At 46.2% G+C, this 137,085-nt stretch overlaps 2 protein-coding genes across 7 annotated transcripts in view; one reads left to right on the top strand and one right to left on the bottom strand.

Moving 5' to 3' along the window:
- Positions 1 to 31,824: 31,824 nt before the first annotated feature.
- LOC114808768 (ras-related protein Rab-7a) lies at positions 31,825 to 120,981 on the bottom strand. Of its 6 annotated transcripts, none has more exons than XM_039910979.1 (7): positions 83,066 to 83,234; positions 80,379 to 80,549; positions 70,624 to 70,684; positions 64,142 to 64,268; positions 55,646 to 55,864; positions 51,419 to 51,547; positions 31,825 to 32,997 (listed from the first exon to the last, which is right to left on the bottom strand). In XM_039910979.1, exons 3-7 carry the CDS (start codon positions 70,674 to 70,676, stop codon positions 32,902 to 32,904), a joined length of 624 nt encoding a protein of 207 aa, XP_039766913.1. In that variant the 5' UTR covers positions 70,677 to 70,684; positions 80,379 to 80,549; positions 83,066 to 83,234; the 3' UTR covers positions 31,825 to 32,901. The 6 variants fall into 6 exon arrangements, 5 of the variants coding, with proteins under 5 accessions (XP_039766913.1, XP_039766915.1, XP_039766914.1 ...); XM_039910981.1 differs by lacking the exon at positions 80,379 to 80,549 and adding an exon at positions 67,298 to 67,349; XM_039910980.1 differs by lacking the exons at positions 80,379 to 80,549; positions 83,066 to 83,234 and adding an exon at positions 119,990 to 120,065.
- Positions 120,982 to 136,064: 15,083 nt separating this feature from the next.
- LOC114808762 (MAU2 chromatid cohesion factor homolog) overlaps positions 136,065 to 137,085 on the top strand; it is a 20,072-nt gene continuing 19,051 nt past the window's right edge. Inside the window, exon 1 of the mRNA XM_029056620.2 lies at positions 136,065 to 136,375. Within this exon, the coding sequence (XP_028912453.1) occupies positions 136,124 to 136,375 (252 nt within the window). The 5' untranslated portion in view covers positions 136,065 to 136,123. The remainder of the gene's footprint in view (positions 136,376 to 137,085) is intronic.

Raw genomic sequence — 137,085 nt, 5'->3', positions numbered from 1 at the left:
TTTAATTATTTTACCTGCACCACTGTCCTCTTCATAAAAAACTTACCCACATTCTCACTATACCCTTCCTCACTGTTATCTTCAATCTCTCACAGTCTCTCCTTCTTCGCTTCTTTCAAACATGCCCAATCTTCTGCATATTAAAAAGACTTCTGTGCCATAACCTCTTTAGGTATTGCTCTATATCCCTGTTTTCACTGCTGTTTCAACTCTAGGAACAATAATAATAATGTTGGTATTTGTTAAGCGCTTCCTACATGCAGAGCACTGTTCTAAGCGCTGGGGTAGATACAGGGGAATCGGGTTGTCCCACGTGAGGCTCACAGTTAATCCCTGTTTTACAGATGAGGGAACTGAGGCAAAGAGAAGTGAAGTGACTTGCCCACAGTCACACAGCTGACAAGTGGCAGAGCCGGGAGTCGAACTCATGACCTCTGATTCTGAAGCCCAGGCTCTTTTCCCCTGAGCCACGTTGCTTCCCCAGGAATGGGTCTTTTTCATCTGTTGTCATTGTTTGTGTTTCACCTGCCTTTCCTTTTTTTAATAGTATCGGTTAAGTGCTTATTATTTGATCAAACACTATACTAAGTGCTGAGGTAGATACAGGTGAACTAGGTTGGAAACAATCCCTGTCCCACATGAGGCTTACAGAGAAAATAGAAGGGAGAATAGGAGACTGTGGCACAAGAAGTTAAAAGACTTGTCCAAGGTCACTCAAGAAGCATTTGGCAGAATTTGGGATTAAAATCCAGGTCTAACTCCCAGGTCCATGCTCTTTCCACTTCACTTGGATGACTGCTTAGTTCAGTGCTCTACTCACAGTAAGTGTTCAATAAATATGATTTAATGATTGATTCTTTGCACAGAGTAAGTGCTCGATAAATACCATTGATTAAAAAAAATCCCTCTAAGCTCACTTTGAGCAAGGAATGTCAAATGTGTGTTATATTGCACTCTCCAAAGTGCCCAGAATAGTGTTCTGCACACATTAAATGAATATGATTGATTGATTATCAGCATTGGCTGTATGGGAAAGCTGGGAAGGAGGATAGAGGAGAATGATGTTGGATATAAAGTGCCAGGAAGAAAACCACACTGAAATGTTTTGCAGTGAGAAGAAATGCAAGATTTACAACTGATATTATGATGGGCAAATTAAAGTTACCTCATCTGTAAAATGGGGATTAACATTATTATTTATTAAAGCATCATTAAGGTCACATCACTTCCAAGGAGCCTTCCCCAACCAAGCCCCTCTTTACTTGGCTCCTTCTTCCTTTTGGTTGTCTATGTCCCCTTGGATCTGTGACTTTAGGACATCTGGTATTTGCCCCTCCCCCACCCCTGTGCAAACCCACGGCACTTATATCTTTAAATTATGTACTATAATTTACTTATTTACATTGATGTCTGTCCCCTACTATAAGCTAATTATGGGAAGGGGAAATGTCTAATAATAGTAATAATAATTACGGAATTTATTAAGCACTGATTGTGTGTCAGTCACTGTACTAAGCACTGGGGTGGAGCCAAATCGGATTGGACACTGTCCCTGTCCCATGTGGGGCTCACAGTCTCAATTGTACTACTGCTACTGCTAATAATGTTGGTATTTGTTAAGCGCTTACTATGTGCAGAGCACTGTTCTAAGCGCTGGGGTAGACACAGGGGAATGAGGTTGTCCCACGTGGGGCTCACAGTCTTCATCCTCATTTTACAGATGAGGTAACTGAGGCACAGATAAGTTAGTGACTTGCCCACAGTCACACAGCTGACAGGTGGCAGAGCTGGGATTCGAACTCATGAGCTCTGACTCCAAAGCCCAGGCTCTTTCCACTGAGCCACGCTGCTTCTACTGCTACTACCACTACTACTACTACCCTGGGACCACCTCCCCTGCGAGCTGAGCCTTGGAACCACCCGGCCCCTTGGATCCATCTCCACGTGGGCTCGGGATCTCCGATCCCGTGGGGCTGAGCCTTTTACCGCCAGTCCCCTTATTCCTGACTGAATTGGCCGCCACATGCACTCTGGAGCTCTTATCCCTTGCAGTGGAGGCTTGGACCGCCCGTCCCCTATTCCCGGCAAGGCCCCCCCGCTTTGGCTGCCGCTCTCCGACTCATCCAATCTGCGACCGCCTCTCCTGGGGAGCTGCGCCTCGGACCGCCCGTCCCCATTGCCGGCCAAACCTTTCTCCTTCAGTCATAGCCGCCACGTCAACTCAAAACCTCCACTTCCTTGGAGCCGCGCTATCGTCCTCGATGACCTGCCCCTGGGCCTATAGTCAGCTCTACAACCTGGACCTTTCATTCATTCATTCAGTAGTATTTATTGAGTGCTTACTATGTGCAGAACACTGTACTAAGCACTTGGAATGAACAAGTCGGTAACAGATAGAGACAGTCCCTGCCGTTTGACGGGTTTACAGTCTAATCGGGGGAGACAGACAGACAAGAAAAATGGCAATAAATAGAATCAAGGGGAAGAGCATCTCGTAAAAACAGTGGCAACTAAATAGAATCAAGGACCTCTGCATCCCCGCTCAAGAACTCCGCCACTAAGGATCTTCCCCCACCCCGGTCCCCGCGGACCCCCCAGCCACCAGCTCCCATTGTGCTCCTGGGGAGATTGTGCTCCCCGGCTCAGGCCTGGGGTCTTTGTGCTCCCCCATTCGGGGCTGGGGACATTGTGCTCCCCTGCTCGGACCTGGGGACATTGTGCTCCCCAACCATCCTACCCCCACTCCGCCCGGAAGAGGCCATTTGGGGAAGCCCTCACTCCCTCTTCCCCCGTGAGGTGATTGATCTCCCTAGCCCCAGGCAACGATGTTCTTGTTCTCAGTGTGTTAAATTACCTTAACCTACGCCTACACCCACGACCCACCCTGGATATCCTCAGGGCTCCCACTGCCACCTCAGAAACTTTTGGACATGAGCCCAAGGACTCTGCTTGCCCCTAGTCTTTTGACTTTGATTTTGATCAGGTCAACTCCTGACCCTGGTCATCACCCGCTCATTAATACTATTTTATTGTATCATGCTACTATATTACCGCTTTCACATGTTATCGTTAATTGTTGTCAGTGCTGCCACCTATCTCTCTGGCCTCACCATGTCCTTCCACCGCCCCCCACCATCTGCCCCTCCCAATCCTCTCCTTCCCCTTCCCCTTCCCCTCTCTCGCCCAGCTCTTTCCCGCTCTCTCCTCTGTCTCTTCCCCCCTCCCCTCCCCCTCCCTAAAACCCCACTTTACCAACAACACCCCTCTTCCCCCTCCCGCTATGCTCGCTCCTCCCCACCAAACCCCATTCTGCCATCCTCCCCCTTTCCTTCTTCCCCACCCATGCCCCATCCCAGTCCTCCTGTCCCACTGCCACCCCTCCTCCCCATCTCCCTGTCCAGGGCCCTGCCACCTCGTTGCCATCCAAACCCTCCCCTCCCCCCGCTCTCCCCACTCTCCCTCCTTTGCACCCACAGCTACTTTCAAGTGTGGCCTTTGGAACCCCCGCTCCATTACAGGTAAACTACCTTTCATCCATGACCTTTTCCTTTCCTGCTGTCTCCTCCTCCTCACCCTTACGGAAACCTGGCTCACTGCTGAAGACACGGTCTCTCTCCAGAGGAGGACTCTCCTTCTCACACTCCCCCAGACTCACCGGAAAGGGAGGAAGCATCGGCTTCCTCCTCTCACCCTGTTGCCGCTTCCGCACTATCCCTCCTCCCCCTTCCCTCTCCTTCCCTTCCTTTGAAGCCCAAATCATTCGCCTCTACTAGCCCCTCCAGATACTTGTAGCTGTAATCTACCGCCCTCCTACACCACCAACTTCTTCAACCACCTAGACCCCTTCCTCACCTTCCTTCTCTCCTTCTCTCTGCCCACTCTGATCCTCGGAGACTTCAACATCCACATGGATGTACCTGCTGACTCCTCTGCTGCCCGCCTGCTATCCCTCCTTGACTCTGCCGACCTCCTGCTCCACCATACCTCGCCTATTCACCGATCCGATCACACCCTCGATCTCATCATGTCCTACTGCTGCACTACCTCCTCCCTCACCAACTGTGAAATCCCTCTCAGACCATAACCTTCTCCCCAGCCTTCTCTCTCACACTCTCTCCCCCTGCAAATCTGAACTCCTCCCCTACAGAGACCTCCGCTCTCTTGATCCCATCCATCTCTCCAAAAGCATCTGTCCCCACCTAGTCCCCCCAATCCTCTCTTCCCACTCTCGATGATCAGGTCACCACTGTCAACTCCACCCTCTCTACTCATCTCAACTCTCTCGCCCCCCCCCCCCCCGCCGCTCTCGCTCCACTAACCCACGGCCCTGGGTCACTGCCTTTGCCCGCCTCCTGCGCTCCTATGCTCGAACTGCCGAGTGCTGCTGGTGAAGGTCCAAGCACCAAGCTGACCTTATCCATTGCAAATTTATCCTTTCCTGCCTTAACTCTGCCCTCTCCTCTACCAGGCAGAACTTATTTTCTTCCTTCATTGACACCCATCCCCATCACCCCTGCCAATTGTTCCGGACCTTTATTCTCTCCTCAGGCCCCCTGTTCCTCCCCCTCCTCCATCCCTCACCCCCAACGATCTGGCTACCTACTTCATCACGAAAATTAACACAATCAGGTCTGAGCTCCCCGAAGTCACCCCCCCTCCTTCTGCCTCCCCCCCGACCCAACCCTCTTCCCTACTTTCCCATCCTTCCCTGCAGTATCCTCGGAGGAGATCTCCCTCCTCGCAAGTGCCACCCCCTCCACCTGTGCCTCGGACCTGTGTGACTGTGGGCAAGTCACTTCACTTCTCTGTGCCTCAGTTACATCATCTGTAAAATGGGGATTAACTGTGAGCCTCACGTGGGACAAGCTGATTACCCTGTATCTACCCCAGCCCTTAGAACAGTGCTCGGCACATAGTAAGCGCTTAACAAATACCAACATCATTATTATTATTATTCCCGCTCACCTTATAAAAATAGCGTGGCTCAGTGGAAAGAGCACGGGCTTTGGAGTCAGGGCTCATGAGTTCGAATCCCAGCTCTGCCACTTGTCGGCTGTGTGACCGTGGGCAAGTCACTTAACTTCTCCGTGCCTCAGTTCCCTCATCTGTAAAATGGGGATTAAGACTGTGAGCCCCACGTGGGACAACCTGATTCCCCTATGTCTATCCCAGCGCTTAGAACAGTGTTCGGCACATAGTAAGCGCTTAACAAATACCAACATTATTATTATTAAAAATCATCTTCCCTTCCCTCCTCCCCTCCTTAACTCTATCTTTAACCACTCACTCTCCAATGGCTTCTTCCCCTCTGCCTTCAAACATGCCCATGTCTCCCCCATCCTAAAAAAACCCTCTCTCAATCCCACTTCCCCTTCCAGTTATCGCCCTATCTCCCTCTTACCCTTCCTTTCCAAGCTCTTAGAACGAATTGTCTGCACTCGCTGCGTAGAATTACTTAAGTCCCATTCTCTCCTGGACCCCCTCCAATCTAGCTTCCGTCCCCTCCACTGTACCAAGACTGCTCTCTCTAAGGTCACCCATGACCTCCTTCTTGCCAAATCCAATGGCTCCTACTCTATTCTAATCCTCCTTGACCTCTCAGCTGCCTTTGAACTGTCAACCATCCCCTTCTCCTCCACACCTTATCTCACCTTGGCTTCATGGACTCCGTCCTCTCCTGGTTCTCCTCTTATCTCTCTGGCCGTTCATTCTCGGTCTCCTCAGGCTCCTCCTCCCCCTCCTATCCTCCAACGGTTCCTCAAGGGTCAGTTCTTGGCCCTCTTCTCTTCTCCATATACACTCACTCCCTAGGTGAACTCATCCTCTCTCACGGCTTCAACTATCATCTCTATGCAGATGACACACCAATCTACATCTCTGTCCCTGTCCTCTCCCCCTCCCTTCAGGCTCGTATCTCCTCCTGCCTCCAAGACGTCTCTACCTGGATATCTGCCCACCACCTAAAACTCAACATGGCCAAAACTGAGCCCCTCATCTTCCCTCCCAAGCCCTGTTCTCTTCCTGACTTCAGTAGTATTCAATAGTATTTATTGAGTGTTTACTGTGTGCAGAGCGCTGTACTAAGCGCTTGGAATGAACAAGTCGGCAACAGATAGAGACAGTCCCTGCCGTTTGATGGGCTTAAAGTCTAATCTGGGGAGACAGACAGACAAGAACAATGGCAATAAATAGAGTCATGGGAAGAACATCTCGTAAAAACAATGGCAACTCAATAGAATCAAGGCGATATACATTTCATTAACAAAATAAATAGGGTAATAAATATATACAGTTGAGCAGACGAGTACAGGGCTGAGGGGATGGGAAGGGAGAGGAGGAGGAGCAGAGGGAAATGGAGGGAAAAGAGGGTTAAGCTGCGGAGAGGTGAAGGGTGGGTGGTAGAGGGAGTAGAGGGAGAAGAGGAGCTCAGTCTGGGAAGGCCTCTTGGAGGAGCTGAGTTTTAAGTAGGGTTTTGAAGAGGGGAAGAGAATCAGTTTGGCGGAGGTGAGGAGGGAGGGCGTTCCAGGACCATGGGAGGACATGGCCCAGGGGTCAACGGGATAGGCGAGACCGAGGGACGGTGAGGAAGTGGGCAGCAGAGGAGCGGAGCGTGCGGGGTGGGCGGTAGAAAGAGAGAAGGGAGGAGAGGTAGGAAGGGGCAAGGTGATGAAGAGCCTTGAAGCCTAGAGTGAGGAGTTTTTGTTTGGAGCGGAGGTTGATAGGCAACCACTGGAGTTGTTTAAGAAGGGGAGTGACATGCCCAGATCGTTTCTGCAGGAAGATGAGCCGGGCAGCGGAGTGAAGAATAGACTGGAGCGGGGCAAGAGAGGAGGAAGGGAGATCAGAGAGAAGGCTGACACAGTAGTCTAGCCGGGATATAACAAGAGCCCATAGCAGTAAGATAGCCGTTTGGGTGGAGAGGAAAGGGCAGATCTTGGCGATATTGTAAAGGTGAAACCAGCAGGTCTTGGTAACGGATAGGATGTGTGGGGTGAACTAGAGAGACAAGTATATAAGTGCTGAGGGGCTGGGAAGGGGGCGAGCAAAGGAAGCAAGTCTGGGAGCCAAATTGTACATTCCAAGCACTTAGAACAGTGCTCTGCACATGATAAGTGCTCAGTAAATACTGTTGAATGAATGGGAGATGCAGAAGGGAGTGGGAGAGGGGGGCTTACTCTGGGAAGGCCTCTTGGAGAAGATGTGCCTTCAATAAGCTTTGAAATGGGGGTAAGTACTTGTACTTATTCTTGTTCAAAAGGGGAAAAGCTAGAAGTGAGTCCAGTAGGCCAGTGTGCTAATGATTGGTTCACCTTTGGTTTATGTACATTGACTCTCAGATTACATTTCTTTCTCTTCTCCTGCTTTACTTCATTTAACCTCATGTGAAAGCTTTGGATTCTGCTGAATCCACTGAGATCAAGTCACATCACCTCTGCCTACTCTTGTCTTCTACAGAAGTCAGAGGATTGAAAGAAGCAGAAACATGAGTCTCACATGAGACAGAGCCTATGACCTTGCTGGTGATCAATCAATCAATGGTATTTCTTGAATGCTTTCATAATAATAATGTTGGTATTTGTTAAGTGCTTTCTTCGTGCAGAGCACTGTTCTAAATGCTGGGGTAGATACAGCGTAATCAGATTGTCCCACATGAGGCTCACAGTTAATCCTCATTAGACAGATGAAGAAACTGAGGCATAGAGAAGTTAAGTGACCTGCCCATAGTCACACAGCTGACAAGTGGCAGTCGGGTTTCAAACCTATGACCTCTGACTCCCAAACCCGGGCTCTTTCCACTGAGCTACGCTGCTTCTCATTCATTCAATTAAATTTATTGAGTGCTTACTGAGAGCAGAGCACCATACTAAGCCTTGAGAGAGTACAATATAACAATAAACAGACATAGCCCTATTGCACACAGAGTGCTGTACTAAACTCCTGGGAGAGTCAACACAACATGTTCCCTACCTAAGAGGTTCTGACAGTCTAGAGAGGGAGACAGATGTTAATATAAACATATTACGGAGAAGAAGCTTAACTTTGTTGAAAGAGCATGGGTCTGGAAATCAGAGGACGTGGGTTCTAATCCCTACTCCGCCATTTGTCTGCTGTAAGAACTTGGGTAAGAACTTCACCTCTCTGAGCTTCAGTTACCTCATCTTCAAAATGGGGACCAAAACTGCAAGCCTGACATGGTACAGGAACTGCATCCAACCCCATTTGCTTGCATCTCCCCAGCACCTAGTACAGAGCTGGGAATATAGTAAGCACTTAACAATACAATTATTATTACTAATATTATTGTCATGAGTCCAGCCAGGGATTGCTCCACCACAATATCAGGAGCTCAACCTACAAACCCTTCTCCAGGGATTTGACTCCCTTTTTTAATCAGTCATTCATTCAAGCATATTTATTGAGTGCTTACTATGTGCAGAGCACTCTACTAAGTACTTGGAAAGTAAAATTCAGCAACAAATAGAGACAATCCCTGCCCACAATGGGCTTACAATCTAGAAGGGGGAGACAGACAAAAAACCAATTAAACAGGCATCAGTCGCATCATTATAAATAAATAGAATTATAGGTATAGACACATTTTTAATAAATAGAATTATTATTATAAATATGTATATTTACATATGTGGGGAGGGGAGAGGGGTAGAACAAAAGGAGTGAGTTGAGGAGATGGGGAGGCAAGGCGAGTAGAGGAAAAGGGGGGCTTAGTCTGGGAAAGCCTCTTGGAGGAGGCAAGTTTTCAGTAGGGCTTTGGAGGGGGCAAGTGTACTAGTTTGGAGGATGTGAGGGGAGAGGGCATTCCAGGCCAGAGGTAGGTCTTGGGCTGGGGTCGACGGTGACATAGATAAGAATGAAGTACAATGAGGAGGTTATCGGCAGCAGAGGAGTGGAGTGTTTGGGCTGAGCTATAGAAGGAGAGAGGAGGTAAGGTAGGAGGAGCAAGGTGATGGAGAGCTTTGAAGCCAATAGCAGTTTTTGCTTCATACGAAGGTTGATAGGCAACCACTGGAGATTTAGAAGGGGACGGTGACATGCCCAAAGTGTTTCTGTAAAGAATTAGTCCAGGTAGCAGAGTGAAGTATGCACTGAAGTGGGAGAAACAGGATATAAGAAAGGATGCTGATTCAGTAATCCTATCGGGATACGATGAGTGATTGTACTAACATGGTAGTGGTTTGGATGGAGAAAAAGGATGGATCTCGGCGATGTTGTGAAGGTGAGATCGGCAAGTTTTGGTGACGGATTGGATGTGTGGAGTGATTGAGGGAGTGGGGTCAAGAATTAGAACAAAGTTCATTCATTCATTCAGTAGTATTTATTGAGCGCTTATTATGTGCAGAGCACCGTTCTAAACGCTTGGAATGTACAATTCAGCAACAGAGACAATCCCTGCCCATTGACGGGCTTACAGTCTGGGGGAGACAGACAGACAGAAACAATAGTAGTAAATAGAATCAAGGTGATGTACATCTCTTTAACAAAATAAATAGGGTAATAAAAATATATACAAATGAGCGAACGAGCACAGTGCTGAGGGGAAGGGAGGGGGGAGGAGCAGAGGGAAAGGGAGGGAAAAGTGGGTTTAGCTGAGGGGAGATGGCAGGGGGGTGGGGGGCAGAGAGGGAGCAGAGGGAATAGGGGAAGGTCATATTCTGGGAAGACCTCTTGGAGTAGGTGAGCTCTCAGTAGGGCTTTGAAGAGGGGAGGAGAATTAGTTTGGCAGAGGTGAGGAGGGAGGGCATTCCAGGACAGCGGGAGGACGTGGGCCAGGGATTGATGGCAGGATAGGCGAGAACTAGGGACAGTGAGGAGGTGGGTGGCAGAGGAGCGGAGCGTGCGGGGTGGGCAGTAGAAAGAGAGAAGGGAGGAGAGGTAGGAGGGGGCAAGGTAATGGAGAGCCTTGAAGCCTAGAGTGAGAAGTTTTTGTTTCGTGCCGGAGGTTAATAGGCAACCACTGAAGGTTTTTAAGGAGAGGAGTGACAGATTGTGGGCTTGTGAAACAGGAAGGATGGTAGTGCCTTCCATAGTGATGGCAAAGTCAGGGAGAACAGGGTTTGGGAGGGAAGATAAGGAGCTCAGTCTTGAGCATGTTGAGTTTTAGGTGGCAGGAGGACATCCAAGTGGAGATGCTGAAAGCAGAAGGAGATGCAATCCTGGAGGGAGGGAGGGAGGGAGAATAAGGGAGGAGATATAGATTTGGGAATCATCGGTGTAGAGATAATAGTTTTATTGCCATTGTTCTTGTCTGTCCATCTCCCCCGATTAGACTGTAAGCCCATCAAACGGCAGGGACTGTATCTGTTGCCGACTTGTTCATCCCAAGCGCTTAGTACAGTGCTCTGCACATAGTAAGCGCTCAATAAATACTATTGAATGAATGAATGAGTGAATAGTAGTTAAAGCCATGGGAGTGAATGCGTTCACCAAGGGAGTGAGTATAGATGGAGAACAGAAGGGGATCAAGAACTGACCCTTGAGGAACCTCTACAGTTAGGCGATGGGAGGGGGAGAAGGAGCCCACAAAGGAGCCTGAGAATGATCATCCAGAGAGATGAAGAGAACCAGGAGAGATTAGAGTCAGCGAAGCCAAGGTTGAATAACATATTGAGGAGAAAGGGATGGTCCACAGTGTCAAAGGCAGCTAAGAGGTCGAGGAAGATTAGGATAGAGTGGGAGCCATTGGATTTCGCAAGGAAAAGGTCATTGGTGGAGTGGAGTGGAGTGGAGGGAATGGAAGCTAGATTGGAGGTGGTCCAGGAGAGAGTTGGAGGAGAGGAATTTGAGGCAGCAAGTATAGACTACTCACTCCAGAAGTTTGGAAACGAATGGTAGGAGGGAGATGGGATGATAACTGGAGGGGGCTTTGGGGTCAATAATAATAATAATAATGTTGGTATTTGTTAAGTGCTTACTAGGTGCAGAGCACTGTTCTAAGCACTGGGGTAGATACAGGGTAATCATGTTGTCCCACGTGAGGCTCACAGTCTTAATTCCCATTTTACAGATGAGGAAACTGAGGCACAGAGAAGTTGTGACTTGCCCACAGTCACACAGCTGACAGGTGATGCAGCAGGGATTTGAACCCATGATCTCTGACTCCCCAGACCGTGCTCTTTCCACTGAGCCACGCAGCTTCTCTAGAGTCAAGGGAGGGGTTTTTTAAGAATGGGGAAGACGTGGGCAGGTTTGAAGGCAGAGGGGAAGAATCCACTGGAGAGTGAGTGAGCATTTGAAGATAGAGGGGAGGAGGGAAGGGGTAAGAATTTATATAAGGTGAGAGGAAATGGGATCAGAAACACATGTGGAGTGGGTGGCACTTGAGAGTCTTTCCCTCTTCAAAACCTTACTTAAAAATCACCTCCTCCAAGAGGCGTTCCCAGACTGAGCTCCTCTTCCCCCTCTACTCCCTCTGCCATCCCCCCTTTACCTCTCCGCAGCTAAAGCCTCATTTTCCCCTTTTCCCTCTGCTCCTCCACCTCTCCCTTCCCATCCCCACAGCACTGTACTCGTCCGCTCAACTGTATATATTTTCGTTACCCTATTTATTTTGTTAATGAATTGTACATCGCCTTGATTCTATTTAGTTGCCATTGTTTTTACGAGATGTTCTTCCCCTTGACACTGTTTAGTGCCATTGTTCTCGTCTGTCCGTCTCCCCCGATTAGACTGTAAGCCCGTCAAACGGCAGGGACTGTCTCTATCTGTTGCCGACTTGTTCATCCCAAGCGCTTAGTACAGTGCTCTGCACATAGTAAGCGCTCAATAAATACTATTGAATGAATGAATGAATGAAAGGAGGGAGGAGATCTCTGAAGATACTGCTGGGAAGGATGGAAAAGTAGAGGAGGGGGTCGGGGGGAATGGAGGAGGGGAGAGATGACTTTGGGGAGCTCAGACCTGGTGGTGTTAATTTTCCTAATGAAGTAGGTGGCCAGATGGTTGTGGGTGAGGGAAGGAGGAGGGGGAGGAACAGAGAGCCTAAGGAGCGTGTTAAATGTCCAGGACAGCTGATGAGGGTGATTGGGTTGGGTGTTAATAAGGTAAGAGAAATAGTTTTGCCGGGCAGAGAAGAGGGCAGAGTTAAGGCTAGAAAAGATAAACTCAAAGTGAACAAGTTTGGCGTGGTGTTTAGACATCTGCCAGCAGAATTCAGTGGCTTGAGCAAAATAGCAAAGGAGTTCACGTAGGGATTGAGTATGGATGGAGAACAGAAGGGGACAAGAACTGACCCTTGAGGAACCCTTACAGTTAGGGGATGTGAGGGGGAGGAGAAGCCCACGAAGGAGACCGAGAATAAACGGCCAGAGAGATGAGAAGAACCAGGAGAGGACAGAGTCTTCTTTCCTTCCCTGCGGTCTCAATTTTTTTCCTGCCTTCAGGATATCCTAATTTGGATGTCACACTGACAGTGACACCTCGGATGTCACATTGAGAAACAGCGTGGCTCAGTGGGAAGATTATGGGCTTGGGAGTCAGAGGCTGTGGGTTTTAATCACGGCTCTGCAACTTGTCAGCTTTTTGACTTTGGACAAGTCACTTAACTTTTCTGTGCCTCAGTTACCTCATCTGTAAAATGGGGTTGAAATTGTGAGTCCCGCATGGGACAACCTGATTACCTTGTATTTACCCCAGTGCTTAGAACAGTGCTTGGCACATAATAACTCTCTCTTTGAAGAAGCCTTCAATAAATATCTCTTTGAAGAAGCCTTCCCTGACTAAAACCTCCTCCTCCTCTTCTTCCATTCTGTTCTTCATCACACTAACTTGCTCCCTTCATTCATCCTCGCTCCCAGCCTCATAGCACATATGTATATATTTGTAATTTTTTATATATTTATTTACATGAATTGTCGGTTTTCCTTCTAGACTGTGAGCTCTTGGCAGGAAATGTGTCTGTTTGCTGTTACGTTGTACTGTCCCAAGCAGTTAGTACAGTGCTTTGCACACCATAAATAGTTTGAATAAATGAAAGGTTGGGCTTCCTCAGATCAGATCAGATGTTGTAATAAGTGCAACTGAGGGAGAGGAATCAGAGCCCTATTTTCTTCGTGTAGGAACAGTGATGCCTCTTGACCTTTTTGAATTCAGTAATGTGTTTTATTGAGTTTTATGTAGCTGAGCACCAAAACCCCATCCAAATTGTTAGCTGGCTGATGAGTCAGAGATCTTGAGCACCATTAAGACCCAAGCAGATTCCACAAAATCCGGGATTATGGACCTGGCCCCCAGAATTGCATCCTCCTATGGTTTTGTTTAGACCATGCACTTTCTAGACACTACTTCTTAAGTAGCTGGGTTCAGTCTCAGTGGCCCCCACCTTCTTGACTGATGTCAGAAAAAAGTTTCCTTATTTTCAGGCTGGCCCAGTGTACTAGTAAAACATAGCTGGTAATGTTCATTCTGACTAGCCTATAAATCTGGCTAATGAAGGTGATTTTGCAATGACAATTTTAACTTTATTATTTCCTGGCTTACCATCTTAAATTTGTCCTTCACAGCCTATCGTTATAATGGAGTGGAAAGAGTGGCAGTTATTTTCCTGTTTTCTTGAACAGGAAGCAAGTATGTACTTGTGCTGGAAAAGTTCACTTCAGGAGCATTTGTCAAAAATAACTGGTGTGAAACTTGAGATTGCTTCTAGTTTATGTAGGTGGTAGTACTCAAGTAGGTTTGAGAAGAGTTTTATTAATAATCAAAGCCAATTGTCCAGGGAATGAGATTTCTGTATTTCTCTTATTAACCGGTCCCATTTTCAAACTACCTGTGGACAGAAAGTTCTTTGTTTAAGCCAATCCTTCCTATCACTCATGCTATCCCTACTGGATTACTGCATCAGCCTCCTTTCTTACCTTCCAACCTCCTGCCTCTCTCCATTTCAGTCTATACTTCACTCTGCTGCCCAGGTTATCTTTATACAGAAACGTTCTGGGTATGTCACCCCCCACCACCCCAACACCTCAAAAAACTCCAGTGGTTGCCTATCAACTTCCGTATCAAACAAAAACTCCTCACCACTGGCTTCATAGCTCTCCATCTCTTTGCCCCTTCTTAATTCACCTCCCTTCTTTTCTTCTACATCCCAGCTTGCACACCTGCACTCTACCACATTGGGAATGTGGGAAAAGTGGGAACAGGATTTGGTTTCCTCTGGTTCTTGACCTGTCTTCTCCTGAGGTATCCCAGGTTCTGCTCTCATCGTCTCCAAGTTAACCCTTCTTGAGCAGGGTCACTCCCCCTCAGGGACCAGAGCCTTGCTCCTCCAGAGGCCTAACTCAGGATCTCAACTGTCCAGGGTGCCACACCCAAATCCAGAATCCTCTACAGTCCCTCCCTGGTACCTGAGTCTGTCCAGATGAGGGAAACAATCTAGTCCTCTGGAGTGGAGTACCCTTCTCACTGTGCCTCGTTCTTGCCTGTCCTGCCATCTACCCATGGCCCATGTCCTACCTTAGGCCTGGAAAGCCCTCCCTCCTTAAATATATAAAACAATCACTCTTCCCCCCTTTAAAGCCCTACTGAAGGCTCACCCCCTTTTCTCAGCTCCCCCACCCCTCTGCATCACCTCGACTTGCTCCCTTTGCTCTACCACCCTTTCCCCATCCCACAGTACTTGTGTATATATCTGTAATTCTATTTCTTTAGATTAATGCCTGTGCACTTGTTTTAATGTCTGTCTCCCCGCTTCTAGAATATAAATCCGGTGTGGGCAGGGATTGTCTCTCTTTATTGCTAAATTGTACTTTTCAAGCTCTTAGTACAGTACTCTGCACATAATAAGCGCTCAATAAATATAATTGAATGAATGAATGGATGGATGAATTGCATTTAAGACCATTTCTTTGCATTTCTCCCATCTAGACTGTAAGCTCATTATGAACAGGGAACATGCCTGCCAGCTCTGTTGAATTGAACAATCCCAAGCGTTTGGAACAGTGTTTTGTAAATAGTGAAGTGTTCAATAAATACTATTGATTGATTGATTCACATATACCTTATTGGATTTGATCAGAATTTTTTACCTGGCTAGGAACTTGATCATTGATCATTGACATTAATGAAATTTGTCAGGTTTCATAATTTTTTTAGATTCTCATTTTAGGGAGTTTTACCCTCCAAGTAAAACTGTTGAAAAATGCAGCCTTTTTTTTTAAAAAAAAAAAAAAAGCATTCCTTCACCTCATAGGGTTGAAAACCTCATCCTGAGAATTCATATATCAACCAGGAGGATCAAGTAGGGTTAACATGGGTAACTGAAATGCACACATACTGCACTTTAATTCAACATCCTCCCTACCATATCTTTAGGACTGTTGATGAGCTCACCTCCTTCAAGAAGCCTTCCCAGACTAAGGCCCCTTTTTCCTTTGCTCCCCTTCTCTTCCCCATCACCGCAATTCACTACCTTTGTGCCCTGTCCCACAGCACTTGTGTATGTATGTTCATATTTGTAATTATAATTCTATTTATTTTTATTAATGATGTGAATGTATCTATAATTCTATTTATAATGATACTACTGTTGGAAAATATCCCAAATAATGAGTCATGTTAGGGCCATTTATTCATTTCATTGCAACAAAAGGTCAGTGGCTGTTTGATAGCCAAACACAAAGAATTGAGGATAAGCCCATCCTTATATTTCCTATTGGTCCTGCTTCCCTGGGTCTTGCAGCACCAAGTCCCTCCCTATAGTCTGACCCCTCCCCTCAAGTCACCCCTCCCCGCAAGTCACCCCTCCCCTCAAGTCCTATTTGTTGGTGCTGTGGATTGGCATATCACGTGCCGCTCCACCCTAGTTTGTTGTTGCCTTTATTACCCTCTTATTATACACCAAGCTCCTTCATTATTGGCTTTGGGTCATCCAGCGGACACTCTGTGGCTGAAAAAGTCTTCAGCAAGAAGTCTTCAGCAAGCATAGGTGTTGGGTTTCAAGGCTCCGGGTTGCAGCCAGTAATTCACTGCTACCAGGGTGCTGATAATTTGGGGTCTCAGGACTACTCAGGTCTCAGGTGGTGGTCGGTGATTGGTTTTTGCTAAGGGTGCTGATAAGGTGCATTCTGGCCTTGCCAGTTGCCATTCTTCTGGTTGGAATTCAACACAACTAATCAGTATATATATTCAGTGACAGTAATGCATATATATGAGCTAATCAGTATACATATTCACTAATATTAATAATGATGATGATATTTGCTAAGCACCTATGTAGATGAACAGGATTATGGCTTGATCACACTACTGAGGCCTGTTTACTTGTTTTGATGTATCTCTCCCCACTTAGAGACTCTGAGCCTGCTATGGACAGGGATTGTCACTATTTGTTGCTGAATTGTACTTCCCAAGTGCTTAGTGCAGTTCTGTGCACATAGTAACTTGCTCAATAAATATGAATGAATGAATGAATGAGTGAATGAATGAATAGCAAAAGAGTTGATCTAAATTTCACTTCCTACTCCAGGTCCCATCTGATGGCAGTAATCGAGTGAAATGAAAAAAGATGATTCAAAAGAAACCAGATTTCAGGAAGTACTATCCCTTAAGGGGGAGCTGGTAGGCACATGACAGATACTTTAGTGCACTGGGCCCGGTGGATTCAACCTAGTAGCTGACTGCCTTGCTGGGTTCACTTAACAGGGCCACAAGCAGGAAGACAGAAGAATGACTCCCAACCAGTCCCTATGCCCAGTGAAGGCCAGAAAAGATTCATCATTCAATAGTATTTATTGAGCACTGTACAGAGCACTGTACTAAGCACTTGGAATGTACAATTCAACAACAGAGACAATCCCTGCCTAATGACAGGCTCACAGTCTAATCGGGAGAGACAGATGGACAAAAACAAGACAGTATAATCAGGATAAATAGAAACAAGGGGATGTACACCTCATTAACAAAATAAATAGGGTAGTAAAAATATATACAAATGAGCACAGTGCTGAGGGGAGGGGAAGGGGGGAGGAGCAGAGGAAAAGGGGGCTTAGCTGAGGGGAGGTGAAGGGGAGAAGGGGAGGGGGCAGAGAGTGGAGGGGGGAGCACAGAGGGAGCAGAGGGAAAAGGGGAAGCTCAGTCTGGGAAGGCCTCTTGGAGGAGGTGAGTTCTCAGTAGGGCCTTGAAGAGGGGAAGAAAGTTAGTTTGGCAGAGGTGAGAGGATGGAATATCCTATATTCCAGGATAGCGGTAGGACGTGGGCTAGAAGTCGACAGTGGGATAGGCACGAGCGGTGAACAGTGAGGAGGTGAGCAGCAGAGGAGGGGAGTGTACCGAGTGGGCAGTAGAAAGAGACAAGGGAGGAGAGGTAGGAGGGGGCAAGGTGATGGAGAGCCTTGAACCCAGAGTGAGAAGTTTTTGTTTCATGCAGAGATTGATAGGGAACCACTGGAGGTTTCTAAGGAGGGAAGTGACATACGCAGAGCGTTTCTGCAGGAAATGATCTGAGCAGCAGAATGAAGAATAGATTGGAGTGGGGAGAGACAGGAGAAAGGGAGATCAGAGAGAAGGCTGACACAATAATCCAGTCGGGATATTATGAGAGCTTGTACCAGCAAGATAGCCATTTGGATGGAGAGGAAAGGGAAGATCCTGGAGATATTGTAAAGGTGAGACTGGCAGGCTTTGGTGACAGATTGGATGTGTGGGATGAATGAGAGAGCTGAGTCAAGGATAACACCAAGGTGGCGGGCTTGAGAGATGGGAAGGATGGTTGATCCGTCCAAGTGACAGGGAAGTCAGGAAGAGGACAGGGCTTGGAAGGGAAAATAAGGAGCTCGGTTTTGGACATGTTGAGTTTTAGGTGGCAGGAAGACATTCAGGTGGAGAAATCCTGGAGGCAGGAGCAGATACGAGCTTGAAGGGAGAGGGAGAGAACAGGGGAGGAAGTGTAGATTTGGGTGTCATCTGCATAGAGATGATAGTTGAAGCAGTCGGAGTGAATGAGTTCACCAAGGGAGTAAGTGTAGATGGAGAACAGAAGAGAACTGACCCTTGAGGAACCCCTACAGTTAGTGGATGGGAAAGGGAGGAAGAGCCCTCGAAGGAGACCGAGGATGAATGGCCAGAAAGATAAGAGGAGAACCAGGAGATGATGGAGTCCATGAAGCCAATGTGAGATAAGGTGTGGAGGAGAAGGGGATGGTTGACATTGTCCAAGGCAACTGAGAGGTCAAGGAGGATTAGGATAGAGTAGGAACCATTGGATTTGGCAAGAAAGTGGTCATGGGTGACTTTAGAGAGAGCAGCCTTGGTAGAGTGGAAGGGACGGAAGCCAGACTGGAGGGGGTCCAGGAGAGAGTTGGAGTTGAGGAATTCAAGGCGGCGAGTGTAGATGACAAGTTTGGAAAGGAAGGGTAAAAAGGAGATGGGACAACAAGTGGAAGGGGAAGTGGGTTCGAAAGAGGTTTTTTTTAGGATGAGGGAGATATGGGCATGTTTGAAGGCAGAGGGAAGAAGCCATTGGAGAGTGAGTGGTTAAAGACAGAAGTTAAGGAGGGGAGGAGGGAAAAGGAGATAGTTTTTATAAGTTGAGGGGGAATAGGGTCCGAAGAACAGGTGGAGGTGGTGGCATTTGCGAGGAGGGAGGAGATCTACTCTTAGGATACTACAGGGAAGGATGGGAAAGTAGGGGAAAGGGTCGGGAGCAGGGGGGGGAAGGAGAAGGGGGAGGGGTGACTTTGGGGACCTCAGACCTGATTGTGTTAATTTTCGTAAATGACGTAGGTGGCTAGATTGTTGGGGGTGAAGGATGGGGGAGAGGAAGGAACAGGGTGCCCGAGGAGAGAATTCAAAGTCTGGAACAGTTGACGGGGGTGATGGGCATGGGTGTCAATGAGGGAAGAAAAGTAGTTTTGCCTGGCATAGGAGAGGGCAGAGTTAAGGCAGGAAAGGATAAAGTTCCAATAGATAAGGTCGGCTTGGTGCTTGGACCTACCGTAGCAATGCTCAGCAGCTCAAACATAAGAGTGAAGGAGGAGAACAGAGGCAGAGATCCAGGACTGTGGCTTAGTGGAGAGACAGCAGCAGAAGGAAAGGGGGGAGAGTGAGTTGAGATGAGTAGAGAGGGTGGAGTTGAGGGCGGTAACCTGATCATCAAGAGTGGGAAGAGAGGATAGGGAGGCAAGGTGGGGAGAGATACTTTGGGATCAAGAGAGCGGAGGTCTCTGTGGGGGAGTAGTACGGGGGAGAGGGCGTGAGAGAGGAGGCAGGTGAGAAGGTTATGGTTCTAGAGAAACAGCATGGCTCAGTGGAAAGAGCATGGGCTTTGGAGTCAGGGCTCATGAGTTCGAATCCCAGCTCTGCCACTTGTCGGCTGTGTGGCTGTGGGCAAGTCACTTAACTTCTCTGTGCCTCAGTTCTCTCATCTGTAAAATGGGGATTAAGACTGTGAGCCCCACGTGGGACAACCTGATTCCTCTATGTCTACCCCAGCGCTTAGAACAGTGCTCAGCACATAGTAAGCGCTTAACAAATACCAACATTATTAGAGAGGGATTTCAGAGTTGGTGTGGGAGGAAATAGTGCAGCGGTAGGGGATGACGAGATCAAGGGTGTGACTGAGTCAGTGAGTGGACGAGGTATGGTGGAGCAGGAGGTTGGCAGAGTCTAGGAGCAATAGCAGGCAGGCGGCAGAGGAGTCACCGAGTACATCCATGTGGATGTTGAAGTCTCCGAGGATGAGAGTGAGCAGAGAGAAGGAGAGAAGGAAGGTGAGAAAGGGGTCAAGTTAGTTGAAGAAGTTGGAGGAGAGACCACGAGGATGGTAGATGACAGCCAGAAGAATTTGAAGGGGGTGGTAGAGGTGAATGATATGTCCTCCTCTTATCTCTCTGGCCGACATTCTTGGTTTTCTTCGCAGGTGCTTCCTCCCACTCCCATCCTTTAACTGTTGGAGTTCCTCAAGGGTCAATTCTTGGCCCTCTTCTGTTCTCCATTTACACTCACTCCCTTGGTGAACTCATTCGCTCTCACGGCTTTGACTACCATCTCTACGCAGATGACACGCAGATCTACATCTCTGCCCCTGTCCTCTCCCCCTCCCTTCAGGCTTGCATCTCCTTCCACCTCCAGGATGTCTCCACCTGGATGTCGGCCCGCCACCCAAAACTCAACATGAGCAAGACTGAGTTCCTCATCTTCCCTCCCAAGCCCGGTCCTCTCCCAGACTTCCCTAACACTGTGGATGGTATGACCATCCTTCCCATTTCTCAGACCTGCAACCTCGGGGTCATCTTTCACTCGGCTCTCTCATTCACCCCATACATCCGATCCGTTACCAAGACCTGCTGGTCTCACCTTTACAACATCGCCAGGATCAGCCCTTTCCTCTCCACTCAAACAGCTACCTTACTGCTACAAGCTTTTGTTATATTCCGGCTAGACTACTGTGTTAGCCTTCTCTCTGATCTCCCTTCCTCTTCATTCATTCATTCAATAGTATTTATTGAGCGCTTACTGTGTGCAGAGCACTGTACTAAACGCTTGGAATGAACAAGTTAGCAACAGATAGAGACAGTCCCTGCCATTTGATGGGTTTACAGTCTAATGTTAGTCTTCTCTCTGATCTCCCTTCCTCTTCATTCATTCATTCAATAGTATTTATTGAGCGCTTACTGTGTGCAGAGCACTGTACTAAACGCTTGGAATGAACAAGTTAGCAACAGATAGAGACAGTCCCTGCCATTTGATGGGTTTACAGTCTAATCGGGGGAGAGAGACAGACAAGAACAATGGCAATAAATAGAGTCAAGGGGAAGAACATCTGGTAAAAACAATGACAACTAAATAGAATCAAGGCGATGTACATTTCATTAACAAAATAAATAGGGTAATGAAAATATATACAGTTGAGCAGACAAGTACAGTGCTGAGGGGATGGGAAGGGAGAGGGGGAGGAGCAGAGGGAGATGGGGGGGAAAGAGGGTTAAGCTGCAGAGAGGTGAAGGGGGGGCGGTAGAGGGAGTAGAGGGAGAAGAGGAGCTCAGTCTGGGAAGGCCTCTTGGAGGAGCTGAGTTTTAAATAGGGTTTTGAAGAGGGGAAGAGAATTAGCCTGGTAGAGGTGAGGAGGGAGGGCATTCCAGGACTGCGGGAGGACATGACCCAGGGGTCGACGGTGGGATAGGCGAGACCGAGGGACGGTGAGGAGGTGGGCGGCAGAGGAGCGGAACGTGCGGGGTGGGCAGTAGAAAGAGAGAAGGGAGGAGAGGTAGGAAGGGGCAAGGTGATGGAGAGCCTTGAAGCTTAGAGTGAGGAGTTTTTGTTTGGAGCGGAGGTTGATAGGCAACCACTGGAGGTGTTTAAAAAGGGGAGTGACATGCCCAGAGCGTTTCTGCAGGAAGATGAGCCGGGCAGCGGAATGAAGAATAGACTGGAGCGGGGTGAAAGAGGAGGAAGGGAGATCAGAGAAAAGGCTGACACAGTAGTCTAGCCGGGATATAACAGGAGTAGTCTAGCCGGGATATAAGATTCTCCAGAGAGATCAACGCTGGAGATGTAGATTTGGGTGTCATCAGCTTAAAGGTCATAGTTGAAGTCATGTGAGTGAATGGGTTTTCCAAGAGAGTGGGTGTAGAAGGAGAAAAGAAAGGACCCAGAACTGAACTTTGAGGGATAACAACAGTTAGGAGATGGGAGGTAGAGGAGCCTGCAAAAGAGAAAGAGAATGAATGGCCAGAGAGATAGGAGGAGAACCAGGAAAGGACAGTGTTAGAGAAGCTGAGGTCAGATAAGTTTTCAAGGAGAAAAAAGATTCCAGGAGCACTGTACTAACACTGTACTGCTATATGGACGCTTGGGAGAGTACAACAGAATGGGCAGACATGAGCAAGTCACTCACTTCTCTGTGACTCAGTGACCTCATCTCTAAAATGGGGATGAAAACTGTGAGCCTGGAGTGGGACAACCTGATTACCCTGTATCTACCCTGGTGCTTAGAACAATGCTTGGCCCATAGTAAGCACTTAACAGATACCCACATTATTATTATTATACAGCTGGTTGGACACAGTCCTCATCCCACATGGGGCTCGCAGTCTTAATCCCCATTTTCAGATCAGGTGACTGAGGCCCAAAGAAGTGAAGTGACTTATCCAAGTTCCCACTACAGCAGACAAGTGGTGGAGCCAGGATTAGAATCCAGGATCTTCTCATTCTCAGGCCCAGGCTCAATCCACTAAACCACACCGCAGTCCCTCAGCCCCTTAATCTCAGCCCCTTAATGAGGAAGAAAAATGTGAGCATCAGCCGGTAAGTTTAAAAAGCTGACCCTCATGTATATTGCAGGACAGGGAGTCTCTGTAGTAATTGGCATTTCTCCAGGTCTATTTGCAGGGCCTATGAGGTCAGCCCTAGGCTGTTTGCATTCTTCAGTACTACTTTCTAGGTAGCAAATGCTGTACTAAACAAGAAAAATTGATTCCACCTGGGGCTCATGTATATTGCAGGACAGGGAGTCTCTGTAGTAATTGGCATTTCTCCAGGTCTATTTGCAGGGCCTATGAGGTCAGCCCTAGGCTGTTTGCATTCTTCAGTACTACTTTCTAGGTAGCAAATGCTGTACTAAACAAGAAAAATTGATTCCACCTGGGGCTCACCATTTTAAGGGGAAGGGAATAAGGATATGGAATCCTTCGGTCCAGAGAACTTAAGGGATTTGCCTAAGGTCACAAAACAGGTAAGATTAGAACCCAAGTCATATGACTCCCAAGCATGAGGCCTTTCCACTAGACCATGCTGTTTCCCTGAAGTGGAAGGGACTTCCAAACTGCCTTCCCAGTTCAGGACCTTGAACATCACCTGGGACAGAGAGCAGCGGTCTCTCTGCCAATCTGCCTCAGTCAATCCAGATCCTCTAATATTACCAGAAAGCTGCCTGAGAACATGGGGATCTCTCTCTGCTGCCTTAGCTAGCATAGGACAAACACTTCCCAGGACTGAGAGTTGTTTGAGGACACAGATCTCTCTATGCTGAACTGCCTCAGCAAGTCCAAGAGGAACTTTTCTGAGAATAGAGAGCTGCTTGCGGACACTGACAATTCTCTGGTGAGCTGCCCTAGCTGGCCCAGGACAAAGATTGCCAGCAAAGCAGGCCCAGGACATCTAACAGTCTGGCACAGAGGACTGTCTTGTGGACTCAGAGACCTCGCTCCAACAAGCTGCCTCAACCAGCTCTGGTTATCTAACATCAGAACCACTGCCAACTATCTGCTCGCCAAGACAGATAGATCTCGCTCCCTAACTGCTGTGGTTGAGAAGCAGCCATTCCTTCATCTTTCCTCTCCAAGCAGCCTGGCCTGAAAACAGTGTTTAATACTGAACAGTAACGTAATTAGCAGTGGTGACTGACAGCCACATGACTGTGACCCAGGTTTTTGCTTTATCAACACAGCCCTCTGATTATTCTTAAACATTCCCCACTTCACTCTCAGGGGGTCAAGGAATGATAACCTGACAAGCTCATATGTAACCCTAAAACTCCTCTGGCTGCACCATATCATCTGAATCCCTTTCCTCTAATCAGCCTATTCCTCTATCTGACACAATCTCCTTATCTGCCTTCTCTCAAACACACCTTTCCCCACAATTCTGTTCTGTTCCCCCGGAGACCTGAAATCTTTTGATCCCATCCAATTTTCTCAAGTCCTTCATTCAATAGTATCTATTGAGCGCTTACTATGTGCAGAGCACTGTACTAAGCGCTTGGAATGAACAAGTCAGCAACAGATAGAGACAGTCCCTGCCATTTGACGGGCTTACAGTCTAGTCGGGGGAGACGGACAAACAAGAACAATGGCAATAAATAGAGTCAAGGGGAAGAACAAATCATAAAAATATTGGCAACTAAATAGAATCAAGGCGATGTACATTTCATTAACAAAATAAATAGGGTAATGGAAATATATACAGTTGAGCGGACGAGTAGTGCTGAGGGGATGGGAAGGGAGGGGGGAGGAGCAGAGGGAAAGGGGGATAAGAGGGTTTAGTTGCGGAGAGGTAAAGGGGAGGTGGTGGGGGAGTAGAGGGAGAAGAGGAGCTCAGTCTGGGAAGGCCTCGTGGAGGAGGTGAGTTTTAAGTAGGGTTTTGAAGAGGGGAAGAGAATCAGTTTGGCGGAGGTGAGGAGGGAGGGTGTTCCAGGACCGCGGGAGGACATGGCCCAGGGGTCGACGGCGGGATAGGCGAGACCGAGGGACGGTGAGGAGGTGGGCAGCAGAGGAGCGGAGCGTGCGGGGTGGGCGGTAGAAAAAGAGAAGGGAGGAGAGGTAGGAAGGGGCAAGGTGATGTAGAACCTTGAAGCCTAGAGTGAGGAGTTTTTGTTTGGAGCCGAGGTTGATAGGCAACCACTGGAGTTGTTTAAGAAGGGAAGTGACATGCCCAGATCGTTTCTGCAGGAAGATGAGCCGGGCAGCGGAGTAAAGAATAGACTGGAGCGGGGCGAGAGAGGAGGAAGGGAGGTCAGAGAGAAGGCCGACACAGTAGTCTAGCTGGGATATAACGAGAGCCCGTAGCAGTAAGGTAGCCATTTGGGTGGAGAGGAAAGAGCGGATCTTGGCGATATTGTAAAAGTGAAACCGGCAGGTCTTTGTAACGGATAGGATGTGTGGGGTGAACGAGAGAGACGAGTCAAGGATGACACCGAGATTGCGGGCCCGAGAGAAGGGAAGGATGGTCGTGCCATCCAAGGTGATAGAGAAGTCTGGGAGAGGACCGGGTTTGGGAGGAAAGATGAGGAGCTCAGTCTTGCTCATGTTGAGTTTTAGGTGGCAGGCAAACATCCAGGTGGAGACGTCCTGGAGGCAGGAGGCAATGCGAGCCTGAAGGGAGGGGGAGAGGACAGGGGTGGAGATGTAGATCTGCGTGTCATCTGCGTAGAGATGGTAGTCAAAGCCGTGAGAGCAAGTTTACCGAGGGAGTGAGTGTAAATGGAGAACAGAAGAGGGCCAAGAACTGACCCTTGAGGAACTCCAACAATTAAAGGATGGGAGGGGGAGGAGGCGCCAGTGAAGGAGACCGAGAATGACCGGCCAGAGAGGTAAGAGGAGAACCAGGAGAGGACAGAGTCCGTGAAGCCAAGGTGAGATAAGGTATGGAGGAGGAGGGGATGGTCGACAGTGTCAAAGGCAGCAGAGAGGTCAAGGAGGATCAGAATGGAGTAGGAGCCATTGGATTTGGCAAGAAGGAGGTCATGGGTTACCTTAGAGAGAGCAGTCTCGGTAGAGCGGAGGGGACGGAAGACAAATTGGAGGGAGTCTAGGAGAGAAAGGGAGTTAAGGAATTCTAAGCATCGATTGTAGACGACTCGTTCTAGGATTTTGGAAAGGAAGGGTAGTAGGGAGATAGGGCAATAACTGGAGGGGGAGGTGGGGTCAAGAGCGGGTTTTTTTAGGATGGGGGAGACTTGGGCATGTTTGAAGGCAGCGGGGAAGGAGCCATTGGAGATTGAGTGGTTAAAAATAGAAGTTAAGGAAGGGAGGAGGGCAGGGGTGATGGTTTTAATAAGGTGAGAGGGAATGGGGTCCGAGGCGCAGGTGGAGGGGGTGGCACTTGCGAGGAGGGAGGAGATCTCCTCTGAGGATACTGCAGGGAAGGATGGGAAAGTCGGGGAGAGGTTTGGTTGGGGGGAGGGGAGAGGCGGAGGGGTGACTTTGGGGAGCTCAGACCTTATTGTGTTGATTTTCATGAGGAAATAGGTGGCCAGATCATTATGTTGAGAGATGGGGGAGGGGGAGGAACAGGGGGCCTAAGGAGAGAGTTAAAGGTCCGGAACAATCGGCGGGGGTGACGGGCATGGGTGTCGATGAGGGAGGAGAAGAGGTTTTGCCTGGCGGAGGAGAGGGCAGAGTTAAGGCAGGAAAGGATAAATTTGAAGTGTGAGGTCGGCTTGGTGCTTGGACTTTCGCCAGCAACGCTCAGCAGCTCGAGCATAGGAGCGTAGGAGGCAGACAGAGGAGGTGATCCAGGGCTGTGGGTTAGTGGAGCGAGAGCGGCGGAGGGAAAGGGGGGCGTGACAGTCCAGATGAGTAGAGAGGGTGGAGTTGAGAGCGGAGACCGATCGTCGAGAGTGGGAAGTGAGGACAGGGCGGCAAGGTAAGGAGAGATGCTTTTGGAAAGACGGATGGGATCGAGAGAGCGGAGGTCTCTGTGGGGCAGTAGCGAAGATTTGCAGGGGGAGGGAGTGTGAGAGATGAGGCAGGTGAGAAGGTTATGGTCAGAGAGAGGGATTTCAGAGTTGGTGAGGGAGGAGATAGTGCAGCGGTAGGAGATGACGAGATCGAGGGTGTGACCGAGTCGGTGAGTGGGTGCGGTATGGTGAAGGAGGAGGTCGGCAGAGTCAAGGAGGGATAGCAGGCAGGAGGCAGAGGAGTCGTCGGGTACATCCATATGGATGTTGAAGTCTCCGAGGATCAGAGTGGTCAGAGAGAAGGAGAGAGGAAGGTGAGAAAGGGGTCAAGGTGGTTGAAGAAGTTGGAGGTGGGACCAGGAAGGCGGTAGATGACAGCGACAAGTCTGGAGGGGGTGGTAGAGGCGAATGATATGGGCTTCGAAGGGGGGGGGGGGTGGAGGGATAGTGTGGAAGCGGCAACGGGGTGAAAGGAGGAAGCCGACGCCTCCTCCCTTACCGGTGAGTCTGGAGGAGTGGGAGAAGGAGAGGCCTCCGCTGGAGAGAGTGGCGGCGGAGACATACCCCATTTAGTTTCCATGCTCAAACTACCTTCCTTTGAAGACCAAAATGGCTCTTTCAAGTCCACCTTCTACTAAACTTAAATCACTCACTCCCCTAACCCCTCAATAATCGCATATCAATTATTCATTCAGTCATTCAGTTGTATTTAAGTGCTGACTGTGTGCAGAGGAATAAACTAAGCACTTGGGAAAGTACAATACAGCAAAAAAGAGTGACAATCCCTGCCCAGTGAGCTCAGTCTCGAGGTGGGGAGACAGACCTCAATACAAATAAACAGACATCAATGTAAATAAAATTACAGATATATACGTAAGTGCTGAGGGGTGGAGAGAGGGGGGAAGAGCAAAGGGAGCATGTCAGGGTGATGCAGAGGGAGTGATGGATGAGGAAAAGTGGGACTTAGTGTGTGGGGGGCCTCCTAGAGGAGATGTGCTTTGAATTAAGTAAGTACTGACTTGAAGGAATAAGGCTTTGAAGGCGGGGAGAGTAATTGCCTGGCAGATTTGAGGAGGGAGGGCGTTCCAGGCCAGAGGTAGGATGACCCGTTTACCCAATTGCCCAAGAGCCCTGGTACACCCGCACAGCCCACTTCCCCAGATTTTGTGCTCAAGCTGCAGAGCACTTTGGGCAGAAATCCAGATAGGCTCAGCTTGACAGTGGAAATTCATCCTTCCTTTCTTTTAACTCTGCCTGGTAACATTATTTCTCCATCATTACTGACCCTTATCCATTTCCCTTACCAGTTTAGGCTTTTAATATGGAGCATGTGACCGTCTACTTTTGTGTGTCTGCAGCACATGTTCACATGACTCTGTGACCCTCTACCTTCATTCTCTCTGGCTTACAAGGCCTTACAAACTTGGCATTATCCCTGACTCATCTCTCTGTTACCACCTGCATCCTCGGTTCCCAAATCGTACTGATTCCATCTTCACAACATCTCCAGAATCCACCCTTTCCTCTGCCATCTGACCCTGTGCCCTGGAGAAGTCAGGAAGCTAAAGGGAATCAATTCCTAGAGCAATAACTGAGGCTGCAGCTTGACCAACCCACTAGGGTAACCCCTTCCTTCAGGGTATCCAGTTACAGCTGCTAGATAGGAAAATGGGGTTGGGGGCAGGAAAGGAACCTGTTGAGCGGATGGATGATAAAAGAGAGATACCCCGGCACCCAACCTGGGAGGCAGGAGGCCCTGTTCCTCCCCCTCCCCCATCTCTCACCCCCAATGATCTGGCCACCTATTTCCTCACAAAAATCAACACAATCAGGTCTGAGCTCCCCAAAGTCACCCCTCTGCCTCTCCCCTTCCCCCCCCCCAACCCTCTCCCCTACTTTCCCATCCTTCCCTGCAGTATTCTCAGAGGAGATTTCCTCCCTCCTTGCAAGTGCCACCCCCTCCACCTGCGCCTCGGACCCCATTCCCTCTCACCTTATTAAAACCATCGCCCCTGCCCTCCTCCCTTCCTTAACTTCTATTTTTAACCACTCAATCTCCAATGGCTCCTTCCCCGCTGCCTTCAAACATGCCCACGTCTCCCCTATCCTAAAAAAACCCGCTCTTGACCCCACTTCTCCCTCCAGTTATCGCCCTATCTCCCTACTACCCTTCCTTTTCAAAATCCTAGAACAAGTCGTCTACAATCGATGCTTAGAATTCCTTAACTCCCAGTCTCTCCTAGAGACTCCTCCCATCCTTTAACTGTTGGAGTTCCTCAAGGGTCAGTTCTTCGCCCTCTTCTGTTCTCCATTTACACTCACTCCCTCGGTGAACTCATTCGCTCTCATGGCTTTGACTACCATCTCTATGCAGATGACACGCAGATCTACATCTCCGCCCGTCCTCTCCCCCTCCCTTCAGGCTCGCATCTCCTCCTGCCTCCAGGACGTCTCCACCTGGATGTCGGCCAACCACCTAAAACTCAACATGAGCAAGACAGAGCTCCTCATCTTCCCTCCCAAACCCGGTCCTCTCCCAGACTTCTCTATCACCGTGGATGGCACGACCATCCTTCCCGTCTCTCAGGCCCACAATCTCGGTGTCATCCTTGACTCGTCTCTCTCGTTCACCCCACACATCCTATCCGTTACCAAGACCAGCCGGTTTCACCTCTACAATATCGCCAAGATCTGCCTTTTCCTCTCCACCCAAAAGGCTACCTTACTGCTACAAGCTCTCGTTATATCCCAGCTAGACTACTGTGTCAGCCTTCTCTCTGACCTCCCTTCCTCCTCTCTCGCCCCGCTCCAGTCTGTTCTTCACTCCGCTGCCCGGCTCATCTTCCTGCAGAAATGATCTGGGCATGTCACTCCCCTTCTTAAACAACTCCAGTGGTTGCCTATCAACCTCGGCTCCGAACAAAAACTCCTCACTCTAGGCTTCAAGGCTCTACATCACCTTGCCCCTTCCTACCTCTCCTCCCTTCTCTCTTTCTCCCACCCACCCCGCATGCTCCGCTCCTCTGCCGCCCACCTCCTAACCGTCCCTCGGTCTCACCTATCCCGCCGTCGACCCCTGGACCACATCATCCTGCAGTCCTGGAATGCCCTCCCTCCTCACCTCCGCCATACTGATTCTCTTCCCCTCTTCAAAACCCTACTTAAAACTCACCTCCTCCAAGAGGCGTTCCCAGACTGAGCTCCTCTTCTCCCTCTACGCCCTCTGCCACCCCCCTTTACCTCTCTGCAACTAAACCCTCTTTTCCCCCTTCCCCTCTGCTCCTCCACCTCTCCCTTCCCATCCCCATAGCACTGTACTCGTCCGCTCAACTGTATATATTTCCATTACCCTATTTATTTTGTTAATGAATTGTACATTGCCTTGATTCTATTTAGTTGCCATTGTTTTTATGAGATGTTCTTCCCCTTGACTGTATTTATTGCCATTGTTCTTGTCTGTCCATCTCCCCCGATTAGACTGTAAGCCCGTCAAACGGCAGGGACTGTCTCTATCTGTTGCGACTTGTTCATTCCAAGCGCTTAGTACAGTGCTCTGCACATAGTAAGCGCTCAATAAATATTATTGAATGAATTGAATGAATGAGATGGGCCCAGGGTGAGGAAGTTGGATCTGGATGAGCAGTGTGGCAAGGAGGAGGAGGAAGAGACCATGGAGTTTGGGGAGAGGAGGAGGACCAAATGAGTACAATATGGTGGGAGAAACAGAATGGCCTGGTGGAAAGAGCACTAGTCTGGGAATCAGAGGATCTGGGTTTTCATCCTTTTGCCTGCAGTCTGACCTTGGGTAAGTCATTTCACTTCTCTGGGCCTAAGTCAGCTCACCTGTCAAATGGGGATGAAGACTATGAGATCCATGTGGTACATGGACTTTGTCCAATTTGATTAGATTGTATCTATCCCTCTGCTTAGAACAGTGCTTGGCACATGACAAGTGCTTAACAAATATCATTTTAAAAAAGGCCCTGGAAGAGCATGGGAAGCTCAATCTTTTTGGAAACAGTGAGGCAGGTAGGCAGATCATTGAGGGGATTGATGCCGTGGAAAAGTCGGGTGGTGGGGGCGGTGAGGGGCGGTGAGGGGCGGTGATGGGGGTGGGTGCGGAAGAGGAGAGGTATGGGGCATGTGGACGTGTCTGGAGAAGGGGAATTAGTTGAACATAGAAGTACATTAAAAATAATAATGATAAAAAAAGTAGAAACAACTCACGGAAGGTAAAGGTGCTGTTTACACCTTGGGTTAATAACTTGTTAAACTTAATGTCCTTGGCATATTGCTTCCTGTGATCCCAACCAGTGAGATAGATAGGCTCCATGCAGAGTCATACTGACAGAAGCCCCAGGTGAGACATCTTTTAAGAATGGAACACAAAGGATAAAGTAGGATAATTAGGAAGAAGCTAGATATAACAGTTAACAAGTATATCTTGGGGGCAAGGTTGGGGGAAATGCCTATTGTTGCTGCTCACTGTCCTCCAAGGGAAAGGCAGAGATAGCCAGGGCCCAAGGGACCTTTGGCTGGGGGAAGCCTGAGCTGGTCCTGTCTGTTAAGGACCTGAACACCAAAGAGCACTTATTATCCCATGACAGAAAACTCTAAATGCCCTCGGGCTAAGGGATTAAATAGTGTCAGAGGCCTCATTACTCCTGGATTGAGGGTTTAACAAGAGCAGGATACATTGCATTTGATGTTTTTCTGTATGTTAATAAATGTTTTCGTATTGTGATACTTAATATCATGGTTTTTTCCTTTGGTAAAATTGTCAGGACCCTCCCTTCCAACCCCATCCCTAACTGTTACTATTGGGAAGTACAATAGGGAACAATGGACTACTTTTTATGATATTTATTAAGTGCTTACTATGTTCCAGGGACTGTACTAAGGCTAGGTAAGACACAAGCCAATCAGATTGGACATGGACAAGGGCTCATAGTCTTAATCTCCATTTTACGATGAGGTAACAGCCAATGAGAAGTTAAGTGACTTGCCCTAGGTCACACACCAGAACTGCTCCAGAGCTGGGATTAGAGCCCAGATCCTTCTGACTCCCAGGCTAGGGCTCTATCGAGCACGCTGCTTCTCTATTATCACATTCACTATTTGTCACATATTATTGTTATTCTACTTAAATTACTTATTCTTGTTATTTAATTTATTCTTTACTTATTCTACTTAAATTATACGTTTTTAAAGAAAGATGAATTAACCAACCTACACTTTATGCAGCAAGGGAAAATAAAACTGGAGCACTCACTTTTCAAGTTTCTGCTGTTAGTGTTCCTCAAAGACTACCTTACAGGAAGAGTATCATTTTATTACTAACACTTTAATAGACGCTAAAATAATCTTCCATCGAAAGAATCCTGAAACCTGGATTTGAATAAAGACCACACTATAATCTGGGTTCCAAACTGAATGCCAATAGTTCTTGCTTCTGGTTAAAAAATGAAAAGTCCTACTTGTTACTTACCAAGTTTATTAACAAACTACATTTAAAGCAATTTGAGATATTTTCCCCAAAAGAACTTAACTTGATTTTGGAAAAGGAGGGGTAGAAAGGGATAAAGAATGGTGATGAAAATCTTATCTGTCCAGAGTTCAAGAACACCTAATCAGCCCTGCTAATTTATTTGAATAAACTAGTTTAAGTGAGTGGAGAAAGAAAAGATGTTAAGGAAATAAAATTTAAATTTATTAAATTTTATTAATATCATGTATATCTTTTTACAGAAGAGCTCAACCCACACATAAGAATACACACTTCTTGAAAATACAGAGAAAAATTTAAGAATTGAACAGTTGCATTACAGGAAAACTGATTTTTTTCACTCAGAAGTCAGATGATAGGCAATACCAGGGGAAAGATGAGGAATAGTTTCTGTAACAAATAAATACCACAATCTAGAAACAAAAAGTGTAGAACATATATTAAAGCCCTAAAAAAAATCTAAAATTTTCCCCATTAAGTCTTCTGTTGAATATTGATGCAATAATAACAATTTAAGCAGCACAGAAAAGGGAGAAGCATAACACTTGCAAATGTCTTCTTTTTGAAACCACAATATCAGCAAACTATTCATTTCATCGTTTGAAAATTTCCATACCCAAAAGCAAAAGGACATCCTTTTAAGTGAAAAATAATTTTGTTCCCTAGCCTCCAAACTATAAAATTCCTTGAGCTACACATCACATTGAACAGATTCTCTTCTCATTTTAAACACTGTTGAAATCCAAGAATGTACTCTTTCAAAGATATACACATTTTTAAATGACAGTAGATATTAAAATGTACTATTAAGAAAGACAGGCATTAAGTATAGCATGGTAGTAGTAAATAGGTGCTGTAAAAATATCCAATTAATTAAAAGTATTAAACATTAAAATACATGCAAAATAAAATGACTGGGAATAAACTTGGTAGTTAATCTCCCTTTTGAAGCCTTCACAAGTGGCAAAGGGAAAAAAAGACAGGTATAAAAAATTTTAAAGTTTCAATTAATACTAACTATATTTCTTTACTGAAGATACAGCAAACATCAGAACTGATTTTACGAATGAATAGTTTGGTTATCGATATAACAGATGGGATAAGGACTTGATGAACCTATGTAATTGATAAGGCATATGTTTGCTCATAGTAAATTTGTTAGTCGGATATAGGGTAATTTATTTATTACTGTTAGTTTGAAAAGAAATTTTGTTTGAATGCCCAAGTGAAATACTGCTATGTGTAGGAATCTGTTCCACCTAAATACATCTCAGCACCTGCAGCTCTCTGCAGAAGGCTTTGCTTGCACATTTTTACCTAGTTCAATGGGTTCAGGAAATTCGTTGTAAAGTTCCACTTCTGCTTCCTGGATGAAAGAAAATAAGAAGGAAATTTTACCTGGGCTGATTTTAAAAGGTGGTCCAAAGACTAACCCTGATCAAACACTTACTTCTAAGGGCTCAGAGGGAACAGACAGTCTAGACAAAAGCAATCTTAATGCCACTGTTACACGGAAGCCAACTCTATGCTGGGAAAACAGGAGTGACTACTCCAATAATACTTGAATTATGGGAGTAGCCCCCCCAACATTTTTGGCCTGTTAGCCCCACACCAGTCGATAAGAAAGTGCTCCTCTAAACTATTTAGAAAATGGCACTAGCAGCTTCATCTGGATGTGCCCAGTCCCACAATGAATAATAATTTTTTGATTATTTTGATATTTGTTAAGCACTTATTATGAGTCAAGCACTATTTTGAGCACTGGGACAGATATAAGTTAATCAGGTTAGATAGAGTCTCTGTTCCACATGGGACTCATGGGAAGGGAAGAAATATGGCCTAACGGATAGAGTGCAGGTCTGGAAGTCAGAAGGACCAGGGTACTAATTCTGAGTGGCCACACGTCTGCTGTGGAACCTTGGCTAAGTCACTTAACTTCTCCTAGCTTTAGTTAGCTCTTATTTAAAATGGGGATTAAAACTGAACCCCATGAAAGATATGGATGTTTTACCTACCCCAACCCTCAGAACAGTGTCTGGCGCATAAAAAGCATGTAATGACTATCACAGGAGAAAAGGGAGAAACTAGGAGAAAATCTTTGCCCCAGTAATTACCAAACTCCTTATGCTAACACTGAATGCTACCCAGCTGGGTTTATGATGTTTTCTCCTAAGTTTTTTGCCCAGTGCTCCACAGGGCCTAACAACTACTTCCATTGCTCCATATCTATATCTGTCAACCTAAATGATCTAGGAGTATATGAGAGTTGTGGTATCTGTGCTTTTAACTCTTAAATCGCTGCCTCTATGTAAAGCTACTGACTCTCATGTTTCCAGGCTGAGTTGCAGTAGAAGAGCAGTGAGGTGAAGCAGGAAGGGGCAAGGTGATCGGTGCTTTCAAGCCAATAATGAGGAGTTTCTATTTGATGAAGAGGTGAATGGGCAGCCACTGCCTCCCACCACCTAACTGTGGAAGTCCTTTAAGGCATAGCACTTGGTACAGTGCTTTGCCCACCTCCCTGCTTTGTTCCCATCGCTTCAGCTACCATCTCTATGTGGGTGACTCCCCAATCTACCTCTCCAGACTTGACCTCTCTCCTTCTGTGCATTCTTATACTTCCAGCAATTATTCCATTTCTTGAATGTCTTGCCAACACTTCACACTTAACATGTCCAAAACAGAATTTCTCACCTAACCTTAAAAACCATGTTTCCCTTGACTCTCCATTACCGTAGACAAAACCAGTATCCTCCCTCTCTTAAAGCTCATAACATCAGCATTATCCTTGATTCATCTCTCATTGAACACGCATATTAAATGTCACCATATCCTGATGGTTCCATCTTCACAACATCGTTAATATCCACCCTTTCCTCTCCATTCAAATTGCTATTACACTTACCCTAATTCCATCTTTATTACTGCATCAGCCTCCTCACTGACCTTCCTGCTTCCTGCCTAACCCCAATCCAGTCCATACTTAACTCTGCTGCCTGGATCATTTTTCTGACAGACTATTTAGTCCCTGTCTTACCATTCCTCAAGAACCTTCAGTGGCCATTCATCTAAGTGTCACATCACACAGAAACTCCTTCCTGTCAGCTTTAAAGCATTCCATTAGTTCTCTCTCTTCCTACTAACCAGCACACTCACTTCATTCCTCTAACACCACCCACCTCACTGTACCTCATTCTTGTCTCTCTCTCCAACTCCAGTCCTCCTTTTGGCTCCAGTCCTTCTTTTGGTCTGGAATCCTTCATCTTCCTTATGTGCCAGACAACCATGCTCTCCACCTTCGACCAGCGTGGCTCAGTGGAAAGAGCACGGGCTTGGGAGTCAGATGTCACGGGTTCAAATCCCAGCTCCGCCGCTTGTGTGACTTTGGGCAAGTCACTTAACTTCTCTGTGCTTCAGTTACCTCATCTGTAAAATGGGTAAATGACTAAGACTGTGAGCCTCACATGGGACAACCTGATCACCCTGTATCTACCCCAGCACTTAGACAGTGCTCTGCACATAGTAAGCGCTTAACAAATACCAACATTATTATTATATGATTACATATATATAATTATATATAATAATAATGTTGGTATCTGTTAATTATATATAATTATAATATAATTTGGTATGATTATTATATAATTATATATAATTACATATAATAATAATGTTGGTATTTGTTAAGTGCTTACTATGTGCAGAGCACTGTTCTAAGCATTGGGGTAGATATAGGGTTATCAGGCTGTCCCTTGTGAGGCTCACAGTTAATCCCCATTTTACAGATGAGGGAACTGAGGCACAGAGAAGTTAAGTGACTTGCCCACAGTCACACAGCTGACAAATGGCAGAGCCAGGATTCGAACCCATGATCTCTGACTCCCAAGCCCGGCCTCTTTCCACTGAGCCACAAATCACATCACCTCCAAGAGGATTTCCCTAACTAAACCCATGTTCCCCACTCCCTCTACCTCTCCATCACTCTTATATTTTGTATTTGTTCCCTCTAAGTACTTGATGTTCTTTCCACCCATATCCCTACAGCACTTGTGTACCTATCCATACTTCATTTTCATGAACCCAGGGATTGTGCACTCTACTATAATGTTGTACTATACTGTTCCAAGTGCTTAGGTACAATGCTCTGCATACAGTACGCATTTAGTAAATACCACTGATTGATAAGTTCATAACCATCCCAAAATCCAATCTCCTCCAAAGACTTCCCAAACTAAATCCTTCATTTCCCCATCCTCTCTCCCATATGTGTCAATTTATGCATTTGCCTGTGAATTTAAGGCTTAAGAACTTAAGAACTTCATACTCATCCCAGCCCCACATTACTTATGTAAATATTTTTATACTATTCTATTTCCCACATCCATAATTTAATGTCTGCCTCCTCCTACAGTCTGTAAGTATCTTGAAGGTTGGCACTAACCAACTCTGTTTTATTGTACTTTCCCAGCACTGTGAATACAGTAAGAACTCATCACAAAAATCACATAACTAAAGTCTATCTCTTCCTCTCCACCCAATCGGTGCTACTACAATTATTTAAACAGTTATCCTATCCCACCTTGAATTACTTCATCTGTCTCCTCACTGACCTGCTTGTCTCCTGTCTCTCCCCACTCCAGTTCCTACTTTACTCTGCTACACAGATCACTTTTCTACAAAATATTCTGTTCCCCCACTCCTCAAGAACCTCCAGGGATTTCACAGTCCACATTTTCAATGGACAAAAATTCCTTACCATAGAGTTTAAAGCACTCAATCAGCTTGCCCCTTCTTACCTTGCCTTGCTGATTTCCTATTACAACTTAGTCTGCATATTTCTTTCCTCTAATGCCAATTTACCACTATACCTTGATGCTGTATAACTTGCTGCTTCTCTCTTTTCCACATTCTCCCTCTGGTTTGATGATATACGCATATATATCATCATATATTTCCACTCCCCATCCCCTCCTTCCAATTTCCTATTAAAAAACGTCTTCTCCAAGAGTTACTATTAAGCATGTATTAAGAGCACGTATTAAGCACTTAACAAACACCATAAAAAGAAAGGTATTTCTGATTAAATTCTCTTTCCTCAACTCCCTCTCCCTTCTGCATCATTTATGTACTTGGATCTGTCCCCTTTAAGCTCTTGATATTCACTCTACCCACAATCCTCCAGCACTTTTGTACATATCTGTAACAGTAATGATAATTCTTTGTTCAGCACTTACTATTTGCCAAGCCCTGTTCTAAGTACTGGGGAAGATAAAGGATCATTAGGTTGGACACAATCCCTGTCCCACAGTGGATTCAGAATCTAAGCAGAAGGGTCAATAGAGTCAATCCCCAGTTTAATGATGCAGAAACTGTGACAGAAAGAGATAAGCAAGTTGTCTAAGATAACCTAGCAGGCAAGTAGCACAATTGGGATTAGATATAGGTACTCTGGCTCTAAAGTCAATGTTCTTTCCACCAGACCAAAACACATCTTAAAAATAATGTGTTTGAGATGTCAGTGACACATCTAGGTGGTGTCTTAGGTGCAAGAGGATATGTGGGTTTGCTCGAGCATTAAGCCCTCTGTGGCCCTACATTAGTCCTTCCCTGAATCTGTCTCAATGTCATCTAACAATAATAATAATAATGGTGGTATTTGTTAAGTGCTTGTTATGTGCAAAGCACTGTTCTAAGAGCTGGGAGGATACAAGGTGAACAAGTTGTCCCACATGGGGCTCCCAGTTTTTAATCCCCATTTTACAGATGAGGTAACTGAGGTACAGAGAAGTTAAGTGATTTGTGCAAAGTCACACAGCTGGCAAGCGGCAGAGCTGGGATTCGAACCCATGACCTTTGATTCCCAAGCCCAGGCTCTTTCCACGGAGTCACACTGCTTCTCTACCATCTACCATCTCCCAGGCCCTGTCTAGGACTATTTTCATAGATTTTCTCACCTGACTCTCTGCAACCCCTCATAACTCCATCCATAACCCACCCTTAGTCATCTTTGCTTTCAGAAAAGCAAGTTCCAGGGTGAAGTGTGGAGAGGCTTGGACCTGGACCTGGTCCTCACTTGGACCTGGTGAGGGGAAGAGGGACATTTCCCTGACTCCAGATTCATGCTTCCCTCTCACCCGCCACCCCAAACAGAAGGTCTCCTGGCCCCAGCTGCCAAGGCTGCACATTGTTCCCCAACTCCAGGGATGTAACAAAGGGTCAGAAAAGGGGGACCCAACCAGAAAGTCAAACCCAGGCCCTGACTTCTCTTAATGCACCCTGCTCACATTCAATCTTCTGCCAAATGCACACACTTCTTCCTATATCCCATCCTCTCTACCCCAGCAGCTAGTATATTCTGTGACCATATAACATCCCTCTTGCTGAGCTTCAAATCTGGGTTATTTATTGGAGTGGTGGTCCAAAAATCTGGTCCAAAAGACTGTAAACTCATTCTGGGCAGTCTTACCTTATTGACATCCATGCCATCACACTTGTCAGCTGCTCCGGACATTTAACTCCCTCCTCAGGCTCCCTGTTTCTCCCCCTCCCCCATCCCTCACCCCCAAAGATCTGGCTACCTATTTCATTAGGAAAATTAATGGCATCAGGTCTGAGCTACCTAAAATCACTTCCCCCACAAAAGCCCCCCTCCTCTCAACCCACTCTTCTGCTTTCCCATCTTTCCCAGCAGTATATTCAGAGGAGATTTCCTCCCTCCTCTCAAGTGCCACCCCTCCACATGTGCTTCAAATCCCATTCCCCTTCCTTCCTCCCTCCTCTAACTTCCATCTTCAACTGCTCACTCTCCAATGGCTTCTTCCTCTCTGCCTTCAAACACATCCACACCTCCCCGATCCTAAAAAAAGCCTCCCTTGACCCTATAGCCCCCTCCAGTTATCGCCCCTTCTCCCTCCTATCACTGCCTTCCAAATTCCTGGAGCAAGTGGTCTACACTTGCTACCTTGAATTCCTCTCCTCCAAGTTTCTCCTGGACCCCCTCCAATCTGGCTTCCATCTACTCTACTACACTGAAACTAACCTCTCAAAGGTAACCAATGACCTCTTTCTTGCCAAATCCTCCTCCTCTTTGCCATCCTAATCCTCCTTGACCTCTCAGCTGCCTTTGACACTGTCGACTATCCCCTTCTCCTCTCCTGTTTCTCCTCTTATCTTTCTGGCCATTCATTCTTAGTCTCCTTCGCGGGTTCTTCCTCCCCCTCCCATCCCTCCAACTGTAGGGGTTCCTCAAGGGTCAGTTCTTGGTCCCCTTCTATTTTCCATCTATGCTCACTCCCTTGGTGAACTCATTCACTTCCACTATCTTGTCCCCTCCTACCTCACTTCCCTTTACTCTTTCTACTGCCCGCTTCGCTCCTCTGCCGCTCACCTCCTCACTGTCCCCCAATCTCACCTATCCCACTGTCGACCTCTGGCCCACGACCTACTGCTGTCCTGTAATGCCCTCCCTCCTCACCTCCGCCAAACTAACTCTCTTCCCCTCTTCAAAACCCTACTGAAAGCTCACCTCCTCTAAGAGGCCTTCCCAGACTGAGTAACCCCTTTTCCCTCTGCTCCCTCTCTGCTCCCCATCCGCTCTTCCTCCTTTCCCCCTTCACCTCCCCTCAGCTAAGCCTCCTTTCCCGCTGCTCCTCCTCTTCCCGCTTCCCTCAGCACTATGCTCATTTGTATATATTTTTATTACCCTATTTATTTTGTTAATGAGGTGTACATCCCCTTGATTCTATTTATTGTGATTATGTTGTCTTGCTTTAGTCCATATGTCTCCTCCGATTAGACTGTGAGCCCATCAATGGTCAGGGATTGTCTCTATCTTTTGCCGAACTGTACATTCCAAGCGCTTAGTACAGTGCTCTGCACATAGTAAGCACTCAATAAATACTATTGAATGAATGAATGAATGAACTATCATCTCTACATTGATAATACTATTGAATGAATGAATGAATGAACTATCATCTCTACATTGATAATATTCTATTATCCCCTCCCCTATTCTCCCTTCCTCCTCCAGGAGTGCATCACCTCTGCCTTCAGAACATCTCCACTTGGATGTCCTCCTGCCACCTAAAACTCAACATGCCCAAGACTGAGCTCCTTATCTTCCCTCCCAAACCCTGTTCTCTCCCTGACTATCCTGTCACTGTGGATAATACTATCATCCTTCCTGTCTCACAAGCCCAAAACCTTGGTGACATCCTTGACTCTGGTCTCTCATTCATCTCACATATACAATCTGTCACCAAAACCTGCCCCCTCACCTTAACAACATTGCCAAGATCCACTCTTTCCTCTCCATCCAAACCGCTACCACAATAGTAAAATCACTCATGCAATCCCAACTGGATTACTTAATCGGCATCCTTTCTGATCTTCCAACCTCCTGTCTCTCCCTACTTCAGTCCAATCTTCACGCTGCTGCCTGTATTATCTTTCTACAGAAGCATTCTGGGCATATCACGCCCCTCCTCAAAAATCACCAGTGTTTGCCTATCAACCTCCATAAAAAGCAGAGACTCCTCACTACTGGCTTTAAAGGTCTCCATCACCTTCCTTCTTCTTACCTTACCACTCTTCTTTCCTTCCACATCCCAGCCTGCGCACTCCGCTCCTCTGGTGCTAACCTTCTCACTGTGCCTTGTTCTCACCTGTCCCATCGCCAACCTTTGGCCCATATCCCACCTCTGCCCTGGAATGCCCTCCCTCCTCAAATCCACCAAACAATCACATTTCCCCCCTTCAAAGCCCTCCAGGAGGCTTCCCCAGACTATTGAGTGTTTTTCCCCCTTTTGCTCTGCTCCTCCTTCCCTCCCATCTCACCCACTCACTCCTTTAGCTCTACCTCCTCCCCGTCCCACAGCACTCATGTAAATAGTACATATCTATAGTTTTAATTATATTAATGCCTGTTTACTTCTTTTGATGTGTATATGTCTATGATTCTACTTATTTATATTGATGCTATTGATGCCTGTTTACTTGTTTAGATGTCTGTCTCCCTCCTTCTAGATGGTGAGCCCGTTGTGGGAAGGGTTTGTCTCTGTTGCTGAACTGTACTTTCCAAGCACTTAGTACAGTGTTTTGCATACAGTAAGCACTCAATAAATACTAATGAATGAATGAATGTGAGTGTTTATTGCTATATTGTACTCTCCCCAGCACTTAGTACAGCATTCATTACCTAGTAAGCAGTCAATAAATTAATTAATGTCATGCCCCTCCATTCCACTTATGCATCTCTACATTATTATATTTGGTTGCCTTCCTTTACCTGTAATTTTAGATTTTTTGACTAATATTGGATCTGTATTCCACACCGTTTTCAGAGATCATCTTCCTGAAATCCCATTCAGCCCACATATTTCCTCAAAACCCCACACTGGCTTCTTATATCCCCTTCAAATAAAAGCTCCTCACCGATAGCCTCAGGACTCTACCAAATTCTCATTTGGTCCCTTCAATCAATATTTATTTATTCATTAATTTAATTGTATTTACTGAGCGCTTACTGTGTGCAAAGCACTGTACTAAATGCTTGGGAGAGTATAGTACAATCCATTCCCTGTCCAAAACAAGCTCAGAGTCTAGAGGGAAAGAGAGACATTAATATACATAGCTAAATAACTAACTAAATAAATAAATAACAGATATATACATATTTATTAAGAGCTCACCTTCTCCAAGAGGCCTTCCCAGACTGAGCTTCCCCTTTTCTCTCTGCTCCCTCTGCACCCCCACTTCACCTCCCCTCAGCTAAGCCCTCTTTTCCCCTCTTTCCCTCTGCTCCTCCCCTTCTCCCTTCCCCTTCCCTCAGCACTGTGCTCATTCGCTCAATTGTATATATTTTCACTACCCTAATTATTTTGTTAATGAGATGTTCATCCCCTTGATACTATTTATTGCTATTGTTTTTGTCTGTCTGTCTCCCCCAATTAGACTGTAAGCCTGTCAGTAAGCAGGGACTGTCTCCATCTGATGCCGATTTGTACATTCCCAGCACTTAGTACAGTGCTCTGCACATAGTAAGCGCTCAGTAAATACTATTGAATGAATAAAGAGCTTACTTTGTCCAGAGCACTGTACTAAGCTCTTGGGAAAATGTACTATAAGAGAGTAGACATGTTCCCTGACTACAAGTGGCTTACTGTCTATAGGGGGAGACATAATTAGAGTAGATTTTGGAACTGTGCATAAGTACTGTGGGATTGAGGATGGGATTGAGGATCAAGTCTTTATGGAGTGCAAATTCAAAGGCAAAGGTGATGTAGAAGGAAGGGGGGCGGGGAAATTAGGGATTAGTCAGGAAAATCCTTTTGGAGGAATTGTGATTTTTAACAAGGCTTTGAAATAGGATGAATGGGAAGCACCTTGGCTCAGGGGAAAAAGCTCGGGCTTGGGAATCAGAAGTCATGGGTTCGAATCCCAACTCTGCCACTTGTCAGCTTTGTGACTATGGGCAAGTCACTTCTCTGTGCCTCAGTTACCTCATCTGTAAAATGAGGATGAAGACTGTGAGCCTCACGTGGGACAACGTGATTATCCTGTATCTACCCCAGCACTTAGAACAGTGTTAGGCACATAGTAAGCTCTTAACAAATACCAACATTATTACTGTGTGCAGAGTATTTTATTAAGCACTTATGTACCCCAATGCTTAGAACAGTGCTCTGCACATAGTAAGCACTCACTCGCCTAGAATTCCTTAACTTCAATTCTCTCCTGGACCCCTTCCAATCTGGCTTCCATCGCCTCCACTCTACCGAGACTGCTCTTTCAAAGGCCACCCATGACCTCCTTCTTGCCAAATCCAATGGCTCCTACTCTATCCTAATCCTCCTTGACCTTCTCAGCTGCCTTTGACACTGAAGACCATTCCCTTCTCCTCCACACCTTATCTTACCTTGGCTTCACAGACTCCATCCTCTCCTGGGTCTCCTCTTCTCTCTCTGGCCGCTTATTCTCGATCTCCTTCGCGGGCTCCCCCTCCCCCTCCCATCCACTAACTATAGGGGTTCCTCAAGGGTCAGTTCTTGGCCCTCTTCTGTTCTCCATATACACTCACTCCCGTGGTGAACTCATTCGCTCCCACGGCTTCAACTATCATCTCTATGCAGATGACACACAAATCTACATCTCTACCCCTGTTCTCTACCCCTCCCTTCAGACTCGTATCTCCTGGTGCCTCCAGGACATCTCTACCTGGATATCTGCCCGTCACCTAAAACTCAACATGTCCAAAACTGAGCTCCTTATCTTCCCTCCCAAGCCCTGTCCTCTTCCTGACTTCCCTATCACTGTGGATGGTACGACCATCCTCCCTGTCTTTCAAGCCTGCAACCTTGGTGTCATCCTAGACTCAGCTCTCTCATTCACCCCACATATCCAATCCGTCGCCAAGACCTGCCAGTCTCACCTTTATAATATCGCCAAGATCTGCCCTTTCCTCTCCACCCAAACGGCTATCTTACTGGTACAGGCTCTCATAATATCCCGGCTGGATTATTGTGTCAGCCTTCTCTCTGATCTCCCTTCCTCCTGTCTCTCCCTGCTCCAGTCTATTCTTCATTCCACTGCCTGGTTCATCTTCCTGCAGAAATGCTCTGGGCATGACACTCCCCTTCTTAAAAAACCTCCAGTGGTTGCCTATCAACCTCCGCACGAAATAAAAACTTCTCACTCTAGGCTTCAAGGCTCTCCATCTCCTTGCCCCCTCCTACCTCTCCTCCCTTCTCTCTTTCTAATGCCCTCCCCACATGCTCCCCTCCTCTGCCGCCCACCTCCTCACCATCCCCCGTTTTCGCCTATCCCACCGTTGACCCCTGGCCCACGTCCTCCCGCTGCTCTGGAATGCCCTCCCTCCTCACCTCCGCCAAACTAACTCTCTTCCCCTCTTCAAAGCCCTACTGAGAGCTCACCTCCTCCAAGAGACCTTCCCAGACTGAGCTTCCCCTTTTCTCCCTGCTCCCTCTGCTGCTTCTCTCCCCCCTTCACCTCCCCTCAGCTAAGCCCCCTTTCCCCCCTTTCCCTCTGCTCCTCCCCCCCCCTTCTCCTCCCCTCAGCACTGTGCTCATCTGCTCATTTGTAAATATTTTTATTACCCTATTTATTTTGTTAATGAGATGTACAGCCCCTTGATTCTATTTATTGTAAGCCTGTACTGTAAGCCCTGTAAGCCTTATTTACTTATTTATTTACTTATTTACTTATTTATTTACTTATTTACTGTAAGCCCATCAAACGGCAGCGACTGTCTCTATCTGTTGCCAACTTGTTCATTCCAAGCACTTAGTACAGTGCTCTGCACATAGTAAGCGCTCAATAAATACTATTGAATGAATGAATATTTATTGCTATTGTTTTTGCCTGTTTGTCTCCCCCGATTAGACTGTAAGCCCATCTTTGGGCAGGGATTGTCTCTATCTGTTGCCAAACTGTACATTCCAAGAGCTTAGTACAGTACTCTGCACATAGTATGCGCTCAATAAATACTACTGAATTAATGAACAAATACCAACATTATTAATATTATTATTATTATTATGAGTGGCAGTCTGGCCACATGTCAGCTGTGTGACTTTGGGCAAGTCACTTAACTTCTCGGTGCCTCAGTTACCTCATCTGTAAAATGGGGATTAAGACTGTGAGCCCCACGTGGGACAACCTGATTCCCCTTTGCCTACCCCAGCACTTAGAACAGTGCTCGGCACATAGTAAGTGCTTAACAAATACCAACATTATTATTATTATTATGTTTTATAGTAACCAATCCATCCATTAATGACATTTATTAAGTGCTTTCTGTGTGCAGAGCACTGTACTAAGTGCTTGGAAGAGTTCAACACAACAAAAAATAGACACATTCCCTGCCAACGATGAGTTCACAGTCTAGGCAGGGAGAAAGACATTAATATACATACATTTGTAAATAAATAACAGATACATATATATGTTCTGTGGGGATGGGAGGATGGGTGAATGAAGGGATGTAACAGAGAGTGGGAGGGGAGGAGAGGAAGGCTAAGTCAGCAGAGGCTTCTTGAAGGAGATGTGCCTTGAAGTGGGGGAGAGCAATTAAATGTCTTATATGAGGAGGGAGGGTGTTCCAGGCCACAGAGAGGTTGGTGGTAAGATAGATGAGATCCCAGTACCCTGAAACGGTTAGCATTAGAGGAATGACATATGCAGACTGGGTTGTAGAAGAGTAACATGAGTAACAAGAGTAACATGAGTAACTTGCTCAACATGAGCAAGACTGAGCTCCTCATCTTCCCTCCCAAACCCGGTCCTCTACCAGACTTCTCTATCACCGTGGATGGCACGACCATCCTTCCCGTCTCTCAGGCCCGCCATCTCGATGTCATCCTTGACTCGTCTCTCTCGTTCACCCCACACATCCTTTCCGTTACCAAGACCTGCCGGTTTCACCTCTACAATATCGCCAAGATCCGCCCTTTCCTCTCCACCCAAACGGCTACCTTACTCTTACGGGCTCTCGTTATATCCCGGCTAGACTACTGTGTCAGCCTTCTCTCTGACCTCCCTTCCTCCTCTCTCGCCCCGCTCCAGTCTATTCTTCACTCCCCTGCCCGGCTCATCTTCCTGCAGAAACGATCTGGGCATGTCACTCCCCTTCTTAAACAACTCCAGTGGTTGCCTATCAACCTCCGCTCCAAACAAAAACTCCTCACTCTAGGCTTCAAGGCTCTCCATCACCTTGCCCCTTCCTACCTCTCCTCCCTTCTCTCTTTCTACCACCCACCCCGCACGCTCCGCTCCTCTGCCGCCCACCTCCTCACCGTCCCTCGGTCTCGCCTATCCCACCGTCGACCCCTGGGTCACGTCCTCCCGCGGTCCTGGAACGCCCTACCTCCTCACCTCCGCCAAACTGATTCTCTTTCCCTCTTCAAAACCCTACTTAAAACTCACCTCCTCCAAGAGGCGTTCCCAGACTGAGCTCCTCTTCTCCCTCTACTTCCTCTACCACCCCCCCTTCACCTCTCTGCAGCTTAACCCTCTTTTCCCCCCATTTCCCTCTGCTCCTCCACCTCTCCCTTCCCATCCCCACAGCACTGTACTCATCCGCTCAACTGTATATATTTTCGTTACCCTATTTATTTTGTTAATGAATTGTACATCGCCTTGATTCTATTTAGTTGCCATTGTTTTTACGAGATGTTCTTCCCCTTGACTCTATTTATTGCCATTGTTCTTGTCTGTCCGTCTCCCCCGATTAGACTGTAAGCCCGTCAAACGGCAGGGACTGTCTCTATCTGTTGCCGACTTGTTCATCCCAAGTGCTTAGTACAGTGCTCTGCACATAGTAAGCGCTCAATAAATACTATTGAATGAAAGAGTAGCAAGTTGGGGTACAGGTGCCTTAAAGCCAATGGTGAAGACTTTTTGTTTGATGCAGAAGTGGATGGACATCCACTGGAGTTTCTGGGGAAGTGGAGAACATGGTCTGAATGTTTTGAAGAAAAATGACCCAGGTAGCAGAGTGAAGTATGGACTGGAGTGGGGAGAGACAGAATGCAGGGAGATCAGCAAGGAGGCTGATATAATAATCACTGTGGGAAAGGATAAGTGCTTGCATTAATGAAGTAGCAGTTTGCATGGAGAGGAAAGGGAGGATTTTAGCAATGTTGTGCAGATAGAATTGACAGGATTTAATGAAGCAGAAGGAGCATGGAGAAGTATCCTGGCTTACTGGAAAGAACACAGGCTTGGGAGTCAGAGGTCATGCATTTTAATCCCAGCTCCGCCATTTGTCAGCTGTGAGACTTTGAGCAAGTCACTTCACTTCTCTGTGCCTCAGCTACCTTATCTGTAAAATGGGGATCAAGACTGTGATTCCCACATGGGACAACCTGATTACCTTGTATCTACTCCAGTGCTTAGCACACAGTAAGCACTTAACCAATACCATTATTATTAGCGGATAGAGCACGGGCCTAGGAGTCATGGATTCTAATCCTGGCTCTGTTGCATGTCTGCTGGAGGCCTTTGGCAAGCCACTTCACTTTTCTGGGCTTCAGTCACTTCATGTGTAAAATGGGGATGATGATTATTATAATCATATTTCTTAAGCACTTACTATGTGCCAGGCACTGTATTAAGTAGTAGGGTGGGTTTAAGCAAATTGAGTTGGACACAGTCCCTTTCTCCCATGGGGCTCACAGATTCAATCCTCATTTTACAGTTGAAGTAACTGAGGCAAAAAGAAGTGAAGTGACTTGCCCAAGGTCACATAGCATACAAGCAGCAGAGGGAGGATTAAGGGCATGAGCTGTATTTGAGACAGGGACTGTATCCAGCCTGACTACCTGCATCTACTCCCGTGCTTAGAACAGTGCTTGGCACATAGTAACCGCTTTACAAGTAGTATAATTTTTTTTTAATTATTACTATTGTATGTGGGCTGATGAGAGAGAGAGAAGTTAAGGATAATGTGAAGGTTTCAGGCTTGTAAAACAGGAAGGATGGTGGTGCTGTGAACACTAATGGGAAAGTGAAAAGGAAGACAGTGTTTGGGTGAGAAGATAAGTTCAGTTTTAGCCATATTAAGTTTGAGGATTCAATGGGGATTCAGTACATGTTCTACCACCTACTTACATTGGGAGTCCTATGTGGGACCTGATGATTTTATATCTACCCCAGCTCTCTGTAAAGTGCTTGGCACATAATAATAATAATAATAATAATAATGATGGCATTTGCTAAGCACTTACTATGTTCAAAGTACTGTTCTAAGCACTGGGGAGGATACGAGGTGATCACGTTGTCCCATGGGGGCTCACAGTCTTAATCCCCACTTTACAGATGAGGTAACCGAGGGTTCACAGATAAAATTATTATTACCACAATTATTATATGGGGGGGAAATACTAGGTCAGAGGGAAATATGGTAGTCGTAGTAGTATGGTATAGATGAGATTAAGTCACAGTGAGCAAACTGGAGCTAGAAGAATGAAATGTGCAGACTGGGCTTTAATAGGAAATCAGAGAGGAAAAGTAGGAGGAGGTGGATAATTGAGTGCAGTAAATCCAAAGGCAATGAGTTTCTATTTGATGTGAAGATGGATGGGCAACCACTGAAAGTTTTTGAGAAGGGGGTAGACTGCATGGATGGACGGATGGATAGATCTGTTGCTGAACTGCGCTTTCCAAGTGCTTAGTACAGTGCTCTGAACACAGTAAGTGTTCAGTAAATATGAATGAATGAATGAATGAATGAATGAATAAGTAATTCAGCAGCCTAGTGAAGTATGGGTCAAAGTAGGGAGAAACAGGATGCAGGGAGTTCAGCAAGGAGGCTGATGCAGTAGTTAAGACAGGACAAGAGTACTGTTTGGATCAGCATAGTAGCAGTTTGGATGGAGAAGAACGGGTGGGTTTTACTAATGTGAAGTTACCACCAACAGGATTTGGTAACAGCTGGAACATGTTGACTGAATGAGACAGTTGAATTGAGGATAATATCAAGGTCACAGGCTAGTGAGAAAGAGGATTGTGATATTATCTAAGTGATGGAAAAAACAGAAGGAAGATGGGGTTTGTGGGGAAAGATGAGGAATTCTATTTCGGACATGTTATATTTGAGATGACAGTGGAACATCCAAGTACAGGGGTCTTGGTGGCAAGAGGAAATGCAAGACTGCAGAAAGGGAGAGAGATCAGGGCTGGAAAACAGATTTCAGAATCAACAGCAAAAAGGTGATAGCTGAAGCCATGGGAGTGAATAAGTTCTTCAAGGGAGTATATAAGGGAGACTCAGAACTGAATCTTGAGGGACACCCGCAGTTAAAGGATGGAAGACAGATAAGGAGCCCATGAAGGAGACTGAGAATGAATCGTCAGAGAGTTTAGGGGAGAATCTGTGCTAGCAAAGCCGACTTTGGATAAAGTTTTCAGGAGAAAGACAGGGTCAACAGTGTTGAAGACACCTTAGAGTTGGAAGATGATTAGGATGGAGTAGAAGCCGTTGGATCAAGAAGGAGATCCTGGAGACCTTTTAAAGGTCAATTTCTGTAGATTGAAGGTGATGGAAGCCATACTGGAGGGGGTCAAGGAGAGAACTGGAGGAGAGGAACTTGAGACAATGGGTTTAAACAACTCACTCATGGAGTTTGCAGAGGAACGGTAGGAGGGGTGATAACTAGAGGGGGCTTTGGGGTCAAGGGAGGGTTTTCTCAGGATAGGGGAGGCACTGGTGTGTTTGAAAGCATTGGGGAAGATGTCCCTGGAGAGTGAACAGCTGAAGATGGCTGTTAGGGAGGGAAAAAGGGAGAAGGCAAGTGTTTTGAAAAGGTACTAAGGAATGAGGCCAGATGTGCAGGTGGAAGTGGTGGCTTTTGAGAGAAGGCAGAAACTCTCCTCATGAGATTCTGCTGGGAAAGATGGGAGAATTGAAGAAGGGCAGGAGGGGGGAGGGATTGGGGAGGGGCTTCACTTCCTTTCTCTGAGCCTCAGTTACTTCATCTACAAAACGGCGATTAAGACTGTAAGTCCCAAGTCGGACATAGCCTCTTTCTAACTTGATTACCTTGTATTTGCCCTAGTGCTTATGACAATGCTTGGGCTATAGAAAACACTTAAAAAAATACCATAAAAAAATAACACTATAAAAACCCCTGTGGGTAATTTGGACATGAATTTAAGGCAACACAAATACACAAACAAACAAATACTTTTAAAGCAAAGTATTTTGACACAATGTGTATCTGTGAACATAATCCTGTAATTATAGCTGTATCACCCTGCTGGGTTTTTTTAATAGTATTTGTTGCACATAGCATTTAATCAATACCATTATTACTGCTACTAATAGTAGCTACTAATAGCAGGAGAAGCAGCGTGGCTCACTGGAAAGAGCACGGGCTTTGGAGTCAGAGGTCTGGGTTCAAACCCCGGCTCTGCCACTTGCCAGCTGTGTGACTTTGGGCAAGTCACTTAACTTCTCGGTGCCTCAGTTCCCTCATCTGTAAAATGGGGATTATGACTGTGAGCCCCACGTGGGACAACCTGATTCCCCTGTGTCTACCCCAGCGCTTAGAACAGTGCTCGGCACATAGTAAGCGCTTAACAAATACCAACATTATTATTATTTGCTACTACTACTATCATTACTGAATTAAGTTTAGTGCTTAGAATGGTGCCTGGCACATAGTAAGTGCTTAATAAAAACCATAATTATTATTAGATGGTTGTTCCTTAGATTCTCAAAGTCCACCAGATTCCTACCTCATACTTGTCAAAGCAGTAAAAAAATACAGTAACAATAGAAATACAATTAGGAGTAAAAGTAGGAGTGCTTCTTATTAACTGCTTGCTCTGTTCTAAGCACTGGGAAAGAAATACATGAACAAGGTAGAGAAATGGTTCTGAGCACTGAGGGACTTACTATCTAAGAATAAAAAAGGAGCAGCAGGATTTCACACTACTCACCACTCAGACCAACAGTACTGACATTATAACAGGAGTTATGGCAGAGCAAGGTTTGATGAAAAGTTAGCATCTAATTAGTTTGTATCTATTCCAGCACTTAATACAGTTTCTGTCATTGTGAGTGTGTGTGTCTTTCTAAAAAAAATATAAAAAGAAATTTAAATCCCCAAGAATCAATTTAGGGATGGAGAAAGAGAAGGAATGTGAGAAAGGGATATATAAAGGGTTAAGAAAGTTGGAGGTATGGCTTGGGCGGCAGTGGATGATTTTGGCTAGTATCTTATATGTGACTGCAAATATGACTGCAAATGCAACTACCATTACGTTATTGCCACAATACAGTTCAGATCTTAACAACTAAAGGAAGGTATAATTAAGCTGAAAATGTATAATACCATACCAAAATGACAGGTAGTTGGAGTTGGAATCGCTCTCAAATGAGGAAAGAATTACAAAAATTCCATAAAAATAAGGTTAAAGGTTGCAACTTTTATTGAAGACTTTAAAACTTCCGAAAGGGAAGGACTAAACTGTAAGCTCCATTATGGAAATAGAATGTAACTGCTAATGCTGTTGCACTGTACTTTCCCAAGTGCTTAGCACAGCACTGTGCACATGCTAAGCACTCAATAAATATGAGTAGCTGATTTTAGATTCTGAACTACAGGAAATACTTCTTAATATGAGGGTGAAAGCTTGAAATTCATTAACTTCTAAACTCCTTCTGAACAATGCTCTTTCCACAGTAAGTGCTCAAAAATTCCATTCATTGATTGATAAGGAAATTGTGCCTGACAAAAATTTTATCATGTAATAAAATCTGGGTGATTTAAAGGATAATTGGTCCACTTTCGCACTATCCGTATATTTGATTGCTTCCCCTGTAATCTATTTTATTCCATTTCCCTCCCTAGATCATAAATTCTGACTTCTAATTATTTTACTCTTCCAAGCACTTCGATCAGTGTTCTAAAGTGGATTGTACCCTCCTTACGGACAAGAATCATGCCCATTAATTCTATTTTTACCAAACTGCATAGCACATTTTGCCAGAGTGAGTGTTTAATAAATATTATTGGCTGACTGAAAATGAATTAAAATGAGGAAAAATCTGGGATGATAGATGGTACATATCGAACATTAAGGTGAATGTCAAAGAGACAAAGAAGCGCATCATTTAATATTAATTTCTTTACATAATCAGTCCACCATTGTTAAAAGACTCAATAAATTCTTGCATGTTCTACATGGCAGATATGGCAGATATAATTGAATAACTAATAAGACATTTTCTAGAGGGAGTATATTAGCTCCCAGAGGCCCACCTGTTTAAAAGCTTTTCTTGCAATTGTTTGAAAAGCCTGTTCCACATTGATAGCTTCTTTGGCACTGGTCTCAAAGTAGGGGATGTTATTTTTGCTGAAACACCAGGCTTGTGCTCGTTTTGAGGCAATCTGTAAAAAATAAGAGGAGGAGAAGGCTCTTGCACAAAAATGGTCTCAACAAAATAGAGATCTGTTAAAATCAAATAGAATCTTAATCCATGGGATTTTCCAGAGGGCTTTCCAGGTTGTATTCTCCTTTTCATAACTTTTTGGCCCTTATGGCGCTGCCACTACTGTAGCCAGCCTTCTTTCTCCCTCACACCAATCATCACAGGAGTATATGATCACCAACTGCAAAAATTAAAGACGATACAAAGCCAGAGCCATGCAATCATGACCTATAAAACTAGCTAAACAATGTATTTTTTCCCCGCAAAATGTCCTAAAAGGGACGTTTATAATAACATTTAGAGAACTCTGTCAAGGCTGAGGCACTTTGAACTAAGGAAAATGGCTTGGAGTAAGGAAGAAATTGAGGGAAGGCCCCTTCTACAATTCTGAGTAACTACTTGATTTGTAACGTTGTTATTCTAGACTTTTGAATACTTTAAGTTGTCTTTACTGTGTTAATTATATGCATTTTTTTAACACAGCTCCACTTCCCACCAGAAACCATAGCCCTTGTGAGGTTGGGACAGTGTCCAACTATCAATTTCAACAGACTTAGTTATTGCAATACTTTCCTCAAGGTGAACATTTAATAAAACCAATAATAATACTGTACTGCTTAGATTGAACCCCACAGGCACTGAATTTTTTTTTTAGTTATTTGTTAAGAGTCTACTATGTACCAGACACTGTACTAAGAGCTGGGACAGATACAAGCTAATCAGGTTGGACAAAGTCACGGTCCCACATGGGGCTCTTAGGCTTAATCCCCATTTTACAGATGAGCTAACTGAGGAACAGAGAAGTTGTGACTTGACAAAGGTCACACAGCAGTCAAATGGCAGAGTCCCAGGTCTGCCACTTGTCAACTGTGTGACTGTGGGCAAGTCACTTAACTTCTCTGTTCCTCAGTTACCTCATCTGTGAAATGGGGATTAACTGTGAGCCTAACGTGGGACAACCTGATTACCCTGTATCTATCCCAGCGCTTAGAATAGTGCTATGCACATAGTAAGTGCTTAACAAATACCAACATTATTATTATTATTATTATTATTGTTAATTAGAACTCAGGCTCCCTGAATCCCAAGCCCATGCCCTTTCCGTTTGCTCATTCATTCATTCATTCATTCATTCATTCGTATTTATTGAGCGCTTACTATGTGCAGTACACTGTACTAAGCGCTTGGAATGTGCAAATCGGTAACAGATAGAGTCAGTCCCTGCCCTTTGACAGGTTTACAGTCTAATCGGGGGAGACGGACAGACAAGATCAATAGCAATAATGGACAGAAGACGCGGTTCAGGACATTAGATTTGACAGATATATGAGTAGAGATAGTAGCTGAAGTGTGAATTGAGCCTTTACGGATTCCCCCGAGCTCCACAGAGAAGCAGTGTGGCACAGTGGATAGAGCACGGTCTTGGGAGACAGAGGCCATGGGTTCAAATGCCGGCTCAGCCACTTGTCAGCTGTGTGACTTTAGGCAAGTCACTTAAATTCTCTGGGCCTCAGTTACTCCAGCTGTAAAATGGGGATTAAGACTATGAGCCCCTTATGGGACAACCTGAACACCTTGTATCCTCCCCAGCGCTTAGAACAGTGCTTTGCATATCGTAAGTGCTTAACAAATGCCATCATCATCATGATTACAGGCTGCACTGGCTGAGGTTCTCAGAGAACATGGGAAGTACAAAACTCGGGGAGGAGAGGAATGAAGTTAATTCATTCATATTTATTGAGTAATTACTGTAAGTAGAGGACTGTATTAAGCACTTGGGAGAGTAAAATAAAACAATAAACATATTCCCTGCGACCAATGAGCTTACAGTCCAGTCCTTAGTACAGTGCCTGGCATATAGTAAGCATTTAATAAATTCATCATTATTATTATTACAGCGGAAGACAGAAATTAATCTAAATAAATAATTACAGATATGTACATAAGAGAGAGTGGGAGAAGAGGAAAGGAAGGGTTAGTTAGGGAAGGCCTCTTGGAGGAGATGTGCCTTCAATAAGGTTTTGAAGAGGGGAGAGTAATTGTCTTTACGACTTGAGAAGGGATTGCATTCCAGGCCAGAGGCAGGAATTGGGCAAGGGGAAGGCAGAGAGATAGACAAGATGGAAGAACAAATGACCAGGTCAGGTTGTTTCTACAAGTTAGACTGCAACTAACATGTATCTACCCCAGTGCTTAGATCATTATCTGATAAATATTGAGTGCTTACCAAAGAAAGTTATAATGATTATGATTATTAATAATGATGATCCATTCATTCATTCAATTGTATTTATTGAGCACTTACAACGTACTGTACTAAAGTGCTTGGAATGTGACAATTCAGCAATAGATGATGACAATATTAATGACAAATAAAGTATTTATGTTAAAATATCACAAAATTAAGGACTCAACCATTAAATGAAAACTACTATTTTTATATTAATTTCCCCATACTGTTCTTTTAAATACACATCAAGCTCCTGTCTGATTCTGCACCTTTGATCTCTTTGCCTTACTTCCTTTCCTCATTTATTTTCCATTTCTGTTTCCGAGAAAGGAATTCTTAGGAACTATTCCCAAACACTGATAACATTTCTACTGATATGCCAGGAAATTACACTCCAGGAAAATAAAGTGCCAAACTTTCTGTGACTTTATGTCTTTTCCTAACTTAAACTACAGGGTCATAAATGTGTTCCAAAAGATTTGAGATTTTTCTATTTTTAAATGGAAGTGTTTTGGCTGGCCACTCACTCCCTCGGTGAACTCATCCGCTCTCACGGCTTTGACTACCATCTCTACGCAGATGACACGCAGATCTACATCTCCGCCCCTGTCCTCTCCCCCTCCCTTCAGGCTCGCATCTCCTCCTGCCTCCGGGACGTCTCCACCTGGATGTCTGCCCGCCACCTAAAACTCAACATGAGCAAGACTGAGCTCCTCATCTTCCCTCCCAAGCCCGGTCCGCTCCCAGACTTCTCCATCACCGTGGATGGCACGACCATCCTTCCCGTCCCGCAGGCCCGCAATCTCGGTGTCATCCTTGACTCGTCCCTCTCGTTCACCCCACACATCCTATCCGTTACCAAGACCTGCCGGTTTCACCTCTACAATATCGCCAAGATCCGCCCTTTCCTCTCCACCCAAACGGCTACCTTACTATTACGGGCTCTCGTTATATCCCGGCTAGACTACTGTGTCAGCCTTCTCTCTGACCTCCCTTCCTCCTCTCTCGCCCCGCTCCGGTCTATTCTTCACTCCGCTGCCCGGCTCATCTTCCTGCAGAAACGATCTGGGCATGTCACTCCCCTTCTTAAACAACTCCAGTGGTTGCCTGTCGACCTCCGCTCCAAACAAAAACTCCTCACTCTAGGCTTCAAGGCTCTCCATCACCTTGCCCCTTCCTACCTCTCCTCCCTTCTCTCTTTCTACCGCCCACCCCGCACGCTCCGCTCCTCTGCCGCCCACCTCCTCGCCGTCCCTCGGTCTCGCCTATCCCGCCGTCGACCCCTGGGTCACGTCCTCCCGCGGTCCTGGAACGCCCTCCCTCCTCACCTCCGCCAAACTGATTCTCTTTCCCTCTTCAAAACCTTACTTAAAAATCACCTCCTCCAAGAGGCCTTCCCAGACTGAGCTCCTCTTCCCCCTCTACTCCCTCTGCCATCCCCCCTTTACCTCTCCGCAGCTAAAGCCTCATTTTCCCCTTTTCCCTCTGCTCCTCCACCTCTCCCTTCCCATCCCCACAGCACTGTACCCGTCCGCTCAACTGTATATATTTTCGTTACCCTATTTATTTTGTTAATGAATTGTACATCGCCTTGATTCTATTTAGTTGCCATTGTTTTTACGAGATGTTCTTCCCCTTGACGCTGTTTACTGCCATTGTTCTTGTCTGTCCGTCTCCCCCGATTAGACTGTAAGCCCGTCAAACGGCAGGGACTGTCTCTATCTGTTGCCGACTTGTTCATCCCAAGCGCTTAGTACAGTGCTCTGCACATAGTAAGCGCTCAATAAATACTATTGAATAAATACTATTGAATGGCCAAGAACTTACTTGTCTATTTTCTAAGTCAATCTTGTTTCCCAAAGCAACAAAGGGAAAATTTTCAGGATCCCTGGGACTGGCTCGAATGAGAAATTCATCCCTCCAGCTATCCAAGGTTTTGAATGAGTTAGGTGCCGTCACATCAAATACCAGAACACAGCAATCTGTTCCTCTGTAGAAGGCTACTCCAAGGGACTGAAACCTTTCCTGACCTGCAGTGTCCCAGATCTGTGGAAAAATCAATTAGTTAATCAATCCTATTTATTGAGGACTTACTGAGTGCAGAGCACAGTATTAAGTGCTTGGTACAGTATAACAGAGTTGGTATAATGTTCCCTGTCCACAATAAGCTTATAGTCTAGAAGGGGAAACATTCACTCACTCACTCACTCACTCACTCACTCACTCACTCACTCACTCACTCACTCATTCATATATAGGAGAACTTTCTGTGTGCACAGCACTGTTCTAAGAGCTTGGTAAAGTACACTACAACAATAAACAGACCCTTTCCCATGCGAGGATATAGTCTTGGGGGGAGAGAGACATCAATACAAATAAATTACAGATATGTATATAAGTGCTGAGAGAATAGAAGGGGGGAAGAACAAAGGGAGCAAGTCAGGGAGACACAGAAGGGAGTGGGAGAAGAGGAAAGTGGGGTGTCTAGTCTGGGAAGGCCTTTAGAGGAGTTGTACCTTCAGTAAGGCTTTGAAGGGAGGCAGAATAATTGTCTGTCAGATTTAAGGAGGGAGGGAGTTCCAGGCCAAAGACAGAGCATGGGCAATGGGTTGGCAGCGAAGACAGCAGTACCGAGGCACAGTGAGAAGGTTAGTACTAAATAAAAGTATGTGGGCTAGGTTGCAGAAGGAGAGAAGCATGATTAGGTAGGAGGGGGCAAGATGGTAGACTGTTTTAAAGCCAATGGTGGCAAGTTTTTGTTTGATGCAGAGGTGGTTGGGCAACCACTGGAGTGTTTTGAGGAGCAGAGTGATTTGTCTTGAAAGTTTTTGTAGAAAATGAGCCAGTCAGCAGAGTAAAATATGGTCTGGTGGGAGAGAGACAGTACATTAGAAGGTCAGCAAGGAGGCTGATGAAGTAATCCAGGCAGGACAGGATGAATGACTGTAGTAATATTATAAAAGTTTAGAGGGAGAGGAAAAGGCGATGCTGTTAAGGACTGACAGGATTTAGTGATGGATTAAGAAGCAGCGTGGCTCAGTGGGAAGAGCATGGGCTTTGGAGTCAGAGGTCATGAGTTCGAATCCCAGCTCTGCCACTTGTCAGCTGTGTGACTGTGGGCGAGTCACTTAACTTCTCTGGGCCTCAGTTACCTTATCTGTAAAATGAGGATTAAGACTGTGAGCCCCATGTGGGACAACCTGATTCCCCCATGTGTCCCCCAGTGCTTAGAACAGTGCTTTGCACATAGTAAGCGCTTAACAAATACCAACATTATTATTAAATATATGGTTTAAATGAGGGAGAGGAATTGGGATAACGCCAAGGTTACAGGCACAGACATTAATATAGATGAATAAATTACAGATATGTACATAAGTCCGGTGGGGATGGGAAGGGTGAGTAAAGAGTACAAGTCAAAGTGCAATGTGACACACATGAGAGTGGGAAAAGAGCAAATAAGGGTCCAGTTGGAGAATACCTCTTGAAGGAAATGTGGCTTCAATAAGATCTCCCATTAGGAAGAGGGAGGGTGTATTCATTCATTCATTCATTCAATCGTATTTATTGAGTGCTTACTATGTGCAGAGCACTGTACTAAGCGCTTGGAATGAACAAGTTGGCAACAGATAGAGACAGTCCCTGCCGTTTGACGGGCTTACAGTCTAATCGGGGGAGACGGACAAACTAGAACAATAGCAATAAATAAAGGGGAAGAACATCTCGTAAAAACAATGGCAACTAAACAGAATCAAGGCGATGTACATTTCATTAACAAAATAAATAGGGTAATGAAAATATATACAGTTGAGCGGACCAGTACGGTGCTGAGGGGATAGGAAGGGAGAGGAGGAGGAGCAGAGGGAAATGGGGGGAAAAGAGGGTTAAGCTGCAGAGAGGTGAAGGGAGGGTAGTAGAGGGAGTAGAGGGAGAAGAGGAGCTCAGTCTGGGAAGGCCTCTTGGAGGAGGTGAGTTTTAAGTAGGGTTTTGAAGAGGGGAAGAGAATCAGTTTGCCGGAGGTGATAATAATAATAATGTTGGTATTTGTTGAGCGCTTACTATGTGCCGAGCACTGTTCTAAGCGCTGGGGTAGACACAAGGGAATCAGGATGTCCCACGTGGGGCTCACAGTCTTAATCCCCATTTTACAGATGAGGTAACTGAGGCACCAAGAAGTTAAGTGACTTGCCCAAAGTCACACAGCCGACAAATGGCCAAGCCGGGATTTGAACCCATGATCTCTGACTCCAAAGCCCATGCTCTTTCCACTGAGCCACGCTGCTTCTCAGCGTGAGGAGGGAGGGCGTTCCAGGACCGCGGCAGGACGTGGCCCAGGGGTCGACGGCAGAATAGGCGAGACCGAGGGACAGTGAGGAAGTGGGCAGCAGAGGAGCGGAGCATGCGGGGTGGGAGGTAGAAAGAGAGAAGGGAGGAGAGGTAGGAAGGGGCAAGGTGATGGAGAGCCTTGAAGCCTAGAGTGAGGAGTTTTTGTTTGGAGCGGAGGTCGATAGGCAACCACTGGAGTTGTTTAAGAAGGGGAGTGACGTGCCCAGATCGTTTCTGCAGGAAGATGAGCTGGGCAGCGGAGTAAAGAATAGACTGGAGCGGGGCGAGAGAGGCGGAAGGGAGGTCAGAGAGAAGGCTGACACAGTAGTCTAGCCGGGATATAACGAGAGCCCGTAATAGTAAGGTAGCCGTTTGGGTGGAGAGGAAAGGGCGGATCTTTGCGATATTGTAAAGGTGAAACCGGCAGGTCTTGGTAACGAATAGGATGTGTGGGGTGAACGAGAGAGACGGGTCAAGGATGACACTGAGATTGCGGGCCTGAGAGACGGGAAGGATGGTCGTGCCATCCACGGTGATAGAGAAGTCTGGGAGAGGACCGGGTTTGGGAGGGAAGATGAGGAGCTCACTCTTGCTCATGTTGAGTTTTAGGTGACAGGCCGACATCCAGGTGGAGACATCCCGGAGGCAGGAGGAGATGCGAGCCTGAAGGGAGGGGAGAGGACAAGGGCGGAGACGTAGATCTGCGTGTCATCTGCATAGAGATGGTAGTCAAAGCCGTGAGAGCAAATGAGTTGGGAAGCAGCGTGGCTCACTGGAAAGAGCACGGGCTTTGGAGTCAAGGCTCATGAGTTCGAATCCCAGCTCTGCCACTTGTCAGCTGTGTGACTGTGGGCAAGTCACTTAACTTCTCTGTGCCTCAGTTCCCTCATCTGTAAAATGGGGATTAAGACTGTGAGCCCATGTGGGACAACATGACTCCCCTGTGTCCACCCCAGCGCTTAGAACAGTGCTCTGCACATAGTAAGCGCTTAACAAATACCAACATTATTATTATTATTATTAGTTCACCAAGGGAGTGAGTGTAAATGGAGAACAGAAGAGGGCCAAGCACTGACCCTTGAGGAACTCCAACAGTTAAAGGATGGGAGGGGGAGGAGGCGCCAGTGAAGGAGACCAAGAATGACTGGCCAGAGAGGTAAGAGAACCAGGAGAGGACGGAGTCCGTGAAGCCACGGTGAGATAAAGGTATGGAGGAGGAGGGGATGGTTGACAGTGTCAAAGGCAGCAGAGAGGTCAAGGAGGATTAGAATGGAGTAGGAGCCATTGGATTTGGCAAGAAGGAGGTCATGGGTGACCTTAGAGAGAGCAGTCTCGGTAGAGTGGTGGGGACGGAAGCCAGATTGGAGGGGGTCTAGGAGAGAATGGGAGTGAAGGAATTCTAAGCATCGATTGTAGATGACTCATTCTAGGATTTTGGAAAGGAAGGGTGTATCGGGAGGCTGTTTTGGGCCAGAGGCAGGATGCAGGCGAGAGGTCAGCAGCTAGACTGATGAAATAGAGATGCAATGAGTAGGTTGGCATTTGAAGAGTTGAAATGTGTAAGCTGAGTTGTAGGAGTAAATCAGGGAGTCAGGGTAGGACAGAGCAAGCTGATAGAGTGCTTTAAATCGATGGTTAGGAGTTTCTGTTACTGAGATGATGGAGGGGCAGTTCCTGGAGGTTCTTGACAGGAGTGGGGAAACAGACTGAATGTTTCTAAAAAACTGATCTAGGCAGCAGACAGTAAGTATATGTGGGATTTGTTAACATCTTACTATGTGCCAAGAACTGGACTAAACACTGGTGTAGAGACTAGCTGATTGGGTTGGAAACAGTCCATGTCCCAAATGGGGCTAACAGTCCTATTCCCCATTTTACTGATGAGGGGACTGAGGCACAGTAGTGAAATGACTTGCAAGGTCACAAAGCAGACAAGTGGCAGAGGTGGGATTAGAACCCAGATCCTTCTGACTCCCAGGCTCTATCCACTAGGCTATGCTGCTAATCCAAGTGAAGTGGAATCCAAGGACTGAGGCACAGAAGTGAAATGACTAGCCCAAGGTCACAAAGCAGACATGTGGCAGAGTTGGGATTAAAACCAAGATCCTTCTGACTCCCAGGCCGGTGCTCTACCTACTAGGCTATACTGTTAATCCAGGTGAAGAGAAAAGTATGGACTGGAGTGGGAGGCTTGATGCAGCAATCAGAGTTGGATAAGAGAAGCAGTGTGGCTCAGTGGAAAGAGCATTGGCATGGGAGTCAGTGATAATGGGTTCAAATCCCAACACTGCCACTTGTCAGCTGTGTGACTGTGGGCAAGTCACTTAACTTCGCTGTGCCTCAGTTACCTCATCTGTAAAATGGGGGTTCAGACTGTGAGCCTCATGTGGGACAACCTGATTACCCTGTATTTACCCCAGCGCTTACAGCAGTGCTCTGCACATAGTATGCACTTAACAGATACCAATATTATTATTATTATTATAAGATAACTGCTTAACATAGTAGCAGTTTGGATGGAGAGGAAAGGGTGGATTTTAGTGATGTGTGAAGGTTGAAATAACAGGACTTGGTAACAGATTATATAAGTGGGTTGAATGAGAGAGATGGTTGAGGATAAAGCCAACGTTACAGGCTTGTGAGACAGGAAGGATGGTGAGACTGCCTACAGTAATGGGAAAGTGGAAGAACAAGGTTTGGGTGGACAAATAAGAATCTGAAGTAATAATAATAATGATGATACTTGTTAAACACTTACTATGTGCCAAGCACTGTTCTGAGCACTGGGGTAGATACAAGTAAATCAGGTTGTCCCACGCAGGGCTCACAGTCTTCATCCCCATTTTACAGATGGGGTAACTGAGGCACAGAAAAGTTAAGTGACTTGACCAAAGTCACACACTGACAAGTGGCAGAGTCAGGATTAGAACTCACAGCCTCTGACCCCCAAGCCCATACTCTTTCCACTAAGCCACACTGCTTCTCAGTGTGACATCTGAGGTGTCAGTGTGACATCCAAGTTAGGATATCCTGAAGGCAGGAAATGAACTGAGACTGCAGAGAGCGAAAGATCATGGCTGGAGATGTAGATTTGGAAATCATCTGCATAGAGATGGTATTTGAAGCCATAGAAGTCAATCAGTTTTCCAAGGGATTTAGAATAGAAGGGGAACCAGAACTGAACCCTGAGGGACTCTTACAGTTAGAGGATGAAGGACAGAGGAGGAGTCCATGAAAGAGACTAAGAATGATCAGCTAGAGAGAAAGGAAAACCAGGAGAGAACTGTGTCAGTGAAGCCAAGACTGAATAATGTTTCAAGGAGATAGGGGTGGTTGACAGTGTCAAAGGCAGCTGAGGGATCGAAGAAGATTAAGATGCAGAAGAGGCAGTTGGTTCTGGCAAGAAGCAGATCAACTGTGACCTTTGAGAGGATGGTTTCTGTGGAATGAAGGGGGTAAAGGGGGGAGAAGTCAGACTGGGGAGGTCAAGGAGAGAATTGGAGGAGAGCAACTTGAGAAACTTACCTAAGGGGACTGGATAGGAGATGAAGCAATAACTGGAGGGAGCAATGGAATCAAGGGAGGGCTTTTTTAACGCTTCTTCTACAAAAATGTTCATTCGATGTTTCCCCACTCCTCAAGAACCTTTAGAAGTTGCTCTACCACCTCTACATCAAACAGAAGTTCCTTAACATTGGCTTTTAAGCATTCAATCACTTTACCCCCACCCACCATACCTTGCTGCTTTCATATTATAACCCAGCCCACATATTTCACTCCTCTAATGCCAACCAACTCACTGTACATCAATTTCATCTATCTCCCCGACGACTTCTCACCCACGTCCTGTCTCTGGCCTGGAAAGCCCTCTGCCTTCATATCCAACAGATGATCACTCTCCCCACTTTCAAAGTCCTACTGAAATCACAACTCCAAGAGACCTTCCCCACCTAGGTCCTCATTTCCTTTCTCCCCTCAGCTTTGCATTTAGATTTGCTCTTTTCATCTGCCCTTCCCTCAGCCCCACAGCAACTTATATATGTATCCATAATTTATTCATTTATATTAACATCTGCCTCTTCTTCTAGACTGTAAACCCACTGTGGCAAAGAACCTCTATGACAGCTCTGGTATGCTATACGCTCCCAACTGGTCAGTAACTGCTCTGCACACAATAAGCACTACATAAAATTGATTGGCTGATTGATTGTGGTTACCTCTCTGATTTCATACTACAAACCTGTCGGCATACTTAACTCCTCTAATCCCAACCTACTCTATCTGGACCTCCTCTATCTAAATGCCAACCTCTCGCCCACATCCTGCCTCTGGCCTGGAATGCCCTCCCTCTTCATATCTGAAAGATGGTCACTCTCCCCACTTTCAAGGCCTTACTGAAGGTACATTTCCTCCAAGAGACCTTTCCCACTTACACCCTCATTTCCTCTTCTCCTTCTCCCTTCTGCATTATCCTTCTATCAGAGAAGCAGCTTGGCTTAGTGGAAAGAGCCCAGGCTTGGGAGTCAGAAGTCAAGGGTTCTAATTATGCTCTGCCACTTATCAGCTGTTTGACTTTGGGCAAGTCACTTAATTTATCTGTGCTTCAGTTACCTCATCTGTAAAATTGGGATTAAAACATCTGGGACAATATGATTATCTTTTATCTGCCCCAGTGCTTAGAAAAGTCACTGGCACATAGTAAGCACTTAAATACTATCATTATTATTATTACCCTTGCTCTGGGATTTGCACCCTTTATTCACCCTTCCTTCAGACCCACAATACTTACATACTTCTCTGTACTTCATTTGCTTATATTAATATCTGTACCCGTCTTTAGACTATAAACCTTGTGCGGGCGGGGAACATGTCTACCAATTCTGGTATATTCTGTTCTCCCAAGCTTCATTCATTCAATCGTATTTATTGAGCACTTACTGTGTGTAGAGCACTCTACCAAGCACTTGGAAAGTACAATTCAGCAAGAGTGTTGTGTAATGCTTTGCACACAGTAAAAGCTCAATAAACACAATTAATCGATTGATTGATTAAATCCACCTCTGCGACTTACCTACTAGGTGGCAAGTCAAATAAATTCTTTGGACTTCAGTTCCCTCAACTGTAAAATGGGGATTAAATAAATGCCTGTTGCTGCCCCCTTCTCTCCCTACATAAGAGACTGTCTATGTTCCACAGAATGTAGGCCCCTTGTGGAACATAATCTGGCGATCTTGTATCCATTCCAGGGCTTAGAACAATGCTTAAAATGGTAAGCACTAAATAAATACTAAACAAAAACTATCATCATCATTATTATTATTATGTGTATTTCTCACTCTTTAGCTAGTAAACTACTTAAGGCTAGACTGTATGGTCACTGAGGTCAGGGAATGTGACCCAAGCATACAGAACAATGCTCTGCACACACTAAGTGCTCAACAAATACAACTGAATGGATGAGTTTTATATCTTTATAATACTGTACTATTTTTAACAAGATAACTGATTGATATGGGATGTTAAGATGGGGAAATGATTTTTCTTTCTGTTCTCTCAGTATGAGTCAAAACAAAATAACATCCTCTCAAAATTACCTTTTCTTAATCTTTTAAAGGGTTGTTGCTATTGTGATGCTGAGAGTTTCAGATCTACCTGAACATTTCAGAGAAATTATGAAGCAGGTGTTTGCTTTTTTTCTCTCTTCCCTATTTTCATCTGCTCATATTGGGCCCATCTTAAATAGTCTTGCTTAGATATGGAGCTGCTAGTTCCTAGTCCTCCTTTTCTTTAACAAGTCCTACACCAAAAACTTTAGACTAAGGATTTTAGGCTACTGAACACCAAAATAGGAGGGGGAGTGGTACAGTGTCAAACCTAACATCACCCTGTGACATTTAAAATACAGATATGCAATATAGTGATATTTCACCCGCAACAAAAAACATTTCACAGGAACAATTTAAAGCAACATCACTAAAAAGATATGGTGCTCTTTACCTGCATTGTAACTAGTCTGTCATCCACCATCACCTCTTTTGTCAGAAAGTCTGCTCCTATTGTGGCTTTGTATTGATTACTGAACTTTTGGTTTACATACTGATTCATGAGGGATGTCTTTCCCACCCTGAACCAAACAGAAAAAAGAGGGTTTGAATGACATAAAGCGTCTGCATGTACAAATGTCCAGGATTAATTACAACCAGCTCTTCTATTTTGATGACATGCCTTTCCAAAAAGAAACTCTGCATCAAAAAATATTCACTGCTAGAATCTTCTCTAAAAAGCATTCACTGATATCCAGATCAATACTCAGATTTAGTTTAACTTTTCTTCTCCCCCTGGTTATAATAATAATAATAATGGCATTTGTTAAGCACTTTCTATGTGCCAAGCACTGTTCTAAGCACTGAGGAAAGATACACAGTAATCAGGTTGTCCCATGTGGGGATCACAGTCTTAATCCCCATTTTACAGATGGGGTAACTGAGACACAGAGAAGTTAAGTGACTTGCCCAAAGTCACCCAGCTGACAACTGGCAGAGCCGGGATAAGAACCCCTGTCCTGTGACTCCAAAGCCGGTGTTCATTCCACTGAACCACAATGCTGCTCTTCAGCATAAACTTATATAAACTTCATAAACTTATATATACGGTTTTAGCTTTTATAACCTTGTGGGGGCAGTATGGCTTAGTGGAAAGAGCATGGGCTTGGGAGATCTACATCTCCGCCCCGTCCTCTCCCCCTCCCTTCAGGCTCACATCTCCTCCTGCCTCCGGGACGTCTCCACCTGGATGTCGGCCCGCCACCTAAAACTCAACATGAGCAAGACTGAGCTCCTCATCTTCCCTCCCAAACCCGGTCCTCTCCCAGACTTCTCTATCACCGTGGATGGCACGACCATCCTTCCCGTCTCTCAGGCCCGCAATCTCGGTGTCATCTTTGACTCGTCCCTCTCGTTCACCCCACACATCCTATCCGTTACCAAGACCTGCCGGTTTCACCTCTACAATATCGCCAAGATCCGCCCTTTCCTCTCCACCCAAACGGCTACCTTACTATTACGGGCTCTCGTTATATCCCGGCTAGACTACTGTGTCAGCCTTCTCTCTGACCTCCCTTCCTCCTCTCTCGCCCCGCTCCGGTCTATTCTTCACTCCGCTGCCCGGCTCATCTTCCTGCAGAAACGATCTGGGCATGTCACTCCCCTTCTTAAACAACTCCAGTGGTTGCCTGTCGACCTCCGCTCCAAACAAAAACTCCTCACTCTAGGCTTCAAGGCTCTCCATCACCTTGCCCCTTCCTACCTCTCCTCCCTTCTTTCTACCTCCCACCCCGCACGCTCCACTCCTCCGCCGCCCACCTCCTCACCGTCCCTCGGTCTCACCTATCCCGCCGTCGACCCCTGGGTCACGTCCTCCCACGGTCCTGGAACGCCCTCCCTCCTCACCTCCGCCAAACTGATTCTCTTTCCCTCTTCAAAACCCTACTTAAAAATCACCTCCTCCAAGAGGCCTTCCCAGACTGAGCTCCTCTTCCCCCTCTACCATCCCCCCTTTACCTCTCCGCAGCTAAAGCCTCATTCTCCCCTTTTCCCTCTGCTCCTCCACCTCTCCCTTCCCATCCCCACAGCACTGTACTCGTCCGCTCAACTGTATATATTTTCGTTACCCTATTTATTTTGTTAATGAATTGTACATCGCCTTGATTCTATTTAGTTGCCATTGTTTTTACGAGATGTTCTTCCCCTTGACGCTGTTTATTGCCATTGTTCTTGTCTGTCCGTCTCCCCCAATTAGACTGTAAGCCCGTCAAACGGCAGGGACTGTCTCTATCTGTTGCCGACTTGTTCATCCCAAGCGCTTAGTACAGTGCTCTGCACATAGTAAGCGCTCAATAAATACTATTGAATGAATGAATGAGTAACAGGTCATGAGTTCTAATCCAAGCTCCTTGATTTATCAGCTGTGTGACTTTGGGCAAGTCACTTAACTTCTCTGCTCTTCAGTTACATCATCTGTGAAAAAGCTGATTAAGACTGTGAGCCCCACAAGGGACAACCTGCTTACCTTGTATCCACCCCAGCTATTAGAAAGTGCTTAGCACATAGTAAGCACTTAACAAATAGCAACATCATTATTAATAATAACGTTGGTATTTGTTAAGTGCTTACTATGTGCAGAGCACTGTTCTAAGCGCTGGGGTAGATACAGGGTGATCAGATTGTCCCATGTGGGGCTCACAGTTTTAATCCCCATGTTACAGATGAAGTAACTGAGGCACAGGGAAGTGAAGTGACTTGCCCACAGTCACACAGCTGACAAGTGGAAGAGCTGGGATTAGAACCCATGACCTCTGACTCCCAAGCCCGTGCTCCTTCCGCTGAGCCACACTGCTTCCCCAAGTAGCATGGCTCAATGGAAAAGGCTTGGGAGTCTGAGATCATGGGTTCTGATCCCGGCTCCGCCACTTGTCAACTGTGTGACTTTGGGCAAGTCACTCAACTTCTCCGTGCCTCAGTTACCTCATCTGTAAAATGGGGATTAAGACTGTGAACCCCACTTGGGACAACCTGATCATCTTGTAACCCCCACCAGTGCTTAGAACAGTATTTTGCACATAGTAAATGCTTAACCAATACCAGCATTATTATTATTATAATACAAGTATGCATTCACAACCAACCATAGCATTTAAACACTTCTTGATTGACCTCTTTTTCCTCCTATCTATAAATTACTTTGTGTTTGTCTTCCCTTCTGAGACTGAAAGCTCTTTAAGGTAAGGGTAAAATACTCTCCCAAATGTTTAATACATCACCCGGGAGAAATCCAATTCACACTACTAATTGTTATATGTCTTTTTATTGCTATATTATACTCTCCCATACACGTAGTACAGTGGTTTGCATCCAGTAAGCACTCAATAAATGTCTCTCATTTTCCTTTATTATTATTATTATTATTAATTAACTAAAGAAAATTAGAGACATTTTTCTCCATTTAATAAAGGAGCACCAAAGAGCTGCTCTAGGTAATTACAAGTTCCTCTATTCTGATTAATTTATCAAACTTCTGTTGAGTGAGAGAAAGAAATGCAGGGTTATGGCACAATTCTTTCTCATGTTCCCTCTGACTTCCCAACCCTTTACCTACCTTCCTTCCACTCTTACTCCCTTCTTCTCCATTCTTTTATTCCTCTTTCCTCCTATAAAGAGATGCACACTTACTGGAATTCCCTATTTCCAAGGTTGGCATTTTAAAGTAAACTTGGTCTAAAAAAGTCCTACCCAACTAAGTTAAAATGGAATTTTGAGAGCTACGATTCTTCCTAGGCTAGGCATTGTACACCTGAAGATCCCTGCCCCCTCTGACAAAATAGGAGGAAACTACCTGATTGCCTATGGTGTGATCATTTAGAGGAGAAAATGAGAAATTCATAAAATGCAAAATTGCCTAATTCCATTTATCAATCAAAAAAATTTATCAATGAACCAATCAATATTCATTCATTCCATAATATTTATTGAGCACTTACTATGTGCAGAGCACTGTATTATGCACTTGGAATGTACAGTTCGGGACAGGTAGAGACAATCCCTACCCAATGACAGGCTAGAGTCTAATCGGGGGAGACAGACATCAGAGCAAAACAGAACAGAAAATAAGACAACATTATGACGATAAACAGAATCAAAGGGCTAGACACCTCATTAACAAAATAAATAGGATAATAATATATACAAATGAGCACAGTGCTGAGGGGAGGGGAAGGGGGAAGGGAGAGGAACAGAGGGTGGGATGGGAGGGGAGAGGGAGCAGAGGGAAAGGGGGCTCAGCTGAGGGGAGAAGGGGGAGGAGCAAAGGGTGGAGGGGGAGCAGAGGGAAAAGGGGGGCTCAGTCTGGGAAGGCCTCATGGAGGAGGTGAGCTCTCAGTAGGGCTTTGATGAGGGGAACAGAGTTAGTTTGGCAGACCTAAGGAGGGAGGGCATTCCAGGACAGCAGTGGGATGTGGGCCATGGGTCGATGGTGGGATAGGCGTGAACAGGGTACAATGAGGTGAGCGGCAGAGGAGCAATAGAGCAGTGCCAGAGGGTGGGCAGAAGAAAGAGTGAAGGGAGGTGACGTAGGAGGGGGCAAGGTGATGGAGAGCTTTGAAGCCATCAGTGAGAAGTTTTTATTTCGTGCGGAGGTTGATAGACAACCCCTGGAGGTTTTTAAGGAGGAGAGTGACATGCCCAGAGCATTTCTGTAGGAAGAAGATCTGGGCAGTGGAATGAAGAATAGAGTGGACCGGGGAGAGACAGCAGGAGGGCAGATCAGAGAGAAGCCTGACACAATAATCCAGCTGTGATATTATGAGGGCTTGTACCAGCACGATAGCCGTTTGGATGGAGAAGAAAGGGCAGATCTGTAAAGGTGAGACCGGCAGGCATTGGTGATTGGATCTGTGGGGTGAATGAGAGAGCTGAATCAAGGATGACACCAAGTCTGTGGGCCTGTGAGACAGGAAGGATGGTCATACTGTCCACAGAAACAGGGAAGTCAGGGAGAGGACAGGCTTCTGTAGGGAAGATAAGGAGCTCAGTTTTAGACATATTGAGTTTTAGGTGGTGGGCAGACATCCAGATGGAGATGTCCTGGAGGCAGGAGGAGAAAGAAGCCTGAAGGGAGGAGAACAGGGGAGGAGATGTAAATTTGGGTGTCATCTGCATAGAGGTGAAAGTTGAAGCCCTGGGAGTGAATGAGTTCACCAAGGGAATGAGTATAGATGGAGAACAGAAGAGGGCCAAGATCTGACCCTTGAGGAACCCCTACAGTTAGTGGATGGGAGGGAGAGGTGGAGCCTGTGAAGGAGATTGAGAATGACCAGCCAGAGAGATAAGAGGAGAACCAGGAGAGGACGGAGTCTGGGAAGCCAAGGTGAGATAAGGTGTGGAGGAGAAGGGGATGGTCGACAGTGTCAAGGGCAGCTGAGAGGTCAAGGAGGATTAGAATAAAGTAGGAGCCATTGGATTTGGCAAGAAGGAGGTCATGGGTGACCTGAGAGAGCGCAGTCTCGGTAGAGTGGAGGGGACGGAAGCCAGATTGGAGGGGGTCTAGGAGAGAATGGGAGTTAAGGAATTCTAAGCAGCGAGTATAGATGACTCATTCTAGGAGCTTGGAAAGAAAGGGTAGTAGTGAGATAGGGTGATAACTGGAAGGGGAAGTGGGGTCAAGAGACATGGGCATGTTTAGCATGGGGGAGACATGGGCATGTTTAAAGGCAGAGGGGAAGAAGCCATTGGAGAGTGAGCAGTTAAAGATAGAAGTTAAGGAGGGGATGTGGGCAGGGGCGTTGGTTTTTACAAGGTGAGCGGGAATGGGGTCCGAGACACAGGTGGAGGGGGTGGCACTTGCAAGGATACTGAGGATACTGCAGAGAAGGATGGGAAAGTAGGGGAGAGGATTGGGAGCGGGGGGGGAAGGGGAAGGGAGGGGTGACTTTGGGGACCTCAGACCTGACTGTGTTAATTTTCATGATGAAGTAGGTGGCCAAATCTTTGGGGATGAGGGATGGGGGAGGGGAAGGAACAGAGGGCCTGAGGAGAGAGTTAAAAGTCCGGAACAATTAGTGGGACATGGGCATCAATGAGGGAAGAAAAGTTGTTTTGCCTGGCAGAGGAGAGAGCAGAGTTAAAGCAGGAAAGGGTCAACTTGAAGTGAATAAGGTTGTCTTGGGGCTTGGACCTTCGCCAGCAGCGTTCAGCAGCTCGAACATAAGAGGAAAGGAGGTGGACAGAGGTAGAGATCCAGGGCTGCGGGTTACTGGAGCGAGAGCAGCGGAGGGAACCGGGGGGCAAGAGAGTTGAGATGAGTAGAGAGGGTGGAGTTGAGAGTGGTTAACCTGATCATTGAGAGTGGGAAGAGTATTTAATAAGAACTTTCTGAGTGCAGAGCACCACGCTACTACTACTAATAATAATCATGGCATTTGTTAAGTGCTTACTATATGCCAAACACTGTATTAAGCACTGCTGTGGATATAAGCAAACTGAGTTGGACACAGTCCTTGTCCCATTTGGGGTTCAAAGACTCAACCCCCATTTTACAGATGAGGTAACAGAGGCACAATAAGTGAAGTGACTTGCTCAAGGTCACACTGCAGACAAGTGGTGGAACCAGGATTATAAAGCACTAAATACGAAGCATTTAGTATTTGGGAAAGTATAACACAGTAGAGTTGGTAGACGTGTTCCCTGCCCAGCACGAGTTTTCAGTCTAGAAGGGGAGACAAATGATAAAATTAATTACAGATGTATATGACTGATATGGACTGATGGTGGAGTACTGTCAAGTGCTTAGAAGGTACAGATCCAAGTGCATGAGTTAAACAGAAAGGAGAAGAGTAGAGGAAGTGAGAACTTAGTTGGGGAAGACCTCCAAGGAAAGATGTGACATATTACAACTGGCCAGAGCATCTTCAAATAATAAATACTTACCCCGAGTCTCCTAGGATGATAACTTTCAGTAGTACCCTCTTCCTAGATGTCATCTTTCAAACTAGAAAACCAAGAGAGCAGTTCTGTAAGTTTGATACTTACATAATTGAATTATATATAAATCAATCAATCAGTCAGTCATTGGTATTTACTGACTTCTTTCTGTGTGCAAAATTCTGTACTAGCACTTGGGAGAATACGATAACACAGAGTTGGTAAATCATTCCCTGTCAACAAAAAACTTACAGTCTACCAAGGATAATGCCCAGGTTTTTTTTAGTACTCTTATTTCCAAAGCACTCATATTATTTAGCTTATTTTTGCCCTCACAACAACCTTATAAAGTAGGTAGGAAAGGCAAGTATTTTTATACATATTTTGCAGATGAGAACACTGAGGTACAGTGAGATTTAGTGACTTGCCCCCAGTCATACCGCAAGTTAGAGGTACAGCACATACTTGAGCCTAGGTGCTCCTACACCTAGACCAGAGCTCTGCCACTTCATTATGTTGCTTTTCCTAAACTTGGGCTGAGAATGAACAGTATTTTGAAAACTGAAAGGATGATAAAAGCTTTCTTCCTCACTTTTCTGATTCAGGTTTGATCAGATTGGGTAAATTAAACCTCTTAATGATTCAACAATTAAGGCCTATATGTAAACTGATAATCAGAAACACTTGAAATTTTATGACAAAAAACTTGAGCACCAAAGAACTGGAACATAAATTATGAAACAGGATTAGAAAGATTTAGTGTTCTCTCCTATGTTAATCAAGATTTTTAAAAGTTATATGATTTTGACAGTTTAAGGTTTTAACAGACTTTGGGCTCTGGAAATTAGTGAGGCCACACGTGGCTCACAGTCTAAGTGTGAGGGAGTCTGTAACGGTAGACTGGACTGTGTCCAACTTAATTAACTTGTATTTGCCCCAGAGCTTAATTCAGAGCCTGGCACATAGTAAGCACTTTAGTACCATAAAAAGGGAGGAAACGGTAATAATAACAATTCTGTTTTTTGTTAAGCATTTACTGTGTGCCAGGTACGTACTAAGTGCTGGGATGGATACTAGCAAATAAGGTTGGACAAAGCACCTGTCCTAAGTAGAGCTCAGTTTCCATCCCTATTTTACAGATGTGGGAACTGAGGCCCTGAGAAGTGAATTAACTTGCCCAAGGTCATTCAAGAGCCAAGTGGCAGAGCCAGAATTAAAAACCCATGACCTTCTGACTCCCACGTAGTTAGTCCCCAATTTGCACTTAGGGAAACTGAGGCATGGAGAAGCTAATTACTTGCCCAGAGTCATCCAGCAGACAAGTGGTGGAGTCAGGACTAGAAAGTCGGTCGGTTGATCGGTCGGTCGGTCGGTCGGTCGGTCGGTCGGTCGGTCAGTCAGTCAGTCAGTCAGTCAGTCAGTCAGTCATATTTAATGAGAGCTTGTGTGCAGAGCACTTGGGAAAGTACAATGCAACAATAAAAGGTGATATTCCCTGCCCACAATGAATTTACAATCTAGGGGGTGGGAGGAAAAGACATCAAAATACAAATAAAATTACATATGTACAAAAATGCTGTGGAGCTGTGAGGGGGGGAAGAGCAAAGGGAGCAAATCAGGGCAACGCAGAAGGGAATGGGAGAAGAGGAACAGAGGGGTTTAGCCTGGGAAGGCCTCCTGGAGATGTACCTTCAAAACTCTCTGAAGGAGAGGAGATTGTCGGATTTGAGGAGAGAGGGCGTTCAAGGCCAGAAGCAGGACATGGGTGAGGGGTCGGCAGCAAGACAGGTGAGATCGCAGCAAAATGAGAGCTTAGCACTAGAGGAGTGAATGTTAGGACTAGAGGAGGGAAACTGTGCTCATTGGCCTTACCAGTTCTAGATATTTAATTCCCTCCTCAAACATCCTGTCCCCTTGTCTCCCCATCATTTAACCCTACTCACCCAGCCACTGGGTGAGTTCCTGCGAAAATTTACACTATCAAGCATGTTCTCCCTAAAACCTTCTCTGTCCCCTCCCTTCCTGTTCTTTCTTCAACTCTCCATAATAATAATAATGATTCTGGTATCTGTAAAGTACTTACTATGTGCCAGGCCCTGTATTAAGTGCTGGGGTGGACACAAGCAAATCAATTTGGACACATTTCTTGTTCCACATGGGGATCACAGTCTCAATCCTCATTTTACAGATGAGGTAACTGAGGCCCAGATAAGTGAAGTGACTTGCCCAAGGTCACCAGACAAGTGGTGAATCCTGGATTAGTACCCATGACATTCTGACTTCCAGGCCCGTGCTCTATCCATTATGCAATCCGGTTTCTCCACCTGTCCCAGTACTATCTCAAGAGGAGATTGCCTGCCTTCTCTCAAAATCCATACCTTCTACCTAAGCATCTGACATGATTCCTTCCTTCATCTTACCAAAACACTTGCCCCCTCCTACCGTCCCTCACTAACACTACCTTCAACTTGTTAGCTAATGGCTTCTTCCCCTTAAACGTGTTCATGTCTCCCCTATCCTAAAGAAATCCTTCCTCCAATCTGGCTTCCATCCTCTTCACTCTAAAGAAACTACCCTCTCAAAGGTGACAAATGATCCCCTTGCCATATCCAATGAATAGTTCTCCACTCTAATCCTCATCAACCTCTCAGTAGCCTGTGACAGGGTGGACCACTCCCTTCTCCTGGAAACATCATCCAAGCTCCGCTTCCCTGATATGGTCCTCTCTGGTGCTCCTCCTACCTCTCTGGCCACTTATTCTCCATCTCCTCTGACTTCCACCCCCTAACTATAGGTGTCCTTCAAGCTTCAGTTCTGGGTACCCTTCTATTCTCCATACACTCATTTCCTTGGAGAGTTCATTCACTCATATGGCCTCAACTACCACCTCTATGTGGATAATATTCAGAAGCAGCATGGATCAGTGGAAAGAGCCTGGGCCTGGGAGTCAGAGGTCGTGGGTTCTAATCCCAGCTCCGCCACCTGCCAGCTGTGAGGGCAAATCACTTCACTTCTCTGGGCCTCAGTGACCTCATCTGGAAAATGGGAATGAAGACTGAGCCTCACTTGGGACAACCTGATGATCTTGTATCTACCCCAGTGCTCAGAACAGTGCTTTGCACATAGTAAGCGCTTAACAAATACCAACAATTATTTACGAGGAGCAGCTGTGGCTCAGTGAAAAGAGGATGGGCTTGGGAGTCAGATGACATGAGTTCGAATCCCAGCTCTGCCAGTTGTCAGCTGTGTGACTCTGGGCAAGTCACTTAAGTTCTCTGTGCCTCAGTTACCTCATATATAAAATGGGGATTAATACTGTGGGCTTCACATGGGACAATCTGATGACCCTGTATCTACTCCGGCACTTAGAACAGTGCTCTGCACATAGTAAGCGCTTAACAAATGCCAACATTATTATAATTATTATAATAATACTCAAATCTACATCTCAAGCCCTGATCTCTCTACCTCTCTGCAATCTCACATCTCCTCCTACACACACACACATAGGACACTCCATCCTAATACTGACTGATGACTGAACAGCTCAAGCTGGGGCCTCAGCAGGTTTAGGGAACCAGCCGTGCCCCAGGAGTTTATCTCAGGGCAGGCCTCTGTCCACTGTTCCTCAATATGCTGTCCTCATGGTGCAGACCCCTCAATGTAATCTGGCAGGTCCTTTTACATTCCATCTGTCTGTTCTCGTATGCTTATCTAATTGGCATTATAGATATAATAATTTAATCACTTTCTAAATCTGCACTATTTAAAAAGCCTTCATAATCAATCACCATTTTCAAGTTCAGCCATAATGTGTGCCTTGTTACACATTTGTATTAGGATATGCTGACCAAATTAGGGAACATTCTTCCAACAAATGCCTAGATACAGTATCTGTTTGTATACTCATTCATTCAGTCATATTTATTGAGCACTTACTGTATGCAGAGCACTGTTCGAAGCCCTTGGAATGTACAATTTGGCAACAGATAGAGACCATCCCTGCCCAACAATGGGCTCACAGTCTAAAAGGGGGAGATAGAAAACAAAACAAAACAAGTAGTCGGGCAACAGTACCATCATAATAGAATCAGATATATACACATCATTAATAAAACAGAGTAATAAAACATATATACAAATATAAACAAGTGCTGTGGGAAGGGGAAGGGGGTAGAAGAGAGGGACGGAGTAGGGGGGAATAGAGAGGGGAAGAGCAGAGGGAAAGGGAAGGCTCAGTCTGGGAAGGCCTCCTGGAGCAGATGAGCTCTCAGTAGGGCTTTGAAGAGGGCAAGACAGTTGGTTTGGCAGATGTGAGGAGGGAGGGTACTCCACATCAGTGGTAGGACGTGGGCCAGGGGTCAACGGTGGGCCAGGCAAGAACGAGGGACAGTGAGGAAGTTAGCGGCAGAGGAATGGAGTGTGCAGGGCTGCAGAAGGAGAGAAGGGAGATGAGGAAGGAGGATGGCGAGCCAAGAGTGAGGAGTTTTTGTTTTGTTTTTGTTTCAGCGTTGACAGGCAACCACTGTAGGTTTCTGAGGAGGAGAGTGACATGACCAGAGCTTTTCCATAGACGATAATCTGGAAAACACAGTGAAGTAGAGAGTGAAGGAGGGGGAGACAGGAGGATGGGAAATCAGAGAGGAGGGTGATGCAGTAATCCAGTAAGGATATTATGAGAGTTTGTACCAGCAAGGTAACAGTTTGGATAGAGAGGAAAGGGCAGATCTTGGCGATGTTATGAAGGTGAGACCGGCAGGTTTTGGTGACAGACTGGATGTGTGGGGTGAATGAGAGAGCAGAGTCAAGGATAATATCAAGGTTGTGGGCTTGTGAGAAGGGAAGAATGACAGTTCCATCCATAGTCATCCTCTTGGTGTCCTCTCAGACAGGGTTTGGGAGGGAAGATAAGGAGCTCAGTCTTGGACATGTTGAGTTTTAGGTGGTGGGCAGATATCCAGGTGAAGTCATCCTGAAGGCAGGAGATACGAGCCTGGAGGGAGGGAGAACAGGGGAGGATAGGTAGATTTGAGTGTCATATGTGAGAGACAATAGTTGAAGCCATGGGAGCGAAGGAGTTCACCAAGGGAGTGAGTACACATGGAGAACAGACGGGGACTAAGAACTAACCCTGGAGGAATCCCTACAGTTAGGGGATGAGAGGATGAGGAGGAGTCCGTGAAGGAGACCAAGAATCAACAGCCAAAAAGATACAAGGAGAACCAGGAGAGGAAGGAGTCAGTGAAGCCAAGGTGAGATAAAGTGTGGAGGAGAAGGGGATGGTCGACAGTGTCAAAGGCATGGAATCAGACATTGTAACACAATGTGAGTTTTCCTTAATGTTGGTTTCCACTAGAATGCAAAACTCAGAGTAAAGGAGGACAGAATGCACTTAAAAGTGGTAAGTGTCCATGGGACAGCTTGTTCAAATAAAATATATAAAGTTTCCCACTCCAGAGATAAAGAAAAGGTAAGGTCCTTAAAATCTGACACTGCCTCTCAGTCAATAAACATACTGCCAGATGTTTCTGCATGCTGCCTTTTTATCCCAAGAGTGATTTATAAATGCAAATATTGGTGCAAGTTAGTAAAGGGAGACTAAAGGGAGTAAAAGAGTTCTCTATGAAAGTTCTGCTACAAATAACTGATTTCACAAACTGCAGCAACAAATGTTCTTGGTAGTATTTAAAAGAATTTTGAGAACAACTTCTCTTCACTTACCCTAATGTCTAAGATAATGGCAGAGTTGAATGGCCAAAGTGGATCCTGGGCCATAGTTGCCCATTTCGGGGCCAGATATGTTCTCTCAAAGATCAGCAATATGCCAAAAAGTTCCAAAATCTCTAAGAATGCAGTTAACCTTTAGTCAACCTGAGAGGAATAAAAAATGGCATCCAGGTTCCAATTTTATTTTGTGGATCTTGTTAAAAAGTGGTAGGTTCATTCATTCATTCAATCATATTTTTGAGCTCTTTTGGTGTGCAAACCACTGAATTAAGCACTTGGGAGAGTACAAAATAACAACAGAAACATTCCTACCCACAACAAGCTCACAGTCTAGAGGGGAAGAGGAATATATATATATATATATATACACACACACATATATATACACAAACATACACATATATATAGGTATGGTATATATGTATGTATATGAATGAATGAATGAAAAAAATAAATGACATACAGATGTTTACATAAGTGCTGTGAGGATGGGAGTGAGGAGGAATGAAGGGGCAAGTAAGAGTGGTGCAGAAGGGAGTGAGAGAGTGAGAGAAGGAGAGAAGGGCTTACTCAAGGAAGGCTTCTTGAAGGGGATGTCATATCTGTATGATATGAGGGAGGGCATTACATGACAGAGGAAGGATGTGGGCAAGAGGTCAGCAGCAAGTTAGATGAAATCAAGGTACAGTGAGAAGGATAGCATTAGAGGAACAAAGTGTGCATGCTGGATTGTAGTAGGAGAGTAGCGAGGTGAGATAGGAGGGAGCATGATGAAGGTCAAGTAGATATATTAATCACTCTAATCAGAGCAAATCTACCTAATTTGCACATCATAATATCAACTGTAAACCTTACATTCCTTCAAGACATCTTAGATGTCCTCCCATCAAGTAAAGCGTAACATATCCAAAAGAGAATTCCTTATCTTCCCTCCCTAAACCCTGTCCTCCCTGTTACTTTCCCATCATTGTAGACGGCACCACCATCCTTCCTGTCTCACATGCCCGTAACCTTGACATTATTCTTTAATCTCCTCTCTCATTCAAATGATTCAATCCATCATTTAGTCCTGTCAGTTTGACCTTGTCCATAACCTGCCTCTGGCCTGCAGCACCCTCCCTATTCCCATCCAATTACTCTCCTCTGCCTCAATGCCTTACTGAAGGCACATCTCCTCCAAAAGGCCTTCCCTAACTAAGTCCTCCAATCCTCTTCTTCCTCTCCCTTTGCGATGCCCTAACTGGCTCACTTCATTCATCCCACCTCCCAGCCCCAGAGTTTATATATGTAATTTATATATACGTATTTGTAATTTATTTATATTAATGCCTGTCTACCCCTCTTAACTTCAAGCTCATTGTGGGCACAGAATGCCTCTATTCTCCTAAGCACTAAGAACAGTCCTCTGCACATAGTAAGCATTCAGTAAATATGACTGACTGGCTGTCTTTTCAACAACTCACTTCTTCATTGCTGTGACTAGTTGCTGTGACTAGCTCCCCTTACTCTTCCCCCCTTCCTAGCCCCACAGCACTTTTGTAAATGTCGTAATTTTATTTATTTACATTAAAGTCTTTCTCCCCCTCCTGACTTGTAATCTTGTTGTGGGCAGGGAACATGTCAGTAATATTGTTATAGTCTACTCTCCCAAATGCTCACTACAGTGTTCGACACACAAAAAGCACTCAAATATTTAAGTCACTAAATACTGTCAGTTCTATGTTCACATCACCAAAATCCACCCTTTCTTTCCATCCTCATATCCCACCTTGATTACTGTAACACCCAATTTATTCAACAGTATTTACTGAGCGCTTACTATGTGCAGAGCACTGTACTAAGCGCTTGGAATGTACAAATCGGTAACAGAGACAGTCCCTGCCCTTTGATGGGCTTACAGTCTAATCGGGGGAGACATACAGACAAGAACAATAGCAATAAATAGAATAAAGGGGATGAACATCTCATTAAAACAATAGCAAATAAATAGAATCAAGGCGATGTACATCTCATTAACAAAATTAATAGGGTAATGAAAATTCATTCAATAGTATTTATTGAGCGCTTACTATGTGCAGAGCACTGTAGTAAGCGCTTGGAAATATATACAGTTACTCGATCTCCCTGTCTCCTGTCTCTTCCCATTCCAGCCCATATTACATTCTGCTGCCCAAATAATTTTCCTTCAAAAATGTTCAGACCATGTCTCCCCACTCCTCCAGAAACTCCACTGGTTGCCCATTCACCTTCACATCAAGCAAAAACTCCTCTCCATTGACTTTAAAGCATTTAACCACCATGCCCCCTCCTACCTCACCTTGCTGCTTTCCCAGTACAACCCAACCCGCAAACTTCATTCCTCTGGTACTAACCTTCTCACTTTTTCTTGATGTCATCTATCTCACAGCTGTCCTCTTGCCCATATCCTACCTTTGGCCTGGAAAGCACCCCCCCACCCCCAGCAGACAGATAACTGCTTCCCCCCCCACTTCAAACACTTATTGAAGGCACATCTCCTCCAAAAGCCTCCCCTGACTGAGCTCTCCTCTCCTCTTCATAGTTTACTTGCTCCTTCATTCATCCTCCCTCCCATCCCCACAGCATATATGTATATATCTGCAAATATCTGTAATCTATTTATTTACTTATATATATTAATGCCTGTCTCCCCCTCTAGACTGTGAACTCATGTGGGCAGGAATATGTCTGTTTGTTGTTATATTGTACTCTCCCAAAGTGCTCAATACAGTGCTTTGCACACAGTAACCATTCAATAAATGACTGTCTGAATGCATGGATGAATGAATGAATGGATGGATGAATGAATTAATATGATTGATTGACTGACTTGAACATCACTGAAAAGCATTGCCCTGTCATCCCTGCCCAGGAGAGACTGGAGGGGAACAGGAGAGATTTTATGGCATTTATGTCCGATGGTTTCCATTTTATTAGTAGAATATATGGGTAGGTCATTAGGGGAAGAACAAGGAAAGGGGAATTTGGTGGGAGTTACTGATCTGAAACAACTAGCAAGGAAAGTAGGCAAGGGAGACAATAAGGATGGAGAAATAATGTTGCTGGACAGAGGAGAGGGCAAAGTTAAAGCCATTAAAGACAGATTTCAGGTGGGTAAGGTAGACCTGATATCTAGATTTCTGCCACCAATGCTTCACAGCTTGTGCAGAGGAGTAGAGGATGCCTACTGTGGTGGTGATCCAGTGTTCTGACTTAGTGGTGCAATGAGCAAAAGAATAGGGAAGCAAGTGTTTGACTTCACAATAGAAGGCAGTGCTGATGACCTCCATTTGTGAGTTTAGTAGTCTGGTTCTGGAAAAAAATGGATTGAGTCCAGAGACTGAAGGTCTCTGTGGAGATCAGAACAGATTTGTGGGGTGGGACAGGGTGTGGGAAGGAAGATAAGGAAGAAGGTTGTGGTCAGATAGCAGGATTTCAGAGTCAGGGATGGTAGAGCTTGTACAATGACTAGAGGTGATGAGGTCTAGCATGTGTCCAAGTTGGTGATTGGGTGAGGTGGGGTGGAGAAAGAGGGAGGAGTAGTTGAAGAGTTAGAAGAAGCAAGCAAAGGAAGGGACACTGGTAACATCCACATGGATATAAAAGTCCCCAAAGATTACCGTAGAAATGGAGGACAGAAGTGTTTAATACAGTGCTCTGCACAAGGTAAGCACTCAATAAATACCACTGACTGGCTGATTTAATGTCTGAATTCCTTGTAGGCAGGGATCATGTCTACAAAATATGTTGCTGTCCCAAGGTGACTCTGGGTTACCGACCATCTCAAGGTCAAATGCTATCTCGTGACCTCCTGAGCCAGCAGGCAGAACTCGGAAGTGAGGGTGGGAAAACACCCCCACAACCAAAACTGCCAGATTGACAGCCCAAGCTGGGAATACAGAAGGTGCCCCTTGCCCCCGTGCCAATCAAATTAGGAATGGAGGATGGGGGAGGGCAGAGATTGGATAAACTGAGGCCATAAACTGGAATGGCCTAAGAGCACAGGTGAAAAATACCTGCCGCCTCTACCCTTCTGTGCAGAGGAACGAGATCTGCAGCAGCCGTTGCAAGTCGCCTCTGTCCTGAGCGTGAGAAGGCCACTCTGCCTGCACCAAGTGAGGAGCCATGGGATAGGTCTGTGTCCCATCCCGCTGAACGCTCATGGGGCTGGAAGCCAGACGCTTGCCCTGCGTATGCAACGTTTACATGGATTTAATGCCTAAGTGGACTCCTCCTGAGTGGGACGCAAACATGGTGGCAGCTAGCCGCCTCACCAGGTGCGAGAAGCACATAAGTGGATTTATCACATAAATGGATTCCTCCTGTGTGGGGAGGGCACATGGGTGAGAAATAGGTGCCTCACCACGAGCAAGCAAAGCGTAAATCGATTCTGCCTGGGTGGGCCTGGGGGTTCTGCCAGCCACTAGTAACATGCAAGTACATTCCTCCCATTAGGGAAGCTCTAATATTACCATACAAGTATATTCTTCCTGTAAGGAAAGTGGTAACTCCACCAATACTCATATTCCACCCCAAAAGGAGTTCAATTCGTTGCTTCTAAATAATCAAATAATTCAATTCACTTCATGGAATAAATTTTATATAAACTCAGGCTTTCTATTCCTGGTTCCTCTCTCTCTCTCACTGCACCAACTCCAAACCCGTCCCCGGCGACTGGTGACAGTTGCATGGTATTTTTCCCAGCTGCTTAGTATAGTGATTTGTACACAACCCAAGTGCTTGATTAGTACCACTAACTGCACAGATTTTCAGAAAAATATACTAATCTATTAAAGTCTTTGTTAAGTACTTCCAACGTGCCAAGCACCGAACTAAGCACTTGGGTAAATTAGGATGGTCTGGTTTTCAATTTAAGCAGTACGGAATGACACACTAAAGATTGAAATACCAATTATAAAATGCCTAAACTCTTCAGCAAATCAGATTTCACATAACCCTAATGGCACAACATAATGGGTAGAACACAGGCCTGGGAGTTAGAAGTTCATGGGTTCTAATCCCGCTCCAGCACTTGTTCTCTGTGTGACCTTGGGCAAGTTACTTTACCCTCTGTGGCTGTTATCTCATCTGTAAAACAGGGATTAAGACTGTGAGCCTCATGTAGGACAGGGACTGTGTCTAACCCGATTTACTTGTATTCCCCCCAGTGCTTAGTTCAGTGCCTGGCACACAGTAAGTGCTTAAAAAATACCCTAATTATTATTATTATTATAACCAATTAAACAGTCAGCTGTACTTAATGAACATTTACTCTATTGGAAGCACTGTAAAGAAGCAGTGTGGCTTACTGGATAGAGTACAGGCATGGGAGTCAGAATGTGGGTTCTACTCCTGGCTCTGACACGTCTGCTCTGTCACCTTGGGCAAGTCACTTAACTTACCTGGGCTACAGGTACCTCATCTGTAAAATGGAGATTTAGAGTGTGAGCCCTATGTGGGGTTGTTTCCCACCTAATTAAATTGTATCTACCCCCAGTGCTTAAGAGTGCTTGGCACATAGTAAGTGACTTGGCACATAGTAAGTGATTAATAAGTGCCATAATTATTATTACTGGGAAAGGACAATATAAAAGGAGACTGGTGGACAAAAAGCCTATGTAAGCAGGTACAAAGGATACTTTGGGGAGACCATGCTTAATGGACCATCTTTCACTTTATTAAACAAATAATAACAATAATATTTGTTAAGTGCTTACTATAATAATGTTGGTATTTGTTAAGTGCTTACTATGTGCAGAGCACTGTTCTAAGCACTGGGGTAGATACAGGGTAATCAGGTTGTCCCACGTGAGGCTCATAGTCTTAATCCCCATTTTACAGATGAGGGAACTGAGGCACAGAGAAGTTAAGTGACTTGCCCACAGTCACACAGCTGACAAGTGGCAGGGCCAGGATTCGAACTCATGACCTCTGACTCCCAAGCCTGTGCTCTTTCCACTGAGCCATGCTGCTTCTCTGTGTGTCAAGCACTGTTATAAGCGCTTGGGGGTATACTAGATAATCACGTTGTCCCACATGTGATTCACAGGGTTAATCCCTATTTTACTGATGAGGTAACTGAGGCACAGAAGAGTGAAGTGATTTGCCTACAGTGTCACAGAGCAGACAAACGGTGGAGCTGAGATTATAACCCGTGACCTCTGACTCCTAAACCAGTCCTATTTCCATTCAGCCACGCTACTTCCCAATAATTGGACGACTCCTACTTCCACAGTTCGTTTAAGATCCTCTAAAATACTGAGATTCATTTGAATATCAGGTACATATTGTCAGTCCCAGACAGACATATTGATAGCCACTGACAAACGTTTTTGATATTCCAAGTATTGTACTGAATAGAACTAAAGATGAAAATGTAACATCAATGGCTCACGACCGGCACTCTATAATAACGACTTTCAACGCCTCTCATGGAAGGAAAAATCCAAAATGACCTCCGAAAAAAACGAATAAAGTCGTCAACCAGTCGTATACAATTTCTATTCCCAAAGGAACTTAACCCTCCCCGTGTGTAAAGAAAGAAGGGTAAAGAAAGGAAGCTACACCTTCAGACCCTTCCCATTTCCCACTTTCCCCATTCCTTATATAAGAAGGGCAGGAGCCGCTGGTCAAACAATTTCTTTCCACGGAACTTATTAACCTCCAATTGAGTACATGTAAAGAAAAGAGATCTGCATCTTACCGTGTAACGTTTTGCTGAATGGCTTTACGCTAGAGTCGTTTCGGGTCGAAAATTCCAGCAATTACTCGGGACATACAAGTATTAGCCGCCCCCTACTCGCCTACCACAACCCTAATCGAAGTTCCTAACGCTCAACCGCTGCCGCGTGCACTTCCGCTCTGGCCCAGCCGCGAGCGGAAATGCGTGTTACGGAACTTCAAAGCCTCAAATCTCGCGAGTTACGTCATTGGTCGGAGTTTATTGATTGAACTTCGAATCTCGACCAACTTCGCAGTGCTGTTTGAGTTCGTTGTTTGGGGCCCAAGGGAGAAAAATGTATGGCGAAATTTTACTAAACTTTTCAATGGATTTAGGAGTCTATATTTGACACACGGTAGCTATGCAGTGAGAGGGAGTCATGAACAATTCTATTCTGGATCCAAAGTTTCAAATAAATTTATGAAGCACTGCTCTCTTGTATCGTTAGCTGTGATGTTCAAATCACCCCTTTTTCATTCATTTATTCAATCGTAATTTATTGAGCGCTTCCTGTGTGAAAAGCACATTGCCCAGATGTTCTAAGGCCTGTTTGAAATCAATATAAAATTCTGTATATTTTATAAAGAAAGGCCATTAAAGTCACTCAAAAATATTGATCAGGGAGGGTTTGGGGTTTTTTTTTTAATGGTATATGTTAAATGCTTACTATGTGCCCGGCACTGTACTCAGCATTTGGGGAGAAACAAGCTAATCAGGTTGGACATAGTCCATGTCCCATATGGGGCTCATAGTCTTAATCCCCATTCTACAAATGAGTTAACTGAGGCAGAGAAGTGAACAGATTTACCCAAGGTCACATAGAAAAGTGGTGGAGCTGGAATTTAGAACCCAGGTCCTTCTGACTCCCAGGCCCAAGCTCTATTCACTGGGCCATGCTGCTTCTCACTCCTTCCTTCTCTCTCTTCAATTATCTCATGCTTACCAGCTATTTCTTATGATGAGATCTTCTTCCCACTCTCAAAAATCTACCCCTTCCCCTGAGCCTCTGACTTTAACTCTTATCATAGCAATTAGAAGCAGCGTGGGTCAATGGCAAGAGCCCGGGCTTGGGAGTCAGAGGTCATGGGTTCAAATCACGGCTCCGCTACTTGTCAGCTGTGTGACTGTGGACAAGTCACTTAACTTCTCTGTGCCTCAGTTATCTCATCTGTAAAATGGGGATTAAGACTGTGAGCCCCACGTGGGACAACCTGATTCGCCTATGTCTCCCCCAGCGCTTAGAGCAGTGCGCTGCACATAGTAAGCGCTTAACAAATACCAACATTATTATTAATTTCTCCTTACATTTTCCTTCCCTGATGCTATCTTCAACCATTCCTCCAGGGACTCCTTCCCCATGTCTTTCAAGCTTGCCCAGGTAACCCCTATGCTAAAATAACCCCCCTCTCGACTTTCATTCATTCATTCAATAGTATTTATTGAGCGCTTACTATGTGCAGAGCAATGTACTAAGCGCTTGGGATGAACAAGTCGGCAACAGATAGAGACAGTCCCTGCCGTTTGACGGGCTTACAATCTAATCAGGGGAGACGGACAGACAAGAACAGTGGCACTAAACAGCGTCAAGGGGAAGAACATATCATAAAAACAATGGCAACTAAATAGAATCAAGGCGATGTACAATTCATTAACAAAATAAATAGGGTAACGAAAATATATACAGTTGAGCGGACGAGTACAGTGCTGTGGTGATGGGAAGGGAGAGGTGGAGGAGCAGAGGGAAAAGGGAAAAATGAGTCTTTAGCTGCGGAGAGGTAAAGAGGAGAGCTGCGGACTTGAGCATACCTTCAGGGTACCATTCATTTCATTCAATCAATCGTATTTATTGAGCACTTACTATGTGGAGAGCACTGTATTAAGTGCTTGGAATGTACAATTTGGCAACAGTTAGAGACCATCCCTGACCAATAACGGGTTCACAAGGAGAGACTGATAGCAAAACAAAACAAGTAGTCTGGCATCAATACCATGAAGATAAATAGAATCATAGACAAATACACATTATTAACAAAACAAATAGACTAACAATAATATATGCAAATCTGCACAGTGCTGTGGGGACGGGAAGGGGAAGAGCAGAGGGAATGAGAAGGGGGAATGGGTAGGGGGAGAAGGAGCAGGGAAAGGAGGGCTCAGTCTGGAAAGGCTTCCTGGAGCAGGTGAGCTCTCAGCAGGGCTTTGAAGAGGGGAACAGAGTTAGTTTGGTGGATGTGAGGAGGGAGGGCATTCCAGGGCAGCACTAGGAAGTGGGTCAGGGGTTGACGGCGGGACAAGTGCGAATGAGGGACTGTGAGGACGTGAGCAGCAGAGGAGCCGAGTGTACTAGGTGGGCTGTAGAATGAGAAAGAGGTGAGGTAGGCGGGGGCAAGGTGATTGAGAGCTTTGAAACCAAGAGGAGTTTTTGATTCATACGAAGGTTGAAAGGCAACCACTGGAGGTTTTTGAGAAGGGGAGTGACATGCCCAGAGCGTTTCTGTAGGAAGATGATCCAAACAGCGGAATGAAGAATAAACTAGAGTACGGTAAAACAGGAGGAAGGGAGATCAGAAAGGAGGCTAACAATAATCCAGTCCTGTGTGCAGAACAATATAGTAAGTGCTTGGAAAGTACAATACAGCAAAAAAGAGAGACAATCCCTGCCCAAAACGGGCTTACAGTCTAAAGAGGGGAAGAAAGGCATCAAAACAAGTAAAAAGGAATCAATCTAAATAAATATAATTATATATATGTATATATGCATATATACATAAATGGTGTGGGGCGGGGATGGGGGAAGAGTAAAAGGAGAGAGTAAGAGTAAAGGGAGCGAGTCAAAATGTCGCAGAAGGAAGGGGGAGCTGAGGAAAAGGCTTAGTCTGGAAAGGCTTCTTGGAGGAGGTGCACCTTCAGTAGGACTTTGATGGGGCAGAGTAATTATTTGGCAGATTTGAAGAGGGGGGCTGTTCCAGGACAGAGGAAAGACATGTCCAGGGGTTGACAGTAAGGCAGGGGAGATAGAGGCACACTTTCATTCATTCAATAGTATTTATTGAGCGCTTACTATGTGCAGAGCACTGTACTAAGCGCTTGGAATGTACAAATCAGTAACAGATAGAGACAGTCCCTGCCCTTTGACGGGCTTACAGTCTAATCGGGGGAGACGGACAGACAAGATCAATAGCAATAATGGACAGAAGACGCAGTTCAGGACATTAGATTTGACAGATATATGAGTAGAGATAGTAGTTGAAGTGTGAATTGAGCCTTTACGGATTCCCCCGAGCTCCACAGAGAAGCAGTGTGGCACAGTGGATAGAGCACGGGCTTGGGAGACAGAGGTCATGGGTTCAAATGCTAGCTCAGCCACTTGTCAGCTGTGTGACCTTAGGCAAGTCACTTAACTTCTCTGGGCCTCAGTTACCCCAGCTGTAAAATGGGGATTAAAACTGTGAGCCCCTTATGGAACAACCTGAACACCTTGTATCCTCCCCAGCGCTTAGAACAGTGCTTTGTACATCGTAAGTGCTTAACAAATGCCATCATCATCATGATTACAGGCTGCACTGGCCAAGGTTCTCAGAGAACATGGGAAGTACAAAACTCGGGGAGGAGAGGAATGAAGTTAATGCTGGGTGAAAAGCAAGCAGATGGGGATTTGGGCCAGTGGGATGAAAGGACAGGGATGGGATGACCTCTCTCCTCTGCAGCCTTGCATTCTGTCTTAAGGTCGTAACTTCTTAATGTCTTCTTAAACATAAGCTTGACAGTATCCTTGACATCTCTCTCATCCAGCTCACACACTCAAACAGTCATGAAATCCTATCAGGTTACCTTATCAGCATCTCTAGAATCCACCCTTTCCTCTTCATCCAAACTGCTACCATGCTAAATATGCATGCCCTCATTTTCAGCCTTGAATACTACATCAGGCACCTCCTTGTCCTCCCTGCTTCCTTCTCTCCCCTCCCCATATTTCACTCTATAGAAAGTACAGTCCATACATTCTCTACTCAAAAACTTTCAAGGGTGCACATGCACCTCTATATTTAACAAAAATTCCTTAAGGCATTCAATTCAATCATATTTACTAAACTAATAATATAATAACAGCAGCATTGGTTAAGCACTTACTATGTACCAGGCACTGTTCTAAGCCCTAGAGTAGACAAGTAAATCAGGACGGACACAGTTCCTGTCCCTCATGGGAATCATAGTCTTCACCCCCATTTTATAAATGAGGTAACTGAGGTAAAGAGAATGAAATGACTTCCTCAAATTCAGACAGCAGAAAGGGTGCAGAATAGGGATTAGAATCCAGGTCCTTCTGACTTCCAGATCCACACTCTATCACTAGGCCGTGCTGCTGTCTTACTACAACCAACCCAACCTGTATACTACACTCGGCCAACGCCAGTTTACTCTCTGTTCATCAATCTCATCTACCCCACGCATGTTCTCCCTTAGTCATTGTATTCTTCCTCCTCTTTCTTCTTCCCTCAAATAGTACTTACAGCAAGTTGAAAAAGGAGCCTGCAGTGCCAATAGGGTGTCTGCTGTGAAATCTGAATTGCTTTCCTCAAGAATGGTTTTGCTGCATCAACTGAATTCTCACACCAGACGGTTAGCACCAGAGGAGAGGAGTAAGCAGGCTGGGATACAGAAGGAGAGAAGGAAGAGTAGGAGGAGGCAAGGTGGTTGAGAACTTTAAAGCCAATAGTGACAAGTTTTTGTTCCTTATGGAGGCTGATAGGCAACCACTATAGATTTTTGAGGAGAAGGGTGAGATGCCCAGAACGTTTCTGTAGAAACGGGAAGCAGCGTGGCTCACTGGAAAGAGCACGGGCTTTGGAGTCCAAGGTCATGGGTTCGAACCCCGGCTCTACCACTTGTCAGCTGTGTGACTTTGGGCAAGTCACTTAACTTCTCGGTGCCTCAGTAACCTCATCTGTAAAATGGGGATTAAGACTGTGAGCCCCACGTGAGACAACCTGATTCCCCTGTGTCTACCCCAGCACTTAGAGCAGTGCTCGGCACATAGTAAACGCTTAACAAATACCAACATTATTATTATTAGAAAGATAACCCAGGTAGCAGAGTGAAGTATTGAGAAGCAGCGTGGCTCAGTGGAAAGAGCACTGGCTTTGGAATCACAGGTCATGGGTTCAAATCCCGGCTCGGCCATTTGTCAGCTGTGTGACTCTGGGCAAGTCACTTAAATTCTCGCTGCCTCAGTTACCTCATCTGTAAATTGGAGATTAAGCCTGTGAGCCCCACGTGGAACAACCTGATTCCCCTGTGTCTACCCCAGCGCTTAGAACAGTGCTCGGCACATGGTAAGCGCTTAACAAATACCAACAGGATGATGATGATGATGACTGAAGTGGGGAGAGGCAGGAGGTTGGGAGGTGAGAAAGGAGTCTGATGCAGTAATACAGTCGGGATAGGATGAGTGACTGTATTAATAATATGGTAGTAGTTTGGATGGAGAGGATCTTGACAATGTTGTGAAGGTGAGACCAACGGGATTTGTTGATGGATATTATACGTAGGGTGAGTGAGAGAGTGGAGTCAACGTTATAGGCTTGTGAGATGGGAAGGGTGACTCACTTCCTTAACTTCTATTTTTAACCACTCAATCTCCAATGGCTCCTTCCCCTCTGCCTTCAATTCATTAATTCATTCATTCATTCATTCAATAGTATTTATTGAGCGCTTACTATGTGCAGAGCACTGTACTAAGCGCTTGGAATGAACAAGTCGGCAACAGATAGAGACAGTCCCTGCCGTTTGATGGGCTTACAGTCTAATCGGGGGAGACGGACAGACAAGAACAATGGCAATAAATACAGTCAAAGGGAAGAACATCTCGTAAAAACAATGGCAACTAAATAGAATCGAGGTGATATACAATTCTTTAACAAAATAAATAGGGTAATGGAAATATATACAGTTAAGCGGACGAGTACAGTGCTGTGGGGATGGGAAGGGAGAGGGGGAGGAGCAGAGGGAAAGGGGGAAAGAGGGTTTAGCTGTGGAGAGATAAAGAGGGGGTGGTAGAGGGAGTAGAGGAAGAAGAGGAGCTCAGTCTGGGAAGGCCTCTTGGAGGAGGTGAGTTTAAGTAGGGTTTTGAAGAGGGGAAGAGAATCAGTTTGGCGGAGGTGAGGAAGGAGGGCGTTCCGGGACCGCGGGAGGACGCGGCCCGGGGGTCGACGGCGGGATGGTCGAGACCGAGGGACGGTGAGGAGGTGGGCGGCAGAGGAGCAGAGTGTGCGGGGTGGGCGGTAGAAAGAGAGAAGGGAGGAGAGGTAGGAAGGGGCAAGGTGATGGAGAGCCTTGAAGCCTAGAGTGAGGAGTTTTTGTTTGGAGCCGAGGTTGATAGGCAACCACTGGAGTTGTTTAAGAAGGGGAGTGACATGCCCAGATCGTTTCTGCGGGAAGATGAGCCGTGCAGCGGAGTGAGGAATAGTCCGGAGAGGGACGAGAGAGGAGGAAGGGAGGTCAGAGAGAAGGCCGACACAGTAGTCTAGCCGGGACATAACGAGAGCCTGTAGCAGTAAGGTAGTCGTTTGGGTGGAGAGGAAAGGGCAGATCTTGGCAATATTGTAAAGATGAAACCGGCAGGTCTTGGTAACGGATAGGACGTGTGGGGTGAACGAGAGAGACGAGTCAAGGATGACACCGAGATTGCGGGCCTGAGAGACGGGAAGGATGGTCGTGCCATCCACGGTGATAGAGAAGTCTGGGAGAGGACCGGGTTTGGGAGGGAAGATGAGGAGCTCAGTCTTGCATATGTTGAGTTTTAGGTGGCGGGCCGACATCCAGGTGGAGACGTCCTGGAGGCAGCAGGCGATGCGAGCCTGAAGGGAGGGGGAGAGGACGGGGCGGAGATGTAGATCTGCGTGTCATCTGCGTAGAGATGGTAGTCAAAGCCGTGAGAGTGAATGAGTTCACCGAGGGAGTGAGTGTAAATGGAGAACAGAAGAGGGCCAAGAACTGACCCTTGAGGAACTCCAACAGTTAAAGGATGGGAGGGGGAGGAGGTGCCAGCGAAGGAGACCGAGACAGACCGGCTAGAGAGGTAAGAGGAGAACCAGAAGAGGACAGAGTCCGTGAAGCCAAGGTGAGATAAGGAGAAGGAGGGGATGGTCGACAGTGTCAAAGGCAGCAGAGAGGTCAAGGAGGATTAGAATGGAGTGGGAGCCATTGGATTTGGCAAGAAGGAGGTCATGGGTGACCTTAGAGAGAGCAGTCTCGGTAGAGTGGAGGGGACGGAAGCCAGATTGGAGGGGGTCTAGGAGAGAATGGGAGTTAAGGAATTCTAAGCATCGATTGTAGACGACTCGTTCTAGGATTTTGGAAAGGAAGGGTAGTAGGGAGATAGGACGATAACTGGAGGGGGAAGTGGGGTCAAGAGCGGGTTTTTTTAGGATGGGGGAGACGTGGGCATGTTTGAAGGCAGCGGGGAAGGAGCCATTGGAGATTGAGTGGTTAAAAATAGAAGTTAAGGAAGGGAGGAGGGCAGGGGCAATGGTTTTAAGAAGGTGAGAGGGAATGGAGTCCGAGGCGCAGGTGGAGGGGGTGGCACTTGCGAGGAGGGAGGAGATCTCCTCTGAGGATACTGCAGGGAAGGATGGGAAAGTAGGGGAGAGGGTTGGTGGGGGGAGGGGAGAGGCGGAGGGGTGACTTTGGGGAGCTCAGACCTGATTGTGTTGATTTTCGTGAGGAAATAGGTGGCCAGATCATTGGGGGTGAGAGATGGGGGAGGGGGAGGAACAGGGGGTCTAAGGAGAGAGTTAAAGGTCCGGAACAATCGGCGGGGGTGATGGGCATGGGTGTCAATGAGGGAGGAGAATGCCCACGTCTCCCCCATCCTAAAAAAACCAACATGTCCAAAAGTGAGCTCCTTATCTTCCCTCCCAAGCCCTGTCCTCTTCCTGATTTCCTTATCACTGTGGATGGTTCAACCATCCTTCCCGTCTCTCAAGCCCACAACCTTGGTGTCATCCCTGACTCAGCTCTCTCACTCACCCCACACATCCAGTCCATCACCAAGACCTGTCGGTCTCACCTTTATAATATCGCCAAGATCTGTCCTTTCCTCTCCACCCAAACGGCTATTTTACTGGTACAGGCTCTCATAATATCCAGCTGGGATATTATGAGAGCCTGTACCAGTAAGATAGCCGTTTGAGTGGAGAGGAAAGGGCAGATCTTGGAGATATTCATTCATTCATTCATTCCATAGTATTTACTGAGTGCTTACTATTGTGCAGAGCACTCTACTAAGCACTTGGAATGTACAAATCGGCAACAGATAGAGACAGTCCCTGCCCTTTGACAGGCTTACAGTTTAATCGGGGGAGACAGACAAGAACAATGGCAATAAACAGAGTGAAGGGGACGAACATCTCATTAAAACAATAGCAAATAAATAGAATCAGGGTGATGTACATCTCATTAAACAAAATAAATAGGGTGATGAAGATATATACAGTTGAGCGGACGAGTTCAGTGCTGAGGGGATGGGAAGGGAGAGGGGAGGAGCAGAGGGAAAGGGGGAAAAGAGGGTTTAGTTGCGGAGAGGTGAAGGGGGGTAGAGGGAGCAGAGGGAAAAGGGGAGCTCAGTCTGGGAAGGCCTCTTGGAGGAGGTGAGCTTTAAGTAGGGATTTGAAGAGGGGAAGAGAGTTAGTTTGGCTGAGGTGAGGAGGGAGGGCATTCCAGGACCACAGGAGGACGTGGCCCAGTGGTCGACGGCGGGATAGGCAAAACCAAGGGACGGTGAGGAGGTGGGCAGCAGAGGAGCGGAGCATGCGGGGTGGGCAGAGGAAAGAGAGAAGGAAGGAGAGGTAGGAAGGGGCAAGGTGATGGAAAGCCTTGAAGCCTAGAGTGAGACGTTTTTGTTTTGTGTGGAGGTTGATAGGCAACCACTGGAGGTTTTTAAGAAGGGGAGTGACATGCCCAGAGCGTTTATTATGTCAGCCTTCTCTCTGATCACCCTTCCTCCCGTCTCTCCCCGCTCCAGTCTATTCTTCATTCCGCTGCCTGGCTTATCTTCCGGCAGAAATGCTCTGGGAATGTCACTCCCCTTCTGAAACACCTCCAGTGGCTGCCTATCAATCTTCACACAAAACAAAAACTTCTCACTCTAGGCTTCAAGGCTCTCCATCACCTTGCCTCCTCCTACCTCTCCTCCCTTCTCTTTTTCTACTGCCCACCCCGCACGCTCTGCTCCTCTGCCGCCCACCTCCTCACCATGCCCCGTTCTCGCCTATCCCGTCGTCAACCCCTGGCCCACACCCTCCCACAGTCCTGGAATGCCCTCCCTCCTCACCTCCACCAAACTAATTCTCTTCTCCTCTTCAAAACCCTACTTACAGCTCACCTCCTCCAAACTTTCCAGACTGAGTTCCCCTTCTCCCTCTACTCCCTCTACCATCCCCCTCCTTCACCTCTCTGCAACTAAACCCTCTTTTCCCCCCATTTCCCTCTGCTCCTCCCCCCTCCCTTCCCATCCCCTCAGAACTGTACTTGTCTGCTCAACTATATATATTTTCATTACCTTACTTATTTTGTTAATGAAATGTGCATCACCTTGATTCTATTTATTTTCAATTGTTTTACTGAGATGTTCATCCCCTTGATTCTATTTATTGCTATTGTTCTTGTCTGTCCCTCTCCCCCGATTAGACTGTAAGCCCGTCAAAGGGCAGGGACTGATTCCATCTGGTACCGATTTGTACATTCCAAGTGCTTAGTATAGTGCTCTGCACATAGTAAGTGCTCAATAAATACTGTTGAATGAAATCATTTAGCTTCTTTGTGCTTCAGTTCCCTCAACTAAAACATGGGGTTTCAATATCCATTATTATTCAATCAATCATATTCTTTGAGTGCTTACTTTGGGAAGATCACTGTACTTAGTACTAGGGGGGGCATAATATAATAGACTTGGCAGATACAATGCCTGCCCGTAACAAACTTTCAGCCTAGAAGGGGAGATAGATATTAGTGTAAATAAATTAAGTAAAAATATATTTGTAAGAGCTGTGGGGCTGAAAGAATGGTCAGGAAAGGATTCAAATCCTAGCACAAGGGTAATCCAGAGGGGAGTGGGACAAAAGGAAAGTAGGATTTAGTTGGGAAGGTCTTTTGCATGAAATGTGCTCTTTGAAGGTGGGGAGAATGATCATCTGTTGGATAAAGGAGAGGGAGGGAGGGAGTTGTGGACAAGAGCTCAACAGTAAAATAGACAAGACTATTATACAGTGAATAGGTTGGTATTAGAGAAGCAAAGTGTGCAGGCTGGGTTGTATTAGGAAATCAGGAGGTAAAGTAAAATGGGGCAAGATGATTAACTGCATTATAGCCTAAAGTCAGGAGTTTTACACCTGTTCTCCCACAGTTTAGACAATGAGCCCTACATGGGACCTGATGATATTGTAGCTACCTCAATGCTTAGTACCATCTTGTCCTACAGTAACCAGTTAGTGAAAGCCACTATTATCATTATCAAAGAACGTTCAGGACATGTCACCCCCTTCCTCAAAAATCTCCAGTGGTTGCCTATCATGTTTGTATCAAACAAAAACTCCTCACCACTGGTTTTAAAGCACTCCATCATCTTGCCCCCCCTACCTTGCCTTACTTCTCTCCTTCTTCTACCCAGACCGCAAACTTTGTTCCTCTAGTACTAACCTTCTCACCATGCCCCAATCTCATCTATCTCACCTCTGACCTCTCACCCACATCCTGCCTCTGGCCTGGAAAACCCTCCCTCCTCACAATTACTCTACCCCCTTTAAAGTCTTAGTGAAAGCACATTTCCTCCAAGAAGCCCCCCACTTTTCCTCAACTCCCACTTCCTTCCAAGTCACCCTGACTTGCTCCCTTTCCTCTTCCCCAAACCCCCAGTCCCATAGCACTTATGTACATAGCTGTAATTTCATTTATTTGTACTGATGTCTGTTTCCCCCTCTCTAGACTATGAGATCACTGTGGGCAGGGAATATTACTGTTTACTACTGTATTGTTCTTGCCCAAGTGCTCAACACAGTATTCTGCACACAGTAAGTGCTTAATAAATGTGAATGAATGAATGAAAAGCAGTGGGGAAAAAGGCAAAGGAGAGTGAGAAAGAAGAAGAGAGGGGGAAAGTGCCTTGATAAAGTGCAAAGGGAGGGAGAGGGAGGATTCTGAGAGAAGGTGGGAGATCTCTTGACATATCGCTGGGAAAGACTGGAAGGTTGAAGAAGGGGCCAGAGAAGGGAGGAACTGGAGAGAGAACATGCTTCATGCTTTCATGCTTTCAATTTTCTCAATAAAATACATGGCCAGGTCATTAGGGGTAAGAGATGGGAGAGACTGGAGGAAAAGGACTTTGATGTGACAGTTAGAGTTCTTGCAGTCCACCCCTTGCCAACATTCTCCTTTTGGCCTGGAACTACCTCCCCCTCCAAATAAGCCAGTCAACTTTTCTTCCTACCTTCTAAGCCTTAATAAAATCACATTACTCCAAGAAGCCTTTCCCAATTATCCCTCTTTAATGGTATTTGTTAAGCGCTTTTTATATGTTAAGAACTGTTCTAAGCACTGGGCAGACAAGTTAAATATATTCTGTTCCTGTCCTACAAGGGGCTCACAGTTTAAGTGGAAGGTAGTACAGATATTGGATCCCCAGTTAGCAATTGAGGAAACTGAGGCACATAAAATTAAATGGTATTTAAAAACAATAATAATAATAATGGTATTTGTTCAGTGATTTCTGAGTGCCAGGCACTGTACTAAGCAGTGGGAAGGGTACAGGCAAAATCAGGGTGGACAGGTTGGACACTGTCCCTGTCCTATGCAGGGCTCACAGTCTCAATTCTCATTTTAAAGATGAGGTATTTGAGGCACAGAGAAATTAAGTGACTTGCCCAGGGCTACAAACCAGGCAAATGGGGAAGCCAGGATTAGAACGCATGACCTTCTGACTCCCAAGCCTGTGCTGCTTTGGAACACTTACTTAATAAGCACTGCACTAAATGCTTGAAGGAACATAATTCAACAGAGTTAGTAGAAACATTCCCTGCCCACAACAAGCTCATTGTGTAGAGGAAATAAAAAGCACATTTTCTTCAAAAGGTCTTCCCCAAGCCCTCATTTCCTTTTCTCCTGCTCCCTTCTGTGTCACCCTTGCGCTTGTATTTGCACCCTCCCTCAGCATTACTGCACTCAGCACTTAGAACAGTGCTTGGCACATAGTAAGCACTTAACCACTATGACAATAATAATAATTATTATGGAAATGTAGAGGAGTATGTCCAACCCCAACCACTGAGGTTAACAGGAACTGAATGTTTTAGTAGAGAAATGATCTAGGCAGCAGAATGTAATATTGACTGGAGTGGGAAGAGACAGGAGACAGGGAGGTCAGTGAGGAGGCTGATAAAGTAATTATGGTGAGATAGGGTAAGTACTTTAATCAACACAGTAGCAACTTGGATGGAGACGGCAGAGTGGATTTAGCAATGTCATGAGGTTGAACTGACAGGATTTGGTGACAGATTCAATATGTGGGCTGAATGACAGAGATAACACTAAGGTTATGCACTAGTGAGATAGGAAGAATGACAATGCTATACACAGTGATGAGAAATTTAGGGGAAAGGCAGAGTTTGGGTGGGAAGAGGAGTTCTGTTTTGGACATGTTATCTTTGAGGTGTCAGTGGGATATCCAAGCAGAGACATATTGAAGGCACAAGGAAATGTGAGACTACACAGGAGAGAGATAAAGCTTGGAGATGCAGATTTATGAATCATCCTCATAGAGATGATAATTGAAGCCATGGGAGTGAATAAGTTCTCTACCAGGAGAGAGGATAGATGGAGAATGAAAGGGACCCTGAACTGAACCTTGAAGGACTCCCATACTTTCCTAAAAGGGAGGCAGAGGAGAAGTCTGTGAAAGACTCTGAGAATGAATGACCAGAAAGCTAGGAGCAGTTTAGGGAAGCAGTGTGGCTCAGTGGAAAGAGCCCGGGTTTAGGAGTCAGAGGTCATGGGTTCAAATCCCGGATCTGCCACTTGTCAGCTGTGTGACTTTGGGCAAGTCACTTAACTTCTCTGTGCCTCAGTTACCTCATCTGTAAAATGGGGATTAAGACTGTGAGTCCCACATGGGACAACCTGATTACCTTGTATCTCCCCCAGCACTTAGAACAGTGGTCTGCACATAGTAAGCGCTTAACAAATAGCAACATTATTATTATTAGGAGGAGAACCTGGAGAAAATAGTGTAAGTGAAGCCAAGGCCTTGTCATCGCCCGGACCCTTGGAGCCATTACCTCATGGGCCCGGGATCTCTGCTCCCCTGGGGCTGAATCGACCACCACATGGACTCGGGAGCTCTCCTCCCAGGCGGTGGTTCCTTGGGCTGCCTGCCCCCCCGTTTCCAGCCTAGCTCTTTAGCAGCCTTTTGGCCACCGACCGCCGACTTTAGCGGCTTATTGGCCGCCGACCGCCGACTCATCCACGCCGAGACCACCCCCCTCTCCCGGGAAGCTGAGCCTTGTCATCGCCCGGACCCTTGGAGCCATTACCTCGTGGGCTCGGGATCTCTGCTCCCCTGAAGCGCAGCCTCGGCCCACCCGGCCCCGATTCCCGACAAGCCCCCCCTTCGCCTACCGCTTGCTGACTCATCTGCGCTTCCTCCGCCTCCACCGGGGAGCTGAGCCTCGGACCGTCCGGACCCGCGCCTGCCTCAGCCTTTCACAACCTGACCTCCACACCCCCGCTCGGGAACTCCGACACTACGGATCTTCGCCCCCACAGACCCCCAGCCACCAGCTTCCAGTCCACCCCCCCCCCCCCGCTCGGGCCCGGGGACATTGCGCTCCCCTTCTCGATCCTGGGGACATTGTGCTCCCCTTCTCGGCCCCAAGGACATTGTGTCCTCAGGGGACATTGTGTCCCCTGCTCAGGCCCGGAGACATTGTGCTCCCCAACCGCTCCCCCACTCCGCCCGAGGCGGCCATTTTGGGAAGCCCCCACTCTGCCCGAGGTGGCCATTTTGGGAAGGCCTCACTCCCTCTTCCCTCTTGAGGTGATTCATCTCTCCCGCCCCCGCCCCGGGCTACGACGTCCTTGTTCTCACCATGTTACCTTACCTTAGCCACCGCCTACGGCCGCCACCCACCCCAGACAACCTCAGGGCCCCCCCCCCGCCGCCACAGGGTTATTTGGTCATGAGCTCTGGGACTCTCTCGGCCGCTGGCCGCTTGACTTTGAGTCTGATCGGGTAGGGTCGGCTCGTCCCCCGACCCTGGTCATCGCCTGCTTATTAACACTATTGTAGTGTGCCTTACTGTAGCATGTTGCTATATTTGCGATCTCGCTTTTTATTGTTTATTGTCGTCAGATTTTGAATTTGATCAGGTCACCCCTTAATCGAGTCTACCCCCGACCCTGGTCATCACCCCTTTTATTAACATGACTATATTGTATCATACTGTATCATGTTGCTATATTAGCACCACTGTATTGTATCATATTGTATCATGTTGCTATATTACTGATTTCGTTTATTACTGTTTATTGTTGTCAGTGCTGCCACTCACCTCTCTGGCCTCGCCATGTCCCTCCTCCCTCCCTCCCCCCTCCCGCCCCTTCCTATCCTCCCCTTCCCCTTCCCCTCTCTCGCTCAGCTCTTTCCCGCTCTCTCCTCTGTCTCCTCCCCCCCTCCTCTCTCCCGCCCTAGAACCCCACTTTACCAGCGCTACCCCTCTTCCCCCTCCCCCTACTCTTCCCCCCCACCAAACCCCCTCCTCACCCCCTCCCCCCTTCTCTCTTCCCCACCCACGCTCCATCCCAGTCCTCCTGTCCCACCGCTACCCCTCATCCCCCTCTCCCCGTCCAGGGCCCCGCCACCTCCTTCCCATCCAAACCCTCCCCTCCCCCCGCCCTTCCCCCCCTCCTCCCCTTGCACCCACAGCTACTTTCAAGTGTGGCCTCTGGAACCCCCGCTTTATTACAGGCAAGCTACCTTTCATCCATGACCTTTTCCTCTCCCGCTCTCTCCTCCTCCTCGCCCTTTCGGAAACGTGGCTCTCTCCCGAAGACACGGTCTCCGCCGCCGCTCTCTCCAGCGGAGGCCTCTCCTTTCCCACTCCCCCAGACTCACCGGTAAGGGAGGAGGCGTCGGCTTCCTCCTCTCGCCCCGTTGCCGCTTCCGCACTATCCCTCCTCCCCCCTCCCTCTCCTTCCCCTTCTTCGAATCCCATATCATTCGCCTCTACCACCCACTCCAGTTACTTGTCGCCGTCATCTACCGCCCTCCCGGTCCCACCTCCGACTTCTTCAACCACCTTGACCCCTTTCTCACCTTCCTTCTCTCCTTCTCTCTGCCCACTCTGATCCTTGGAGACTTCAACATCCATACGGATGTACCCGACGACTCCTCTGCCGCCCGCCTGCTATCCCTCCTCGACTCTGCCGACCTCCTCCTCCACCATACCGCGCCCACTCACCGACTCGGTCACACCCTCGATCTCGTCATCTCCTACCGCTGCACTATCTCCTCCCTCACCAACTCTGAAATCCCTCTCTCTGACCATAACCTTCTCACCTGCCTCATCTCTCACACTCCCTCCCCCTGCAAATCTTCGCTACTGCCCCACAGAGACCTCCGCTCTCTCGATCCCATCCGTCTTTCCAATAGCATCTCTCCTCACCTTGCCGCCCTGTCCTCTCTTCCCACTCTCGACGATCGGGTCTCCGCTCTCAACTCCACCCTCTCTACTCATCTCGACTCTCTCGCACCCCTTTCCCTCCGCCGCTCTCTCTCCACTAACCCACAGCCCTGGATCACCTCCTCTGTCCGCCTCCTACGCTCCTATGCTCGAGCTGCTGAGCGCTGCTGGCGAAAGTCCAAGCACCAAGCCGACCTCACACACTTCAAATTTATCCTTTCCTGCCTTAACTCTGCCCTCTCCTCCGCCAGGCAAAGCTTCTTCTCCTCCCTCATCGACACCCATGCCCGTCACCCCCGCCGATTGTTCCGGACCTTTAACTCTCTCCTTAGGCCCCCTGTTCCTCCCCCTCCCCCATCTCTCACCCTCAATGATCTGGCCACCCATTTCCTCACGGAAATCAACACGATCAGGTCTGAGCTCCCTAAAGTCACCCCTCCGCCTCTCCCCTCCCCCCCGCCAACCCCCTCCCCTACTTTCCCATCCTTTCCTGCAGTATCCTCAGAGGAGATATCCCTCCTCGCAAGTGCCACCCCCTCCACCTGCGCCTCGGACCCCATTCCCTCTCACCTTCTTAAAACCATCGCCCCTGCCCTCCTCCCTTCCTTAACTTCTATTTTTAACCACTCAATCTCCAAGGGCTCCTTCCCCTCTGCCTTCAAACATGCCCACGTCTCCCCCATCCTAAAAAACCCCGCTCTTGACCCCACTTCCCCCTCCAGTTATCGTCCTATCTCCCTACTACCCTTCCTTTCCAAAATCCTAGAACGAGTCGTCTACAATCGATGCTTAGAATTCCTTAACTCCCATTCTCTCCTAGACCCCCTCCAATCTGGCTTCCGTCCCCTCCACTCTACCGAGACTGCTCTCTCTAAGGTCACCCATGACCTCCTTCTTGCCAAATCCAATGGCTCCTACTCCATTCTAATCCTCCTTGACCTCTCTGCTGCCTTTGACACTGTTGACCATCCCCTCCTCCTCCATACCTTACCTCACCTTGGCTTCACGGACTCTGTCCTCTCCTGGTTCTCCTCTTACCTCTCTGGCCGATCATTCTCGGTCTTCTTCGCTGGAGCCTCCTCCCCCTCCCATCCTTTAACTGTTGGAGTTCCTCAAGGGTCAGTTCTTGGCCCTCTTCTGTTCTCCATTTACACTCACTCCCTCGGTGCACTCATTCGCTCTCACGGCTGTGACTACCATCTCTACGCAGATGACACGCAGATCTACATCTCCGCCCCTGTCCTCTCCCCCTCCCTTCAGGCTCGCATCTCCTCCTGCCTCCAGGATGTCTCCACCTGGATGTCGGCCCGCCACCTAAAACTCAACATATGCAAAACTGAGCGCCTCATCTTCCCTCCCAAACCCGGTCCTCTCCCAGACTTCTCTATCACCGTGGATGGCACGACCATCCTTCCCGTCTCTCAGGCCCGCAATCTCGGTGTCATCCTTGACTCGTCCCTCTCGTTCACCCCACACATCCTATCCGTTACCGAGACCTGCCGGTTTCACCTCTACAATATCGCCAAGATCCGCCCTTTCCTCTCCACCCAAACGGCTACCTTACTATTACGGGCTCTCGTTATATCCCGGCTAGACTACTGTGTCAGCCTTCTCTCTGACCTCCCTTCCTCCTCTCTCGCCCCGCTCCGGTCTATTCTTCACTCCGCTGCCCGGCTCATCTTCCTGCAGAAACGATCTGGGCATGTCACTCCCCTTCTTAAACAACTCCAGTGGTTGCCTGTCGACCTCCGCTCCAAACAAAAACTCCTCACTCTAGGCTTCAAGGCTCTCCATCACCTTGCCCCTTCCTACCTCTCCTCCCTTCTCTCTTTCTACCTCCCACCCCGCACGCTCCGCTCCTCTGCCGCCCACCTCCTCACCGTCCCTCGGTCTCGCCTATCCCGCCGTCGACCCCTGCGTCACGTCCTCCCGCGGTCCTGGAACGCCCTCCCTCCTCACCTCCGCCAAACTGATTCTCTTCCCCTCTTCAAAACCCTACTTAAAACTCACCTCCTCCAAGAGGCGTTCCCAGACTGAGCTCCTCTTCTCCCTCTACTCCCTCTGCCATCCCCCCTTTACCTCTCCGCAGCTAAAGCCTCATTTTCCCCTTTTCCCTCTGCTCCTCCACCTCTCCCTTCCCATCCCCACAGCACTGTACTCGTCCGCTCAACTGTATATATTTTCGTTACCCTATTTATTTTGTTAATGAATTGTACATCGCCTTGATTCTATTTAGTTGCCATTGTTTTTACGAGATGTTCTTCCCCTTGACGCTGTTTATTGCTATTGTTCTTGTCTGTCCGTCTCCCCCGATTAGACTGTAAGCCCGTCAAACGGCAGGGACTGTCTCTATCTGTTGCCGACTTGTTCATCCCAAGCGCTCAGTACATTGCTCTGCACATAGTAAGTGCTCAATAAATACTATTGAATGAATGAATGAATAATCTTCCAAAAGACGAGGGTGATCAACAATGTCAAAGGCAGCTGAGACATGGAAGAGGATTAAGATGGAGTAGACCTTACCATGGATTTGGTAAGAAGGAGATAATTGGTGAACTCTGAAAAGGTGACCTGCCAAGATTGCTGGCTTATGAGATAGAGAAGATAATGAAATTTTCTACAGTGATGGAGAAGGTTCCTCCTTGGAGCAGGGCTCATATACACCAGTCCCAAAATATGATTCTGACTTCTTCTTACCTGGCCCATTCATATCTGCAGTCAAATGCACAATTTGTTTAAGGGGATTTTCCCCATATTTGAGACTGCAGAAGCTACAAAGAGGATTCTCTTCTGGTCCCAAGCAGGAGGAATAGAGCAGCAGGACAGGAGGCAAAGCAGCCTGTAAATAAAGAGCAGCTCAGAAACAGTCCCTATCCTAGAATTATGATTTTAACTCATTTGCAGATTTTAAGACATGCTTATCACCGTCCACACTTGGTACCTCCTCTTGTTTTTCAGCTCTCACTTCTTCCCCGATAGCAGCACCAGAAGTTTAGCAGATTACTGGGCTCGCAGGCAGCTTGATTCTGGTTAAATTGTTCACTGCATTCAGCACACAGGGTCCTCACTGAATGCAGTGAATGAAACAGTGGTTACTGTGTCAGTTTTGAGCACTTCTAACCATATGGTTAGAATAAAATCCTGAATTCAGCTCATAAAATCCTACTGAGAGCTCACCTCCTCCAACAGGCCTTCCCAGACTGAGCTTCCCCTTTTCCCTCTGCTCCCTCTGCTGCCTCTCTGCCCCCCCTTAATCTCCCCTCAGTTAAGCTCCCTTTTCCCCCCCTTCCCTCTGCTCCTTCCCCTCTCCCTTCCCCTCTCCTCAGCACTGTGCTCGTCCGCTCATTTGTATATATTTTTATTACTCTATTCATTTTGTTAATGACATGTACATCCCCTTGATTCTATTTATTGCTATTGTTTTTGTCTTTCTCCCCCGATTAGACTGTAAGCCCGTCAATGGGCAGGGATTGTCTCCATCTGTTGCCGAATTGTACATTCCAAGTGTTTAGTACAGTACTCTGCACATAGTAAGTGCTCAATAAATAGGAAGGAAGGAAGGAAGGAAGGAAGGAAGGAAGGAAGGAAGGAAGGAAGGAAGGAAGGAAGGAAGGAAGGCAGGCAGGCAGGCAGGCAGGCAGGCAGGCAGGCAGGCAGGCACAGTCGTGTTTATCCAAAACGCTACCTTGTTAGTACAAATACTCATCATATTTCAACTGGATTACTGCATGAGCATCCTTTCTGATCTTCCAACCGCCGGTCTCTCCCCACTTCAGTCTACACTTCACTCTGCTAGCTGGATTATCTTTCTACAGAAACGCTCTTGGCATGTCACTCTTCCACTTAGCAGCTGTGTGATTTTGGGCAAATCACTTAAACTTCTCTGTGCCTCAGTTACCTCATCTGTAAAATGGGGAATAAGACAGTGAGCTCCATGTGGCACAACCTAATTACCTTGAATCTACCCCATCACTTAGAAGAGTGCTTGGCTTCAAAGCACTCCATCACCCTACCTCCCTTCTCTCCTTCAACAGCCCACCCCGCACACTCCGCTCCTCTGCTGCTAACCTACTCACTGTGCCTAATTTTTACCTGTCCCGCTGTCAGCCCATACCCTACCTCTGACTTGGAATGCCTTCCCTCCTCACATCCACCAAACTAACTCTCTTCCCCTCTTCAAAGCCCTACTGAGAGCTCACTTTCTCCAAGAGACCTTCCCAGAATGAGTCTCCCCTTTCCCTTTGTTCCTCCTCCCCTCCATATTGCCCCTACTCCCTCCCTTTGCTCTACTCCCTTCCCCTCCCCACAGCACTTGTGTATATTTGTACATATCTATTACTCTATTATTTTATTATGTGTATAAATATATATATGATTCTGTTTCTATATTTTGATGGTATTAATACCTGTCTACTTATTTTGTTTTGTTTGGTTGTCTGCCTCCTCATTCTAGACTGTGAGCTCGTTGCTGGGTAGAGATTGTCTCTATCTGTTGCCAAATTGTAATAATAATAATGATGGCATTTCTTAAGCACTTACTATGTGCAAAGTACTGTTCTAAGTGCTGGAGAGGATACAAGTGATCAGGTTGTCCCAAGTGGGGCTCACAGTCTTAATCCCCATTTTACAGATAAGGTAACTGAGGCACAGAGAAATTAAGTGACTTGCCCAAAGTCACACAGCTGACAAGTGGCTGACTAGGGATTTGAACCCATGACCATGAAATTGTACTTTCCAAGTGCTTAGTACAGTGTTCTGCACACAGTAAGTGCTCAATAAATGACTGAATGAATGAACATAGCAAGTGCTTAATAAATACCATCTTCATCATTATCATGTCAACCCACCCCCTCAAAAATCTCCAGTGGTTGCCTATCAAACTTCGTATCAAGCAAAAACTCCTCACTATTGGCTTCAAAGGTCTCCATTACCTTGTCCCCTCTTACCGCACTTCCCTTATCTCCTTCTATAGCCCACCCCGTACACTCCACTCCTCTGCTGCAAACCTCACTGTGCCTTATTCTCGCCTGTCCCACCACTGACCTCTGGCCCACATCCTACCTCTGGTCCGGAATGCCATCCTTCCTCAAATCCACCAAACTTGGACACTTTCACCCTTCAAAATCCTACTTAAAGCTCACCTCTTCCAGGAGGGCTTCCCACACTGAGCCCCCTTTCCCTCTGCCCTTTCCTCCCCTCCCCACTTACCGACTCCCTCCCTCTGCTCTATCCCACTCCCCACCCCACAGCACGTGTATATATGTACATATTTATTATTTTATGTATCTTTAAAATAATGTTTATATATCTATTATTCTATTTATTTATATTGATGCTATTGATGCCTGTCTTCTTGTTTTGTTTGGTTTTGTTGTCTGTCTCCCCCATTCTAGACTGTGAGCCCATTGTTGGGTAGAGACTGTTTCTGTTACCGAATTGTATTTAGTACAGTGCTCTGCAAGGAAGTGATCAATAAATATGATTGATTGAATGAATGAATGAAGTGACCAGTTTCCCTATTACTCAAACTCAAAGGGGACTTGTAAATGATGACTTCTTTCTAAATACTTCGGTATCAGCTGACACCCGGAAGACAGGATTTGGGTGGGAAATGAGGTGTTCTGTTTGAGACCTGTTAACTTTGAAGTGTTGATGGGACATCCAAGTAGAGATGTTCTGAAGACAGGAAAAAATGCAAGAAACTGCAGAGAAGAAAGAGTTCAGGGACAACAATATTGGTGAACCCAAGTTTAGATGTTTTCAGGAGAAGCGGATGATCCTTAGGGTAAAGGATGAAGACAGGTCAATAAGATTAGATGGGGGTAGAGGACATTGATGACCTTGGAAAGGGTGATTTGGGGGATGGTGATGATGATGATGGTACTTGTTAAGTGCTTACTATGTGCCAAGTACAGTTCTAAGTGCTGGGGTAGATACAAGTCAATCAGGTTGGACACAGTCTCTGTCCCACATGGGGTTCACAGTCTTAAGCCCCCTATTAAAGATAAGGTGACTGAGGGACAGAGAAGTGAAGTGACTTGCCCAAGTTCACACAGCAGGAATTGTAACCCAGGTCCTTCTGATTCCCAGGCCCATGCTCTATGCACTAAGCCATGCCGCCTGCTGGGCTATCTCCTTCCTGATGCCAAACCAGAAGCCGGGTTTTCAGTCTGCTGCTTGGGAACGGGAATGGAGTGAGTTGGGAGGTAGGAAAGGGTGGGAAGGGAAATTAAAGTCCTAGCAAATTAAGTGATGTTAAGTGGACTTTATGACCCTGGGCTACAACAGCAATTAGTGAATGACTTAGCTCTAGACCCTATGTATTATGGTTGCCTGGAACCAAAAGTACCCCTGAAGAGAATATAAGAATTACATTAAAAGCTGAGTTGATAATGACTCCTGATAATAGATCTCCATAAAGCTAAGTCCCTCTCTTTCTTTTCCCTTTCACATTGGATTGAAACCTGATTTTCTTCCAACTGTAGCTTTTCAATTCTGCTTTATGTGAGGAAAAATGTACTTGTCTTTAGATTGATGGTAAGGGCATGAATTCTGGTGAGGAGCAAAAAATGTGGAATGGACATCTCATTAACAAAATAAATAGGGTAATAAAAATATATACAAATGAGCAAATGAGCACAGTGCTGAGGGGAGAGGAGAGGAAAGGGGGAGGAGCAGAGGGAAAGCAGGGGGAAAGGAGGGCTTAGCTGAGGGGAGGTGAGGGGGGCAGAGAGGCAGCGGAGGGAGCGGAGGAAAAAAGGGAAACTCAGTCTGGGAAGCCCTCTTGGAGGAGGTGAGCTCCCAGTAGGGCTTTGAAGAGGGGAAGAGAATTAGCTTGGCGGAGGTGAGGAGAGAGGGAGGACGTGGGTCAGGGGTCAACTGCGGGATAAGCGAGAACCGGGGGCGATGAGGAGGTGGGCGGTAGAGGAGCGGAGCCTACGGGGTGGGCGGTAGAAAGAGAGAAGGGAGGTGAGGTAGGAGGGGGAAAGGTGATGGAGAGCCTTGAAGCCTAGAGTGAGAAGTTTTTGTTTCATGCAGAGGTTGATAGGCGACCACTGGAGGTGTTTACAAAGGGGGGTGACACGCCTAGAGCATTTCTGCAGGAAGATAAGCCGGCAGCCAAATGAAGAATAGACTGGAGCAGGGATAGACAGGAGGAAGGGTGATCAGAGAGAAGGCTGACACAATAATCCAGCCGGGATATTATGAGAGCCTGTACCAGTAAGATAGTCATTTGGGTGGAGAGGAAAGGGCGGACCTTGGCAGTATTATAAAGGTGAGACCGGCAATATTATAAAGATGAGACTGGCAGGTTGTACTTGCCCAAGCGCTTAGTAGAATGCCCTGCATACAGGAAGCACTCAGTAAATACTATTGATCAGTTGATTGATTGCTATGTACAAAAAATCCTGTAGTAATAATAATGATGATAATTGTGATATTTATTAAGTGCTTACTTTGTGCCAGGCACTCTACTAAGTCCTTGAGGGTATACAAGCAAATCGGTTTGGACACAGTCCCTGTCTTATGTGGGGCTCACAGTCTCAATCTCCATTTTACAAATGACATAACTGAGGCACAGAAAATTTAAGTGGCTTGCTCAAGGTCACACAGCAGATAAGTGGCGGATCCTGGATTAGAACCCATGACCTTCTCACTCACAGGCCCATGCCCTAACCACTACACCTTGATGCTTCTCCAAGGAGGTTTGAGTAGGCACCTCAACCCTAAAACTTATGGGTCAAAAGGTTCCTTGTGGTCAGAGAGACCAGCCATCAAATAAGTAATCCATAATAATTATTGAGTACTTACTGTATGCAAAGCAGTAAGCACTAGGAAGAGTAAAATATAATCCGAGTTTCTGCCCTGAAAGAGTTTATAGTCTCCTATATTGTTTAATGCTTAATCAGTCAATAAACCATATTTATTGAGCACTTAACCATTTGAAGAGTACTGTACTAGGAGCTTGGGAGAGTACTGTGGTCAAGAGTTAACCCTGTTCATGTACACAGGTTCTTAGCAAATACCGTCATTAATATTAGTAGTAGTATTAGTATTACTGTCACTGAATATGCATACTGATTAGCTCAAATGTATGCATTACTGTCACTGAATTTGTATACTGAACAGATGTGCAGAGTTCCACCCAGGAAAACGGCGATTGGCAAGGCCAAGATCCACCTTATCAGTACCCTTAGCAACAACTTATCACTGACCACCACCTGTAGTCCTGAGATCCCAAATTATCAGTAACCCTGGCATCAGTGAATTACTGGCTGCAATCCATAGCCTTGAAACCCAACACCTACGCTTGCTGAAGACTTCTTGCTGAAGACTTCTTCAGCCACAGAGTGTTTGCTGGATGACCCAAAGCCAATAATGAAGGAGGTTGGTGTACAATGAGAGGCTCATGAGGAGAACAACAAACGGGGCAGAATGGCACATGATATGCCAATCTAGCACAGGAACAAATAGGAGAGGAGGGGTTGGACTAGAGGGAGGGAGTTGGTGCTGCATCACCCAGGGAAGCAGCACCAGTGGGAAATATAAGGATGGGCTCATGCTCAGTTCTTGGACTTTGGCTACCAAACTGCCACTGACCTTTTGTTGCAACAAAATGAATAAAAGGTTGGCATAACCTTACTCATTACTTGGGATATTTTCCAACACTACAATACAACAGAGTAGACTGACAAAGTCCTGGCCCACAGTGAACTGGCCACAGTCTAGAGGGGGAGACAGACATTAATATGAATAAATTATGGATATGTACATAACTGCTGTGGGAGTGAATCAGAATGATGCAGAAGGGAGTGGGAAAAGGGAAAATGAGGGTTTATATAGAGAAGGTCTCTTGGAGGAGACATGTCTTCAATAAGGCATTGAAGGTAGAGACTGCAAGTTCTTCAACTATAAAGGGGGAGGGCAAGAATTTTGACGAAGTGTGAGGAGATTAGGTCAGGTGCGCAGATGGAGGGGGTGGATTTTGAAAGAAGACAGGAGATCTTTTAGACACTGCTGGGAACAAAGGGGCAGCTTAAGAGAGGACAGGAGGAGAGAGGGATTGGAAAGGAGCAAAGAAGATTAGAAAGATAACTTCTAATAGTTTCAATTTACTCAATAAATTAGGTGGCCAGGTCATTAGGGGCAAAGAGACCAGGGAGATGAGGGGACAGAGGGTTTGAGGTGGGTATTGAATGTATGGAACACCTAGTGAGGGCAATGGGCATGGGTGTCAATTAGGATGGAGAAATAATTTTGTCTAGCAAAAGAAAGGGCAGAGGACACACAGAGATAAACTGGAAGTAGATGAGGTCAGCCTGATATCTGGTTTCCGCCAGCAACATGCTGCAGCACCTGCAGAGGAGTGAAGAAAGCGAACTGTTGAGGTGAACCAGGAGTGTGGTACAAGATCAAAATATGGACAGGAAAGCAAATAAACTGTAAGAGTATAAGTAAACATGACTCCTGCTCTCCAAGGGATTACAATCTTAATAGAAGAGACACACTGTAAAATAAATGAGAGATATGAGGAAATAAGGGAGTAGTAAAAGTTCCTGTCCTCAGTATAAACTGAAGAAATCTACGTTACCCTGGGAATAGAAGACTCAGCGGTTTGCTTAACTCACCTAAGCAGGAGAGGATCAGAGTCCTTTGACTTATGCAATCTGCCTCTGTCTTCCTCATTCTCACCTACTACCACTTTTGGATACTTATCGGCACTGCTGATTCTTCAAGAAAAAAAGAAAAATCACCCAGCACGATTTGCTTAACTCACCTAAGCAGGAGAGGATCAGAGTCCTTTGACTTATGCAATCTGCCTCTGTCTTCCTCATTCTCACCTACTACCACTTTTGGATACTTATCGGCACTGCTGACTCTTCAAGAAAAAAAGAAAAATCACCCAGCATCATAAATGAAGGTAGATGCCAAAATGGAATATATTTGAAATCCCTCTCTGTAATTTCCTGGTTAGGAATAGGTCTGAGATTGATTTTAAATCCAAGAGCAGAATTCTGCCTTGTAAGTGGTGGAGAAAATAAAGAACTTTCCTGCCAGCGACTCAGGGAAGTTCTGAACTTGATCTGGATTTCTTTTCCAACACAGTTGTTGCTTATTTAGAGTAAGACTTTTGCAAAAATGCGAAGTATGTGTCTTATTCAAAAAGCCATGACCTCTGACTCCCAGGCCCATGCTCTATCCACAGCACCATGCTACTTTCCAGCACCTGTGAGCCACCATCTCATATGCTTCTTGGATAATAGCTGTAGCGGAAGCAATAGCATTTTATTAAGTGCTAACTTTGTTGCGGAACACTGGCTTAAGTTCTGGAAAAATACACAGATGAAAATCAAACATGACTCTGATCCACAAGGGACTCAAATTCTAGGAAAAAAGGGACAGGAGGGGGAGTGAGTGACAGATACAAATGGAAGGATGGAACAATAAAAACAAAAGCAATATAAAAGACAATCTGATCTTTCTTAATTTACCTCAGTATTAGGACAGTTCTTGGCACAGAATAAGTGCTTGACAAATGTTATCATCATCATCATCATTATCCTTAGTGCAATGATACATATATGAGGGATAGGGCATTACGTTTCAGGGTCCTTGCAAGTCAGTAGCTACAACTTAGGGAGACAGTCACAGTCGTAGTAGCCACAGTTTTGAAGTAGAGATGGCCTTGCATTTCCTATAATAACCCTCCTAACTGGAAAAGAAAGTGGCCAAAGAGAATCCCAGGGTTTGTGGATGGTAAGGTGATCTCTCTTCCATGTAGGGGACTCCAATTTAAGCTTTTGGTTGTTGCCCCTGCTTCCTCACCCTCCCATTCACTGAATCAATCAATGGTATTTCTTGAGCTTTTACTATGTGCAGAGCACAGTACTAAGTGGTTGGGAGAGTACCAATACCACAGAATTGGTGGACATGTTCCCTGACCACAGTGAGAAGTCTAGATGGAGAGGCAGATCTAAACATAAATAATTTATAATATAAAATTTGAAGATATGTACAATGGGTGTTGTAGTGTTGAGGGTGGACAAATATGAAATGCCCATGGATTACAGATTCAAGTACATAGGTGACACAAAAGAGAGAGGGAGCCAGGGAAAGAGGGCTTAATTGGAGAAGGAGATGTGACCTTAATTATGTTTTGAAGGTGGGAAGCTAAGAGGTTTGGCAAATATGGAGATTGTAGACTCGCTATAGGCAGAGAATGTGTCTGTTATATTTCTGTGTTATATACTCTCCCAAGCTAGTGCCCTGCATACTACTTGATTGACTGACGACTGATGGACCGGAAGAGAGTTCCAGGATAGTGAGTAGGTCCTGTTGATGGTCAAAAAGAAAAGATCAGGGCAAAGTGAGTAACTTGGCACCTGTGGAACAACGTGTTCAAGCTGGGCTGTAGAAGGAGATTAGTGAGGTGAGAAAGGGTGGGGTGAGTTCACTTACTGCTTTAAAGATATTGGTAAAGAGTTTCTGTTTGATATGGAGGTAGATGGACAGACACTAGCAGTACCTGAGGAATGAGGAGACATGAATTTAACTTTTTTTTTTTTTAAGAGAAATGATCCATGCAAGCAGAGTGAAGTATGGACTGGAATGGGTAGGGACTGGAGGCAGGGATGTCAGCAAGAAGACAGATGCAATAGTAAAGGTGGATTAGGATTAGTGCTTGGATCAGCATCATAGTAGTTTGGATGGAGAGGAAAGGGCAGATTTTAATGTTGTGAAGGTACAACGAACAGGATTTGGTGACATGATTTGGTGAAATGAGAGAAATGAGTTGAGGACAAATCAAGGTTATAGGGTTGAGGGATAGGGATGATAGTGGCATTGTCTGCAATTATGGGAAAAAGATGGGGAAGAGAGAATTTGGGTGAGAAGAAGAGTTCAGTTTTGGACATGTATAGTTTATGGTGTCAGTAGGACATCCAGGTAGAGATGTCCTAAAGGCAAGAGAAAATGTGAGAGAGGTCAAGGCTGGAGATGTAGATTTGGGATGGTAGTTAAAATCATGGGAGCAAATGTGTTTTCCAAGGGGATGGCATAGTTTAGGGGAAAGAGCACAGCCTTGGGAGTCAGAGGACATGGGTTCTAATCCCAGCTCTGCCACCTATCTTCTATGTGATCTTGGGCAGGCCATTTCACTTCTCTGTGCCTCAGTTACCTCATCTTTAAAATTGGATTAAGATTGTGAGCCCCACTGGGACAACCTGATTACTTCTATCTACCCCAGTGCTTAGAACAGGGGTTGGCAAATAGTAAGCACTTAACAAATACCATCATAACTATTATTATTATTATTATTATTAAATGGACAATAGAAGAGGACCTAGAACTCAGCCCTGAAGGACCCTCACAGTTAGATGGTGGGAGGCAGAAGACGAGCCAGCCAAAGAAACTCGGGGATGGTCAGAGAGACAGAGGAAGAACCAAAAGAGGGCAGTGTCAGTGAAGCCAAGATTGGATTGTCTCAAGAAGTGGGTGCTATACAGTGTAGAAAGCAGCTGAGAGGTCTAGGAGGGTAGAGTAGAGGCCGACAGATTTTGCATGAAAAAGGCCACTGGTTACATTTCAGAGATCTATTTCCAGCCTCCTCCTCGCCATTACTGAAACCTGGCTTTCCCCAGATGCCACATCTCCTCTGTTGCTGTCTCCAAAGGGGGCATCATCTTTTCCCACTCCCTCAGACTCACTGGGAAAGGAGAAGGTATGGGATTCCTTCTCACCGTTTTCATACCATTCCACCTTCCCCATCCCTTTCTTTCCCTTCCTTCAAAACCCATATCATCTGCCTCTAACACCCACTCCAGATTCCAATATTGGTAAACTACTGCTTCCCAGGTCCCACCTACACTCACTCCCTTGGTTAACTCACTTGCTCTCACGGCTTCAACTACCATCTCTACACGGATGACACCCAAATCTATATTGCTTCCCCTTTTCTCTTTCCCTCCCTCCAGGCTTGCATAGCCTCCTGCCTTCAGGACATCTCTACTTGGATGTACTCCCACCACCTAAAATACAAGTATCCAAAACAGAGCTCCTTATCTTCCCTCCCAAACTCTCAAAAATTCCTCACTATTGTCTTTAAAGCTCTTGATCTTCTTGCACCCTCCTACCTCAACTCCGTTCTCTCCTTCTACATCCCAGCCCACAAACTCTGCTCTTCTGGTGCTAACCTTCTCACTGTGCCTCTATCTCACCTATCTCACTGCCAATCCTGGCCCGTGTCCTGCCTTTGGCCTGGAATACCCTCTTTCCTCAAATACCTCAATCACTGCTTCAAAACCTTACCGAAGGTGCACCTCCTCCCAGACTAAGCCCCCTTTTCCTCAGCTCCCCCTTCCTTCAGCATCTTCTTGACTCGCTCCCCTTGCTCTTCCCTCACTCTCCCTACTCTACAGAACTTAAGTATATATCTACAATTCTATTTATTTATATTGATGCCTAATTACTTGTTTTGATGTCTGTCTCCCCCGTCTCGATGTCTAGAGACTGTAAGCCTGTTGTGGGCAGGGATTATCTCTATATCTGTATTGTACTTTCCAAGTGCTTAGTACAGTGCTCTGCAAACAGTAAGGGCTAAATAAATATGAATGAATGAATGAATAATCCTCCAACTATTTTAACTATTTTGATCCCCTTCTCACATTTTATCTTTCTCTGTGCCTACATTGATCCCTGAAGCCTTCAATATCCATATAGATATTTCAGATGACCCTTCTGTTGACTGCTTTCTATCACTCCTTAACTCCAGTGACCTCCTGCTCCACTTCACCTCATCAACTCACCAACTTGGACATACTCGATCTCATCATCTCTAGCCACTGTACAATCTCTAACTAAGCCAACTCCCTCTATATGACCATGACCTCCTCACTTCTCTACTCTCCCACAAATCTCCTCCCCATAAATCTGTTCTGTTCCCCTACAGAGACCTCCAATCTTTTGACCTCATCCAGTTTTCTCAACTCATTATGCCCCACTTAGGCTCCACATCCAAACAGCCTTTCCTTGATGGCCAAATCAATACTCTCAACACTCCCCTTCTATTGACCTCAACTCACTAACTCCCCTATGCCATCATTCATCTCATACCACTAATCCATAGCCCTGGATCGCCCTGCACAGTCCACCTCTTCGCTCTTGCGCAAAAGCTGCAGAGCACTCTAGTGGAAATCTAAATATCAGGTTGACTTTGTTCATATCAAGTTTATCCTTGCGTGCTTTAACTCTGCCCTCTCCTCTGCCTGGCAAAATTGATTATTGACCCTTATTGACAGCGATGCTCGTAGCCCTTGCCAGCTGTTCCAGACATTTAATTCCCTCCTCAGACCTCCTGTTCCCCGGCCTACCCCTTCCTTTGCCCCCACTGACTTGGCCACCTATTCATTAAGAAAATTGATACTATCAGGAGTGAGGTCCCTAAAACCTCCCATCCCTCCTCAGTCCCTCCTTTCTCCTGCTCCCTCTTCAATTCTCCCATTCTTCCAAGCAGTATCTCTACAAATCTCCTAGTTCCTCTCAAAATCCAACCCTGCTACCCATGCATCCAACCCCCTTCTTTCGCACCTTATCAAAACACTTGCCCTCTCCCTTCTTCCCTCATTAACAGCCATTTTCAACTGTTACCTCTCTAATGGCTTTTCCCCCACTGCTCTCAAACATGTCCCTGTCTCCTCTATCCTAAAAAAACCCTCCTTTGAATCCACAATTCCCTCCACTTACTGTCCCATCTCCATCCAACATTCCTCTCCAAAATCCTTGAGCAAGTTGTCCACCCCTGCTGTCTCAAATTCTTCTCCTCCAATTCTCTCCTTAACCCCCTTCAAACTGACCTCCATCCCCTTTCACTCCACAGAAACAGCATGGCTAGAGAAGCAGCGTGGCTCCGTGGAAAGAGCCCGGGCTTTGGAGTCAGAGGTCATGACTTCGAATCCCAGCTTGGCCACTTGTCAGCTGTGTGACTGTGGGCAAGTCACTTCACTTCTCTGGGCCTCAGTTACCTCATCTGTAAAGTGGGGATGAAGACTGTGAGCTCCACGTGGGACGACCTGATTCCCGTGTCTACTCCAGCACTTAGGACAGTGCTCGGCACATGGTAAGCACTTAACAAATACCAACATTATTAAACCATTCTTTCCAAGATCGCCAATGACATCCAACTTGACAAATCCAAAGGCCCTAATCTTCCTCGACCTCTCTGCTGCCTTCAACACTGTCGACCACCCACTTCTGCTGGAAACATTATCCAACCTTGGCTTCACTGACACTATCCTTTTTGTTCTCCACTTATCTCCCTTACCTTTTAGTCTCCTTCATGGGCTCCTCCTTTGCCTTCTACCCCCTACTGTGGAGGTCCCTCAAGGCTCATTTCAGGTTCCCCTTCTATTTTTCATCTACCCCCACTCCCTTGGAAAACTCATTTATTCCCATGGCTTCAACTACCATCTCTATGTGGATGAAGCCCCAATCTACATCTCCAGCCCTGATCTCTCTTTCTCTCCCTCCAGTCTTGCATTTCCTCCTGCTTTGAAGACATCTCTATGTGGATGTCCTCCCATCACCTCAAGCTTAGCATGTCCACAACAGAACCTCCTTATCTTCCCACCCAAACACTGTCCTCCCTGTGAGTTTCCCATCACTGTCGAAGGTACCATCATCCTTCCCTCTAACAAGCCCATATCCTTGGCATTTTCCTTGAATTCTGTCAACCCACATTCATTCATTCAATTGTATTTATTATTTAATGTGTGCAAAGCACTGTACTAAGCGCTTGGGAAAGTATGCTACAACAATAAGCAATAACATTCCTGCTCACAATGAGCTTATAGTCTAGAGTGGAGGAGACATCACTGAATTGTCAGTTTCACCTTCACATTGCTAAAATCAGCCCTCCATCCAAACTGCTTCCATGTTAATACAATCTCTCATCCTATGAAGCCTAGATTACCACATCAGCTTCCTTGCTGACCTACCACTCCAGTCCATATTTCACTCTTCTGCTTGGATTATTTCTCTACAAACATGTTCAAGACATGTTTCCTCAGTCCTCAAAACACTCCAGTGGTGCTCCTCTACTTCTATATTAAACAGAATCTCCTCACCATTGTCTTTGAAGCACTCAATCACCTTGCTCCCCTCTCACCTCACTTCGCTACTCTCCTACTATAATCCAGGCCACATACTTCTCTCTATGCTAACCTTCTCCCTGGGCCTCTACCTCGTCTAGGCACTGCTGACCTCTCACCTAAATCCTGTCACTGGCCTGGAATGCCCTTGCTTTTTATATCTGACAATTACTCTCCCCTCTTCAAAGCCTTAATGAAGGCACATTTCCTCCTAAGTCTTTCCTAAATTCCCCCTTTCTTTTTTTCCCACTTTCTTCTGCATTACCCTGACTTGCTCCCTTTGTTTTTTCTCTTCCCCAGCCCCACAGCACTTACATACATACCTGTAATTTATTTATATTAATGTCTGTCTCGCTGTCATTCCCCACCCCACTCCCGCAAAACTGTAAGCTCATTGTGAACAGGGAATGTGTCTACTCATTGTTGTACTCTCCCAAGTGCTTGGTAGTGCTCTGCACATAATAAGTGCTCGATTCATTCATTCATTCCATAGTATTTATTGAGCGCTTACTATGTGCAGAGCACTGTACTAAGAGCTTGGAATGTACAAATCGGCAACAGATAGAGACAGTCCCTGCCCTTTGATGGGCTTACAGTCTAATCGGGGGAACAGAGAGACAAGAACAATGGCAATAAATAGAGTCAAGGGGAAGAACATCTCATTAAAACAATAGCAAATAAATAGGATCAAGGTGATGTACATCTCATTAACAAAATAAATAGGGAATTGAAGATATATACAATTGAGTGGACGAGTACAGTGCTGAGGGGATGGGACGGGAGAGGGGAAGGAGAAGAGGGAGAGGAGGGAGAAGAGGGTTAGCGGGGGAGAAGTGAAGGGGGGGTAGAGGGAGCAGAGGGAAAAGGGGAGATCTAAGTAGGGTTGTGAAGAGGGAATGAGAATTAGTTTGGCGGAAGTGAGGAGGGAGGGCATTCCAGGACCACGAGAGGATGTGGCCCAGGAGACGACGGCAGGATAGGCAAGAACGGGGGACGGTAAGGAGGTGGGCGGCAGAGGAGCGGAGCGTGTGGGGTGGGCAGTAGAAAGAGAGAAGGGAGAGATGGAGGGGGCAAGGTGATGGAGAGCCTTGAAGCCTAGAGTGATAAGTTTTTGTTTTGTGTGGAGGTTGATAGGCAACTACTGGAGGTTTTTAAGAAGGGGAGTGACATGCCCAGAGTGTTTCTGCAGGAAGATGAGCCGGGCAGCGGAGTGAAGAATACACTGGAGTGGGGAGAGAGAGGAGGAGGGAGATCAGAGAGCAGGCTGACAGAGTAATCTAGCTGGGATATTACGAGAGCCTGTAGCAGTAAGATAGCTGTTTGGGTGTAGAGGAAAGGGAGGATCTTGGCAATATTATAAAGGTGAGACTGGCAGGTTTTGGTGACGGATTGGATATGTGGGGTGAACGAGAGAGCCGAGTCAAAGATGACACCAAGGTTGCGGGCCTGAGAGATGGGAAGGATGGTCATACCATCCACGGTGATACGGAAGTCAGGGAGAGGACCAGGCTTGGGAGGGAAGATGATAAATGACTGAATGACTAAATGAATGAATGAATGGAGTGAAGGGGGAAGAAGCCAGATTAGAGGGGATCGAATAGAAGATGGGAGAATAGCAGAAAAGGAAGCTAGTCAGGGCGACAGAGAAGGGAGTGAGACATGAGGAAAGGTGGGGCTTAGACTGGGAAGGCCTCTTGGAGTGGATGTACCCTTGACAAGGCTTTGAAGGGGAGGAGAGTAACTGCCTGTCAGATTTGGGGAGGGAAGACGTTCTAGGCCAAAGGTAGGCCGGGGGCCAAGGGTCAGCGGCAAGACAAGTGAGTTAAAGGTACAATGAGGTTAGCACTAGGGGAACAAAGTATGGGGGCTAGGATGTAGAAGGAAAGAAGAGAGGTGAGGTAGGAGGGAGCAAGATGATGGAGGACTTTAAAGTCAGTGGTGAGGAGTTTTCGTTTGATGTGCAGGTACATAGGCGATTTTTAAGGAGAGGGGGAATGACATGTCCTGAACATTTTGTAGAAAGATATCCGGGCAGTGGGGTGAAGTATGGATTGGTGTGGGGAGAGACAGGAGGCTGGGAAGTCAATAAGGAGGCTGATGCAGTAATCTAGGCAGGATAGTTTGAGTGACTGCATTAACACAGTAGCAGTTTGAATAGGAAGGAAAGGGCAGATTGTAGCGATGTTGTGAAGATGCAACCAACAGGATTTGGTGACAGATTGAATATGTTGGTTGAATGAGAGAGAAGAGTCAAGGATAATGCCAGGATTTCAGCATTGTGAGAAAGGAAGGATGGTCGGGCCGTCCATGGTGACAGGGAAATCAGGGAGATGACAGGGTTTGGGAGGGAAGATAAGGAGCTCAGTTTTAGACAAGCTGAGTTTTAGATGGTGGGCAGACATCGAGGTGGAGACATCCTGAAGGCAGGAGGAGATACAAGCCTGGAGGGAAGGGGCGAGAACAGGGGAGGAGATGTAGATTTGGGTGTCATCTCCATAGAGTTGAGAGTTGAAGCCGAGGGAGCGAATGAGTTCACCAAGGGAGTGAGAATAAATGGAGAACAGAAGAGGGCCATGAACTGACCCTTGTGGAACCTCTACAGTTAGTGGATGGGAGGGGGAGGAGGAGCCCGCGAAGGAGACCAAGAATGTACAGCCAGAGAGATAAGAGGAGAACCAGGAGAAGACAGAGTCTGTAAAGCCAAGGTGAGAAAAAGTGTGGAGAAGGGCATGGCTGACAGTGTCAAAGGCAGCTGAGAGGTCGAGGAGGACTAGGATAGAGTAGGAGCCATTGGATTTGACAAGGAGTTCAAGGGTGACCTTTGAAAGGGCAGTTTTGGTGGAGTAGAGGACAGGGAAGCCAGATTGGAGGGGGTCCAGGAGAAAATTGGAGTCGAAGAATTCAAGGTAGCGAGGGTAGATGACTCATTCTGGGAGTTTGGAAAGGAAGGATAGGAGGGAAATAGGAGGGTAACTGGAAGGGGAATTGGGGTCAAGAGAGGGCTTTTTTAGGATGGGGGAAACATGGGCATGTTTGAAGGCAGAGGGGAAGAAGCTGTAGGAGTGTGAGTGGTTAAAGATTCAAGTTAAGGAGGGAAGGAGAGAAGGGGCGATAGTTTTTATAACGGGAATGGGGTCCGAAGCACAGGTTGAGGGGGCACTTGCGAGGAGACAGATTTCCTCTGAAGATACTGCTGGGAAGAATGGGAAAGTAGGGGAGAGGGTTGAAAGCCGGGGGGATGAAGAAGGGGGAGGGCTGATTTTGGAGAGCTCAGAACTGATGGTGTTAATTTTCATAATGAAGTAGGTTGTTGGGGGTGAGTGTTGGAGGAGGGGGAAGTACAGAGGGCCTGAGGAAAAAGTTAAATGTCCAGAACAATTGGCGGAGATGAAGGGCAAGGGTGTCAATGTGGGAAGAAAAGTAGTTTTGCCTGACAGAGGAGAGAGTAGAGTTAAGGCAGGAAAGGATAAATTTCAAGTGAACATGGTTGCTTATGTTTCCCTGGGCAAGTCACTTCATTCTTTGTGCCACAGTTACCTCATTTGTAAAATGGCAATTAAAACTGCGAGCTCTTTGTGTGACTTGGACTCTGTCCAACATGATTAACTTATACCTATCCCAGCACTTAGTAGAGTTCCTGGAATATAGTATGCACATAACACCACAGTTATTACAAGTAGTAGTAGTGGTAGTAGTAGTAGAATTAATATTATATGATAAAAAACAGCACTAGCACCACACTCTGGTATAAATGCGTTCTGTTGGTAAAAACCTTTGGCTGTCACACTGTTCTTACTCTAATTTAAATCAATCAGTCAGTTAGTCAAATGGATTGATTGAGCACTTACTATGTACACAATACTGTTCCAAGTGCTTGGGAGAGTACTCAGGGTGGACATAATTTTTGTCCCACATGAGGCTCACACACTTAATCCTATTTTACAGACGACACAACTGAAGCTTAGAGAAGCTAAATGACTTGCCCAATGTCACACTGTAGATAAGTGGCAGAGCCAGGTTTGGAACCCACATCCCTCTGACTTTCTGGCCCATGCTCAGGTCCACTAGACCACGCTGCTTCACTATGGGAATCTTATAACCTAACTCTAAATATACAGTGGTCATTCCATCTAGCCTTATAGCCCATGACACCCGCATAAGACAGGAATATACTTGCTCAGATTTTCACAGATTTCCTTTAATTGCTCCAAACCAGTCAAGCCCTTTCCGGTTTATTAAGATAAGCACTAGGAACAAGGTCACATACAGAACATATGTTTTCCTGTTTTAACTCATTTTGCCAACAAAGTGAAAAGTATAATTTTAACTGGGAAGACAACCTTTGTAACAAGTAGAAAATATTAACAAAGTTTCTGTTTCAAGCTCACCTCCCTGGAAGATCAGGGCTTCTATCAGCCAAAAAGCTGTCAAAAGGAATTTCGGGTGATTCCTGGAAGAATATCCAAGATTAAGGGGATAGTCCAAGTCTAAAATGTTCCACTCAATCAAAATGTTTCACTCTATCGCAGCGTCTCTTGAATGTCTTACATTTCTATGATAGAAGAAGAGAGGGAAAGGGTACAGAAAGAGGTGAGGTTAAGGCCTGAAAGAGCTGAACCCAATGCTGGGCCCTCAATCCAACTTTGCTTCTTTTGAGGATTCCTCAAAATCTGGGAGAATACTAAACATAAGCTCTCTAGACCTTGCTAGAGAGATCAGGATAGGTTGTCTTGCTATCTAAGTCCTGGCCTGAGGGCACAAAGTCTCCCACATACTGCCTCCTTGGACTGAACTCGTAGCCTAGGGATGCCTAACTTAGCTGAGTTATTTTCAACAGTGGAGGGTGGAGGAGTTGGAGGATCAAGTGTACGGAAGGCCCAGGGTTTCGATGCTAGGTAAATAACAGAGGGCAATGTCAGGCCAGATGTCCAGCCATCTCAACTATGCCTGGGATTCCGCTGACGACAGAAACCGGGACCCCAAAGTATCTGGTGGGGTCACGAAGCTCAGGAGCGAGTGTTTTCTTCACATACCGTGCTATTTACAGTTGACGGCCATGGCAAGCAGCCTGTCCTTCTCCCGGAGCTCTTCGCGGAGATTGGCTTCTGTGAGTCTTAATTGACGGATGATATCCTTCATCTCCTTCATCTTCACTTCCATTAAAGCCAGGATATCCCGTTGCTCGTTCAGCTTATGCAGCAACTCTTCCTCCGTTGTGCACGAAGATAGCGAGTATGAGTGGTCAGAAGTCATGTGCTGGAAGCCTTCCTCTTTCTCTACCATAAATCGGACTCCCGCGGCTGAACAATTAGCCTCAGTGGTGTTGATCGACGAATGATCCATGTCTGGCCCAGCTTCAGGGGCACCGTCAAGTGCCGTGAATCCCGTCTTCCCAGTTATATCTACCGACTTTTTGTTGCCACCCATCAGCAGGGGTGGGGCTACGGGTGTCTGGCTATCTTTCACAGCTGTCTTAAGGGTTAGGAGAACACCCGCTGGGGTAGGGACCAAGGGTTGCAGTTTAGGTTCCTGCAGCTGCTTCTGCCTTTGCCTTCTGCTGGGGGAGGTTCCGGCAGAACAGGATCCCTCAGGCCCAGGCCGGCAGGTGGACTTGCGCTCACTGACACCGCGCAGAGGGAAGATGGTGGGTATCCGCACTGAGTAAGTTTTACGACCGCCCTGGAAATGGACACTGCACAGGCGATGGCCCGTGGTAGGCTGAAAGGTAGAAAAGCAGCCGTTAACCCCTGCACGGGAAACGTTCTTAAGCCACAGGCGTCGCAACTCGGCGTCTTTGGGAAAAGTGTAGAAGTGTAGCGTCTTGTCCCGATGTGAATTATTGTAGCAACCCGGCACGCAGCATGTGAAGCCCGGCATTGCAGTGGTCCGTAGAGATTGTCCACCCAGGTTTCCTTCTGTTCTGAAGTGAAATCCGCAGCACCAGTCACCAGTGAATACCTTCAGTAAGCAGAGACTGTTGGCACCTCCCGTCCACAGGGTGCGGCAGTAGAAGACCCTCGCAATACCCGTTTCCGCTTCACCGTCTTTTGCGTCCGGGTCAACTTCCGGCGGGGGAGGGGGGAGAAGGGGGAACGGAGGGAGGGGAGGGGGAAGCGACTTAGCGTCACTTCGCGTGACTCAAACTTCCTGGGCTTCCGACTCTTTTTTCTGGACTCAGAAGATCTACGATGTGTCAATGAAGTGTGATCCTCCGAGGTGATTGCGTTAAGCAATGGTTTATGGAGTCACTCTTCTAAATCTTTGCAAAGTGTACATGCAGAATGGGAGGGTCTCTTCACTCTGCCTGTCAGAGTAGTCTTGCCTGCGGCCCGAGTTCGGCGGCGGGCTGCCTGGCGTCTGTGATACCGGCTGTGACCACAGAGAAAGAGTTTAACACCGAAAATACGATAGAAGGATAAATGGGTTGGAAGTGGACAGGCGGGAAAGACAATAATAGTAGTGTTCTGTTTTCTTTTTCCATGGATCTATTAATTATTCTGAAGATCTGACGTCTCCCCGCCCTAGGCAACCTGAAGGCCGGGTTATATGTGAGAAAGAATTGGCAAATAAGTATGACTTTCTACCATTTCCAGTTTTTGAGAATTAATTGCTAGGAAATCGCCTGCATTGGCCTCCCTCCGAAGCATCAGTAAAACACCAGTTTTGTGCCGAATACTATCTGGGCACTGGAGACGATGGCTGCAAATTGTGATGACCTACTTAAACAGTATAAATTAAAGAGGACTTTTGTTTATCTAGATCTGTTCACTATTCTGATCATCTACTTTCATACATGACTTTCATGTGTCTTTTAAACCAATTCTTGCTTCTGCACAAAATGTTGTTCCCTTTAAGCATATTTGCACCTAGAAGGTAGGGCATGGTTTTTGGAGTCAGAAGCGCTTGGGTTCTAATCCCAGCTCTGCTAATTGCTATGTGAACTTGGGCAAGTCACTTAATTTCTCGGTGCCTCAGTTACATCATCAGTAATATCAGTGGCTTTTATTCAGTGCCTGCTATGTGTAGGGCACTGTACTATGCACTTCGAAGAGTAAAACATAGTATAATATAACATAGTCCCAGCTCACAATGAATGTGGGGATTAAGACCATGAGCACACTGTGAAATGGACTGTGTCCAACCCAATTTGCTTATATACCCAGCAAATCTTAGTATAGTATCTGATACCCAGAAGAGCTTTACAAATACCACAATTATTATTATTATTGCTGATATCCAACAAGCCCCCAACCAGCACTTCTCATAATGAACCAGCACTTATCATAATGACTGTCTGTCCTTCCAAATAAAGTCCTTCTTGACTGATTATTCTTTGCTTCTCTCTCTCTATACACAATCCCACTCCAATCCCCATCCATTGATACATTAAGATACATTATGCTCTGTATAACTGTTGGTTTGGGATGCAAATGTTTCATTGTCTAAAGTTTCTTTTCACCAGCTGCAAGGTTTTTAGCATCCCTACATCCCTGCCCATACAGAGAAACCCTTATCCATACCAGGTTCACAGACTAAAAGGTGGGAGAAAGAGGATCTTGTCCCCATTTCATACTAGAGGAAACCGAGGCCCAGGGAGGCTGAATGCCCAGACCTGGGCACTCTCCACTAGGCAGTGTTGCCTCTCAAAGTAAGGGAAGCTTTCTCCAAACAAGGCCCCCATTTTAGGGCTGGATGGCATCTTGGGGTAGTGACTGCCAGTTGGCCACAGGGATGACTAAGCTTGCTTCGCATGACTCAAACTTCCTGGGCTTCCGCCTCTTTTTCTGGACTCAGAAGATCTACGATGTGTCAATGAAGTGTGATCCTTCATAGAGAAGCAGCATGGCTCAGTGGAAAGAGCACGGGCTTTGGAGTCAGAGGTCATGAGTTCGAATCCCAGCTCTGCCACTTATCAGCTGTGTGACTGTGGGCAAGTCACTTAATTTCTCTGTGCCTCAGTTACCTCATCTGTAAAATGGGGATTAAGACTGTGAGCCCCACGTGGGACAACCTGATTCCCTTGTGTCTACCCCAGCGCTTAGAACAGTGCTCGGCACATAGTAAGTGCTTAACAAATACCAACATTATTATTAACATTATTATCCTCCAAGGTGATTGCATTAAGCAATGGTTTATGGAGTCACTCTTCTAAATCTTTGCAAAGTGTATATTAAGTCAAGGTCTCTTCCAGTCTGCAAATAAGGCAAACATCAATCTAAAGCTTCCTGCAGTTGAAAAAGGGCTCAAGATGAAGGGGGAATGGACAGCTTAAATACTCTATCAATTAAGGCCAGAGTCATGGAGAAGGGACACAATTGGTGGAAAATTCAAGCTGTCCATCTTAGCTTAACCTTTCAAGTGGTTTTCCTCCCCTGCTCCATCCTGCCCCTTTTCCTCCTCCAACCTCTCTGATCCATACCAACCCTCCTTGCCCTTCCCCTGCCTCTGCCAACTCCCTCCCTGCCCAGGGCAACCATCCCACAAGAAAGTACTTGCTATGTCCCTGAAGCTGCAAGTTAGGGACCGGATGGGACCAGAGAGGGCCAAGAATCATGGCTGCAATGGGGCAAGTGAGGATTGTTGAGGGGAGGATGGGTTCCCCTTTTTTAGTTAAATGCTGCCACCCCCTGCAGAATCATCTGCAGGGTCCACAGGAAGTGCTCTTGACGACTGAGGAAGCAAAGAATTTCTCTAAGCACCCTAGGAGAGGGCAGGTGTGGAAAGAGCTAGGCAGGGGTGAAAGAGGACAGACAGGGAGTGAGCAGAGGTTGGGACAGGTTGGGCCCATGGCGGTGGAGCTGATGGAGCCTGCATTCAGGAAAATTTGTGTTGCATTGACTAGCTTTTTGACTACTGTCAACCAGATATGAGCTGTCAGGAGAACATCCCCTAATTCCCTTAATCCCTGATTTGCCCCCTTTATTCACTTCTCACATTGCTTACATAAATATCATTCATTCATTCAATAGTATTTATTGAGCGCTTACTATGTGCACAGCATTGTACTAAGCACTTGGAATGAACAAGTCGGCAACAGATAGAGACAGTCCCTGCCGTTTGACGGGCTTACAGTCTAATCGGGGGAGATAGACGGACAAGAACAATGGCAATAGAGTCAAGGGGAAGAACATCTCGTAAAAACAATGGCAACTAAATAGAAACAAGGCGATGTACAATTCATTAACAAAATAAATAGGGTAATGACAAAATAAATAAGGTAATATCTGTAAATTGTTAGTTTATACTAATATATATCATCCCCTCTAGACTGTAAGCTCATTGTGAGCAGGTAATGTGTCTGTTTATTGTTGTACTGTACTATCCCCAGTGCTTAGTAAAGTGTTGTACACACAGTAAGTGCTCAATAAATATGTTTGACTGACTGACTTACTGACCTCCCCCACTTTGCCCCACAGCATTTATATGCCTATCTGTTATTTCTTCATAGTAATCTCTCTCTCTCCCTCTAGACTGCAAGCTCATTGTGGCCAGGGAACATGTATACCAATTCTATTATCTTGTACTCTTCCAAGCAGTAAGAATAGTGCTCACCACACAGAAAGTGCTAAACAAATATGACTGAATGTTTAACTGAGGCACTGCCACTGTTAGGTCACTTGGAAATGTGATTCACCATTGTGAAAAAACATTGTATTTCTTAATTCTCAAAATTTTGGAGGTTATTTTGATTTTTTTTGAGATCTGCTGGGATTTGAATAAAAGAATCCTGCTAACAAATAGCATGAGAGTTTGGGAAGAGGCAGAGACTGTCCATAATCATGGAAACTATATAAAATGAGGTGGGGAATGTTGAAATACAACTATATTGAGGGAGAAGGGCTATTTACATAGCCCTCCACCCTCTGCTCTTCCCCTCTCCTCAGCACTGTGCTCATGTGCTCACCCTCTCCCCTACTTTCCCATCTTTCCCTGCAGTATCCTCAGAGGAGATCTCCTCCCTCCTCACAAGTGCCACCCCCTCCACCTGTGCTTTGGACCCCAGTCCCACTCACCTTATAAAAACCATCACCCCTTCCCTCCTCCCCTCCTTAACTTCTATCTTGAACCACTCACTCTCCAATGGCTTCTTCCCCTCTGCCTTCAAACATGCCCATGTCTCCCCTCCTAAAAAAAACCTTTCTCGACCCCACTTCCCCTTCCAGTTATCGCTCTAGCTCCCTACTACCCTTCCTTTCCAAACTCCTGGAACAACTCAACTACACTCACTGCCTAGAATTCCTTAACTCCAATTCTCTCCTGTACCCCCTCCAATCTGGCTTCTGTCCCCTCCACTCTACAGAGACTGCTCTCTCAAAGGTCACCCATGACCTCCTTCTTGCCAAATCCAATGACTCCTCCTCTATCCTAATCCTCCTTGACCTCTCAGCTGCCTTTGACACTGAAGACCATCCTCTTCTCCTCTATACTTTATCTCACCCTGGCTTCACTGACTCCATCCTCTCGTGGTTCTCCTCTCATCTTTCTGGTCATTCATTCTTGGGCTCCTTTGCGGGCTCCTCTTCCCCCTGCCATCCTGTAACTGTAGGGGTTCCTCAAGGGTCAGTTCTTACTATGTGCAGAGCACTGTTTTAAGCGCTGGGGTAGATACAGGGTAATCAGGTTATTCCTTGTGACAGTCTTCATCCTCATTTTACAGATGAGGGAACTGAGGCCTAGAGAAGTTAGGTGACTTGCCCACAGTCACACAGCTGCCAAGTGGCAGAGCCAGGATTCGAACCCATGGCCTCTGGCTCCCCAGCCCAGGCTCTTTCTGCTGAGTCTGCTGCTTCCCCCAAGCACTTAGTACATGCTTTGCAAAGCATAAGTGCTCAATAGATACAACTGAATAAACGAATGAACTCCCTACTGTGGGAATCCCTCCAGTTTCAGTTCTGGGTCCCCTTCCATTCTCCATCTATACCCATTCCCTTGGAGAACTCAATCCATCTCATGGCTTCAACTACCATCTCTATGCGGATGATCCCCAATTCTACATCTCCATTCCTGATCTCTCTCCCTCTCTGCAGTCTCACATTTCCTCCTGCTTTCAAGGCATCTCTCCTTGGATGACCTCTTACCACCTCAAGCTTAACATGTCCTAATTAACCTACTTATCTTCCCTTCCAAACACTTGTCCTTTCCCTGATTTTCCCATCACTGTAGATGGAACTACCATTCTTCTCCTCTCACAAGCCCATAAACTTGCAATTATCTTTTACTCCTCTCTCTCATTCAACACACATATTCAATCCATCACTAAATCCTGTCAGATTGATCTTCACCTGACTGCCCTTTCCTTTCCATCCACAATTCTACAACATTAATCCAGTCTCTTAACCTACTGTGCCTTCATTACTATATCAGCTTTCTTGCTGACCTCCCATCCTCCTCTCTCCCTACTCCAGTCTACACTTTCCTCTTCTGCCTGGATCATTTTTCTACAAAAACGTTCAGGCCCTGATTGCCCCCTCCGTAAAAACCTCCAGTGGTTGCCCATCCACCACTGCATCAAATAGAAAATCCTCACCTTCTACCATTAAGCATTTTATCACCTTGACCCCTTCTTCCTCACTCTCTTACTACAAACCAGCACACACACTCATTCATTCAATAGTATTTATTGAGCGCTTACTATGTGCAGAGCACTGTACTAAGTGCTTGGAATGAACAAGTCGGCAACAGATAGAGACAGTCCCTGCCGTTTGACGGGCTTACAGTCTAATCGGGGGAGACGGACAGACAAGAACAATGGCAATAAATAGAGTCAAGGGGAAGAACATCTCGTAAAAACAATGGCAACTAAATAGAATAAAGGCAATGTACATTTCATTAACAAAATAAATAGGGTAATGAATATATATACAGTTGAACAGACGAGTACAGTGCTGAGGGGATGGGAAGGGAGAGGGGAAGGAGCAGAGGGAAAGGGGGAAAAGAGGGTTTAGCTGCGGGGAGGTGAAGGGGGCTGGTAGAGGGAGTAGAGGGAGAAGAGGAGCTCAGTCTGGGAAGGCCTCTTGGAGGAGGTGAGTTTTAAGTAGGGTTTGGAAGAGGGGAAGAGAATCAGTTTGGCGGAGGTGAGGAGGGAGGGCGTTCCGGGACTGCGGGAGGACGTGGCCCAGGAGTCGACGGCGGGATAGGCGAGACCGAGGGACGGTGAGGAGGTGGGCGGCGGAGAAGCGGAGCATGCAGAGTGGGCGGTAGAAAGAGAGAAGGGAGGAGAGGTAGGAAGGGGCAAGGTGATGGAGAGCCTTGAAGCCTAGAGTGAGGAGTTTTGGTTTGGAGCCGAGGTTGATAGGCAACCACTGGAGTTGTTTAAGAAGGGGAGTGACATGCCCAGATCCTTTCTGCAGGAAGATGAGCCGAGCAGCGGAGTGAAGAATAGACCGGAGCGGGGCGAGAGAGGAGGAAGGGAGGTCAGAGAGAAGGCTGACACAGTAGTCTAGCCGGGATATGATGAGAGCCCGTAGCAGTAAGGTAGCCGTTTGGGTGGAGAGGAAAGGGTGGATCTTGGAGATATTGTAAAGATGAAACCGGCAGGTCTCGGTAACGGATAGGATGTGTGGGGTGAACGAGAGAGACAAGTCAAGGATGACACCAAGATTGCGGGCCTGAGAGACGGGAAGGATGGTCGTGCCATCCACGGTGATAGGGAAGTCTGGGAGAGGACTGGGTTTGGGAGGGAAGATGGGGAGCTTGCTCATGTTGAGTTTTAGGTGGAGGGCTGACATCCAGGTGGAGACGTCCTGGAGGCAGGAGGAGATGCGAGCCTGAAGGGAGGGGGAGAGAACAGGGGCGGAGATGTAGATCTGCGTGTCATCTGCGTAGAGATGGTAGTCAAAGCCGTGAGAGTGAATGAGTTCACCGAGGGAGTGAGTGTAAATGGAGAACAGAAGAGGGCCAAGAACTGACCCTTGAGGAACTCCAACAGTTAAAGGATGGGAGGGGGAGGAGGCGCCAGCGAAGGAGACCGAGACAGACCTGCCAGAGAGGTAAGAGGAGAACCAGGAGAGGAGGGAGTCCACGAAGCCAAGGTGAGATAAGGTATGGAGGAGGAGGGGATGGTCGACAGTGTCAAAGGCAGCAGAGAGGTCAAGGAGGATTAGAATGGAGTAGGAGCCATTGGATTTGGCAAGAAGGAGGTCATGGGTGACCTTAGAGAGAGCAGTCTCGGTAGAGTGGAGGGGATGGAAGCCAGATGGGAGGGGGTCTAGGAGAGAATGGGAGTTAAGGAATTCTAAGCAGAGAGTGTAGATGACATATTCTAGGATTTTGGAAAGGAAGGGTAGTAGGGAGATAGGGTGATTACTGGAAGGGGAAGTGGGGTCAAGAGCGGGGTTTTTTAGGATGGGGGAGACGTGGCATGTTTGAAGGCAGCGGGGAAGGAGCCATTGGAGATTGAGTGGTTAAAAATACCTCACACACACTTCACTCCTTTAATCCTAACCTTCTTACTATACCTCAATCTTATCTATCTCACACCAATCTTTTGTCAGTGTCCTGTCTCTGGCCTGGAACATGTCATGTCTCTGGCCTGGAACATCTGCTCTCCTATATCCAATAGACAATTTCTCCCCTTCACCTCAAAGCCTTATTGAAGGCACATCTGCTCCAAGAGGTCTTCTGTCTAATCCCTCCTTTCCTCTTCTCCCTGTCCCTTCTGCCCCCTATATTCATCTTCACCCTGACTTTCTCCCTTAGATTATTCTCCCACTCTCTTTCCCATAGCACTTTATACTTATATACTTGTACTATAAGTATAATTTATATATATTAATGTATGCCTCCCCCTCTAGACTGTAAACTCTTCGTGGGCAGGAAATGTGTCTGGTTCACAAGTTCTTACTGTAGTGCTCTGCATTCATTCTTTCAGTCATATTTACTGTATACTTACTGTATGCAGAGCACAGTACTAAAAGTTTGGAAGAGTACAATATAACTATAAGCAGACATATTCCCTGTGCAAAACGAGCTTTCAGTCTAAAGGGGGGAGACAGACATTTATATATTAATGTTGAAGCAGCGTGGCTCAGTGGAAAGAGCCTGGCCTTAGGAGTCAGGGGTCATGGGTTCGACTCCCGGGTCTGCCACTTGTCAGCTGTGTGACTGTGGGCAACAATATCGCCAAGATCCGCCTTTCCTCTCCACCCAAACGGCTACCTTACTGCTACGGGCTCTTGTTATATCCCGGCTACACTACTGTGTCAGCCTTCTCTCTGACCTCCCTTTCTCCTCTCTCGCCCCATTCCAGTCTATTCTTCACTCCGCTGCCCGGCTCATCTTCCTGCAGAAACGATCTGGGCATGTCACTCCCCTTCTTAAACAACTCCGGTGGTTGCCTATCAACCTCTGCTCCAAACAAAAACTCCTCACTCTAGGCTTCAAGGCTCTCCATCACCTTGCCCCTTCCTACCTCTCCTCCCTTCTCTTTTTCTACCGCCCACCCCACACGCTCCGCTCCTCCGCCGCTCACCTCGCCGTCCCTCGGTCTCGCCTATCCCGCCATCAACCCCTGGGCCACGTCCTCCCGCGGTCCTGGAACGCCCTCCCTCCTCACCTCTGCCAAACTGATTCTCTTCCCCTCTTCCAAACCCTACTTAAAACTCACCTCCTCCAAGAGGCCTTCCCAGACTGAGCTCCTCTTCTCCCTCTACTCCCTCTGCCACCCCCCTTCACCTCCCCGCAGCTAAACCCTCTTTTCCCCCTTTTCCTCTGCTCCTCCCCCTCTCCCTTCCCATCCCCTCAGCACTGTATTCATCCGCTCAACTGTATATATTTCCATTGCCCTATTTATTTTGTTAATGAAATGTACATTGCCTTGATTCTATTTAGTCGCCATTGTTTTTACGAGATGTTCTTCCCCTTGACTCTATTTATTGCCATTGTTCTTGTCTGTCTGTCTCCCCAGATTAGACTGTAAGCCTGTCATACAGCAGGGACTCTATCTGTTGCCGACTTGTTCATTCCAAGCGCTTAGTACAGTGCTCTGCACATAGTAAGCGCTCAATAAATACTACTGAATGAAAGTCACTTAACTTCTCTGTGCCTCAGTTATCTCATCTGCAAAATGGGGATTAAGACTGTGAGCCTCACGTGGGACAACCTGATTCCCCTGTATCTACCCGAGCACTTAGAACAGTGCTCTGCACATAGTAAGTGCTTAACAAATACTAACATTATTATTATTAATATATTGAGGAATAATAATAGAGAGGGGAGGGAAAGTCAAATGGAGGGGAGGAGAAGGAGAAGGGGTGGTGTATATTCATGTGGAGAAAGCGAGGAGATGAGACCAGGCTCAGCAGTCCCCAGCACCATACTCTCCCTACTCCCTTCGCTCTTGGGTTCCCTAAGCCCTGCTCAGTCTACCCTGGTCCACTCACTGGAAGTGTTCAATAAATATGATTGACTGACTGGCTGACACCCCAACACTGGCTCCCTTTCAAATCAGCCAGCAATTAAATTCCCAAGGTGGAATACTCACTTCTCTTAACTCCAGCAAGGAGGTCTGATCAGTGTCTTGGCACCTCACAGGATCCATTAGAAATGGCATCCTCAACTCTGGGTAGAGACAATTCACTACATTGGTGTGACAGAGTTCCAGCCTAACTCCAAGAGTTAATTTAGATGTCTCCTCAGATATACCTTGCTACTCCCTGATCTTCTTCTCTTCCACTGAACATATTTTTGGGGAAAATGGATTGTGTGAATTTACCCATTAGAATTTATTCATTCTTGTCTAATCATTCAGCCAGATTGTTGACCTAGCACCCCCTGGGTCAGTAGTGCCAGGAGGTATGGGGTATGAATGCTTCCTTCCACTCACCACCAGTCCCTTTGACATTAGGAAAGCTGCATTGCTCAGTAGAAAGAGTTTGGGAGTCAGAGGTCCTGGGTTCTAATTCTGGCTCTGCCGCTCTTCAGCTGTGTGACTTTGGACAAGTCACGTAACTTCTTTGTGCCTCAGTTATCTCATCTGTAAAATGGGGATGAAAACTGTGAACCCCACGTGGGAGCTGATCAACTTGTAAACCCTCCTGGGTCTTAGAACAGTGCTTTGCACATAGTAAGCGTTTAACAAATACCATTATTATTATTATTATCAGTGAATTTAAGCTTGTTAGCTTGGCCAAGGCCTGACTGGTGACAATCTGATAGAAAATTACCTTTCCCACCTTCAGAGCCTTATTGAAGGCATATCTCCTTCAAGAAGGTTTCCATAACTAAGCACTTATTTCCTTTTCTTCCACTCTTTTCTGTGTTTTCCTGATTTTCTCCCTTTGTTCACTGTCTCCTCAGCTCCATAGCTCTTATATACATATGCATAATTTATTTGTTGATATGCATGTCTCCCCCTATAGACTCTAAGCTTGTTGTGGTCAGGGGATGTGTTTGTTATATTATTATCTTGTACACTCCCAAGCACTTACTACAGTGCTCTGCATATAGTAAGAATTCAATAAATATGATCAATTATTGATTTGTCGATTGATTGATACTATCACTACTACTGTCCCTCTTCCTCCTCCTCTTCCTTTCCTCTTCCTACTCCTACTACTTTCACTACTATTACTACTGCTACTGCTGCTATTATTATTATTACTGTTATCATTATTATTATCACTGAGTGGTACAGTTCTTATTTTGTATCAAGCATTATTGTCAGCCTTGAGGTTAATTAGGCCGAACAAAGTCCCTGTCCCAGTTGGGATTCATCTAAGTAGAGGGAGAAGAGACACTGAATCCCCATTTTATAGATGAAGAAAATGACACATAGAGAATTGTGTCTGTGGACAAGTCGCTTTTCTATGCTTTCGTTTCCTCATTTGTAAAATGGAGAGTAATTCCCTCCCTTAAAATATGAGCCCATGAAAAACAACGGCTGTGCCCAAGTTGTTTACACTGTATCTACCCCAACACTTAGGAAAGAGCTAGGTGAACAAATACCACATTAAAAAAAATTATGAGATGGGAAAGTAATACCTTATAAGAATTTATGGGGTTAAGTTTTGAGCGAGTATCAAATGCTTCTTGATTATGCATGAAACACAGAAGGCAGGAAGAGTATAGTCAGGAGATCAGTGAAGGATTCCTGGAGATATGGTTTTAATAGGACTTTGAAGATGGGGATAAAGGTGGACTGTTGGATATGAAGGAGAGAAAATTCCAAGACAAGATTGAAGGTGCAATCAGTTGGTCCAGGAAAAAATATGGTGGAAACCTATAGTGTTAAATGATAGTCTTATCCTGAATCTAGGGAATCCAACAGATCATTTTTTTTAATAGTATGTGTGAAGTATTTACTATGTGCCAGGCACTGTACTAGGCTGTGATGTAGAAACAAGATAATTTGTTAATTAATTCAATAGTATTTATTGAGTGCTTACTACGTGCAGAGTACTATTCTAAGCTCTTGGAATGTACAGTTCAACAACATATAGAGACAATCCCTACCCAATGGGCTTATAGTCTAGAGGGGCAAGAAAGAGAACGAAATAAAGCTAAGCAAGTGAACAGTCATCATTTGCAATGCTGTAAGTAAATAGAATTATAGATATACACATGCCATTATTCAAATTAATAGAATGATAAATATGTACATATTTACACAAATGCTGTGGGGTGGGGAGAGTGGTAGAGCAGAGGAAGGGAGTAGGGGTAATGGGGAGGGGAGGAGAAGCAGAGGAAAAGGGGCCTTAGTCTGGGAAGGCCTCCTGATGGAGAGGAGCTTTCTTCGAAGGAGGGAAGAGAGCTAGTTTGGTGGATTTGAGGAGGGAGGGCATTCCAGGACAGAGGTAGGGTGTGGGCCAAGGGTTGACAATGGGACGGGAGAACGAGGCACAGTGAGGCAGTTAGCAGCAGCAGAGGAGTGAAGTGAGTGGGCTGGGCTGTAGAAGGAGAAAAGGGAGATAAGATTAGGAGGGGACAAGGTGAAGGAGAGCTTTGAAGCCAACAGTGAGGAGTTTTTACTTGACATGAAGTTAGATAGGCAACCACTGGAGAACGAGGCACAGTGAGGCAGTTAGCAGCAGCAGAGGAGTGAAGTGAGTGGGCTGGGCTGTAGAAGGAGAAAAGGGAGATAAGATTAGGAGGGGACAAGGCGAAGGAGAGCTTTGAAGCCAACAGTGAGGAGTTTTTACTTGACATGAAGTTAGATAGGCAACCACTGGAGATTTTTGAGGAGTGAGGTGACATGCCCAGAGGATTTTTGTAGAAAGATAATCCGCGTAGAAGAGTGAAGAATGGATTGAAGTTGGGAGCGACAAGAGGTTGGGAGATCAGAAAGGAGGCTGATGCAGTAATCCAGCTGGGAGATGATGAGTAATTATACTAACAAGGTAGTGGTTTGGACAGTGAGGAAAGGGTGAATCTCGGCTTGGCTTGGACCGAATCTCTGCTCTATATAAGGCTCACTAGCGTGGCTCAGTGGAAAGAGCATGGGCTTTGGAGTCAGGGCTCATGAGTTCAAATCCCAGCTCTGCCACTTGTCGGCTGTGTGACTGTGGGCAAGTCACTTAACTTCTCTGTGCCTCAGTTCCCTCATCTGTAAAATGGGGATTAAGATTGTGAGCCCCACGTGGGACAACCTGATTCCCCTATGTCTACCCCAGCGCTTAGAACAGTGCTCGGAACATAGTAAGCGCTTAACAAATACCACCATTATTATTATTTTTTCTTTCAATTATTAATTAATTAATTAATTCAATCATATTTATTGAGTGCTTACTATGTGCAGAGCACTGCACTAAGCACTTGGGAGACTACAATGTAACAATAAGCACCACATTCCCTGCCCACAGTGAGCTTACAGTCTAGAGGGAGTGGAGATAGACATCTTTACAAATAAATAAAAAAATTACAGATAGTAAGTGCTGTGGGGTTGGGAGAAGGAAAGAACAAAGAGCAAATCAGGGCTACATAGGCTTCAAGGCTCTACATCACCTTGCCCCATCCTACGTCTCCTCCCTTCTCTCTTTCTACTGCCCATCCCGCACGCTCCGCTCCTCTGCTGCTCACCTCCTCACCGTCCCTTTGTCTCGCCTATCCCGCTGTCGACCCCTGGGCCACATCCTCCCGCGGTCCTGGAACGCCCTCCCTCCTCACCTCCGCCAAACTAATTCTCTTCCCCTCTTCCAAACCCTACTTAAAACTCACCTCCTCCAAGGGGCCTTCCCAGACTGAGCTCCCCTTCTCCCTCTACTCCCTCTACCACCCCCCCCTTCACCTCTCCGCAGCTTAACCCTCTTTTCCCCCCATTTCCCTCTGCTCCTCCCCCTCTCCCTTCCCATCCCCTCAGCACTGTACTCGTCCGCTCAACTGTATATATTTTCATTACCCTATTTATTTTGTTAGTGAATTGCACATCGCCTTGATTCTATTTAGTTGCCATTGTTTTTACGAGATGTTCTTCCCCTTGACTCTATTTATTGCCATTGTTCTCGTCTGTCTGTCTGTCTCCCCCCGATTAGACCGTAAGCCCGTTAAACGGCAGGGACTGTCTCTATATGTTGCCGACTTGTTCATTCCAAGTGCTTAGTACAGTGCTCTGCACATAGTAAGCGCTCAATAAATACTATTGAATGAATTAATGAATGAAAAGAGGAAAAGGGTTGGGGGCTACTCTGGGAAGACCTCTTGGAGGAGATGCATCTTCCATAATGGTTTGAAGGATGAGGGAATAATTGTGTGTCTGATTTGAGGAGGGACGGCATTCCAGGCCAGAGGCAAGATGTGGGCCGGGGTCAGCAGTGAGACAGGAGACACCAAGGCATTTAAAAAGGTTAGCACTGGAGGAGTGAAGTAAGGATGCTGAGTTGTAGAAGAGAGTAGAAGGTGAGATAGAAGGGATAAGTTGGTAGAGTACTTTAAAGCCAATGGGGAAGAGTTTTTGTTTGATATGAGGTGGATGGAAAACCACAGGAGCTTTTTGAGGAGGGGGTGATATGTCCTGTGCGTTTTTATAGATAAGTGATCTGAGGGGCAAAGTGAAGTATAGACTAGTTTAAGAAAAGGTAGGAGGCTGGGAGGTCAGCTAGGAGACTGGGAGGTCAGCAAGGAGGCTGGTGCATTAATTCAGGCGGGGTAGGATGAGTGATTGTATTAATGTAGTAGCAGTTTGGACAGAGAAGAAAGGGTGGATTTTAGAGATGTTGTTCATTCATTCATTCATTCAATAGTATTTATTGAGCGCTTACTATGTGCAGAGCACTGTACTAAGCGCTTGGGATGAACAAGTCGGCAACAGATAGAGACAGTCCCTGCCGTTTGACGGGCTTACAGTCTAATCGGGGGAGACGGACAGACAAGAACAATGGCACTAAACAGCGTCAAGGGGAAGAACATCTCGTAAAAACAATGGCAACTAAATAGAATCAAGGCGATGTACAATTCATTAACAAAATAAATAGGGTAATGTTGTGAAGATGGGACCGACAGGATTAAGCAGTGGATTGAATATGTGGGTTGAATGAGAGAGAGGAGTCAAGGTTATGAGCTTGTGAGACAGGAAGGGAACCGATGAGGTAACAGGGACACAGAAAGGTTGACTCCCAAGGTCACAAGGCAGTTAATAATAATGTTGGTATTTGTTAAGCGCTTACTATGTGCAGAGCACTGTTCTAAGCGCTGGGGTAGACACAGGGGAATCAGGTTGTCCCACATGGGGCTCACAGTCTTAATCCCCATTTTACAGATGAGGGAATTGAGGCACAGAGAAGTTGTGACTTGCCCAAAGTCACACAGCTGACAAGTGGCAGAGCTGGGATTCGAACTCATGACCCCTGACTCCAAAGCCCATGCTCTTTCCACTGAGCCACGCTGCTTCTCCAGTAGCAATAGTTAAATGCTATTCAGGATTAGAATCTAGATTCCCTGATTCCCAGTCCTGTGCTCTTTCAATAATGTCACACAGCGCCCTGCACACAGTAAGTTCTCATAATACGAATGACTGAGTGATTCAGAAACAGGGAGTTTAAAGGTTTCAGTGAAAACGATTTAGGAACTACACATTCCCCAAGGTACCGCGCTTGGGTGTGCCTGCGCAGTAAGAGGTAAGATCTCGCGGGGCAAAGTTCTTTTCCGGTTTGTTGCAGTTCTTCCGTCGTCCATGTTTTGCAATTGCTTCGCGTCAATTTTTCCCTGGCTCTTCCTACCCGTTACTTCTTGACAAAATGGCGGCTCGGGTTGGAGCGGTGAAGCAGCTTGACGAATCAGAGTCATGGTATCTGGCACTACTGGGATTCGCTGAACATTTTCGCACATCCAGCCCACCCAAGATTAAACTCTGCGTACACTGCTTGCAGACAGTGTTTTTCTTCAAGCCACCGCGGACAGTCGAAGCCCGAACCCACTTGCAGCTCGGCTCTGTGCTCTACCACCACACGAAGAACAGCGAGCAGGCCCGAACCCATCTAGAGAAAGCGGTGAGGTTTACAGAGATATACCTGGGAGGGTAGGCTACCGGTTCAGGAGGACGAAAAAAGGAAATGTGGGTTTCATCCTTGTCTCAGTTCTGTTGAGTGAAAGGTCACGTTAGGGAGAAGCGAAAAGAGGGAGAAGTAAAGGAAAAAGAAGGCGCCGAGGAAGTCTAGGTGAAGAAAAGTTTTTCTTAAAAGTAATGCTGGCGAGGAAGGTTGCCACTGACTGCCTGGCAGTTTTTAACCTAACTTCTTGCCTTTCACCTCTTTCTTTTCCCATTTCGGGACCTATCTACGGCTTAATTCAAGCCTGCTTTGGGGAACTCATTACAGTAGTAGGTATTCTCTTTAATTTTCCCTCTCCGGAAATGAGAACATATCGGAAATTTTTATTTTAAAATTACGTCCTTTTTTTTTCACTATGACCATGATTTCTTAGCACTCTTGCCTTTGTTTTTCCTCCCTACTGAAAGTCTTTTTGCCGTAACTTAATAATTATTAATTATTGAGGACGGGGTGATATGTCCTGTGCGTTTTTGTAGATAAGTGATCTGAGGGGCAAAGTGAAGTATAGACTAGTTTAACAAAAGATAGGAGGCTGGGAGGTCAGCAAGGAGGCTGGTGCAGTAAAACAGGCGGGGTAGGATGAGTGATTGTATTAACGAAGTAGCAGTTTGGACAGAGAAGAAAGGGTGGACTTTAGAGATGTTGTGAAG

This window comes from Ornithorhynchus anatinus, chromosome Y5, assembly GCF_004115215.2.
Source record: "Ornithorhynchus anatinus isolate Pmale09 chromosome Y5, mOrnAna1.pri.v4, whole genome shotgun sequence".
Classification (NCBI taxonomy): Eukaryota; Metazoa; Chordata; class Mammalia; order Monotremata; family Ornithorhynchidae; genus Ornithorhynchus; species Ornithorhynchus anatinus.
The sequence above is the reverse complement of the archived record's forward strand: the minus strand, read 5'-3'. Positions and strand labels throughout refer to the sequence as shown.

What these genes read in the sequence shown, in the direction of transcription:
- LOC114808768 (XM_029056634.2), bottom strand. Translation starts at nt 120,833, where the DNA reads ATGCCGGGCTTCACATGCTGCGTGCCGGGTTGCTACAATAATTCACAT.